We start from the raw sequence: 105940 nt of genomic DNA, 5'->3' as shown, positions 1-105940 counted from the left end.
ATGACATCAGGTTCTATTCTAGGGGTTCTAAAATGTCTTCCCTTAAACACAGCAACACACCTCACAGAACATATGTATTTGCTTAAAGAAGTTTCATTCAGTTCCTCAGCCAAAAAGGCTTCCAGAGTGACTTGGCTTCCATCAGTGAAACAAGACAGTCCTCACCCTCAGGCGTACAATCTAAAAAGGCACGATACACAAGGGAAAGGGGATGGGGAGGGGAGAGGAAAAAGCTAGCCCACTAGGCAATGTGTGGGGGTACAGGTTTGCTGGATGCAACTGGAAGGGGTGTCCCTGCCTTTAGCACCTGTTCTACCCAGCCAGAAAACCAATTGGGTGCTAGAGGCTTAGAGCAAAAAGGTCTGAACGCCAGGAGTTCTTCAGAGTTTGTGAGTCAGGGAGGAGGAAGGCATTGGAGGATGAGGTCTTTCGAGTTCTTCAGGGCCTGGTGGGATTAAAGAAAGGGAGATGGTCGGCAAGAGTCCCCTCATTGCCTGGACCAGACACTCCTCTCCATCACCACCCGCTGTCACACACAAAGCAGCTAAAAAGAATGTGTTGTCAAAGTCTTTGTAATGAGATTTGTTCATGAATCCAACAGTGGCTGCTGATGGCCGGGGGTGGGTGGGGGATTTAGTCCACATCCATGAAGCAGCAGGGAAAGCAAAGGAGCGCATGACGCAGCAAAATGTCAGGAACATGCCATTCCCAGCTGGTTCGTCCTCTGACGGCTTGGAAGGTCTCTCCAGGAAAACACAAGAGGGCTTGGTTTCCAGGCCACCTGCTCTTAAACACTTACACACCTGCAGGACTGACGCCAAAGACCGGCATGGTTGGGCAGCCACCAAAGCCCACACAGAGCAGGTGGCCCACAGCTGATTTTTCCACCCACCAGTGGAGGCTGGTGGCTCCGGTGTCAGTGGGGCGATGGATCTGCTCCGGGTTTCAATTAGAACTCTAAAGGAACTATCCAAGGTGCTGCACCCCACCCTTTCCAAAACATTTTCAGCATTTTGGACAGCTCTTTTAGTGTTCTGGCAAGTTCGGACTCAAACCCAGAGTGGATTCACAGCCCCACTGACATCAGAATCACCAGGCTCCACTGGAAATAGGGCTTAATTAAGGTCACTGTTGATTCAGGCCTTTCAAACCAGAACTTCCAAAATAACAATGAACTTTAAATTGGTGACCTTTAGAGAGCCCTTTCAGCTCAGGTGTGCTACCCATAACAAATGCAAGTCCATATCCCCAAGGTGATCAAAAATTAAAGAGACGGCCTCCTGTTAACCAGGAGTGGATCTATACATGAGTTTCCTTGCACTGCTGAAGAAATATTTCTTAAAAACATATGCCGCTTTTCAGCCCTTTCAGCAGCTGACCACTCTGAAGCCATCAGTCAGGACCTAGGCCTGTTCAGGCAAACCAGAAAAGAGGAGAGGACACTGGTGGCAACAGATAACAGAAAGCTTCAATGTCGCTCTCTAGGAAAGGGGTGGGCAACTTGTGACCATCTAGATGTTGTTGGACTGCAACACCAACCATCTCTCACCATTGGCTTTACTGGCTAGGGGGCTCGCGGTTGTTGCAACCTAGCAACACTTGGAGGACCATAAGTTTTCTACCCATGTTCGATGCATTTCAGACTGAAGACTCCTTGCAAGGAAAATGCAGAAATTCTCAAAGCAGGACGCTTCCTAGCTCTCTAAATATAGATAAAACCTTTAAAACCCAGTGTGGTGTAGTGGCTAGAGTGTTGGTCTAGGAGTCGGGAGATCGGGGTTCTAGTCCAGGCTCAGTTACAGACTCTCAGCCCAGCCTACCTCACAGGGTTGTTGTTGTTGTTGTTGTTGTTATTATTAGTCTCCCACCTTTTGCCCAATACTGGGCCTCAAGGCGGGTTGTTGTGAGGATAAACATGGAGTGGCGGAGGATTATATACACCGCCTTGCATTCCTTGGAGGGAAAACGGCAGGATGTAAATGCAATAAAAAAGTAAATAAATAAAACAAAACAAAAATCAATTTAACAAAACCAAAGGAGAAACGCTTTCTTTCTCTCTGCACTTGTAAAGAATCGCTGCTTCTTTGGTTGTCTCAAAATGATTTTTACAGGATATGGATATTCAGACAGATTTAGAGAGCAAGTCAGCTTCCTACTTTGGGAATTCCTGCATTTTCCTTACATGCTCCTGAAAAAGGAATCTGGATTCCAAAACAGGTAGTTCAACCATTTCTGTCATTGCCAGTGTGGTGTGAGACCAGTGCAGTGTAGTGACTAAAGTGTCGGACTGGGAGTCGGGAGATCCGAGTTCTAGTCCCCACTCGGCAATGGAAGCCCACTGGGTGACTTTGGGCCAGTCACAGACCCTCAGCCCAGCCTACCTCACAAGGTGGTTGTTCTGAGAATAAAATGGAGGGGATGAGGATTATGTACGTGGCCTTGGGTTCCTTGGAGGAAAAAAGCGGCAACAAATGCAATAATAAATAAATAAATCGCTTAGCGCTGGAGTTCTTTCCTCCTTTCTGGTTCGCCTAATTGAAGAGTTGCGCCCTCCCTCCTCGTTCCCCATGCACATTTACGCAGATGTATGCCCCACTCCGTTCAGTGGGACTTCCTCTTCTAGCATGTGCAGATAACAACCGCGGTGCACGCCTGTGCCCAGCTGGGCTCCAATGCAGCCCGGCAGACCTCTCTGTGGCACTCGCTGGAGGCCAAGGGTTCTGTCTCGGGCCCAGAGGAGGATGTAGAAAGGCAAGCCCAGGTAGCCAAGGCAGGAGCGTCATACCGGATTTTGTCCCAGGTTGGCTCAGCTCTCCGCCTCTGCTAAGCTCTGGGGACAGGCCAGCTGTCAGCTGAGTCACAGACGGCCGGGGAGTTGGCTGCGCTGTGTGAAGAGTGTGACTTTGGAAGGGGAGGGGGGGACGCAGCGGGACACAGATGGCGCTGCACAGGGACAAAAAGAGAGAGAGAAAGAGAGAAGGGGTGATGTAAAGGAAGAGAAAAGAGCAGGGCTGAGGACACAGCAGAAATGAGTTCAGCAGAGGGAGCTGCTTTCAGGCAGATTTTGTCCATTCAGACCAGTATTGCCTACTTTGACTGGCAGCTCCCTGTTTGCTGTTTTGCAAGGTTCATTATACAACTGCACTTGGGGGTTGAACCTGGGAACTTCAGCCTGCAAAGCACATGCTCCGCTGCTGAGCTACGGTCCCTCACCAGAAGGGAACTGGACGGGATGCTTAGATGCTCTGTAAGGATGATGATGGCCGATGCGGACTTGCATTGCGCTCTCGGGCACTGGAAACTGAACTCATCTTGCCTTCTTAACCCACTAAATCTCACTCCCCTTGCAAAGAACAAAAGCGTCCAGGATACAAGACATGTGGTCAGTGCAAGCATCCGGCGTGGTTGGGCAGCTTCCCCGGGGCCCATGGACGTTTGATGGGTCCCCCAAGCCAAGCCCCAGGCCCATCACACTCTTTATTCCACCCTCCCTGTCGCTCTTCTAGTGCTGCAGGAATCAGCAGGAAGGGTAGATTAAGGATCGTGGAAGTGGTGTCAGCAGTGTGATCTCCCTGGGTGAGGAAAAGCCAGATATCAACCACTGGCTGTATGAAGTACAGACAGTGATGTACTTGAGAAAATTGGCAAGGCCCTGCTGTCATTTGTGGGGAGTGGGGGGCGGGCATTGAGAATATTTAAGCAGCCTATTTTTGCAACCCTCAGATTGCCTCCAACAATAACTCGTTTTCACAGATATGCTTTATTTGTGAAGAAGTAACATGCTTTGCTTGATGTTTAAAATGTGTGCATTTGTGTGTGTGTGTGTGTGTTCTTATATAGACATATTTCAACTGATCCCTGAAATATATCTCACGGGGTTATTATTTTGCAAACATTTTCAGCATTACTTCGTCTTTTTTATGCCTCAGCTTTTGGGAGATGTTTCAGCACTCCTCGCGAATGTGCTCAATTGTTTAAGCAAACTGCCCTCACTTGCCCTCACTCTCAACTGCCCTCACTTGCCCACGGGATCATCATCGGCAAGTCTGGCTGTCTGCGTTGATCCACTTCGTATTTACGGCAACCCGCCCCACGTACTGTTGCAACCTTATAGCCCATTTGCTACACCACCCCTGATTGGGTAGGACCACGCTCATGTGACTAATTTGAGGAGGAGAAAGCAGCCACTAAATGGATCAATGGTGACAAATGGTCTTTTAAAAAGCGAACAGTTGGCACTATTGGAGTGTGTTTGTGCTGCGCCTCTGCCCCAATTTAGAATATAACTGGGAGGCGCTATGGTGGTGACTGACAAGAAACACAAGGGATGAAGCGTACATTTGGCTGGAGACGTTGCTGGGTGCTTAAAAGCTTAGGGCCCTAGGCCCATATTTATTTATTTATTTAGAATATTTATATACCGCTCCCCATTGAAAAATTTCAGAGCGGTGTACAATGTAAAATGAAAATGAAAACAGAATAAAAACAGTTAAAACAAAATTTAAAAAGAAGCAATAACAGCAATCCAAGGCTGCATGTTAAAGAAAGGCTTCTTGGAATAAAGATGTTTTCAGGAGGCGCCGAAAGGAGTACAAGGTCGGCGCCTGCCTGACCTCCAGAGGCAGGGAATTCCACAGGAGGGGCGCCACCACGCTGAAGGCTCTTCCCCTGGTGGATTCCAATCGGAGGATGGATCTAGGTGGAACCACCAGGAGCAGACCCTCGGATGACCTCAGTGACCGGGCAGGTTGGTAAGGGAGAAGGCGCTCTCTCAGGTATCCATACTTAGGGTGACCATACGAAAAGGAGGACCGGGCTCCTGTGTCTTTCACAGTTGTATTGAAAAGGGGAGTTCAGCAGGTGTCCTTTGTATGCATAGTATAGCTAGGGTGATCAACTACAAAAGAGGGCAGGGCTCCTGCAGCTTTAACTGTTGTGATGAAGAGGGGATTTCTCCAGGTGCTGCATGCATAACTATGATACCTGCTGAAATTCCCTTTTCAATACAAAGATTACAGGAGCCCTGTCCTCCTCTTCACATGGTCAGCCTACCACACTCTTAATTGCCACACAGGAAGGGGAGGGTTAACCCTTCCCTCCCCAACTGTAACCTGCCCCAATTACACTTGTGGAGGGAGAACCTCCAATTTGCATCAATGCAAGTATTCTAACTTAATTTCCCTGCATGAAGTAGCAGGGTGGGTGGGTGAGGTTTCAGTACGCGGGGAGGGGATTAGCTCTTCCTAGCTACAATTGCCCTCGAAAACCACTTCCTGCTTGGCAATTAAGCTGAAAAAAAGCCTTTCCATTGGCATGAATGGACAACTCAGGGCTCTGGGGAACTGATCCTGGCCTTGGAAAAGAGATTTGGGACTTGGGCTCCCTGAGCCCAGCAAGGCCCATGCATACAGCCTCCAATATGGAATGGAACCAATTAGAAGCGGGCAGAGAGTTACGGTTGACACTCTACCTCCACTCACACACTGGTGAGGGTGGAACTATGGGGGATCTTGCACACACACACGCCTTCTCCACCTTATACTTAAGAGTACACACCAGATGCTTTTTATCTTCCCCACTAAATCCCTTCTCAGAGAGAGAAAAGTGGCATCAAGCGACCAGTCCAATTTCCTTAACCAGAGAACCTCCACATTCCAGGCCTGGTTGCTCTTTCCAAAAGATCCCAGGGACTCTCGGCCAAGCAGCAATTAACAGATACCTCAGCAGGGTAAAGAAAATTCCCCACAGTGTGAGATGTTGTGCGTGTGTGCACGCGTTAATAAGATGCTAATATATTCACAGTGGAAGTGGTGTCAGCAGAGGACAGCGTGGAGTGGAGGGGGGGGGCAGGTTCTCTGATATTTTTCCAAGGCTAAACCATCTCTCTCTCTCTCTCTCACACACACACACACACACAGTTTGCTCTTTTGCAAGGATCACTGTGTCAGGAAAAGTGGGGAAAATATTGCAAGGCCAGCAATTCATCCACGTCAACCATTTGTGGTTTGGCCAGGTTCATACTGTAGTCCCCTGGAGGGATGACCAACCTAGGATTCCAGAGAGAAGACCTTTCCGGAAGCTCCCTTAGACTACCTCAAACTATTTCTCCATTCGGCCCACAATTGTCTCTTCTAGGTCACACGTCTGCATGTAGTGCAGCAGTATCTGCTCTGGTCTTCCCCAATCCCACAGGTGTGTCGGACTACATGGCCCATCATTCCCAGCCAGCTGGCCTATTGGCTACGCTCTTTTAAATGTTGTATGTTATAATTTTGTTGCAAGCCACCTTGAGTCTTTTATTTTATTTTATCGGGGGTGGGGGGAGAAAAGCATCGAAGGGCGCAGTCCTCTGCATGTTTAGACAGAAAAAAAGTCCTACAACTCCCAGCATTCCCTCTAGTTGCCAATAGTTTTCCAGGCTCATTTCAAGGTGTTTGGTTTTAAGCGAACCTTTAAAGCCCCAAGGCCAGAATCCTATGCATGTTAGACAGGGGGGGGGGGGAATGCACAAAGAAGATGCATCCCAAAACCTCACCCCAACATCAAACATACATCTCTGCTGTGCAAGAAGAGCCCTGTTGGATCAGGCAGGAGGTCCATTTAGACCAGCCTCTTGTTTCTCAAGAGCCTCCAAGGAGACCACAAGTTGGACATGATGGCAAGAACATCAGAAGTCCCCTGCTGGATCAGACCAAGGGTCCATCTAGTCCGGCACTCTGTCCACACAGTGGCCAACCAACCATCGGCCAGGGATGAACAAGCAGGACATGGTGCAATAGCACCCTCCTGCCCATGTGCCCCAGCAACTGCTGCACACAGGCTTACTGCCTTGAATCCTGGAGATAGTACATGACCATCAGGGCTAGTAGCCATTGATAGCCTTTGCGTCCAGGAATTTATCCAACCCGCTTTTAAAGAACATGGAGTTTGCAACATTACGTCGGCAAAGGAGGAAGCCTCTGATCCTATATGAGTTTAGTTGGCCCTTCATATTCCTCCTCTCCATTCCTGACCCCAGCACAGGTCCCCTGGCTTGGGCGTTTTGATGCACTGGCCAAAACCAAAGTCCGAAGTACAGACACGGCTGTGTGGTGGAATCAGCATGGAAAGGCTCGTGTTCCAAGATCTGGTCCACAGGAATGCAAGCGCCATCCCCCCTAGTGATGTATAGATTCTGTAAAATCCTTTCCGTCTGTGTTTCGTAAACCGTCACGTGCCTTTCATTCCGTCGTCTGCTCACTGGCGGAATCTGATTTCCCCCCATTTCCTGACTTTGCTCAAATTAACATTTGTAAAAATATATATGCACAAATCCTCCCCAAAATGCACAACCCCAATGCGCAAATCGCCCTACCTTATGGAGGAAATGCATGTTCTAAAATTTTAGTTACTTTTCTACAACTAAATTTGAGTAGCGTTGCAGAAAGCAAAAAATAAGGGTCCCGCAAGTCCACGGAATCCGTGAGACTCAGGGAAAGCTGGTCTGCTGAGAGATTCCTGGATTACATTTATAGAAATCTGACCTCCCTTGATTTTGTTGCAAATTTCTCCCGCATCCCAATTTCCCCCTAGTCCCAAGCAACCTTCTCCAACCTGAGGATGACCAGTTGTTTTGAACTATAATGCCCAGCATGCCTGACCCTTGGCCATGCAGGCTCGGGATGATGGGACTTGAAGCAGGGCCGGTGCCAGGCTTTTTTGTGCCCTAGGCAAGGTGAGCTGCTTTCACCCCCCCACCACCGTTTCCCCCCACCCACCCCCAGGTAGGCGGAGACAGGTTACCTGTCCCTCGCCTGAAGTCCTCCTGGCTTGGCGGGACGCTGCAGTGGGGTGGGCGGGCAGCTCCAATTCCGTCCGTTCGCCACCCCGCCCCACAGCATGGGAGGGGAAGCTGGGGGAGGGCAGTCAGACGGCTCCACGTTCTGACTTTTGGCACGCGCCGGATGTCAGAACATGGAGCCCCCCAGTGTCTCGGGTTGGCTTCGGCTGCTGGGTGGGCGCCCAGCTGAAGCCAAGCCAGGGATGCTGGGGGGCGGGGCGGAAGGCTTCGGAACGGCACTCCTGGAAGCTGCCCTCACTTGGCCAGAGCGGCTCTGGGAATGGGAGGGCGACTTCCGGGGGTGCCATTCGGCGCCCCCTTACCTTGGCGCTCTAGGCGGCCGCCTAACTGGCCTCTATGGAAGCGCCGGCCCTGACTTGAAGTCTCAAACATCTGGAAGGCATCATGTTGGGGAAGGTTGCTCTTGAGATCATCAGCCCACGCTGACCTACAGCAAGAGCCCTTGAGAGGGAAAAGTATCCAGTAGTAAAATGGCGATATCCATATGCTACAGCCCCCTTCGGTTCCCTCTCTCCTCCAGCAAGAGGGGATGCAAGAGAGAGAGAGAGAACAGGTTGGATGAAGAAAAACGGGAGAGACAGAAGGAGCGAGGGGGGGAGCTGGCGGGGGTGGCAGTGATGGACATGTGCTTGTGGAACAGGCTGTACGGAGGGGGGGGAGCGTGCGGATAAAGATGGGAACAGAGCAAAGGGAGTTGGCACCTGTGTGCATAGTGTGTTTGTAAGTGAGAAAGAAGCAGGAGCCTGCTGATTTAGAAGGGATTAAAGGATGGTTAGCCAGGAAGTCCCATAGCTCAGCAGTAGAGTACCTGCTTTATGTGCAGAAAGACACCAGTTCAATTCTCCACCTATCCAGTTAAAAGGATCCGAAGCATAAGAAGCACCTTTAGAATTCTGAAAGGTTCAGACCAAAACCTGGAGCACATTCACTGCCCCACTGACTTCAGAGCCACCAGCCTCCACTGGCTACAGCCCTTCCTAATCAATAAAGATGGTTCTAGCCCAGCTGGGCCAATGTTCAGCCTTGGTCTAAGGCAGCATCCTAGGTTCAGACCAGTAAACAGAGAAGTGGATGGATGACTAGCAGGCCAGCTGGGTGGATTCCAGTAAGGCCACATTTAGCACCAAAGAAAGAGGTTTGATAAAACAGCTGGATGTAACTCAGTCTTCATCTACACCAGCCTTCCTCAACCTGGGGCGCTCCAGATGTGTTGGACTGCATCTCCCAGAATGCCCCAGCCAGCTGGCTGGGGCATTCTGGGAGTTGTAGTCCAACACATCTGGAGCGCCCCAGGTTGAGGAAGGCTGATCTACACAAAGCAGGATATTGCACTATGAAAGTGGTATATAAAAGGCAGGAGCTACACCAAGCAGGATATAGCGGTATACGGTATGTGTCTTATGGGCCCCAACAGTTGTCAGTGCACTTCAATACCGCTATAAAGCAGTAGTGTGGCTCCTGCCTTTTATATACCGCTTTCATAATAGAATATTGTTTGGTGTAGATGAGCCCTAGGTGTTCCAGAAAGAGATTGAACACAAACAGGAGACCTCTAATAATGAGGTTTTCACGACTGCCTTGGAAATCGCCGAGAAGATGAAGAGGTGTTGCGAAGAGGTTGGGACACAACATGCCAAAACTTCTCTGAAAAATAGTGAGTATGTGAACAACTCATTCATTAGGAGAGACAGGACATTTGTCCTGGGCGTGGTACCTGCAGTGGCTCACCTGTCTCCAACAGAGTAGGGAAAGGTTGAGGGAGAGGGAAGGTGGCCATAATAAGGCAGCAGGAACCAAGTGAGGGAATGCACAGAACTGTATTGTGTTGAAGCTGGATTAAATGGGTGGCTACGGACATTATAGAGAAGTGCCTTGATTAGACTGGGCCTTGATTAGAGTGTGACCCAAGTCTGCCCCTATGTGAAGGTCTATGTTACCCTCTGCAATGGTTTCCTTTACAATGTTCCCGCAGCTCAGCACTGAATGAAGAAGAACCAATATTCCCAATTGTGTGTAATATAATGTCAAAACTGTTCATAGCTAGCAACGTACAAGAATGTTGTACCTATTTGCAAATCGTGAGACTAGATCCTGTTCGTAACCCAAACAGGAGCAGGAATGTAAAAATTGGGAAATTTTCACCACTTTCCAAACATGTGTTCGCGTTCAAAAATGCAGACTTCTGAAAATGGGCACATCTGCATTTGCACGCTTGCAAATGCGCATTCCCCACCTAATTTACAGGGTCATCCTTTAGGGAAAGGCACGTTTTTCCTGATCGAAAATCCACATTTTTCCCAGATCGGAGAAGAAAAAAAGAAGAGACGTGTTCAGGAATGTAAACGAGGCAAAATGAGCATCGAGGAAGAATTCAGAGAACCTCAACAAGCTCAAAAATTGCACATTTGACCATCTGTACATATAACCTGGATCATTATTTTTAAAAATGTTACTTTGTTTATGTTAAAATAAAAATATACTAAAAAACAACAGCTGTATCATGAATCATGGGGAAAATATAACTGACTCTGAAAGTACAGTCAAACCAGAGAGACCTTCAGAATGAGGTGGCATAGTCCTGCCTGAGGTGATAGATTGGGACTGTACCACATTAGATGCAGGCAGGGATCCCACTTCTGAATGCTGCTTCCTGCCGTGCCAGTTTTCTACCTGTAGGATGCTCTTTAAGTGGGGAAGCATTCAAAAGGTGGCGGCCCCTATCTGCAGCCTGAAGTGGTATAGCCCCGCTCTGCTGCCTCAAGATCCAACCACCTTCCCCATCACATTCTGCTGAAAGTAGAGCAGGAGGCTTCGCTGGGCTCAGGGCTTCCATTTTCATTGATGAGAAGGAGAAGCAGGAGCCAGGCCCCCCATGGAAGGGGGAGGAAGGAGCAGCCCCAATGGGACAGACAAAGAATGGGGGTTAAACTGGTCACAGGAGCGGAGAGGAACTGATCATATAAACGGATGGAGAATTAGAAAGAGAGTGGCAAAGAACAGCAGCTGCTGTGGGTGGACGGGAAGTCGAGAATACAAATCGTGGGAGGAGATGGAAGCAAGCGCTGGGTCTCGTCCAACGTGTGCTTTATTTTGCGTGTTGGATACAGAGCTGGTGTGCTAGAGAGGCTGCCGCTGGCCTCAACTGAGTCCCCACAAGTCCAGCCCCGTTCCGGTGACAGGAAGTCCAGCCCCACCACTTCCTCCAGTCTCCATTCTTCATCCTAGTGTATCCTCCACGGCGCTGCTCTCTAGACACGTCCTCACAACAGGGTCCCAGCCTGCAGGGCGACCGTTCTTCCAAATTTTCTCCTTGATGCTCAGGGCAACAGCAGCGGGTGCTGGATGGGCATCAGCACAGTGAGGACCTGAAATGGGGAAGAAGAAGGGGGGAAAGTTTTGAAGCTAGACCACCCTCCTCTGCTGCTGCTGCAATCCACCGGGCAGGTATTTTATTGGGAACATTGAAGAAGCCGGCTGGATCCAGCCACTCAACAGCGAGGAGAAGAAGCTGCCTCACGGTCTGTTTGTGCACACTGTAATTGCGTAATAATGGACGCATCGCAGAATTTGGAATGCCTGAGTGCAGAATTATTATTTTTTAAATTAAAAAAGCTTCAGAGCAGAATGCATTCTTTCTGGACAATGACCAGGGTAATCCGGTAGAAGCAGTGTGGTGTAGTGGTTAGGGCAGCCTCCCCAACCTAGTACCATCCAGGTGTGTCGGACTACAACTCCCATCACCCCTAAGTCACAGCAGGCAATACTGGACAAGACAGACAAATAAGGTGACGTGGCGTAAAGCGGCTTCTCCTGCTCCCAGCAAGGTGACATCTAATGGGATGGGCATCATTAACTACGAGTAAATAAAGACTGTGAGCTGGCCATGCTAGCTGGGGATGATAGGAGCTGTGGACTAACATACCCAGAGAGCAGCAAGGTGGGGAAAAGGTGGGGAAATCCCCCAAATCCCCAAAGAGCAATGTGACAAAGAAAAGTTCAGAAGAGGGGAAAACCTGATGGAAATCAGCAGCGGGTTGCTTGAAATGACCCAACTGGTTTCAGAATTTAAAAGGTTTTAAATTGCAGAATTCAGAGAGATTCGGTGGCACTTAAGCTTTTGGACGGCTGTGGATTTTCAGGAATCGGAGGCGCGTCACTCAGCTAGCCAAAACCCCACCGCCCACTCTGGAATCCACCACTCCAACTGTGCTGGCTGTAACTATACAGAACACTGCAGTATTGTCAGGTTGAACCACAAGCTTGACGACAAATGTTCTGGGCAGGGGGTGGGTTGTAGAAATGCAGCATCCAAAGGTTTCAAAATCAAAGCTGGCTCCAAGCTGGGAATGCCGAGCAGAACCCCTGCTTCTGCCTACCCAGACCACAGCAAGGCAGAAAGAAAGAGCTAGTAAGGTGCAGAACTTTTAGCTACATTTTTAGTCAAACTCTATAACCTGCCGAACTTTGCAGCTAAACATCTAGTGCCTGGATTTTCTTTATTCCTCTGCCCTCCCCAATCGCTTTTCCTTTTGTGTTGTGCTTTGAGATTGTAAGCTGGCGTTCAGGGTCTGTCTTATTCCTTATCTTGGTAACACGCTCTGGGAGCCATTTTGACTAAAGGGTGGGATAAAAATGCAATGAATGAATGGATAAATAATGCTGAAGGGCCTGAGGGGATTATGGTGCCAGGTGACTCGAGAAAAGGAGTCAGGTCACATGCCAAGAGGATTGGGGGGAAAAAAGAGTCCTGAGATTGCATGTCTATCTTGATGGAAAGAAGAGGCAATCTTACCACCGAAATATTTTCGTCAGTTTCCCCAACCTTGTGCCCATCAGATATTTTAGACTTCAACTCTCAACATCACTTCCGTATTGTCTGGAGCTGATGGGAGTTGTAGTCCAAAACAGCTGGCAGGCTCCAGTTTGGGGAAGGCTGAGTTAGAACCATCAACATGAGAAAAATCTTTAAAGGGTTCATTTTTAAAAAAGGGACATTTTATGGATGTACAAGTGGTGGTTAAGACAGAAAGCCAGGCTGTGTTCAGAAGACACCTTAAACCACAGCTTTAACCAAGGTGAATAAAGCAAAAGGCCTTACTCGCCATGGTTAAAGCCATGGTTTAAGGTGTCTTCTGAACACGGCCCAGCTTTCTGGCTTCAACGTATAAGACCCCCTTTACTACATTCACATGGCTAGCTGGGGTTGTCGGACTTTTTTTTGTCTAAACATGTTTAGGATTGTGCCCTTAGGAGTTTTATTATATTAAGTGGTATATAAATATTACAGATACATAAATAGTGAATAAGAGAATAGGCAGATAGACCGAAAGAACTGGGAAAGCAACTGTTGCCAGTCTGACAACAGTAACACTGAGTTTTGTAGTGAACGGTGATCCAAAATTCAGAGCTGTGCATGTTTGGGCTACATTAACTATATATTCTACTTGTCATTTCCTTAAAATGATTATTTAACTAAAGTACTAAAGGTAAGTAAATACTGCAATGTATTTAGTGGTTTGTCTCTGGAATGGCTGCCCCCTCTCCACCGATCTTCTACTCCCATCATCCTCAGCCAACATGGGGATGATGGAAATTAGAATCAGACAGAACCAGGGTGGCACCAGTTTGAGGAAGATGGTCTCAATCACTCACCTTCGTTGCTTGGTGGAACTGGGCCCTACTTTCCTCAGGGTCAATGCTGTAGGGGATGAAGATGTCCAGATGGTAGAGGCTGGGGTGTCCCCATAACACAATTCGATCCTCTCCTAGGTCCAGCTCAAGGGATCTCACCGAGACCTAAGGGGGGGGGGGAAATCCCACTGAGAACTTGTTACAGCTTGTTAGATCACCCCACTGCTGGGGCTGGAGTTTTTACCTGGGACACCTGCCCAGAAACCCCACGCTTGCCACGTTACCATTTTAGGGAGGCTGATTTTCGCTACTAGGCGGTCAGGGTGACTGAGAGAGGGCTCAGCAACTATGGTGAATTCAGGAACGGTGGTAGAGCTGAGGAAAAACACACAGAGAGAGAGAGAGAGAGATGAGAACAGAAGAAGTGCCCTGCTGGATCAAAACAAAGGCCTACCTTGTCTGGCTTCCTGCTCCCACGAGTGGCCAACCAGATGCCTTTGGGAAGGCCAGAAGCAGGAGCACTGTCCCGCTGTTCGTGTTCCCCAGCAGCTGGGATACAGAGGCAGACTGCCTCCGATGCTGGAGGAAGCATACGGGCCTCACGATTAATAACCCTTGATAGCCTTATCCTCCATGTATTCATCTAAGGAAATCTAAGTCGGCGGCCATCGCCGGGCCCGTAAGCAGGGGAGGAGGGATGCCCCAGCAGCGGGAGAAACCAGGCTCTGATAAAATGTACACCCCCGATCTGTTTACCTAATTCATAAAAAAAAAAGCAGTGGACAACTGGTTCCAGATGAAAGGGCAGGGCAGGATAGAGCTGTGGGCCTCTGAGACGAAATAGCCTGCCTATTCTAGCTGACGGTGATTTATTTACAGTGCAATGCTATGCACGTTTAGATAGAAAAAAGCCAGACAACTCCCAGCGTTCCCCAGCCAGCCATGCTGGCTAGGGAATGATGGGAGTTGTAGAGCATTTTTTCCCTCCACTTGCCTCCCCTTGGATGGTAGGGATGCCCAGCAAAGGACCTCCGAGGATTATCTTAAGGCACAAGCAAGTTCACGTAGAAACTAACATTCAGAAACTAACATTGAGACCTGTACTCAGGTCTCAAGCCACACGGGACTTTAAAAGGTAAGGCCCAGCAATTTGAATTCAGCAAGGAAACGTACTGGTAGCCAGCAGAACTGTCCAAGCACAAAGAAGGTACACACTAATCTAGCAGCAGTATCGTTTCCCTCGATTTCCAGTGTTCAGGCTAAGAGTGCCATTTATTTATTTTGAAGATTTATACTCTGTTGCTTATAAAGCCAAAAACAGCACCATCCGTGCACAAGGGGGTGGGGTGGGGGGGCTCAGCACGCCTGGGGGAATCCCAAGGTTTGCAGAAGTTCAAAACTTCTTTAGGAGAAAAAGAAAGTGGAGAGGGCAACCCCCCAAAATGTTCAACAGCGGCTGACTGTTGGCAGGGAACACTGAGAACAGGGAAAGGGGAAACGCAATGGAGCGGCTAGAATTCTGAACAGCAGCACTCCACGCTGCAACATTTTGTTGCAGCTCCCACTGGTTTTGCACTAATTATAGCTTTTCTAGCCAGTCTTCAAAGGCAGGCCCACACTGCACCAGTCCAAACTTGAGTCCGACCCATTTTCAACCATACACCCATCCTCCTGATCCATAAACGACGTAGTCCTCTTTCTCTCTTACCCTGACCTCGACCCTCATGTTAAATGTTTCACCCATCCCAGCCCTCATCCTACCTCTGAGACACAGATGGCTGCAGAAGATGACCAGTTTTCTCCTTGATTTGGCTACAGGTAAAAACAAGAACAACACACACAGTTTCTGGTTGAGCTGACTTGGTTCTAATAGCAAAAGGATCGATCAAACTAGCAACTCTCCACTGCAGCTTCACAAAGCCCCCATTGAATTCGAACCCACAGCTCCCTGCTATTCATCTGGGAGCCTGGCCAGCCAAGCAGCCCCTTCTCCACCTGACAAAGCTGAAGAATAACTACACAGTTTAGGGCTTCTGCCCTGAAAGGCAGCCAATAAATATTTCAATTAATCAATCAATCAATCAATCAATGGAAAGAACTTTAATGCGAAAAAAGGCTAACCATCGAAACGATATGAACCTTCACCCATATTTGGGGGGTTATTATTATTAATTAGTTGTTTTTGTTATCATTATTACTACATTTATATGCTGCCTCCCCCCACCCCTGTAAAGAACCCATGGTGGCTCACATGGTCGTTTCCATTTTATCCTCACAACAATCCTATGAGGTAGGTTAGACTGAGCATCAGTGACTGTCCCAAAGCACCCAGTGAGATTCATGGCTGAGTGGGGACTAGAACCTGGATCTCCCAACTCCCAGTCCACCGCTCTAACCACTAGGCCACCCTGGCTCTCCATTACTTCATTCTCCTTTCCTGCCACCCTTCTTCTCTTGTAAAGGTGTCCCAAACCACTCGGATGCCAGAATTTCCACTTAGCAACCAGTGAACCCTTGTTCCTTTAAAGGAGAAGAAAGAAGAAAGAAGTAGCAGTTGTCTCATCAGTGGACCTGTTTCAGACCTCTTGGCACACTAATCAGTATGGATACGTGGAAAGGAGGGTTTAATCATTCAGGCATTGACTAATCTAACAATACAAGAAGGAGATTTGGATTAAAGGAGACACCCCCACCATCCAATACAAGAAGGAGGTTTGGATTAAAGGAGACACCCCCTGCCATCCAAAACCACACCTGCTCTCCATCTCCTGGATGATGGGTTTGGATTTGGTGCGGATCGTCTGTTCTGATATGGAGCCCATGAACTTCCTGTTCTTCAGGATTCGCCATTCTGGAAGGAGACACAAGCAGCGGCGTTAGCTTGGCTGCAGAGGCCCAAAGTGGCAGCCAGGCCCAAAGGGATGGAAACACCGGTTTCCTGTACCTTGGTTGCTGACATCCATCTTGTACTTTTCCGACAATCCTTCCAAGGCAACTGTGATGAAGAACTCTTTGAGGAATTCGTTAGTCTGGGCAGAGGGAGAGGAAATCAAGAGAGGTTAGGGCTGGGGAAAACCAGGCCCACGGGCTAAATCCTGCTCTCCTGAGATCCACAATCCTTTTCTCCAGAAGGGTCACCCAGATTGAAGCATCATCCTGGTGGGCTGAGCAGTGTCACCCTATTTGGACAAGGGCATTGCTGTCAAGTGGTCTGGGCTACATCTCCCTTTTTAAGCTGGTGCAAGGGTGAGGAGCCTTTGCTAGGAACATCTGCTCTGCATTCCAGGAAAACCTCTCTGTTTGGATCCATCACTGTCTGAGACTCTGGGTGACCCTTCTGCAATCCCCACCACCACCCTTTCTCTATCAATTTCTCACAGACAGCTTCTCTACCAAGGCCAAGGCAAGCAGGTGGCTTGCGGGGAGCAGAACCACACTTCCATCCTTGCTCTGAGAACGCATCAGAGATCAATTCGCACAGATTGTAACATTCCAGAGGCCGAAGAGGCTCAAAGCCTTCCAGACTACTTCTAATTGAATCTTAGCTAAAATGTACAAGACCCCAGGGCCATGCCTTAACTATCCCTGACAGACACGTCCCTCCCTGTGCTGCCATGGTCAAAGCGCTGCCCCCAAGTGGTACAGCCAGCTCTAGGAGCCAAGTTGCTCACATTCAAGGAGGCACTCACCTCCATCTTGTTGAAAAAGCTGGTGCTGATGGTGACGTCGTACGCCGTGCAACCATTGCCACCTGGAAGGGATAAGGGGGTTAGACTGACCCTGAAGAACAGAGGACGGCTCCTAAAGCCTACAAGGCATATGAATTGGCCTTGATTTCACGGTGGGCCTTGAAGCGGTGCGTCCCCTTGGGACCACCTTTCCAGGGAGGCACTTGCGTGAAGACAGGCACAGAGGGAAAAATGGTACGTGTCTTTATACTGCTTATCTGAGCGTTTTCAAAACTTTTCCTCTTCGACCCTGAAACTTGCTCTTTCTTCAGGAGGCTGCATTCACCTGCAGATTCCCATTTCTGGGAAACAGAGGACATGCAAAGAACAGCCAGGGCAAAAATGAAAAGCGGGCCAGTGTGTTGAGGGTGCCGGCAATTCCCAGCAATCCTCCTTGCAAAACGCCGGAGAGACCGACCCATGGATTCTGGCAGAAGGGCTCAGCAGATTCCCTCAGACGGAGAGGGAATTATTGGACCAGGCTCTCTGACGTGCTGCAGCGCCACCACCGGAAATGGCCAGAAACGGTACTGCTGCTCATCAATACAAAGAGACCACGTGACCTGAGGAGCCAATGGGGGCCTAGTTGGCTCTATATAACTGCTGCTCCAGGCCTTGATGCTTAGCCTAAGCCAGGAATGCAGAAGATTAAATACCTGGTTCAAATCCGGCTGGCCAGTTTTTACAGACTTCAGTGTTGCAAGATGCGGTGACTAGCCCCTAGCTTGAAGTGCCTTTAAACGGGGAATTAGACAAATCCACAAAGTATCTGCCACAGGGTAAGTCTATCAAGCAGTTACTACACATGATGCCTGTATTGATTTTCGGATGAATATCTTTAGGGTGGGGATTTTGAACCTCAAGTCCGTGGGCTAAATCTGGCCCTCCAGAGTTGCCCAGATGACATTGACCATTCCGCTGGGCCCGCCCACTTTCTCCCAACCACCAATCATTCGGTAGTTTCCCAGCTTCTGTGCATTCCCCCCCCCCCCCCCGCTCCTGCACCATTCTAATAGGCTGAGATGCCTCTCCAAAGATTTAGTTACTGGCAGTAAAAGCTCTAAGCTAAAATATCGGTGTTTTGGCCCCGCCCCTTTTGCCCTTGGCCCTGCCCACCACTGGAGTGAGGCCCCCGTGCTCCAGGCCTAAAGCAACCCGCCACCACCACCCCTGGCCCGTCCTCTCCCCACCCGCAAGAATCTGGACGCTCACTCTTGTCCACTTCCGCATGGGGTTCTCCCAGGCTCATTGGGATCCGGAAGGTAGAGGCATTCTCCGACTCGATGAGGCAGGCCAGCTCTTCGTTGGTCAGGTCGGGAGGTGGGGGGACGTGGGAGGACCTGCAGACATTGACGAAGACCTTCTCGCCAGAACTCGTGCGGGTTTTAAGGCAGAACCCTGGGAAAGGGGTGGGGAGAAGACACAAGGTGAAGATTTGCCATGCATAATCTCAGGCGGCAAGACTATACGACACTACCCTGTATCGGATGGGGGGTGGGGGCAGAGCTCAGTGTGATAGACCACCTGATTTGCATGCAGAAGGTCCCAAGTTCAATCCCTGGCAGGGCGAGGAAAGAATCCTGCCTAAAACCCTGGAGAGCTGCTGCCAGTCAGTGTTGACAATATGGGGCTAGACGGACCAAGGGTCTGGCTCAATATAAGGCAGCTTCCAATGTTCCTATGTCCCAGCCGGAAGCTGCTCCAGTGAAGCTGGCAGACCAGACTTCCTAGAGCCGGGATTCAAACCTGCAGTGGTAAGCCAGTCGGGAATTCATGTGACTCCCACAACCAGCTCAGACAAAAGAAAGGAGCTGCAGGGAGGCTAAGCAAGGAAGCATCCTTGCTGCCATAGGCCGGAGCGGCTAGGTCAGGTTATACTTCCTGACCTCTATAAGGTGCTGGTTTTAACCTATAAAGCCTTATGCATCTTGGGACCACAATACCTGACAGAACATCTCTCCCGACATGAACCAACCCGTACACCACGCTCAACATCTAAGGTCCTCCTCCGGGTGCCTACTCTGAGGGAAGCTCGGAGGACAGCAACAAGGGAGAGGGCCTCCTCAGTAGTGGCCCCCCAATCATGGAATGATCTCCCCAACGAGGCCTGCCTGGCGCCAACATTGTTATCTTTTTCGCGCCAGGTCAAGACTTTTCTTTTCTCCCAGGCATTTAACAGCATATGCTGAGTTTTTAATTGACCCCAGATCTATATTCAGGCCTGGCTGACAGTTCACAGTCGTTTTAAATACATATTGTCCTTGACTGTTGTCTGTTTTTATGGTTTTAAATTTTGTATAGCGATTTTTTAATGTTGAACGTTTTAATCTTTGTAAACTGCCCAGAGAGCTTCGGCTATAGGCAGTATAGAAATGATGATGATAATAATAATAATAATAATAATAATAATAATAATAATAATAATAATGGAAAAGGGGGGAAGTACAAAAGCCTCCAGGTCAGTTTACCTAAGCCAGGGTTGGGCAACTTGTGGCCCTCCAAATGGCTTGGCCTAGAACTCCCATCAGGCCTAGCCAGCAGGGCCCACGGTGAGGGAAGACGGGAGCTGTGCCCCTTCAGGTGTTTTGCCGGACAAGTCGCCCACCCCTCTATCTAAGCAACTACCGAATCTGCTCCTGCTGGCCACAGACCGTTTTTTACGTTGCTCCTCCACACCGATTTTGCCTCACCGGATCTGACATCTGTCACAAACAATTTTCATTGGCTTTTCCTTATGCACAATGCCTCCTATTGCCACATCCCACTTCCTCGTGCCCCTCCTTGAACCCATACCCTCCCGTAGCATCACAGTTCATTCTTCTTCCTCCAACAGACACAAATAAAGAAGGAAGAAGCGGGGGGGGGGGGGGGGGAAATCCCAAGGAGATCTAAGTCAGCCTTCCCCAACCCTGGTGCCCTGCAGAGGTGTTTGACTCCAACTTCCATCATCCCCAGCCATTTCTGGCTGGGATTATGGGAGTTCAACACATCTGAAAGGACGATCTAAGAAGTTCCTCAGATACCATGAAACTTTTCAGTCTCTCCTTGCATTATAATTTTGCATCAGTCACCTTTTCTGCTTTTTAAGCTCTTTCTTTACCTGGGAGCGGGCGGATGGGCTTGGACTCCACCAGAGAGGGCACTGAGCTCTGGATTTTCTGGGATGCCTAGTGGGGGAAAGAGAGAGAGAGATTGGATACATTTACAACTCTTATCATTATACGCCAGCTCTTTTTCATTCCATGGGAGTTTATTTCTTTTATTACTGGGTTGTTGTTGGATTTTATATGTGAATTTTGTTTTTTTAAATAGCTGCATCTTATTACAAAGGCTAATTATCTGCTTGAAAATAGCCTTACAACAGCTGTCACAGCAGGAACAAAAACAGAAGATGTTCATCCTCCACAAAGACAATGTTCCAGTCCCATCTTGGCTGGGGATGATGGGGGTTGCAGCTCAATACACCTCAAAAGCACCAGGTTGGGAAAGGCCACTTATAACCGGACCCAATACTCCATCCCAGAGGACTCGCTTCTGCCTCCCTTCCCGGCCAGAAGACAGTTTGTTCTCAGCACACCTGGAGCAGGAGACGGTGGAACTCCTCTTCTTCATCTTCCTCTCCCTCCTGCAACTCAGTGGATAGCAGAGACTTGTCGATTATAGATGCCATGCCGGTGCTGGTGGACCCCAGAAAGGCTATGAGATGAAACTGAGAGTTAAACTAAGCTCTAAAACAGGTGTGCTCAGAGGTAGGAAGGGGAGCATTCCAGTGGAGGGTGCAACCAAAGGGACGGGACCAAGATACCAAAAATGCTAGCATATTTTAGCTTAAAGCTTTTACTGCCGGTAACTGAGCCTTATGGGAGGCATTTCAACATTTTAGAATGGGGGGAAAGAACACACGAAACCCAGGATACTACAAAATGATTGGCGGTCAGGGAAAAGGTGCTGGAGCCAGGCTGAGGAGGCATGGCCATCTGGAAAACCCCGAATTTGTCCCACTATCCTAAGGTTGAACATCCCTATGCTAAAACGTAAAGACGACTGTGAATCTTCATGCAACAGAATGTCAGATCTGGGAAGAAAATACTACCCAGAGCATGGAGGGCTTTTTATTTTAATGGCTTACCTATGAATCTTTGCTATAATATCTAGAGGGGAAGGTATGTTAGTCTGCTCTGAAACTCTCTGCCAAAGGAGGCCAGGCTGGCCCTGTCTTGATTGTTCTTCACTGGCAGGCAAAGCCATTTTTATTCAGCCAGGCTTTTGACTGCAGAGCAGTCCTGTTTACTGAATTAGATTTTTAGCCGGTGGGTGCTGTTTATTTCTGGTTCACTTGACGTGTTGGAACTAATGAGGCTGTTTTCATTACATTTGTGAACTGCCTAGAGAGCTTCGGCTATTGAGTGGTATAGAAATGCAATAAATAAATAAAATTTTATCTGTATTTTATTATCGTTCGCTGCCTCGAGCGCTAATTTTCGTGGAAAGGCAGGGTCTAAATAAGTTATGAGAGCATAATCCTATGCATATTTAGAAAGAAAAAAAGGTCTACAACTCCCAGAATGCCCAAACCAGCATGGCTAGCTGGGGAATGCTGAGAGATGTAGGATTTTTCTCTGTAAACATACATAGGATTGTGTCCTTAATTACTCAGAAAGAAGTTGGATGTGGTGCATATGATCTTTCCATTAGTCAAGGATCTCAGACAAGGACCAGCCCCTTTATTTCCCTCCAGTCAAATACAGATTTGGCAAAGGTGAACAAAGCCCACAGCACATTTTTATGTTACCTGAAAGACTGATTGATTTATCAAATGTTATAATAAACCTGCCTGTCTTTCACAGGCAACAAGGCACTTTGACTGCTGTTGAACACATCCTATAGATATTATAACAAAGAACAATCACACAACTCCAGATGAAACCCACAAAATAAACTCTCATCAGACACATGGGTACTCCCTGCCCTCCCTGCAAAACTAGCGATACTAGACAGATCCCACACATTCTTCTTTCACGCCACTGGTCTCCCTCAACCCTCCTAGCTCAGTTATTTATTACATTCCTATCCTACCCAACCTCCAAGGAGAACAGGCCAACATACATTTGATTTATTTCTCTACTTGATTTATTTCCCACCTGTCCCCATAAAGAGACCAGGGCGGCTCTACCTCCCCACTCTTGACTTTATGCTTACCGTATTTCTTCGACTGTAAAACGCCATCAATTGTAAGACGCACACTAATTTCAGTACCACCAACAGAAAAAAAAACCTAAGACATGCCTGAGATTCTAAGACGCACCCCGTTTTTAAAGATGTTTATATGGGGGGGAAAGTGCGTCTTAGAATTGAAGAAATACGGTACAACAACCGTGCGCAATCGGCAAGGCTGAAAGAAAGCAACTGGCCTGAAGTCACCCCAGTGATCTTCACAGCAGAGCGGGGTGAGATTTGAAAACAGGCCCATGATAATCCAACTGCACCCCAAGGATTGCTGTTTCCATAACAATAGACCTTTTAAGATATCCCTTTATGCTGTTGATGCTTCTACTTCCTGTTCCTATTGCTATGAAACAAATACTCCCGCCTCAGCTTCTATCAAGTACTGCTTCCTTTCTAAGAGGATCAAACTTCCATTGTTGCTATAGAAGCAAACCCCATTAAATAATATATATCTGTGCAATCCTATGCATGTCTACTTGGAAGCAAGTTCAATGATACTTCTTCCCAGGATTGCAACCAAAATGTACTATAAAAAGCAAGGAAAGGAAAGGAAAGGAACCTCTCGTGCAAGCACTGAAATAAATGAATGAATAAATAATTGCCCCAGTGACGTTATGATGCTTTGAGTTTCACTGTTGTTTTTGTTTGATGTGTACATCAAGTCAGACGTGTATTAAATAAACAAATCCTGATCGTCGCTGCACTAATCACAGAGAAAACGATCGGGCTGGAGAAAATATGCCTTAATGATTACAGCAAAGGAAGAAAGAAAAGAAAAATACTTGCCTTGCCTCTTTTTCCTTATCTCTTTTAATGCCGCGCTTCATCAATGATTGGACGTGATCTACAACAAAACATCACAATGTTCAGAGTCGTTTTTGTTTCGTTTCTAATATTTCCAGCTTAATTTGTTTACCTCCTCGTACGACGCCTACCTGGACCGTTCAACCGCACCACGATTTGGCCCTGGGATAAGAGACCGGAAGTTGAGATCTCTCTACCGCAGACTTCCTATCTCTATGCTCTCTGTTTAGGATAGATAGATATACTCCAGTCCATAGAGTTAAGGATGAGTATAGACATCGACAGAGGCGGAGTTCGGACGACACGCTAATCAACGGGAGGCAGGGGGCGGTAATAGCAACAAAACGGAAAATAGCCGTTGATTAGAGTGTCGTCCGAACTCAGCCAAGGCGTTCAGTTGAACGTTGGCTTTGCGGGGGTTGGAGTGAAACCACGCTGGTCGTTTATCTTTGCTGCAACCCGAAGTGTGCATGTGTGCGGATCTCTTTGGCTAGAAATCCAGGACAGCCAAGAACCAAAACGAATTCCGATGTGTGCGTGTGTTCGTATAACTTCCAAAGCAGCGTTTTAAAATCCTGGCTGAGTTCGGACGACACGCTAATCAACAGTTGTTTCCCAGTCTGTTCCTATTACACATACACACACACACACACCCCAGTTGATTAGCGTGTCTTCCGAACTCAACCACTAATATTTAGCAACCCTGACAGTTGCACAAACAGTTGCCTCTGTGGTAGACATGGGATACTGACTTTGTGGGAACCGAAAAAGGGGTGGGGTGGAACTACAACATTTTGTTGCAGTTCAGTCTCACCCTTGCTGGTGTAGCCAAAATGGTGAGGAAATGGCATCAAAAATAACCACCTTGTTCAGTTTGGGGAGGTGTTATTCCCCCCCCCATCCTTTTTTTAATTTGATATAAAAACAATCAGAAGGTCCCTCCGCCGGCTGGAAGGATTTGTTAAAAGTCTGTAGTGACCGCATTTTTCTATCTCTGAGATAAGGATGAGGTATGTTATTCCTCCCTCTATATCTCTATGGTGCCATATTGTCCCTTCTCTGCAGTTGCCTGGTCTCTATGGCAGATGGGAGGCCGGAAGTGTCCCTCTAAAGGGGAAGGTAGTTGAGTGTTTTTCAGCGACGGGCTTTCTAACTGCTGGCAAGGAAGGGGGAGCAGTCCAGGGCAGAGTCTATGGCTGGCTCAGCAGCACCAGCAAGCAGCCGCGGGGCCCCTCCAGTGTACGATATCTACAACTCCATGGAGTATGGGCCAGTCCCAGAGGGCACTGGGATAGCCCAGGTAAGGGAAATAGGCTGGAGGGGATGCCCGGACGCCTGGGTCCTCCAGGGCGAGAGCGTGGGATCCCGCGGCTTTCAGAATCCCAGGAGACCAGGGATCAACATTGGGGCTGCAAGGAGACGTAGGGAGCAGACATTGTTTGCAAGAAGGGGATTTGGGGAAGGCTTTTCCTCTCCCTCCCGCCACCCCCCTCCGGCACAATCCACCCTTTGCCCCGCATTTTCGTTCTCCCCCCGCCCCTACCCACTTTGGCTATCTGGCTCGTCAGCCCCTGACCTTCGCTCCTGTGCTGAGCCAGCAGCGCTCTTGGCTGGATGGGTTCATGATCTGCCTGTCATGCGTGTGCGCGAAGGGGGTGGGAGAATCGTTGGCCAGCCAGGTTCAAAAAGTCTAGTTTAAACAAACAAGCCTGGGTTTTTTTGGAATGGAACTTAGGAACGGATTGATGGAGCGCGCGTGAAAACTCAGAGGAGTCTGCCTTTACTAATCAGTTGGGTTCCGCCCCCTTCTTTATAGAACTCGGGAGCCCTACTGGCGCCAAACCATCCCCTCAGCTGCCCCTCGGCAGAGGAAACTGGAGCCGTGGCTGTCCAAAGGGTTTATGGGGCCTGGGACAGATGTGCTGGTGTTGGGACGCGCGCATAAGGAGCCGCCGCAGAGCTGGCCCTGTGCTTTGCAAGGACCTGGGGCAAATGGCTCAAATGGCCCGCTTCCTCCCTCCCCCACGCCCCTCTAGTTCCGATTCACTCCTCCGTTGAGCCTCAGTGCTGGCTTCTCTCTTCAACCAGGTCCCATCTCGTTCACCCCCCTGCTCCCCTCCCGAGAGAGCTCCTGCTGCGCTGAGATTTAACCCGACCTACCTCACCCCCGCATACACACCGTTAACACCACCCCTCCCTTGCATATCGCCTCTCGCTGCACAATACGGCAAGCGCCAGCTTCTCTCTCACGAGTGCAGGATTGGGAGGAGGAGGAGGGGGGCGCGCGTAAAGACTGTTCGCAAGAGCCACGAGAAGCGAGTTAGGGAGGCGCAAGGCGCGCTCGGACTCCTGGGTTCCCTGGGAGGTAAGAGCTCTTCGTCGGCGCGGGATGGAAGCCGGGGATCGGCGCTGTTGCGCTGGAACGGGCGGAGCCGAGCGTCCCGGCCTCAATCTGGGTCATATGCATACCACGGGCGCGCTGGCCAATGGTTGCGCAGTAAGTCCCACCTCGGGTTACGTGCTACCGCGGAGGTACCCGCCCCTCTTACTCCGCCTCGCTCAGTCTTCTGGGTTAGGGAGGGGGGAGTATCCCGGCGTGCACCGGGGTGAGTTTCTTGATTGAACAGAGGTGGGGGTACCCCTTTTCCTCCCCTTTTGCCCCCCATTTATTATTACGATTATTATTATTACTGGTCCTTGCCCGCCCCGCTGCTCCCCGTCCCCCCTCCCGGCATGTCCTCGCCTTCCCCTTCTTCCTTCCTGGGCCCGAAGACGGCGGATCGCCCGAAAGTGCCCCGGACGCGGGCGGCCACTTGGAGCCACCGGGAGACGCTGGACTTCCTCGCCCTGTGGGGGGAAGAAGGCATCCAGGCGCAGCTCAACCGGTGCCACCGGAATGCCGACGTCTACCAGTGGATCTCGGAGCGCATGGCGGAGAAGGGCTATTTCCGCGACGAGGACCAGTGCCGCACCAAAGGCAAGGACCTGAAGAAGAGTTACAAGCAAGCCAAGCTGCAGGACGGCATCGCCCGACAGCGCTGCCGCTTCTTCCACGAACTCGACGCCATCCTGGGTGGCGGCGGCGGCGGCGGCAACCGCGGCACCGGCGGCGCTCCGTGGTGCCAGGTGGTGATCAAAGAGGAGAGCGATCCGGAGCTCGATCCGGATCAGGAGCTGCAGGAGGACGAGTACGCGTGGACCCAGGTGTCGGTCACTGACGGCAGCGATCTGGACCCGCAAGGCGAGCCTGCCGCCGCCGCCGCCGCCTCTTCCTCCTCGTCTTCCTCGCAAGCAGCTGGGGGCTTGCTCCACCACGAAGACCCGATCCTCCATCACCACCACCACCATCACGTCGCGGGGGGGATCGTCAAGGAGGAGAAAAGCCCCGTGCCAGAAGAGGCCAGCCCCCACGGAGGAGGAGGAGGAGGAGGAGGGGGGCCTTACCTTTATGCCCAGGAAGACGCCCACGTGGAGACCCCCAGACGGGATATCATTGGACCCAGCGGGGTGGAGGACCCTCTCCTTCGCCAAGAGACCCGGGCGCATTTGGAGGCTCCCTGGAGGCCCGGGCTGAACAGGAGAGGTGAGTGGAGGGGAGTGGTATTTTTGGGTGGAGAAAGGCATAGCATTTCAGCGGCTGACCCCCACCCTTTATCCAGGAATGGTGGTTTTCTGCCCATCCCGAACACTGCAATCCTCTGCATGTTTACTCGGAAGTCAGCCCCATGGAATCCAGTGGGGCTTACTCCCAGGTAAATTGGAGCCTCGGTCTCCCTGGCTGTCACCCTGGCTGTCAGAATTGGCTTGACACGCTCAGTTCTGTTCTCCCACTGTAACCCAGGAATCCTGGCTGTGCCCCAAACCTGTCCCGACTTCCCTCTCCAAGGTCCCTCAGATCTCATTTCTTGATCACTACCACACCTCACATCCCCAGCATGGCATCAGGACTCCTGGCACTCCAACTCTTCCCATGTCCTGCCTAGAGAACCCCCTTCCATCTCATGGTAGCAGCTTTGGCCAAGAAACCCCCCCCCCCCCCGCCCGGAGTCCTGGCTCCTAGGCGCACCTGCTCTTCTTGAAGTTGCATGACTTGGCTGTGGCTCCTGTTTTCCTCCCCTTAACCCATTCAGGGCCCTGTAGCAATCGGACCCAGGAGTCCCATTAAGACAGCCATCCCTGCCTTTTGTGGGGGCTGGAGAGCCTACTAAACCTCCATTCTCAGGGGTACTCAGGAAAACCTGGCTGCTTGGCATTTTCCTTCCTGAAACCTCTAGCTACCTGAGGAGCAGGGAGTCCCAAGTGCCAGAGTTTCCTGATGAAACCCCTAGGCACAACTACCTTTTCTGAGAGCCTTATAAACTCTAGCCGGCTCACTTCTTTCCCTAGGTGCTAAATTCCTTCCCTAAATCTGCTAACTTTTCCCTTCATCTTCCTGCTGGAAATCACCAGGCATCGCTGCCTTCTAGAATCCTTACTGTGCATATCTGGCTTTCAAGCTGCCTTCTGCTGGGTACCAAGTTCTTCTCCCGGGAACCTTGGCCTAAACCCCTTTTCTCCAACTTGTCCGCTTCAACTCCCCCCCCCCCCCCCCGAGGTTCAACATAACATATGGTCTGGGTGTTGGAGCGACCAAAAGGATTGTAAAGTTCTAAATAGGAGGAGTTTTCATGTCCCTAAAGCTTCTAGTGTGTGGGGGTTGTGTGCATCCAATCCTGGGTTAAAAAAAAAAGAGATTAAATAAATAAAAATAACATCAATATCTTAATGATATTGTGGCCAATATTGATGTCTAAATCCCCACCCTTCTTTAACCCTATGATTGTGTATCCTGTCCCTGGTATAAGTTGATTCCCTCAAAGTTATTCTGCTGTCTATTTTTGCCGCTCTGGCATATTTGGAGGAGCATTGAATACAAATCAGGTACCAGAAACATGAATTCTCAGGCCAAATAAAAAGGTGGAGGGCCCCTGCTAGGCGCAGGGTTGGAGCTACCATTACGCCAACTAGGCAGCCGCTTAGGGCACAGACCTCAGAGGGGCACAGTACTGACCTTGTTTTATACAAATTAGCTTTTTCAAGAAAAAAACATAATAAGTTCAAGTTTTGTGCTTTTTATTTTTTCTACAAAACGACTGTTCTTAAAAAACGAAGTTGGCAATTTTGGGGGTGGGTGGGTGCAAGTAGCACGCCTTGCCTAGGGTGCAAAATAGTCTGGCACCGGCCCTGGCTAGGTGGATGTGGTAGCGTTTATTTCCCAAAATTCACTGTGACAATGATGGGGCCTTGTGATAAGCTGGGCCTTTGGAAGCTTTCTTAGTTAATTATCGGTGCACCTCTAGGATTGCATGTAACTTGTAGGAGCTAGGGCACAACCTTTTTCACGAGGGATTATCTGACGTTGTGGTGCAGGACTCCTGGGTTCTTTGGAAACAGAAGGGAGCTTCAGCACGCAGCGGGTTTTTGCAGCCAGAGTCAGTAACTCCTTTGGAGGCATGTGCACAGAGATCTGCGTTAAAACAGACACTGCTGTGTCTTACATCCCACCAGCCATGGTCAGCATGGGCAGTGGTCAGGAATGATAGCTAATCCAACAACATCTGGAAGGCCACAATTTCCCCACCCCGAGGTTAACAGAACAAATTGGATTTTATGAGGTCATTTTCAACACCCTATTTTAAATCTAGCTATTTTTTTAAAAAAACAACAGTTCTATAACTTGGGGTATCTTTAGAAGATACTCCAGTTTTAAAATATTTTCTGGGAGAATGTAAAGAAGGTGGTTGATTCTGATTCTTATTCACCAATTAGGACACAAAAGTAACTAGTTCATATTATGTAGGTAAGTTGGTCCTGGTACACCAGAAGGGAGGTGGGGGATTTAGAACTGACTCTCTTCCACTTTGCAGAAACTTCCCTGTTTAGTTGTCAGCAGGGAAGGGGGGAAACAGCAAGCCTAGTTAGAAATGATTGTCAGTCGATTCTGCCACAGGGATGGTTGAATCTTATGCTGGTTTTGCGTGTGTAGTTTGTCACCTGACCTGATGGTGGTGCTATTTTATATAAAATCTGTAGGGGGGGTATTCCCTTCCCTCCTGCTGACAGTGGCATTGTGCCAGGTAAAGGAGGTAATGCTTTGCCTCTTTTAAATCTGTGGTCCACTGAAGCCACTTTTAAGAATTCAAGTGGGACCAGGCAAGAAAACATGGCGATGTGGAGCGCTCCTATTCAGGGTGCCATGCCTTCTTTCAGGATATTCTGTTGAAGCCTCCCTACAACACAGTGCCCTCCAGATGTCTTGAACTACAACTCCCATTAGCCCCAGCTGGCTGGGGCTGATGGGATTTGTTGTCCAGGATCTACGGAGGGCACCGCATTGGGGGAGGCTACTCTGTTCCATTCCCCGAAATTTTCTATTCCCCCCAATGCTTAAACAGGGGTTTGATGTTCTGGGGGCCCTGAGCCAGCTTAGCATTCAGTTGAACTTTGGGGGGATTTTTTTTTTTGCCTCCTTAGGTTATTTTTTCCAGATGATTTTTCTACCTTGGGGTTTCCTGTTTTGGCTAGATAGCCACCATAACCCACCATTAGAGTGTGCCTGTATAGGGATGCAGCATCTCTTTCAGCTCCAGACCCGAATTCCATTCCAGTGGTTGAGTTCTCTCCAGTAACTAAGCCTTAGCAGAGAACTCAACTTTTTGAAACGGGGGTAAGGGGGTTCACTAGAGCCAGGAAACCGCCAAGCAACCTGTGGTTGGGGGAAAGTGTGTATGGCCATATGGAGAAACCAGGTGGGCTGGCTTTGGCCCCTGGACCTGACGTTCCACACCTGTGATATACTACTGTAAAGACCAGGTCACCATGAGTGCTAGTAGTTCTGCTGCATTCCTGGGTTTTTTACCCCTCATGAGAGGCTCATGAAAAATGTGGCTCATGCATAAGGAATTCACCCTTATTCCAAAATTTGCATGTGGTGTGGCTCCTCTCCCTCCCTGGGGCCCCCTCCCAATCGGCTCCCTTTGTCCCCTTCCCCCCCCTCACTAGCAGTGACAGCCTAAAGCTGTGGCTGCACCCAGGGCCCTCCTTTGCACCACACTGATTGGCTGGGCAGGGCTGTCGGTTATCCCACTGATGGAGGGCTGTCCTGCCTGTTTGGCATGGAAGAAATTGATCTTAAAGCTTTAGCTTTGGACCTTTTTGAGCTTTCAAAATTTTCTGCACATCTACACTGCTCAAACTTCAGTTTACCACAAAAAGGAGCAAAATCGGTCTGGTAAATCGCGAGTAATAAGCCTTACACTACCGAATTCTTATAGAAGATTCTGTTTGTTTGAATTGAACATGTGCTGTGTACTCTGGGAGTCAGAAGGTGTGGATTTGGTTGCCACGTCTGTGATTTTGAATAACCTGTCCTCCATCTCGCCCACCAGCTTTTTCCAGGCCACGGAGCCTGCTGAGCACACGGGAAAAGTTGGCCCAGCTTCGGAACAGGAGGAAGAGACCCCGAGATGACAAATTTGACGAGCTGGTGCGGGACATCCGGACACATTTCCGGGAACGGGAGAAGCTGTTCCAGGGCTTGTGGGAGGAGGAGAAAGCCCAGCGAGAGAAGGACAGGCGTCTCTGGACCGCCGAGATGGACTGGATCCGGCAGATGTGGGCCAAGAGCCAGAAGGAGAAGGAGGCAGTGGCAGAGGAGAAGGAGGCGAATGGCCCGCGGCCCGTGAAGGATGAGAACTGGAACAGGGACCTCTGCAAAGACACCAAAGGCGAACCTCCTAAGAACACCAGGGTTCAAGAGCCCCTTCTCTTAAAGGTTCCCTGTGCTAACCCATTGGGTGCTCCCCACCTTTCCTACCCTGGGTCCCTCTGGAAGGTTTGGGCGTAAAGCTCCCGTCAGCCCCAGCCAATGTGGCAATGGCCAGCGATGATGTAGGTCCCCAAAATCTGGAGGAACCCCCTAAGTCCGAATTTATTTATTTAATAGCTTGCCTTTCCGCCAGAAAAATGGCCCTCAAGGCGGCCCACAATGAAATACAGATTATTATTTTAAAAAACCTTAATTAAAACTCAAAATGAAAACCAGCCAGTTCCAAACATAGCCATAAAAGCCATTTCTTTTTCTTTCTTTGAAGTATTTTTACGCCGCTCCTCAAACAAAAAGGCTCCCAGATTGGCTTACATATAATTGATGAAACTCAGTTCCTGCCTGCAGGTTTACAGTCTGAAAAGGCACAACACGCAAGGAAAAGAATGGGGAGGGAAGAGGGGTGGGGAAGCACCAGGCCAATTAAAAACACCTTTGGCAACATGCTGGCTTGTATGCTGATACTCAACAGCAGATTGGGGGAACCGGTGGCCCTCCAGGCATTGTTGGACTCCAAATCCCATATGCCCCAGCTGGCATGGGGAATAGTCAGATGATGGGAGTTTGAGTCCGACAACACCTGTAAGGCTACAGGGTCCCCAGCCTTACCCAGCCTCTTTCTGCTCTTTCGGAGAACGCATTTCTCAGAGCCTTTCAAACTGCTCTCTTAAATGGCTTTAGCCTTGAAATCCTTGTTTGTTAACCACATCTATCCTGATGCAAGGGCCTTGGGTTTTTATTTTTCCTTTAAAGGAGGAGAGGTGGAGACCTGTTGATTATTGGTGGCGGGTTATTGCCTCCCCTCTGTAAGTTATCTTGACACGACCTTGTAACTCCCTGCACAGTTGGTCTCTGTCTCCAGTATGCCGAGGTGGGTAGGGCTGAAAACCCCTGGCAAACACACAGTGACCAGAGAATGACCCGAGATAGGATGTGGTCCCAAAACACACACGGCTGGAACATCCCAGAGCTCCTTGGCTGGGTAAACAAAAGTTGTTGATTCAGGTGAACAGTTCTGAATTTATGACCTCTGTGGTCTTGCTAACCCAGCCTCCCCTTTACCTGGCACTCTCCAGATGGACTGGACTGCAAGTCCCATCATTCACAGCCAGTATGCTTGGGTGGAGATGATGGGACTTGTGGTCCATCAGATCTGGAAGGGGATAGATAATGGGGATGCTGCTCTAAGCTAATCTTAGCCCAGCTTTCCATAGCCTGGTGTCTTCCAGGCTATAGCTCCCAGCACAGGACTTTTTGCTGTCTAAACATGCATAGGATTCCGCCCTTAATGGTTTATTTACATCATCAATCTAATTGAGGAATCCGCATGTGAGCTGTCTGTGGGCTGTGTGCAGTTCTCGGCACCTGTCCCAAAACTGCCCCGCCAAACTCTCCCTCACGTCTGCCGCTCTCCTCATGAGAAATACGCTTCCCATATTCTGCCAGTCCAGTCATCAGGGAGGGCGGAATGAGGAGAGTGTCCTCCCGGAATACCGCCTTATTCCTGTAAATCACGTTCACCACAGTGTGCCAAACAACCGTTTCACAGGTCCAGGGGAGCGTGGGTTGTGATGGAGAGGATGTTACATAACTGGGGGAGGTCATTCTCCCTTTCCTATACACTAGTCCTCCCCATGGATGTGAAGGGGAGAGAATGGGAGGAAGTCGGGGGGGGCGGGGGTAAGGAGGACATGAACTTTGGCCACACCCACCAGCCCCTGAGCTGCTACCCACCACCCTATGCGGCCCTTGGGGTAAGAAGGTTGCCCACCCCTGGTCGAAACACTGCAGCTTTAATAACAAAGCTAACTATTTTTAACCTATTCTGTTTTATGCCACAAAGTCCTCGGCATCCATAAAAACCGATGCCGATTGAACTGGATTCTGCCATTCGCCTTAGCTGCGTTTAGATAATAACTTTCCGAAAGAAGCTGTGTTGACCTAGCAAGGTGGCGAGACTCCATGTCAGGGCTGGGCCAGTTCTGACCCTCCAGATATTTTGTCCTACAACTCCCATGATCCCTCACCGTTCACTATCCTGTCTAGGGCTGATGGAAGCTGTAGACCATAATGTCTTGAGGGCCACAAGTTGCCCACCCTCTTTTTATGTTCTGTGGTCTTGTGGCCGCCCCTCAGGACTGTGTTGCTTGATGGTTCAGTGTGCCACATTCTACATGGGGACTTGTGTGTTTTGATGCTGCCCTTCGAGGTTGCGCCTGCAGTTTAATATTTAGGGCACGTGTTGTGTATAAGTAAGGTGCCAAATTCAAACCCTGGCGTTTCCAGTTAGAAGATTTCCGAATGTACCTGAGAGAGTTGAACTTGAACTTGGAGATTAACTCTGCATGCAAAGTGAGTGATCCCTCCATTTGTAGACCTATTCAGCAAGTATCTAAACGCAGCTACAGTACTGTAAGCCTTGGCAGAATGTGGTTCAATCGGCATCGTTTTTTATGTATGCTGAGGACTTCATGACATAAAACAATAGGTTAAAAATAGTTAGCCTTGCTATTAAAGCTGCAATGTTTCACCCAGGGGTGGGCAACATTTTTACTCCAAGGGCCTGATGTATGATGTATGCGTTGGACTAGAAGTCGGGAGATCCAGATTCTAGTCCCCGCTCAGCCATGGAAACCCACTGGGTGACTTAGAGCCAGTCACAGACTCTCAGCCCAACCTACCACACAGGGTTGTTGTGAGGAAAAAATGGAGAGGAGGATTATGTACGCCGCCTTGGGTTCCTTGGAGGAAAAAAGGTGGGATATAGATGTAATAAATAAATATAGCAAGCCAAGCCAAGCCATGGATCCATCTAGAACAGGTGGGCCATATGCATCCCTCGGCCTGTTTTCAGGATCCCTCTGTATGTGGTATGTGATAAGTTCAGAGCTCTCACTAGGACAATCTGTCCTTTCCCAGGCAGGCAGCATAGTGGGAAGGAAGGCAAAGAGAAAGAGAGAAGTATGTGGCAGAAAGGGAAAAAAAGTGACCCTCCTACTTGTGACTCTGCTCACCGTTGGAGAGTGGAGGCTAGTGGCTCTGATGTCACGGGGTGGCAAATCCAGTCCAGGTTTCAGCCAGAACCCTAAGGGAGCTATCCAGAGTGCTTCTGCAATCAGAATTCATTCCGCACCTTGGGTAGAGCTCCTTTAGAGTTCTGACTGAAACCTGGAATGGATTCACCACCCTGCTGCCACTGACAGATTACCCACAAGGGAGTGTGGCCCACGGCAGAAAAAAGGTTGCCCTCCCCTGAGCTAGAATATTAGAGTTGAAAGGGACCTCGCTGGTCATCAAGTTGAACCCCTACCGTCGCAGGAAATGGTTGCTACCGTTTTCTAAGGTTTCATTTGGGATCTTCCCAGTGGGACATTCCAGGAATTGACCTTGGCTCTTGTCTGTTCAGAAAGGGGGAGCGGGCTAGAGAACTCAACAAAAGTTCTCTGCACCTTTTTGGTATTGTTTTTGGAGGTGAGGAAGTCTCCACAAGTGGATTCTTGACCTAGACTTCTCCTTTTTTTCTTGGAGGAATTTGACATGGTTGAACCAGCCTGATAAATGCCAAGAGGCATGTGGTGATCACCACTTCCTGCCTTTCCAGACTATGGCAAATTAAGAGCTCGTGCATTGGAGTATTCACCAATGCCAAACGCTAAATTTGTACGGGTGGGTAGCTGGATGAGAGTGGGGGTTAAGGTACGAATTGTGCCTAATTTATTTTAGAGGCGAAAATATTTAATCTAGATCAGGGATGAGGAACTTCTGACCTTTTAAGATGTTGGATTCCAAGTCCCATCAGCTCCAGTCAGCATGGCCAGTGGTCAGGTATGATAGGAGTTGCAGTCCAACAACTTTCACCCCTAACATAATTGGGACAATTCACACTTTCAAAACCAAATTTAAGTCTAGATTCTAGTTTCTCCCTCTGTCTACCATAGAATGAAGAGGATTTTGGATGATGTCCAAGTGCACCTTTGTTTCTCTTTCATTGCTCTTTTTCTTCTCTCCCCAATTTCCCTCGTTCTTTTCAGTCGTGGCTGGAATCTCATGGCCGTAGCTTCGGGCATTTTGTAGACGGGAAGTGGCTGAAGCCAGATGGCAGGGAGACCTGGACCACCAAAAATCCCACTACAGGTAGAGAAAGATGAAAACAAAAAGACCGCATATAGTCTGCAGTTCTGTGAGATCGCCATGCACACTGTGAGTTTGACACAGAGCGTGCAAATCCGCATTCTCGAGAGCCTTGGATTTAATTTCTTTTAAAGCCAGCTTGTCGTCTTTATAATTGTGGAACTAGCTTGAAAACCTGTGAGCGATACATCTTCGTAGCGAAAGGAGGCCTACGTAGGTCATTGGATCATCAGGTAGAGATGTGAAGACCAGGGGGACAGCAGAACATTTCAGAAAAAAACCTCCCCACAAACACAATTTATGTATTTATTTATTTATTTATTATGTTTCTATACCGCCCAATCGCCGAAGCTCTCTGGGCGGTTCACAAAAATTAAAATCATAGTAACACAAAAGAATGAACTAAAGAAAGCCTTGCAGATCTACCAGATTTTTACCAGTAGATCTGTATCAACCTTCTTCCCACCCCTGGAATAGATGATGTCAAATAGCGGAACTGTTCCATATTTGATTGATTCTATATGATGTTTTTCGATTGCAAAATTTGGCTATTCTTTGAGTAGAGTTTGAGTTACTTAGGGCAGAAAGCAGGGATGCCCCCTGGTCTGTCTGGAGTTCTTCTGTGCATGTATGTTTGTTTCCGTTTTTAAAAGCCCAGTTCCTGTGATGCTCAGAGGTTAGGCTATTTGTGCAAGCTTTTTCTCAATACACTTGCGCATTTTGGTCTGGAATGGTTTGTTCGTTGCTTTGCTATTAGCTAGGCAGGAAAGGTTGGGATATGCGTGATATTACAGGGCTAACTCTTAGAAGTAAGTGGAGGCCGAGCGGGCCCTCTGGGTCAATATTGATATTCCCGAGACACAGTTTTTCTCAAGGGATCTTCTGGTTTTCAAACCCTTAACTCGAAATTGGGGTGGCTGTTTCTGCTTTCTCCAAAACAATGAGGACTAGAGCCCTTAAAAACAAAAACAACCCACCCACTCCCAGAAACTCAGGTTTTCCAGATACTGTTGCAGCAAGCAGATCCTTTAGAAGCTTCTGTATGCTTCATTCCATGCTGTGGTGGTTTCACAGATTTTGGGATCTGCTGTAAAACGAGCCTTGAAAGGAAAGGAAAATGAGCCCTCTTCCTTTCTCCCCCACCTCTCAGGGGAGCCGCTGGCCACCACCCTCCAGGGCAGTGGAGAAGATGTGGACGCAGCGGTCGAGGCTGCCACGAAAGCCTTTGGAATGTGGAGCCAACTCCCTGGCCACGTTCGAGCCCGGCACCTGTACAAGTACGTGGCGGTCATGAGAAGCCAATCTTGCTACCACATGAGAGTTTCTCCTAGAGCTGCGGTGTCTCAGAAGCTGTCGTCACGGTGACCTCGGGGCTGCACAGCACAGTCAGTTAAATACTTAGCACATGCCCATGAGCCTCATCGAGCCTACGGAGGTTCTACATCTGGCCCTGGAGCTTCCTTGGGTTCCTCTTGGAAGATAGTTCCACTTTTACCTCAGAAGATATAGTGTGGAGTTCCTGAATGTTGCTCCCCCTCACAATTGGGGCTTGAAAGATTCCCCCGTGGGACCACCTCACATAGTTTGGGGAGGTTTTAAATCTTCCCTGCCATTTGGTTTCCTAAATTTAACTCCCTTCCCCATGCACGGGAGCTAAGGAAAGCAGAGGTGGGGGAAGGAAACCTCCATTGGTGCCAAATCAGTTTTTTTTTTTAAATCTTGTGGTAGTGAATTCCATAGTTTAATTATGCACTGTGTGAAGAAGTACTTCCGTTTATCTGTCCTGAATCTCCTACCAGTCAGCTTCTTAACTCCCATTTGGGGTGGGGTGGGGGTGAATTTACAAAAATAAATAGCTGCGAGGGGGAGATTTGGATTGAGGCCCCCCTCAATCTGGATTGAGGCCCCCCTCAATCTGGATTGAGGCCCCACGTACTTACTTGTAAGTGAAAAGAAATAAAGGGAGGCAAAGCTGCACACTCTCTGTTCAGTGAATCATGTACATTGTAAATATGTGGGCATATTTTCCTTACAAAGAGCCTGATTTTTCATATTGGCATTGTGGACTCGGTTTAAGGACAATTCCTTCTCCACAAGGGATCTCTAGGAACTCAGGTTTCGAGTGGAGGGTTGAAGGGCTAAGGATACCCAACCGAATGCCCCTCAAAGGACATTTTCCAGGATTCTTTGAGGGAAGCTGTGACAATTAAATGGGTATAAAGCAGTACAGCGGGGCAGGCAACTGGGAGGGGGGGCTCTGGGAGCCATTTTTGCCCCCCACCTAGGGCTGCATTCCCACTGCCCCACAAAATTCCATTGGGCGCTGTTGGTGTTGGCAAAGGAAATCACCCATTTACTTCTATGCAGCGGTAAATAGCTTGAGAAAAAATAAATTTGACTATTTACAACTCAGGAGCAGTAAATGGATGATTTAGGGCCCAATCCTATGCACGTTTAGACAGGAAAAAGTCCTCCAACTCCCAGCATTCCCCAGCCAGCCATGTCGTGGGACTTTTTTCTTTCTAAACATGCATAGGATTGCACCTTTATTTCTTTTTTTGCGGCTGTCACCGCAAGTTCTCGTGGTGCGCTGGGGGCCACGTTCAACCTGCAGTCTGCGTTGCCCACCCCTGCAATGCAGTCTGGACCAGCCTGGCTGGGAGTTGTAGTCTCAACGCATCTGGAGCGCAGCAGTTTATGGGACAGCTGCTCTCGCTGTACTCAGAAGTGACTGCTTGCTGTCTAAGGTGCCACTTAGAACCATAGAATAGTAGAGTTGGAAGGGGCCTATAAGGCCATCGAGTCCAACCCCCAGCTCAATGCAGGAATCCACCCTAAAGCATCCCTGACAGATGGTTGTCCAGCTGCCTCTTGAAGGCCTCTAGTGTGGGAGAGACCACAACCCCCCTAGGTAACTGGTTCCATTGTCGTACTGCTCTAACAGTCAGGAAGTTTTTCCTGATGTCTAGCCGGAATCTGGCTTCCTGTAACTTGGGCCCATTATTCTATGTCCTGCACTCTGAGATGTTCGAGAAGAGATCCTGGCCCTCCTCTGTGTGATAACCTTTTAAGTATTTGAAGAGTGCTATCATGTCTCCCCTCAATCTTCTCTTCTCCAGGCTAAACATGCCCAGTTCTTTCAGTCTCTCCTCATAGGGCTTTGTTTCCAGACCCCTGATCATCCCAACTTCTTCTGTGTTGGGAGAACTGAGGGGGAAATATGCAGCCATTTTCGGGGCACTCTGGCTCTTTGTTCGGCCAGGCGATGATTTACCCAAGGCCGTCTCTCCCTCTTCCACCGCCCCCCTCCAGCATGGCCAGGACCCTCCAGAAACACCAGCGCCTTCTCAGCCTTCTGGAGAGCCTCGACAGCGGGAAGCTGATCCGGGAAGCCCGAGATGCAGACCTGCCTCTGGTCGTCCGGCATTTCTACCATCACGCTGGCTGGGCCCAGCTCATGGAGGTGGAGATGAAGGGTTGGAAGCCCCTCGGTGAGTTGCTGGGGCAGCAGTCATAGCGCGGGCCCCCACCGCCTTTCTGCCTAAAGCTGTGCTGCCATCTCCCCCTGGGTGTTGGGGCAAACGCTATCGCGACACCGGAGGACAGGGGTATTGTGGGGTCCCCACCCCATCCCTGTGAGAATTCCCCTCCTCTAAAGCCTTTCTCACTCCCATCAGGAACCACCTTCTCCCACATATGTTTGGTTTTCCTGCCGCCAGAACCTTTAATGCTCGGGCCCAATCCTTACTCAGTCCTATCTCTGCAAGGACACACAGGCTTTACTCTATAACCTTGTAACGCTCCCTTTATTACCTCCCTCTTCTGTAGCCAAGAGCAGAAAGTGTAGGATTTTATGAACACCGAAAGCTTTATTAATTACAATAAGTTGTTGAATAATAAACAAATAACTCTGAATGACTCTCTCGATGGTATGATCTGTTGTACCCAATAGCCTGTATCACACACTCAAACAGTCCTCTCACACTGTTTCCTGCCTGGTTCATTTTACCTGTGCATTAGGAGTCTCGTCCTTTTTTGGGGGGAGAAGCGCCAGTGACTCTGGCCAATGGTTGTTTCCCGGGGGCAGTGGGTGGGGTCCAGTCTCTGCTCCCACTGCTGCAGTCCCCTGCCACATGAGGTGAGAGTTGGAACCTTGCTTCCCACTAGGATATAAACCTTCCAGAAATTACCGTGGCTTTGTTTTGGGGTGTGGGGTTTTTTGCCGTTTATGTGGATTCACATCATGTCTTGGACCCTAAACTCATTCTGCTCACAGCTGGCGCCTAAGACAGGCCTCATTCAGGTCTTGATGCTTTTGGAATGGAGGAAACACTTGCTTCGTCTCCTGCATGCCCCAGCCCTAACCACAAGCCCTCGCTTGCTTTGTGGCAAACCCAGACCTCTTGGCTTCCTGCCCCTTTCTGTTTAATGCTCCAGAGCAGCCTTCCCCAACCCGGTGCCCTCCAGATGTGTTGGACTACAACTCCCAGCACCCAGTCGAGCACATCTGGAGGGTGCCAGGTTGGGGGACACTGCTCTCTGGAGCACAAACCTGATGCCCTCCAGATGTACAGCTCCCATAAGTCCCAGCCAGCGTGGCCTGTGGGTGGGGATTGCGGGCGCTGTAGTCCAATACATCTGGAGGGCGCCAGGTTGAAGAAGGCTGGCCTAAATCCTGGCACTCCTTGAATCTGAAGAATTTCTAATCAGACCTGAACTTCTCTTCCCAACAGGTGTGATTGCTGCTCTCGTCCCTCAAAGCTTTCCGTTACTGACCCTGACGTGGAAGGTGTGCCCAGCGCTGGCCATGGGTACGTATAACTAGGGGTGTGTGCCTCCGCTCATCCAAGCCAGTAACGTGAGAGCCAGGGTGGTGTAGTAGTTAGGGTGCTGAACTAAGCCCGGGGAGGCTCAGGTTCAAATCCCTATTCTGCCTCGCAGATCACTGGGTGGCTTTGGATCAGTGACACACTCTCTCTCAGCCTAAGGTTTTTGTGAGGATAAAATAAGTGAGGCAGGTGAGGAGGAGGAAGATCTTAAGTACCGCCTTGTGCTCCTTGGAAGAAAGGTGGGAGATGAATGCAGTAAATCACAAAAGCATACTTCCTTTTTTTATAATTTTTATTTAAATTTTAACATATAACAGACATCAAATTAATCTTACACATAAACACAAAATAATAATAAGCATACTTCAAAGTAGGGATGGGGAACCTCAGGCCCCTGGGCCGGATGCGGCCCCCAGGAGGTTCGCATCTCATCCCTGGCCTTATCTCTAATTAGAGATCATTGCAGGGTGATGGAGCAGGGGGAGGTATTTTCAGGGAGTCACTGCTGGGGAGGGAAGGGTTAGCCTTCCCCTCCCCAACTCTGTGACATGCCCCCCTAATCACCTCTCCCCTGCTGCACTGCCTCCCATGGAAGCTTTTTTAAAAGCCTGCATTGCAGTGTGGGAGAAGTAACTTCAGAGTGAGTGTGTATCTGACCATGTGTGTTTGTGTGTGAATGGATATGAAAGTAAGTGAATGGGGCTGAGGAATCACATTGAGGCTTCAGGCCAGCAGTGGGGTGGCCCCATACACTTTGGGGTGTGACTCCCAACATGCCTGCCCAGAACCAATTTAACCCTCAGACTGAAAAAAAAATTCCCTGCCTCTGTTTAAAAGGAACTAGCCCAGGAGGTATTTGCAGGGCTGTGTATATTTCGCCAGTGTGTATATTGTGTGTGTGTGTGTATGGATGGATGAAAGGATACATACATACATACGTACTAAAAGCCTCACAAAATTCTGCCATCTGGTACAAAATAAGAATCTTAAGAATTACCCTGTCAGGTTGGACCTAAGGTATAATTTATCAGGTTTATAGCTGAAGCCTTTCTCCCTTGCTCTTCAGCCAGAAAAGGCTCCCAAGGTGACTCATTAAGATAGTTCATAAGGCTTTGAGCCTGAGGGGAAGGGGCTATCTAAAAGGCACAACATAAAAGGAAAAAGGATTGGGAGGGAGGAGGTGCATCTAGGATAGCAACCTCACCTTCTACCTGGCGCCTGCCAGGTGTGCCTGACTACAGCTCCCATCATCCCCATCCAGCAGGCAGGGGGTGATGGGAGTTTCCATCCAAACTTGCGGGCTCCAGGTTGTGGAAGGCTGCTAAATAGCCGTGTGTTGTAGCAGAGGCGAGCGTGGGAATAGAGCTTCCAACTGATTTCTGCCCAATGCTCTTCTCTCCCCTCACCCCCGCCCCGGCCCCGCTTGCCTTGCCAAATAGGAAACACGGTGGTCTTAAAACCGGCCAGCTCTACCCGGCTTACAGCTCTCCTCCTGGCCGAGGCCTGTGCCCAGGCAGGGCTACCTCCCGGCGTCCTCAACGTCGTCACGGGCGATCAGGGGCTGGGTGAGGCCTTGGCTGCCCATCCAGGCGTTGACAAAGTGGCTTTCGCTGGCTCTGCTGAGGTAAATGCTTTTCTCCCTTCAGCGGGGTGGGAAGAGGCTCAGGACAGGCTGACTTTTGTCAGCCCTCATATTTGAGAGAGTGCCTCCTCCCTTACCTGGTCTTTGAGGTCAGCAGACGAGCGCTCCTGGTAGTTCACCCTGAACCTGTGGTCTATTTGGAGTCCACTCAGAGGAGAGCCTTTGGTCTACTGGCAACCTCTCTGTGGAACTCCCTGCCTCTTGATGTCAGGCAGGTACCGATGCTGTTCTGCTATCAGCGCCCGCTGAAGACATCTTAGTTTAAACAAGCCTTCTCTGATCACCAACCATGGTTTTATTCACATAATTGGATTCTAAATGTCTTCGTTCTCCATTTTGATTCTTTCTTTCCCTCTTCTTATTGCTCACCGCGTGGGAACCCCTTCAGATATAGAGCAGTAGATAAATCCTGTAAATAAATACATAATGAAGCTTGCACATGCTGACGGGCCTTGATGCCAGCGTGTGCTTTGCACAGCCCCAAGTGAGTGTCCAAACAGCCTCACCTTCCGGTCTTATATGGTGTGTGTGAGTGTGTCCCACAGTGTCAGTGCTAAGCGTGGGTTGTTACCGCTTCTCCGTGTGCATAGAAACACCAGGGCAGCCTTCCCTGACCTGGTGTCTTCCAGGTGTTTTGGACTTCAACCCCCATCAGCCCCAGCCATCCTGGCCAACAATTAGGAATCCTGGGAGTTGTAGTCTCAAACCTCCAGAGGACACAAGATCGGGGTTATCCAAGATCAGAGAGCATCCATTTTGTTTGGGTTCCTCTTCTGGCGGAGCTAATTGGGTGTTTCAGCCTTCTGGGCAGAGCTTCCTCTGTAGTGGGCAGCGTTTTTGCATTCATAGTGCCCCACTTTCTGAAAACACTGTGTGTGGGGAGTCGGGAGTTCAGCTTCCCAGTTGCAACTGGAACCAGTGGTTTCGGCCTAAAGATTTTTTTACCCAGCTCATGTGTTTGGGGAGGAGGAATGAAAGATATGTGCTCCTGCCTAAATCTGCCCCGTCCTGATGTGGTCAGAACAATGTCGTCCCCACAGGTGGGCCGCAGCCTGCGCCGTGCCACAGCCGGGACTGGCAAGAAGCTTTCCCTCCAGCTCGGAGGCAAGTCGCCCTTCATCGTCTTTGACTCAGCCGACCTGGATAGTGCTGTCGACGGGCTGGTGGATGCCATCTGGCTGAATCGAGGGCAGGTAGGCTTGACCAAGGCTGGGTAGGAGGATGGGACTGGGTAGGCTGAGGATTTATTGGTCAGAAAAGGGACAGGGGGAATGACATCTTTCCCACCCGCCTCTGCCCCTATGGCAAGGTTAGCAACTGGCAGCCTGTGGGCCGGGTGCAGCCCTCCCCCAATTTTATCTGATCCCTGGCCAGTCCTTCCAAGTCTTACTCACGATATAGTACAGAAGTGCACAACCCATGGGTCGCATATCACCCTTGGCTGCTCCCACTGTGTCCCGTGGAGCTGGAGGAATGTGCCCAGAGATTGGAGAGAAGGGGAGGGTTTCCCCTAGCAAGGGAAACCCTTCCCTTATCTTTGATCAGAGATAAAGGGATTTCCCTTGCTAGTGCTAGTACTGGCAAAGGGAAACCCCACCTGGCAAAGGCAAACCCTGTCCCTTATCTTTGATCAGAGATAAAGGGATTTCCCTTGCTAGCACTAGCACTGGTAAAGGGAAACCCCACCTGGCAAAGGGAAACCCCATCTTGTGGGCGGAGGGCTGTGTGTGTTTGGAGAGGGGATGGCATGTATGTAGGGAGAAGGGTGCGTTTGTGTAAGAGTGTGCACTGTGTATGCACACAACGTGCCGCCTCTTGGCCTGCCATTCGGCACTGGATACAACCCTTGGGGGGCCGAAAAGACCTGATGTAATAGAAAGCTAGATCAGTTTTATTCATGCGGAAGAGTGAAATTGTTTTCAAAAGTTTTAAAGGGGGGGGGGGAGGGAGGGATTCCACGCTTCCCAGGTGAGACATAAAGAAGGGTAGCATGAATGCCCCAGGGAGGTCTGAGTCCATCTGCTCTCCATAACTGTCAAGCCCTTTAATGGCAGAGAGCGCCAGCTTCATTAGAGATTCTGACTGCTTGTAAGGGGGTCAGTTTGCATGCGGGGCAGAAGTCTACTTCCGGTTTAGGGCTGCGATGTCATCTTAAAAAATTGCAAGAGCTAAATATTGGAAAGCTTGTAAAGGGCTTTATACCGAAAACTGGTACCAAAAAGTGTGGCAGGTTGCTCTCCTAGAGAAATTGACACAAAAGTTAAGAATAGCACAAGGGCAATTAAATGAAGACAAGTTTGAAGGAATATGGAAGAAATTCACTGTATTTGTAAATATAGCAGAACATGGGAGAATGCCCCAATCGGCATATACAGGGCTATAGAGAATATAGATCTAAGGGAATGAGGCTCCCTTCCCAACATGTGTGAAAGGAAACTTGGGCTGTAAACGGGAGCTCTAGGGATTAAGGATCGTGAGTAATAAAATAAGGTGCATTAAGCAAGTCAATGATTAATCAATACTAAAACCACACAGAAACTGGAATTGAAGGTAAATGAATGACTTATTATTTGACTTATGTAACCAGAACTAAAGAGAAATAATTTAAAAAAAAATACTCACTTGTATCTTCCAGTTGATTTTCATCTATTAATCCACTGATTTTACATTTGCAAGAAACACATTCCCATATAATACGTTGCTCTGCTCTTTATACTCCAGCCACCTTCCAAAATTTCTTGGAGCTATTTTAGTCCCCCTACAGTTCCAATTTGTTTCCGTAAAGTTATCTGCTGCCTGATGCACGTGCTTATGTGACTCTTAGGGTTTCTGTATATGCCTTGGCAGCCTCCAGAAGCTGAGCAAAAACTATTTTAGAGCCAGCATTTAGCTGCCACAATGACACTTTTAGTCCGATGACCTCTTTGATTTTTCTGGTAATCATACCGCTCTTGGGTTCGTAACTTTTAATTTCCAGGCGTCTGTTTTCTATTCTGTGGGAGCTTGTATTTCTGAAATGGTCTTTTATTTCTCAGAAACTTTGTAAACCTTTGGCTGAAAGCAATTAAAACTTACTGGGCTGGACATTGATTTTTATAGGAATTTAAAGCCTTCTACAACCCAGCATCCTCCAGATGTGTTGGACGGCAACTGCAGCTGCAATTGGACTGAATGGCCAGTGGCAACTCCCAAATGGCCATGCTTGATGGGAATTCTGGGAGTTGCAGTTCAACACCTCTGAAGGGCGCTAGATTGGAGAAGGATGATGTACACAATTGCTAGACAAGGCAAGTGTTGTCTTAGGAGAGAGAGAAGGTACCATCTCTCAAGATGATGCTTTCTGTATGTTTGTAGCATAACCTGGTTAACTGGGACACCTTTTTAGTCACTTAAGTTCACAATCCTATTGATTGCGCCCTCGATGATCTGAAGCCCCCGGACTCGAAGGTTTCTAATCACCCAAAGCAGGGCAGGAGGAGCCATGGCAGCAATCTTCGCCTTCCTGTTCTCCTGCCCGGCATTTTTTGCTCGACGGACTTTTTAGTCGTGGCACCACAGAGGGGAAGGAAGGAGGCCGGGAGAGGTCTCAGGATAGCTCATATCCTGGCTGTTCCAGTCTCCTCCCCGCCCACTGAAACACCCCCTTTCCCCCTTTCTCCAAGGTTGATTTCTGACCTCAGAGGACAGGCGGTTTGTGTTCTTTCTTCACCAGCTGGCAGGGGAGTGGGGACAGATCTCTGACTCCCCCTTTCGAGGTCAGAGCATTCTCTCCGACCTCCGCGTGGGGAATCCCCAATATCCTCTAGCCCCTCTGACATTGTCTAGGGGCCATAGGAGTGCTCCCTAAAAGATTTTTCATTCGTGAATCAAACGGATGGATAGATTTAAATGCTGCGCCCTGACTAGCCATTACATTTGTTTGTTTATTTGAAGCATTTTTACCCTGCTGTTTAGCAAAAAAAAAAAAAGTTCCCAGGGCAGATGACAAACACCAACAGTAACACCAACCCTGCGGTCAGGCTTACAGTCCAAATGTCTTGACACACAAGGAAAAACAGGATGAAGAGGGAGGAGGAAGAAAAACGCACACTCAGGCAGCATTTCTTAAAGTGACAGTTTTTGTGATTTGTACTGGCTGGGATGGAAACTGCTCAGGTAGCCTGTTGGATCGGCTGCTGTTAGGCGACAGTTGAGGGAGGGCTGATGGAGTCACTCCACTTCCCTTCTCTCCCTCTGCTCTGCAGCTGTGGGTCCTGACACCCAGATTGCTATCTGGAGAACAGGTGACCCACCCCCACCCCGGGAAACTGGGCTGTTCCTTCCCATCAGGGTGAACAGTAAACACGTGTGTGTTGTTTTCCCTTCTGTGCCCAGGTCCACAACGCTGGGTCTCAGCTGCTCCTGCAGGAATCCGTTGCCAAAGACTTCATTCAGCGCCTGAAGCGGCGCATGGGGCAGCTCCGCGTGGGAGACTCCCTGGACAAGGCTGTGGACTTGGGTGCCTTGGCCGACGCGAAGCAGCGCGACGTCATTGAGAGCCTCGTGGAGGAAGCGCGGGCTGAAGGCGCCGAGGTGAGGAGGGGTGGTATGCCGGGACTCCAGGGCAGGGCTGCAGACCTTCAGGCTTGGGGGAGGGGGTGTCCCATGACACCCACCCACCCACCCACCCACAAGTGCTCATTTGGTGGTGTCTTGGCTTCTGTACATTTTTCAGGGGAGGCTGGTGGCTTCGATGTCAGTGTGGCAGTGAACCCGCTCTGGGTTTCCATCAGGACTCTAAAGGAGCTCTCCGAGGTGCAAAGTTCTCACTGGTTCACACCGAAATCTGGAGCGGATTCACCACCCCAGTGACGTGGGAGCTATCCACTGTTGGGGGAATTAGTAGTGTTGGAACAAATTCCTCCTTGCAGTTCGCAAATAAACAAAAGCGTGAGCGTTGAATCCTCAATGCTTTTATTCAGAGAAGTCTTCCAAAACAAAACGACCAGGCTGGTAGCTTCAACTAATAACAAAGTAATTGTCTTACCCTAAATCACAGTAAGCATAACAGCTTTATGGTTCTCCTTGACAAATGTTCCCTTCACATCAAAGCAACATACTTTCTTCTCTGGCAGCGGCAGCAGCCTACGCCTCACCCCCAAACACTGCTGTGAAAGAGCGAGCCTTTTACTTACTTCACTCAATCACCAACAGGTCTTCTGAGCTTGCAAGTCTCTGCCAATAATCTGCTAATAATTACTGTTAAGGTTAACACGAAAACCTGACATCCACCTCCACTTGTTCCGGGATCACCAATAAGGCCTCCTCAGAAGATCTCAGGTGTATAGCCCCTTGCATAGATACTTTAGACTTCTGACTGGTTCTGACTAAAATTTGGAGCAGATTCACCACCCCACTCATCTTTATTTATTTATTAAAACATTTGTATCCCACCCTATATCATTGAGATATTGGAGCCGCCAGCCTCTTACTGGAATTTTACCTCCAATTCTAAAAGGCCTCTCCTGAGGCTGAGTTCCTGTCAGGAAGAGCTTTAAGCTAAAATATGCAGGTATTTTGGCCCCGCCTACCACCAGAACGCAGCCCCCTCTTGAGAGCGTCCCTGAAATGAAATTTGGCCCTCAGGCCAAAAGAGGTTCAACACTTCTGCTCCAGGGCTTTCTAGAGAGGGCCGAGACGGTCTGTGAAGAAGAAATCCGTCTCTGGACGTAAACCTGCACTGGGATTCGATGCCTCATTGCCTGCAAGATCTTCCCAAAGAATCTTATTTCCTATTGAAACGGATGGGCTACTTTTCCGACCCAAAAGGCCCCCTCAGAGTGGCAGACAAGAACCAACTTTTTTTTTAAAAAAAAGACAAGCTAGCAACTAAGTTGAAAGCCAAATAAAATGATTATTCGAACGACAATTGAACAATGCAGGATGGAGCAGCCTAAAAACAAAAGCTGCCACTCAAGACAATAACAGGGCTGGCCCTACCATTAGGTACAGAGAAGCCCTTGAAAAATCTTCGGAAACCTGGTGAGGGTAATTGTGGTGATTCTGTGGTGCGCAGCCAGCGCACGCAGGGTAGGAAAATAAGCCAGGGTGACTTATTTTCCTTTCCCAATTGTGCAAACCCAGTCCAGATGTGGCTTTAGAAATGGGGGGCCAGCAACCTGTGTCCCTCCAGATGTTTTGGCCTTTAATTCCCATGACCCCTCACCATTACCTATGCTGGCTAGGGCTGATGGCAGTTGTAGGCCCAAACATCTGGAGAGCCACACATTGCTCACCCCTGCTTTAGAAAATGCGGTTTGGGAACCAGGACTTTGAAGTTTTCTGGAAAGAAGTGCTCTGACAAGAGGATGCTGAGAACCCTGCATTCCTTGCGTGGGAAGAGAAGCTTTTGTGAAATGCTGTCGTTGACAGTTTTTTCCCTTGGCATATATCTTCAGAGTGCCTTTGGCATGACCTGTTTGTGTGGTTTTATTTTATATTTAAATGCCCTGGTTTAAAACATATTTAGAAATATGTTTGTTCGTTTGTTTGTTTTTCAACTGTGTTATTGTCATTAGCTGCCTTGGTACAGATGGAAAGATGGGATATAAATATTTTTCTTCTCTTTTCCCTTTTAGATTTTCCAGGCCTGGGCCTCCCTCCCATCAAGTGGGCTGTTCTACCCTCCAACCTTAATCACCGGCGTGTACACTACCTCCCGTTGCGTCAGGGAAGAGGTAGGGAGGATGCAGGGATCAGCCCAGGCACCTGATTTAAGTATTTGGGCTTAGTGCTGGCAATGAACTACCTCTGAGCATGTGCAGAGGGCTGCTTTCCCCGCCACTGAATAGCAACAGCCTGCCCACACAGTCTGCCAAGGAAGGTGGTATGGCTTTCAGATTGGTGCAAGTCCCCTCCTCTTTCTCTTTAGAGGTTCAGCAACGATGTGGGGGAGCATAATAGTTTATCCATATCAGTCCCGTCTGCTGAGCCTGTCTAGGAAAGAAATCTGCACCTGGACAGATTGGAAGGAAGCCCTCTTGTACCACATAAACTCCCCTTTGAGATATCAAAGCAAGCTGTCTAGTGTCAGGATTTACCAGGTCCAACCAAATAATATTTATTTATTTACTTCCTACATTACCCAGTAGCCAAAACTCTCTGGGCAGTTCTCAGCAATTTGTAAGATAAAATACATCATAAACGTGTAAATACACAAAATTTAAAAACCATTTAAACAGCGAAAAACAATAAATAGAATACTGGACCTGTTCAGGCAGCTGTGCCATTAAATGTCTGGGAGTAGAGGGCATTCTTAACCTGGCACTGAAAAGATGACAGTGTTGGCACTAGGCAGGCCCCTGAGGGGAGAGCATTCCACAATTGGGGGGCCTATACTGAAAAGGGCCTAATTGTCACAATGTAGTGAGCGAGATTTGGATTTCTCCAGAATTTTTCATTGGATTGGATGTTAAGCAAGAGGTGGGCGGGGGAGGGGGAAAATTGAGCTGATGTTGAAACCACAAAGTCTGCATTTTTGGTTGCAGTCCTTCGGTGGAGTGTAGAAGGACAAAGCAGATTTGGGGTATACTACAGCCTTCCCCAACCTAGTGCCCCCTTCCATGCCGTAGCCTTTCTGTTTTTGAGCCTATAGAATACACTGCCCTCATGTTTCCAATGTTTTTTCGCTAGAGGCCCAGAAACTTGCTTGAACCTTTTTATTTTAAAATAAAATTGCCTTTCTCGGGATACCATTGTTTGTTGCTAGAATCCAGGTTTGGCTTCTTGGAGGAAAACCAGACGTATTTCTAGAAATCCTCTCTCGGTCGGCCTCGTGATTCAGAATGTGTGTAATGTATTCTGTTCCAGTTCTTCGGACCTGTTCTGGTATCACTGACTTTCCGGACTGCCAAGGAGGCAGTGGCTTTGGGGAACAGCACTCCCTACGGAGCGGTCGCCAGCGTGTGGACAGAGACCCTCCCGCTTGCTCTGGAAGTTGCCCACAGGTAGTTCTTTCATTCCATTTTGCACCTCTCACGGCCTGCTGCATATGTATGGAAGTTCGCGAATCACTCCAGAGACACAGGCCTCATCTACACCAAGCAGGATATTGCACCATGAAAGTGGTATATAAAAGGCAGGAGCCACACCAAGCAGGATATAGTGGTATGAAAGCAGTATATGGTATATGTCAATGGGCCCCAACAGTTGTCAGTGCAATACCACTATAAAGCAGTAATGTGGCTCCTGCCTTTTATATGCCACTTTCATACCGCTTTCATAGTGTAATATCCTGCTCGGTGTAGATGAGGCCACACTCTCAGATAGCTGCAATTATTATTATTATTATTATTATTATTATTTATTTATTTATTTATTTATTTATATAGCACCATCAATGTACATAAAAAGGTTTACTGTGACTTTTGCCTTGTCACTGGGACATCAGAATCTGACAGACTGTACTACTTCAAATTTCAGGTGGAGGGATGCCATTTTGGAATGCTTTCTCCTGTGTTGTTATGTTTTTAAAAAACACAACTTTCTGCAAGTAAAAACCAAACTAGCACATCTGGAAGAAAGGTTCTAGTCCATCCTATTCCCTGCTGTACTAGTTGCTGTTTTCGTTTTACTTGAAGGACATGTCTTATTTTATATTATGTTTTTTATGGTGTTTGTATTATTATTTGTGATTATGGTTTATACTGATTTTTGGTTCCCCCCCTCTTTTAATTATGGATTTTTGTATTTGTGTGTGTAAAGGAGCAATCCTGTACATGTTTAAATAGGGGGGGGGGGAAATCCTACATTTCCCAGCATACCCCAACCAGCATACCTGGTTGGAGGAATGCTGGGAATTTTATTCTGTCCTTTGTGCATGGGATTTCTCTGTAAGTTTCATTGAGACTGCTTTTTGCAGTGTGAAATCATACATAAACTAAACTATCATTAATAATAATTATATACATCTTTTCTCTCTCTCTCTCTCTCTCTCACACACACACACTGTAGTCTGAGGTGGTACAATCCAGTCTGGTCATCTCATTTTTATCTCATTCTTCTATATGCGTACAGCCAGACCTCACACCTTCCACATGGAACATATGGGCCATTTTTCCAAAATGGCCCCAGAACACGAGTGTGAGTGTTGTCCAAGAGCCTGCAGAGTATGCTGGGAGTTGTAGCATAACACACCTGGAAAGCACCAACCCAAGACATTTTGCTGCCAGAGATGAAGAACAAGATGGCGCCCCTCCCATTCCATGTACAAAAGCCTTTCTTCAAGACTGAACATCTTTCTTCCACACCAGCAGTGGGACACTACACCTGAAAGTAGCAGATTAGCTTGGGGCATAGGGAAGGCCATGTGGCACACACTTCTCTCCTCCAACATCTTGCTGCCACCGCTCAGCATTTGCCGCCTGAGGCAACCGCCTCACTTTGACTAATGGTAGGGCCGGCCTCGCACCAGGTTGGGGAAGACTGCTGTAGAGCTTGGACACTGCTGTGCAGGACAAAGTGTCTCTCCCATCATCCTTCCCAGTGTGGCCTCAAAACCTTCATATCAGGGGTTGTTCAAATTCTGCTTGCTGCACAGGGTACTCGGTGTCACAAAGAACAAAACCGTCTATCCGCTTGAATGATGGTGCTGCGGATATGCCCTGTCTGACCTCTCCCCGCACTTCTGGTCTTCTCAGTTTGCAGGTTGGAACTGTCTGGGTCAACGGCCACAACATGTTAGACGCTGCCTCTGCCTTCGGGGGATACAAGGAAAGCGGCTATGGTCGGGATGGAGGCAAAGAGGTTAGCAGGGAGCAGGCTGATAGGCCGGTGGTCTCATCCTGTCTGGCCAAGAGGGAGAGAGAAACACCAAGTTACGTAGAGCTGTTGGTTTGATTTTTGCGCTCTTTTCCCCCCAGGGCCTTTATGAGTACGTGAGACCAAATTGGGAGATCCGCCCACACCCCAGTATTGTCGACCTGAACTACAAAACCTTTGCTACCTCACAGGGAACTGAGTTCCCTCCGGTTCTTGCAGAAAGTAGGGTCCCACGCTCCGTAGTGTCTGACCCAGAAGGAAGCATCCCAAGGTAAGAGCACGTTTGATGTACCTGATCACCCCTCCCACCCCAAAACCACAGTATAATACTTGGAGGATTTTTAAAAAGGAGAAACAGCTTTTATGAAGCTGTGCAAAACTACCTCAGGGTTCTTTCCCATAATTCCTTGCAAAGTCCTGTCCATCTTCTGTCCTGTGCTTACTGTTAGCACAACTACCAGAACAGGTGGCTTCCCAGAGCAGCCTTCCCCAACCGGTGCCTCTAGAAGCGCTGAACTACAGCTTCCATAATCCCATGCCTTTTGGGGTTGATGGTAGTTATAGTCCAACACAACTGGAGGACACCAGATCGGAAAAGCTGACCTAGACCAATGAATTGAGAAGAATGCTCTTTTCTGTGGATAATTTTTGTAACCAACTGTTAAGGAATACCCATGGGGTGCATTCTAGGGCTGAACCAGAAATTCACAGGGATAGGATTTCGTGCCTTTTCTATAAGTGTGAAGCTTTCTCTGAAAAGTTGCACCCCTTGAGAGGGTAGGGAAGGAGATGAAAAAGAAAGGTATGATTAATCTTTGCAAACCATGCAGAGAGCTTTGGCTATGGGGTGGTATATAAATGTAAGAAAGGAGAAGGAGTGCCTGGCTGAAGGTTGCTCAATAAGCTTGATAGTTGAACTCGAGTCTCCCAGTCTAAGCGAAACACGTTGGCCTCTAGACCACACTGGCCCGCGTATGCACAGCAATGACAGAATGCCGTTCAGCACTGCCAGGAAGCATTTCCTTCCTCGCTGAGTAACTGTGATGAACAAGCCATCTTCCTCTGGGTTCAGGGGGAGGAAAACCCTCCTAGTTGGGCCGTGGGGTTTTTGGGCGGAAGGGAACACCTGTCCCATTCAGACGATACGCTAAACCATGGTTAGGCCGCTAACCCTTTTGCAGCAAATGGTTAATGAGTGTGTTTAAATCGTGGTTATGTAGCCACCATGGTCAGGAATGGTTCACACAACACACTGAGCCATAATATTTAGCTCAAAATGCTTAACCGTGGCTTAGCGTGTTGTTTGAACAGGGGCACTAGCTTCTGTACTTTTTTTTTTTTAATGTTACTACCAGCTTGAAGAACTGTGGGTCATCTCCACACTTTTCACACGACATCCCTGTTTGAAACCTGTTGTGGTCTCACGATGCGGGCTGGGCATCTCAGCAACCTTGCAAAACTCCAATTGCCAGAGTTCTTTTTAGGGAGCCCGTTGGAAACCGTCTTAAATACTACAGTGCGCTAAGTGAGCCCAGGCTCCCCCAGTTTGCTACCCTCCAGATGTGTTGGAGAGCAACTTCCCAGCACATCTGGATGGCACCAAATTGGGGGAGGCCGAGCTAGAGGCAAAGAATACACGTGTTTCTCCTCCCCATGTGGCTGGCAGCGTGGACCGAACCTACAAGCTCTACTACGGCGGTGCCCAGAAGAGGCCAGATTCCATGAGTTCCCGTGCCGTCCTTGACCACGCCGGCAAAATCGTGGCGCACGTGGCAGACGGGAGCATCAAAGACATCCGGAATGCCGTGGAAGCCGCTCACAAGGCAGCTGCCGGGTGAGTCCGGACCGGCAGAGGTGGCGCTGGTTTCAAAGGAGGGGCTGTAGCTCAGTGTGATGGAGCACCTGCTTTGCATACAGAAGGTCCCAGGTTCGATCTCTGCCTTCTCCAGGTAAGGCAAGGAGAGAATCCTGCCTGAAAACCTGGAGCATTGCTGCCAGTCAGTGTCGACGATACTGGGCTGGATGGACCCATGGTCTGACTCAGCATAAAGCAGCTTCCTGTGTTCCTCTGGGATGGGCAGGGGAGATCCAATACTTCATAGTATTAACACTGCATAGTTAACAAGCTCCCCTGGTTGTGTTCAGACAACAGAATAAACCGTGGTTCAACAAACAACCCATGGTTCAAAACAACCCACACTCAACCACTGGGTGTGGGTTAGCATGTTGTGTGAACAGCCCCTAAATATAGCCTTTTTGCTACATGTAGCAAGTATTTACTTTGTACATGCCCACACATATACACACCAGTATACCTGCCAGTGTGCATGCCTTGCAGTCTTCCTTTAACCCATGGTGCACAACGTTTTGGCCCCAAGGGCTGCATGCGATACTGACTTCAGGTGGTTCTCTGTATGAGAAGCAGGAGCCTTTTCTCCATCCGCTCCTCTTAACACAGATCACACTTTCCTTGCTAGGAGCAGTGGAACGGAGCAACCTCCGCCGTGATTGCTGGGTAAGGGTGAAGTGACGGCTAGCCCCGTGGGAGGCTGCAGTTAAGTGTCACATTTTAGTTCTTTAATGGTTGAAAATTGTTCATATATTCAGCCACTTGATTTACTGACACATGGGCTGCATTTGGACGATAGTCAACTCCACGGTTGATTATCGAGGGGGTACTCCACACACGGCATGATTATAATCAAGCGTAGTGCGGATTTAAGGCCACCGCCGGGGTGACTGTTAGTCAACAGTGTGTTTGATTGATACACTCTCTCTCCACCCTCAGTCCTCTGCCTGCTGGTCTCCTATCGATCACTGCAAGTTCTGCATTCTGGACTAGAACGGCAGCTGCTGCTTTGGTTGCTCTCGCCAGGGGACTCTGCATTCGCCAAAATAACCATGTGCGGCGAAATAGTCAACGCTGCCCGACACACGACACGATGACCAACAGTTGTTCAAATAATCAACTCTGCACAGCGTTGGTTGGTTGTGTTGGTTATTTCAGCCGAATAACCAACTGGGGTGTGAAAAAGCCCTAACAGACGACTCAATAACCCACTGTTGACTATTTAACCCACAGTTGGTTATTGTGTCATCCGAACGCAGCAGCCATGGACTTCCTAGCTTTGTTTCTTCAGGAAGGCAGGAGCCAGGAGCCAAAGAACTACTCCATTATTTACTAATACAAGGTTTGCTATTCCTAGGAAAAATTCCGTCATCCCACCGGGTGCGTTGGAAAGTAGAGCTTTGGGTCCTGGCTCTTGATCTATACTTCATGTTCCATTTGTTTTCCCCAGAAAAAAGTTGGCCGGTTGAGGCTTGAAAGGAAGCTTAATCCCTGATGAATAATGGTTGTGCTTGAATCAAAAAAGATGAATTTAGAGGCAAATGTTAGAAATGTTTCATTTCTAAAACAGCCTCCCAGGATCTGGCATTGTAGTTCAATACATCTCGAGGGTGCCAAGAAAGACTGTTCTAGATGGTGTTCAAACTAGGAAGCCATGTAATGATCATATTCCTACTCCCAGGCATATTTATTATCCGTTAGGTTTTATCTGTCATTACTTGGACTCCTCTCCTACAGGCTTGTTTTATGCCAGTGATTTACAGCCCTCACTTCCACATCTCCGGTTGCTTATCTTTCTGGTGTTGTTGTTTGCTGTCTTCCTTGGATGACGTTTTCAACCCCCCTTTTTCTTTCCTCTTTTTGATTCTTTAACTCTTGACGGCGCTGCTATTTCTCTTGTGCGAATCTGGGTATGGCTTTTTGACGCTTCTGCATCTTGTTTTTGTTGGTTGTTGCAGATTCAGGCCATTTCAAAACCGTGACGTTATCAGTGTATTAATATTTCTAAAAGGCATTCTTTTTCTCTTTGAAGATACTGCTAAAGCTCAGGTTTGACTCTTTTTTAATCCAGGCTTGCGGACTGTACTGCTTTTCAACCCATCTAAATCTGCTGGTATCTATTCCTTATTCTGCAGTTTGTCTTGCCTGCAACTATTTCTGTCCTTCTCCATCTCCTTTAATTTCCACTACCTTCCCTTATGTCAGCCTTCCTTAACCTGGGGCGCTCCAGATGTGTTGGACTACAACTCCCAGAATGCCCCAGCCAGCTCTGCTGGCTGGGGCATTCTGGGAGATGCAGTCCAACACATCTGGAGCACCCCAGGTTGAGGAAGGCTGCCTTACGTCATTGCATTACTTTATTTATTTATTTATTTATTTATTGCATTTCTATACCGCCCAATAGCCGAAGCTCTCTGGGCGGTTCACAAAAATTAAGATGCTTGTGCTATGCTCCTCCTGATTATCTTCCCTCTTTTAATTTTTCTTCGTGCTCCTCCTTCAGCTCTGGTATTCTAGTACCAATTTATTTTTTTGTTAGAGCCACAGTTACATCAGTTGCCTTGCACCTCTTCCGTTTTCACAGTGTTGGAACCAGACTAACTTAATAGCAATTACACAGGAAGCTGCCTGTATATACCGAGCCTGGGCATTGGACTAGTTAGCTCAGCATTGTTGACACTGGGTTCACACAACACGCTAACCCACACTCAGTGGTTGATTGTGGCTTGCTGTTTGAACCATGGGTTAGGGTGTTGTCTGAACCCAGGACATTTTCCGTAGGGTTGTTAGCGATGCAGGGTGGCTTGTTTTTCTCAAACAAGCCGTCTTGAGAATCCACAGTTTGTTGTTGGGTTGTTAACAAGCCACCCTGGTTGTGTTCAGACAACCCACCCTGCAGAAAACATGCTGCTTTCAAACAACATGATAAACAATGGTTCAGCAGACAATACACTCTTCAACAACAATCCACACTCAGCCACTGAGTGTGAGTGAGCGTGTTGTGTGAACAGTCCCATAACTAGTTATGGCTCTCAATGGTTTCAGATATGATTCTTTCCTTGCCCTACCTGGAGATGCCAGGGATTGAACCTGGGACCTTCAGTATGCAAAGTCTAACTTGTGTTCCTATATTATGATTGTTGCTGTTATGTGTCTTAAGGTTTTAGGTGATTTAGAATTCTAATTTCTTCTCAGCTGTCAAACCAGAGTGTTACACTGTGGCGAGGTTTCAGAGGCCTCGCTCCCACTATTGCTCCGTAAAAGCACTACTCTATCCTGGTTTGGGCCTACTTCCCTGGCAACTGTGCATCTATAGGATGCTAAGCTAAAGGCCAAGTTAGAGGTGATAGCAGCAGTTTCAAGTGACAGAATCAGTAGGTTGTAGCATACCTTGCAGGATCACCTCCTGGGGACAAACCATCATGGTTGAGAACAGAATATTGGACTAGATCCCCACACTGGGGGCCTTCCAGATGTTTGGGAGTACAACTCCCAGCATTGCTGACCATGATGGCTGGGGCTGATGGGAGTTGTAGTGCAAAACAGCTGTGGGAGGCATCAGGTTGGGGAAGGCTTGGCTAGTTGGGCTTCACTTGGATTAAACCAGGTCTTTGCGACTCCCCTCTCATTTCATAGGAGATTAACCACTTAAAAACAAACCAAGGAAAAGAAACGCATGATTAAAAGCACATCAGCGTTAAGAGCTGCAGTATTATTGCTTGTGCTTAAAACTGTTACTGCCGCCATGAATTAAAATTACGTTTTATCCCCCCAAAAGTGTGTGTGGTGGGGTGGAGTATTGCATTTGCTGAGGAATTAGACTTTGACCAATCTCCTATGATAGCTAATTCCCTGGTGGGATAGTTGTCACAGCCTTGCTGGCTGGGGATGGTGGGAGTTGTGGTCCAAGGCACTTCGAGGGTACCAGGTTTGAGAATACTGTCATACCTGAAATGCCAGCATGTCCCAGCCAGGATCGCCCCTCAACTGGGGTAGACCCTCCCTGCCAACACATGCAGGACTCGTCCGAAATCCAATAAGTCTTCTAAAAGGTTATCAAATCTCAGTGGCAGGAAAGATTTGTGAAAACTTTCTAGGACCCAACTGTTCCAACAGGGAGGAATTTTTTTATTTTTTTATGTACAAACATACCATTCGTCAGTAAGGCGTGCCTTTCTTTAATCTCATTTGGGACTCCCTGAATGCTTCCAAAGCGGAGAATTGGAGATTTCACATTTGAGCAGTGACCACACAAGCCAAATCATTGGTCATGTGTCTCTGGCCACGAGGGAGCGTCAACAGGTCGTTTGCAAGCGAGATCAGCTTATTAATAACCAAGATGCCCTGTATCGTTGACACGAGCTTCATTCCCCTCCATCTGCCACCTGACCTTTCCCCTCCCTCTGAACTCTGTGCTTCTTCCTGCAAGTTCATTCTTGAGGGACTTGTCCTCTTCCCAAACGTATTAGAATAGGGGATTGTAAGAGGCTTACAGACAAGGTGGGGATTGTGCAGACTGAAGCCATGATACCTTGGCGGGGGAGGGGTGTCTTCCTTGCTGGTCCCATTCTTGGATCTGTGAAGGGCCATGCAACCTAGTGAGACTGGAAGCAGAGCAAGGGAGGGCCGGGGTTCCTGTCCTGTGTTCTTTAGACAGAGGTGGGTTTTAGGGAGTAGAACAGCCTGGCCTAGTCCAGCAAGGGTGGGGGGAATCACACTCAGGCACCAGTTTTTAAAGTGATAGTTCTTATAAACACCAGCTGGGATGGCAACAATTCAGGTAGCCTGATGGAATGGCTTCAGCTGGGTGGCAGATGACAGAGAAGAAGATGCCCAACGCAGCTCTTGGCAGAGCCAGTGGAATTTCTCTGCCCCCGCTGCAGCCCAGTAAAATGGCACCGTGCGTCTCTTTGGATTTACAAAACTCTGGACGTTGTCTGCAGTTTGTTTCCTCTTCAACCCAGTTTGGAAAGTCTCCTTGTAACGTCTGATGAGGTGGTAGAATAACCCAGAAAATAGAGGGGGGGGAAGGCAAAGGTAGCCCTGTTGGCCATAAGAAAAATCCCCAGATCTGTATTACGGCAATAGCTTTGACCAGGTCCGATGACACAAAATAATGCAAGCTTGCAGACCTCTTTATGAGATTAAATGGTAAACAAAACTGGGGCGAGGAAGGAAAACAAGCTGACTGATGTTGGTCAAAGCCACGGAGTCTGCATTTTTAGTGACAGTCTAGATGGAAGTCTTGAATCTCCAAGGAAGGTTTCCACCAAAACAGGTTGGGCAATCGACTGTTTTATTAAAACCGGGGGGGGGGGGAATGTATTACAATCAAAGTTTATTTTATTAAAGTTTGTCCATTTTCAATACCATGTTGGGGCTTCCCTCTTCCTTGGCCATCGTGGGTGATGGGATGCTAGATCCCAATCTGATCCAGCAGGGCTCTTCTTATTTTCTTGAGAAGGGGAGTGAGGTATTCTGGGTTCTCAGGGGGGGGAAACACACATGTTGCCAGTGGAGTTGTTGGGACCAGGATCTTGGCTTCCTTTTTCTGATCTAACACTGGGTTGTTCTGGTCAGGTGGGCAAAACAGACAGCTCATGCCCGGGCACAGATATTATACTACCTGGCTGAGAACTTGGAAGTCCGTCGAGCTGAAGTTGCATCACGACTGGAGGCGTTGACCGGCACAGAGAAACAGGCGGCTCTACGGGAGGTGGACCTCAGTGTGCAGCGTCTCTTCTACTGGGCAGCGTACTCTGATAAATATGGTGGGACTGTGCAGGTGAGGACCAGCAGGGGCATGTATTTGGGTGTATATAGTAGGACTCTCTCCCCTCTGTAACTTGTGCATGACGGGTTTGTGCAAGGCTGAAAGGCTTTGGGGAACGGACCGTAGCTTACATACAAAGGGTTCCTTGCTCAATCTACTTAAAATGTGTAGGGAACCTTATTTAGTTCAAAGGCTGCATTCCAATCCGGAAAATGTGTTGGTTGGGCCACAGTCCAGCTGTAAGCATGGCCTGAGGCAGAACGGGCGAGGATCAACATGTGATGCTTACTGATTTTAAGCCCACTCAGAAGTAAGCAGGATAAGCCTCTTTTTGTCTATTCAGGAGGAATGAATCAGCAGTACTTTCAAAACAGCATTCCAAATACCAAGCCTCTGCATGTTCTGCTCAAATAAACAGGAGCAGTATGCCTACTCACAAGTAAGCAGGGCAAGCCTCTGCAGGAAAAACCTCAGAAGTAAGCAGGACTGAATCACTAAGCAGTTTCCTACCCAGGCCTTTGCCCCCTCTCCCCAGCAGGGGAAAGCTCTTCTCTCTGATCAGTTGCTAAGAGCTTTTCTCTGCTGGAAGAGCAAGTGGGGCCTGGGGAACGAGCTGGAGGGCCAGATGAGGAACCCCAGCCGGGTGCATCCGACCCACAGGTTCCTTGTGCCTGAGTTAAAGACTTCTGCCTTCGACCTTGAAGAGCTGATGGCCATCCGAGCAAGCAGTACCGGACCAGACAGACAAACAGCCTGACCTATATTCAGCCCAGACACTAGCTTAGGTGTGGATCTGACTTTGGGAAACCTGACTAATTTGATAGAGGCTTTCTTGGACCCTGCGTTTTGCTCTCTAGATTTTGATTAGCGCAGTCGTTGGGACGTCAGAGCTCGAGCAGGTTGGAATGGGCTGCTTTGGGATGGGAGGAAGGCGGAGGTCAGGGAGCAGGTGGAGCCTTAAGGGTTTTGAGTGGAACCTGAGCTTTTTCTATTGCGTGTGTGTTCCGTCCTCTCTCACAAATGGTCCGTGCAGCCCCAGGAGATGCTCTCTCTCTTGTGCCTCTCACCAGTGTGCGTCTCCCTCTCTTTCTCACTGCTCCAGGAAACAACTTTGTACGGCGCCTCCCTCCTCTTTCGAGAACCTCTCGGGATAGTCGGGATTGCCTGTCCCGATGAGCAGCCCCTCCTTGGTTTCGTCAGCTTGTTGGCCCCTGCTGTCATCCGTGGCAACTGTGTGGTGATGGTCCCCAGCCAGCGGTACCCGTTGCTCGCCCTGGATTTCTATCAGGTACCATCCTTCCCCCCCCCACACACCCAATGCTTTCTGCCTTATCAAGTGTGTGCATGTATCCAAGGCCTGTATTGTCCCATTTCCTCTCACGTGAGGAATTGTTCATGCTCATTGGATTTATTAGCATATGAAACTACCAATCTGTATGTGCCTAAACCATTCAAACCCAAGTTAAAACTGGTAGGGTTCGGTGTCAGCATTGTGTTTTCTTCCCCCGCTAGCGCTGGCACGCTCCCAAATCCCCAGATGAGCGTTGTGGCTGAGTTTTGTCCTCCTTGTCTCAGCAGCTCACAATGCCTCCCAAGTGCACCATCCACGGTCTTACTTATTTATTGCATTTTTATACCGCCCAATAGCCAAAGCTCTCTGATGTGGATTTTCATCTGAGCCAGAGAAGATCTCAACCGCTCATCATCCCCACCCGCTTGCTTGACTCTTGCTGCCCCATTAGCTAGCCTCCATCCTCCTCCCTTAGGGGCTGACTGCGCTGCTGCCCTAGCAGACCTCAGGCGCACCGGGAAGCCTAGCTTTCCCAGAACTCTTAGATGGGTGGCTTGCTGCAGTACAGCGCCCAGTGCCAGGCAGAGAGGAAGAAAGGGAGAGACGGATCTCCCTTCCTCTCCAGGCAGCGGCAGCAGAGTAAAAGAGCAGAGCTGACCTCCTCGTACTTCCAGTGATATCATTCGGAGTGCCACCACGGGGGGTTGATTTAGTAGATCTGGGCTTGAGATGAACCAAGCTGTTTTCTAACTTTTCAAGAAAACTGCTTGATTTCACCGGAATGATCATATTAAAGTCTGAGCACAAGATCTGACTGTTACGTCAACACTGTCTCTGCTTCCCCTTTGCTTCTTCCCATTTCTAGAAAACGTCAAAGGACTGACAAACACGCGCACACACACACACACACACACACACACACACACACACAGGCGTCTTTGACGACCCAGCAGAATCGGGTCTTCTCCTTCCCATTTTTTTAATTAAAAAAATTAAAATGATTTTAAAACTGCCTTTAAGGGTAGAACCATCCCAAAATAGCATATATAAGAATTGAGGGTGGCGGGGAGCTGAATTCCAAATCTTCTCAAGTATCAGCAAAACAGCTTTTCCTTCTTCCCATTTGTCTTTCCTCCCCGCTGAGGGTGACTGCTAAGTTGGAGCTTTGACCGTTTCCATTTGACTCTGGAACGTCTCCATGATTTGATTTGATTTTTAAAAAACTTTTGGCAAATGCCGACGCAGTCTGGCCTCTGTGGTCCCCATGAAAAATATACAATTTACTTGCGGAAACCCAAAGCCTGCGTTGAGTAAGCTGCATAACTGAAGACGGCTGCATGCCCTTGTTCTGTCATGGGGCTAATGTGGGTTTTTCACATCAGGCGGATCTATTTTTATTTCCAAAGAAATGAGTCAGATTGGAAATGGACGCTTTTAAGGCTGGCAGGGGTACATAGCCTCCCAGTCCACCCCTGACTTGCTAAAAGAGAGATGAGGCCTGGACACATCCCACCCACCCCATCAACTGAGGTCATGAACTTTTGTTGATGCTTTGAGGGAAAGTAGCAGAGATTGAGGAAGTTGGTAAATGAAACTTTTTAAACATAGGAAATTAAAACTTCCTACTTCTGTTCCATTTCTAATAATAATAATAATAATAATAATAATAATAATAATAATAATAATAATAATACATTTATTTGTTACCCGCCTCTCCCTCTGGATCAAGGCAGGGTACAACACAAATAAAAACACCATAAAATACATAAAACTAATTCAAACGTTTAAAACCAGTGCATTAATAATAATATATTATTATTATTATTGCTTTTGTGTTCTTGATTCTCCGCTCTCATATTCAGTATGCCCTCAATCGTAAGGGTATGTGTTTCAACTCAGAGTGTCTGGGCAGGGTTCTTTGTGTATGAAACGGAGGGTGTACAATGCTGCGTAATGAGGTCAGATGGGTAATAAGTAGGGTTGTCACCCAATTAAAGGAGTCTCAGTCCAGCAATCTCTGGGCGTGTTAGTAGGGAGAATATGGCAGAAGTTTATAAATTCATACTCTGTGTGGAGGAAGTGGATGGAGAGATGCTTGTGTTATAGGGTGGGATATAAATGTTTTAATTAATTAATTAAGAAAGAAAGAAAGAAACTGCTCCTCCCTCTCTTGTGGTAGTAGAACTAGGAACAGGGTGGGGATATTATCTAGTGAAATTGATGGGCAGGGGGATCAGGACAGACAAAAGAAAGCTCCTCTTTACGTAAGTGTGTAAAGGGCGGTATATGGGTTAAAATGGGATTCCTTGGATGATTTTGTGGCAGCCACGGACTTTTTCTAGGATTGGCAAGCTGACCCTCCGGAATGAACCAGGAACTGTTTGCGCATTATTCTTCAATGGCATCATCCCCATGAGCTCGTTCAGTCCTGGAGTTAAATAGGTGTCCTGTATAATGATGCCAAGCAGAAGAATAGGTGACGGATCACGTCAAAACTTGGTGGAATCAAATGACGAGATAGAACAGGCCAACGGCAAGGAAAGAACAGGCCAGATTGTCTCTCCGTGCGTTTGGTATATCGAAGTGCCAGATACCGAGGAGGAGCCAAGAGGAGACTGTGCCCTTCCTTTGGCTTCCCCTGAGAGTAACGTCCCCACTCTTTTGCTGCAGCTGGTCACAACAGATAGCTTGGATCCAGACTAAGTTAGTTGCACTTAATTCCCATTGAAATCGATGGGACTGAAGCCCCATTGGGACTCACTCGTCCTGTTGATTTCAGCAGTACCCTAATTCAACATTATGCACCCTTCCCCAACACCGCACCCTCCAGATGTGTTGGATTACAACACCTATCACCCACGATGGCCATGACGGCTGGGGATAATGGGAGGTGTAGCCCAACCTATTTGGAGGGTGTTGGGTTGGGGAAGGCAGAACTAGGCCTGGCCCAAAGTTATACGTGCACCTCCAAGGAATGAAAGGAAGTCTTGAAACCAGTTGCCTTCATGCCCTGGGCAAGGGTTCCATGTTGCGAATCACAGTCATCATTCATGGCGAGGTGGAGAGGCCTGATTCTTATCACTGAACTGATAAGAAGCATCAGGTCAACAGGAGGGCTGGCCGAATTACAGCAGCTGGTCAGAGTTCAGTCGGTGGCACCACGGGCACAGCAGTGAACAGAGCCATGCAAGTGTTTACTGAGGTCACCATATCACACAAGCCAGCAACCAAAAGAAGCTTCAGTGGCAAGGCGAATGAGGGATTCCCTTGATTCCCTTGAAAAATAATACTGAGATTCCCAGTTGATGTGAACCCTTGGATAGTAACAAGTCCTTACTCGACATCTCGTCAGGAGTGGTGTCGGCATCAGCATAGCGTCTACGCACATTGTGTTTTATTCCCCAGCCAGCGCTGGCATGCTCCCAAATCCCCACCATAGACAGGGAGGATTTAGATTAGCGTTGTTGGCTGAGTTTGTCCTCCTTGATTCAGCAGCTCACAATGCCTCCCAAGTGCACCACCCAGGTTCTTCTCTGATGTGGATTTTAATCTGAGCCAGAAAAGGTCTCAACTGCTCATCATCCCCACCCACTTGCTTGACTCTTGCTTCCCTCCATCCTCCTCCCTTAGGGGCTGACTGCGCTGCTGCCCTAGCAGACCCTCAGGCGCACCGGGAAACCTCTTGGATGTGTGGCTCGCTGCAGTAGCAGCGACACGTGCCAGGCAGAGAGGGAGAAAGAGAGAGACGGATCTCCCTTCCTCTCCAGGCAGCGGCAGCAGAGTAAAAGAGCAGGGCTGACCTCCTCGTACTTCCAGTGATATCATTTGGGGTGCCACCATGGGGGGTTGATTTAGCAGATCTGGGCTTGAGATAAACCAGGCTTGCTCGACGTCTCATGAAGCATGGTTGCTCTTGGAACAGTCAACCTGGCCAATGCTGAAGAAGTTGGCATTCAGCAGGGTGACCATATGGAAAGGAGGACAGGGCACCTCTGTCTTTAACAGTTGTTCAGAAAAGAGAATTTCAGCAGGTGTCCTTTGTGGGCATGCAGCACCTGGTGAAATTCCCTCTTCATTACAACAGTTAAAGCTGCAGGAGCCCTGCCTAGTGTGACCAGATACAAAAGAGGGCAGGGCTCCTGCAGCTTTAACTGTACGATGAAGAGGGAATTCACCAAGTGCAATCCTGAGCAATTCTTGGATGTACAGACGTACAGGAAACCCATAATTATGTTTTTTGAGGCATCCCCTCAGTTAATGCGAAAAAGCCCAACACACATTTGCTGATGTAGAGCAATGTAGCTCCCTGCTTTTTTGTCCTCATTTTTGGGAACCCTTGTGAGGAGGAGTCCTTCTTTTCAGCAGGTGTTATTTATATGCATGCAGCACCTAGTGAAATTCCCTCTTCATCACAACAGTTAAAGCTGCAGGAGCTATACTCGAGTGACCAGATACAAAAGAGGGCAGGGCTCCTGCAGCTGTAACCGTTGTGATAAAGGGGGAATTTCACCAGGTGCTGCATGCATACAAATGGCACCTGCTGAAATTCCCTTTTCAATACAACTGTTAAAGATATATAAGCCCTGCCCTCCTTTTCATATGGTCACCCTAGGTTTAAAGCCTACTTCTAATAATGACTTCTTTTCACTTAGCCATCATTAAATTGTTTATTTAAAACATTTCTTGGCTGCCTTTCAGGGCAGAAGCCCTCACAAAGCGGCTCACATCAATACAATTCATAAAAACAGTTAAAGTATTAAAAGCAATAAAACAATAAATCCAACAATAAAACCAGCAGGAACAATAATTTCAGCAATAACAATACTCAGTATGGGAAGGCCATGGTAAAATAACATGTTTTTAAGGCCTTCTTGAAAGCCTGCAAGGATGGGGCATGCCAGACCTCTGATGGGAGTTTGTTCCAAAGGTGTGGGGCCACTGCAGAGAAGACCCTCTCCCACCTAATTGCTCTCATGGGTGAACAAATGAGAAGGCTCTCTCTTTCGGATCTTAAAGTGTGGGCAGGATGATATGGGCAAAGGCAGCTCCTCAAGTAACTTGGTCCCAAACCATTTAGAGCAGCCTTCCTCAACCTGGGGAGCTCCAGATGTGTTGGACTACAACTCCCAGAATGCCCCAGCCAGCTCGGCTGGCTGGGGCATTCTGGGAGGTGCAGTCCAACACATCTGGAGCACCCCAGGTTGAGGAAGGCTGATTTAGAGCATTAAAGGTTGAAACTAGCACTTTGAATTGGTCTTGGAAGCACGCCGGTAACCATTACGGTTTCACCTGTCACAGGAAACAAATAATCGAGTGCCAAGTTGTGACTTATTTACTTATTTTGCTGCTTTTGCAAAGGGAGGAGCGAAGTGACAGCTTTTTTAGCCAAGATTTTTGGCCTCGCCTGTACTTCGCCGTTGCTTCTGCCTGTAGATTGGGGCTGGAAAATAGCTGATAGTCGACTCCTACCGGTACTTCTAGACGTCTCGTCTTCATCTGTCTTTAGAAGTCGTTTAGGCACAACTGCAGGAGAAGCCATGGAACAGGTGTTTTGCACATGCTGCCAAAGTGCCCGGGGGTGCTCATCTGTCTGTGGTGGGTGTGGCACTGTGGCAGTGTTGCCTCCATCAACTCCTACCTTGACCAAGCTGTGGAGCCAGGGATTGGGCCCATGTGGTCCTCTGGATGTTGGTGGACTGCAACTCTCACCATCCCTCACTATAGTCTGTGCTGCCTGGGGCTAATGGGAGTTGCAGTCCAGCAACGTCTGGAAGGCCACATCTTCTTCATCCTAGCTGTAAAGGATGATGCCGTCGAAGAACTGTACACATACGGATGAAACCCCATGGGTAGTGCTACTGTTCTACTGCATCAAGTCTTGCTTACCAATTTAAGTAAAACGTGGTGTTTCGTGTTTTCTCTGAGTTTCCTTTTACTTTAGCTCTAGTTCTATGTTAAAGATACAGGAGCCCTGTCCTCCTTTCCAAATTAGATTACTGCAATGCCTTCTACATGGGGCAGCCTTTGAAGACGGTTCGGAAGCTGCAACTTGTGCAAAATGCAGCGGCCAGATTGATAACTGGAACCAGAAGGTTCAAACATATAACACCGATTCTGGTCCACTTGCATTGGCTGCCTATACGTTTCTGAGCCCAATTCAAGGCGCTGGTTTTGACCTATAAAGCCTTACATGGCTTGGGACCACAATACTTGACGGAACGCCTCTCCCGACATGAACCTACACATGCAATGCGCTCAACATCTAAGGTCCTCCGAGTGCCTACACTGAGGGAAGCTTGGAGGATGGCAACAAGGGAGAGGGCCTTTTCAGTGGTGGCCCCCCAATTTTGGAATGATCTCGTCTGGCACCAACATTGCTATCTTTTCGGCTCCAGGTCAAGACTTTTCTCTTCTCCCAGGCATTTAACAGCATTTAACAACATATGCTAAGTTTGTTTGTTTTTTAATGGACCCCAGAACTATTGTTGTTTAAATGGATACTGTTGTTTTATAATGTTGTTTTTATATTTTTGATGATTTTAAATTTTGTATACTTTTTTAATGTTCACTTTTTTAACTTTTGTAAACTGCCCAGAGAGCTTTGGCTATGGGGCGGTATATAAATGTAATAAATAAATAAATATGGCCATCCTAATTTTGTTCTTTGGGCAAAGGGGTCCGCCCAACAGGTTTCACTAACCAGAGGAGTGGCATGTATACAGGAAGATTTCTTTTCACCTTTCGGATTTAGGAAATGGACTATCAAGGTGTTAAAGAGAAGATGGGTTTGACGATCTCCGGCAGACTGTTTTGGCTTCTTGCTTTGTAGATCTGGAAGCAAGAAATATGTATAGTATTCTAAGTAGCCGATAGATGCCAGCCTCCTGGTCATGCGTTTGTATCTTTAAAGCCAGGGCGAGTAGGGTGATCATATGAAAAGGAGGACAGGGTCAGACCAATGATGGAAGAAGGCAGCAGATGGGGGGGGGGAATTCCTCCTCACTCCATGCCAAATTACACCAGACTTAAAGGACTTCTTGCATGTGTGTTGCTCTCAAGCTCTGGAATACACCTCCTGTAGAGTTGCAACTAGTTAGAGTGACCCTATGGAAAGGAGGACAGGGAATTTCACCAGGTGCTGCTTGCATACAAATGGCACCTGCTAAAATTCCCTTTTCTATACAACTGTTAAAGATACAGGAGCCCTGGCCTCCTTTCCATACGGTCACCCTAAAGTAATTTTGTGTACTTCTAGAGCAGGCCATTTGAGATAGTGTCTTAAATACAGCTGGTCAGAATCTATTTACCTTTAATTTGCTCAAAGTGTTCTCAGCTGAACTAATAAGAGTTTCACTAATGTACATTTTTCTAAGTTCATGTCAAGATCAACAATGGCAGTTTTCAAAATAACTTGTCAAAAACTGGAGGAAACCATTCCCCAGACACAAACTGTATTTTACTGCAATTCGAGGTTTTAAAGACAATTCTTCATGGGCTCCTTTTGGATTCCAGAATATTTATTATCTCATCTTTTTTGTTGTTTACAAAAGCAGAAACAAGATTGCGTTTGGCAGACTTTTCGTATGTATTTCCAGAATTTGTTGTGTCTAAGAATTGCAAAATATGGTAAGGAGACGGGGAGTATCAAACTTTTGTCCCAGTTAAATTGGGAACCCTCTAGAGCAAGCACAGCAAGAGAGAGAGGGTTTAGTAGTCTTTAATATCCACTATCTCTGACCATTGGCCATTCTGGCTGTGACTGATGAGAGCTTTAGTCCAAAATATCTGGATGTCACGACATTGGGAAATTCTGGCCTGATGGGTACAAACAGCCATTTGCTAAGTGGTAATTTAACCACATTATGCCTGTATCCACAGAGGCTGCATCTACATGTTAAGCAGAATGAGGTGCTAGGAAGTAGGTTGTACCACTTAAGACTGCCAACCCTACATACAAACCCCCCTCTCTGATCTGAAGAGCCGCTTGCAGGATCTACTTTGCTTGTTTTTACTACAACTCCCAAGATCCACAAGCTGGTGCAAAAGTCCTACACTTAGAACTGAAACAATTCTGTGCCCAGGATTTTTTTCCACCATCAGGTCTCAGCTGAGCTTCTAGGCCTCCACCCAAAAGTCCATTTCCGGTTACTGCAGAATTCTCTTCCTTTCAGCAGTGGAATTTAGTCTGGGGAGGACGGAGTCATTTTGTTGCTGCTATTGTTAAACAATTGGGGGTCAGGAAACCCCCAAGCAGGATATGAGTGCAACAGAATTTCCCCACCCATGTTCTCCTGCAACTGGTGTATATCGGCATACTATTCTGATACTGGGCCTGTTCAGACAACACGCTAAGCCATAGTTCGGCCACTAACCCTTTTGCAGCAAAAGGTTATCATGTTTAAACATGACTACGTAACCACAATGGTTAGGAATGGTTCACATGACACACACTGGGCCCGTTCAGAAGACACCTTCTTAAACCACGGCTTTAACCATGGTGAATAAGGCTTTTTGCTCTATTCACCATGGTTAAAGCCGTGTTTTAAGGTGTCTTCTGAACACAGCCTGGCTTTCTGGCTTAACTACCATGGTTAAAGCCATGGTTTAAGGTGTCTTGTGAACAGGGCCACTGTCATGGTTCACACAACATGCTAAATCATCATGTTTAGCTCAAAATGCTTAACCACTGTCATCTGAACAGGGTCACTGTAGGTAGCATACAGCCATCAGGATTAGTAGCCAAAAAATGACAACTATTTGTATACAATTTGCAAATGTGAATGTATATGCATTGATGCAAGTTTAGAAATATTTAAGGCCCAGCTCTTCCTCCTTTGAGATAGGGGATGCCTTCAGAATAGAGGCAAAAATGGAGATAAACATCTCAGGTTGCTAGAACTATTTTAAAGCCGTCCTCAGAGGGTTGTAAAAATGCCTGCAGAAATTTCTAAGAAACGTCTCTTACTGCAATTCACTGGTGCCTCCCCACTTTCGCACCCTTCAGAACTGAGGGCAGTCCTCTCATAGCCCTTCAGACAGAGGTCTGTGTAAAAGGAGGCACACAGCCACCCTGCGGTTCATCCACACATGATTCTTGCTCTCATGCAGATCTATGATTAGCGTCTCCCTCCATTGCTGAGCAGCTGATTGAATCCTCTGTTGGGCCCCCCGAGTTTGGCTCAGCCGGCCCTGTTTGCAGATGTTCCCGAGCAAACTTGAGCAGGGGCTTTGTTTGTTTTTCCAGTTAAACCATTCTTCCTCTGGGAAATGCACAGAGGAAGAATGGCTTAATTGAGAGTCTTGGGTAAGCTGGTCTTCCCGTTAAAATAAATAAAATACTACTGTATGGGAGAAGCTGTTAAAACTGATCAAGGTTTTAGAGCTAACGCAGAAAAAGGAAGCAAGTAGACTTACGCCAGATCAGACCACTGGGCCATCCAGCCCCCTGGCCATCCATCTCGGCTTGAGAAAGGCTTTTTCCATCCCTTGTTATCTGACCCTTTTCACAGGAGATGCTATGGACTAGACCAGTGGTTCTCAACCTTCCTAATGCCGTGACCCTTTAATACAGTTCCTCATGTTGTGGTGACCCCCAACCATAAAATTATTTTCGTTGCTACTTCATAACTAATTTTGCTACTGTTATGAATCGTAATGTAAATATCTGATATGCAGGATGTATTTTCATTGTTACAAATTGAACATAATTAAAGCATAGTGATCACAAAAACAATATGTAATTATATATTGTGAAATATTTATTTCTAATTCCAAATAAATGAAATGTCTCAGTTCCTAAGACCATCGGAAATATGTGTTTTCCAATTATCTTAGGCGACCCCTGTGAAAGGGTCGTTCGACCCCCAAAGGGGTCCCGACCCACAGGTTGAGAACCACTGGACTAGACCCTTCTACAATGTTGTATTCAGAAATCATTTTTAACGTTAATGATGCCAATCACCAATAAATCCTTTTGTCATTTATTTTAAGGATGCTTTTAAAATCCACCAAGACCTAACGTTACCAGACAGGATTATGCACCACCAAAGGACGGGAGAAACTCTCACAGTCTTTCTCTTTGGACAAGGAGACAGAGAAAGGTGTTGATAGTATCAGACTTGTAAATTTAGAAATGTTAAAACGGGGGTGGAAGCCGTAGGGGCAGGGGCGGCCCTGCCTGTTTTGCGGCCTCCAGTCGTCACCCCCACGAAAACTGCCACCTCCAGGGGGGAAAACAGCACTAAGTGTGGCGATTGGGTCATGGGTGCTGGGGATTGCTGCTTCTGCACAACTAGTGGTGGAAAGGAAGTGATCGTGATGATGATGATTAAAAATATTTCATGGGCACCTTTCGGGGCAGAAGCCCTCCCAGGGTGGTATACAGCTGTACAACACCGCCCAGAGAGCTTTTTGTGAACCGCCCAGAGAGCTTCAGCTATCGGGTGGTATAGAAATGCAATAAATAAATAAATAAATCCAATGCTATATTAAAAGAGATAACAGAATAAAACAATGCAATAAAAAGAGCAATAAAAGACTGATCTCTTCCAGCAGTCCTATCCATAGGAATTTTAGGATGTTTTAACAATGTCTATTATGTTCTTAATTCAGTTTTATGTATTTATATTTACTGTTGTTCCCTGCCTCGATCAAATTATTATTATTATTATTTATTATTATCAACAACAGCAATTGATGCAATGTGGGGTTGCTAGGAGGAAAGAGGCTAGCTTGCTTCCTCAGTGACTCGAAGCATCTCCCCATATGTGTGCAGGTGCATGCCACACACACACACCCAAATTGTGTGTGCATGTATGTGTTCAATTAAAATTAGGAAAACCAGCCAAAGCAGACACGTTTCAACACATGACTCTGCAGTGGGAAACATTTCCCACATCACTTTCCCTATCTGGGAGCCCCTGTGCATTGCAAAAAATTCTGGTGCAGGAACTAGAATTCACTTCACGCAGGGAGCAGTTGGAAGGAACTCAAACGAGAGGGCCTTCTTGGTGGCTGCTCCCAGCTTTCAGAATTCCTTACCAAACGTGGCCCATCTAGCCCTTTCTCTGGTAATTTCCCACCTGCAGGTGAAACTAAAAAACAGCCGTTTTCCGGCAGGGCCTTTTGCCTCATCAGCTGACTGTTGCTTTTCAGTTGTATTGGTTTTATTTATATTTTTACCCACCATTGTAATATTTGGATTGTTATTTTACATTTTACTATTGTTGACCACCTTGAGATGGATATGCAGCCTTAGTTGCTCATGATGCAAAGATGCAGCAGAATTGTCTGCCTAAGGAGGGAACGCCCAGAACAGTTATGTGCACAGAGATGCACGTGATGTTGTTGATGAGCGCATCCAAAGGCCAATAGATCCTGCACTTGCTGCAAGCAAATGTAGCCAAAGGAGGTAGCAGTTGACATAAGAGTGTTTAATCACCTGTTTAGCCCCAGTCTCTGTTTCCTCTGTTCTTTTTCACTGTGTCAAATTGCAGATTGTAAGCTCCTCAAGGGCAGGGACCTTGCCTTCTTGTACTTTGTAAAGCAGCCTTCCCCAACCTGATATCCTCCAGCTGTGTTGGACCTCAACTCCCATCATCCATGCTGGCTAGAGATGACGGGTGTTGTGGTCCAGCATCTCTCACTATGACACTTCATGCATGCTGATGGTTCTGTGTCAACACAGAAATTACAAATAATAAACTTTTTTCAGGTACAGGAGTGGCTGACTTTCCAAGAGATTACCCAAAATAATTGGGAAAGAATCGTCCTATTCGTTATCTTGTGTGTATGTGTCCATTCACTATTTCTTCCCCCCACATTGGATGTGGCTATGTTTGGGTTTAGGATGGTAATGGTGTTCATCTCCTCATATCTTCTGTATCAGGTCCTGGACACCTCAGACGTCCCTGGTGGAGTGGTGAACATAATCTCTGGCAACCGAGATCTTTTGAGCCGGGGCTTAGCCGAACACCAAGACGTGCAAGCCATGTGGTACTTCGGCTCCAAGGAGGTGAGCATCCCTTGTAAGCGAGGCAGAGAACTGCAGGGGCAGGAAAATGCAGAAGATGGTACTGGCCACAGAACTCGGCTTCCTGAGAATCTGTTTCCAGTCCTTAAAAAAAGCAAATCCCAAGTCCTCACGTCTGCAGAGATAACCCTCTCCTTATCAGGGGAGTAAATTCATCATCGGGGCTGCACACGCTCCACAAAAACATCTGTACTAAGATGAATTCTGCACCATGAAAAGATGCCTTCCTTCTGTTTTACTAGTCTGCCACCCTAAGCGCTGGCATCTTGCTTTCAATCCATACCTCCAATGATCCAAATGGCGGGCATGGCCCCACCCCAACACAACTTTTTCCAGGAAATTCAAGGATGGGCGTAAACCAAGCTGGAAATTTTGTTATTCTCCCTTTTGCCCACTTCATGTCCATGGGTTTACGGATCAATGTCGGTAAGCTTTACACGGTGCTGACCAAGTGTTGTTGCTACATGTCTACCTCTTTGGACCGCCAAACGTAGCATGTCAAACCCATGATTTGGTGCTTGGACAATGGACATGTAGCCAGTACTCTTTTTCTGTGTGTTTTTTTTAAAGGCCAAGGGGAATATAAATCTAGCTGGAAAGCTCCAAAAACAGACATAAGCTCTCTGCCTCGCAGTCCTTTAGGGGGAAGTATTTGACTACCTTTGCTCAAAACATGCCTGAGCATAGTGGATTTTGCTGACAAGATTACAAGGCCTCAGCCTTACTACAGACATTCTCTGCCATGGCTGGCCTTGCTTACCTTTAAAAATTATGAGTGTTAATTATCTGCTTCCTCAACATTCTCCCCTTGATAAAGAAGCATGAGAGAGAATATTTGGCAGGGCTATGAAGCAGCCTAAAGTAGAGGTTGCTAGATTGAAGCTGGAAGCCAAAACATCAGTGTTCGGCCCATTAAAAAAAAATGGGGGGAAACCTCCCCCCTCACAATACTCTCCCAGGTTCACATGAAAGGGGAATGATTTTCAAAATGTATGAGGAAGGCAAATAATACTGCAGCCTTTCATCTTATATTACTCTTCGCATTTTGTTATGTAACGTCCAGGTCATGCAAAACCAGGCTTGACAGCTGTGAGGCCCTAATTGGAATTTGGCACTAATTTCCTTGATAAAGCTTGGTCAGCTGTGAATTGACAGCATAAAAAACACGGTCAGCCTCCAGATTGTTCGCCTGGAGAATAGAGACGGTTCTTGAGAATACAGAAGTGGGCGATTCCTGTGCCTGAAGATATAAAGTTACAGTACCTCATTTGCCCACACTTCCTAGAGCAGCCTTCCCCAGCCTGGCGCCCACCAGCTGTGTTGGACTACAGCTCCCATCATCCCCTAGCCAGCTATGTGAGGAAATCAGTCATGACCGAGACAAAAAAATCCCTTAAAAACACCTTGCCTGACACTACTGACAGGCCCAGTGTCAGCACAGAGCGTTCTCGTGCCCCTAACTTACTGGAAGGGTCCAGTGCGGATTACTGCTCTGCTCCCCCTTTTTAAAACAACAACAACATACAACTGTCTGGGAGCTGCCATTTTGTAGCGTCACTTTGGAGTAGTGTGAGAAATTAAAATGGCGGTTGTCAGCAGCACTGCATCAAAAGCATGATGGGAAATTTAAATGGCGGTTCCTGGAGCCAGTTCGTTCGCTGCTGGCACCACTACCAGGTAAGCCAGAGAGGACTGCCACAAGAGGACACTTCGCCATGAGAATAGCAGCTGACCCTGGCTACTGATCTTTCTGGTCATTGAACCACCACAGGGGGAGTTCTAGTTGTGGTCTGAAGCAAGGGTCTTCTGTTTTTCAGCATAATCCCCAACTTTTAAAATGGGATCTGGTCCTTCCCTGTTTTCCTCCCTCTTCACACTTGACCTGCACAAGTTGAAGAGCAGTGCTTGTCACATCCTGTGACATCGTGGCCTGTCAGGATGCTTTAACCGAGCACGGACATAACAGTATTTCCAAGGCTCCTCTGCCATGGCCAAGAAGTTTCATGGCAGAGGTTCTGCAGCAGATAGATCTATTGAATGTGTGGGTGACAGGATGGGGACGTGGCGTGCTCCCCGAAGGCTGAAGAGCTTTTGAAGACTTCTTCCTTAGGATCAAAGAAGGTGCCCCATAAACCTAAAGTGTCCCCATTTCCGTGTTTCTGTTCTTACACACAGGGTTCTGCACTTGTGGAATGGGCCTCTGCCGGGAATCTGAAGAGGACTTGGGTGAACTACGGAGCAGAGCAGCGATGTTGGGCTGACCCAGAAGAGGGGGCTGGGGAAGAGTTTCTCTATCAGGCCACACAATGCAAAAGTGTCTGGATGCCTATGGGCGATATATTTGCCAACTGAGCCTCTGGATCACTGGGGTGAACTGCCAGGCAATCAGCATTGGAGAAGGCAGGATGGGGGAAACACTGGGCTTGAGAATAAAGGCCATGATTTGGCAGTTTTTTTAAAAAAAAAACCTGCAGTTAGCAATCTTTTCTAATTTATAGCTGAAGTTGGAGAGGTGTGGGATTTCTTTTCCCCACCATGGAAGATCATCAACAGATAGCTTCTCTTGCCTGATTCACAAAGCTCCCCTCCTTTCCAGAGAACACATTACCTCTGCTTTCATGTGTCTCTGTTCACAGGGGAGAAAACGGCTGATGTCCATCATCGAAAGAAGGCCAAGTTTAAAACTACTAGATCAGATGCCACCAGGGATTGGGTTTTACTGCCTGTTGCCTATCGCTTATCCAAGAATCCTGTGTGCCTTTTAGCTGAGGTTGCTAAATCAGCCCTGTGAAGTCGCATCTTTAAACCAGGGGATTTCAGCTTCCCAACACAGGGAAGAGGAAGGGACTATAACTCAGTAGTGGAGTACATACAACTGTGTGCCAGAAGTCCCAGGTTTGACCTTGCATTACAAGTAAATGGGAAAGATATCTGCCTGGGACTCTGGAAAGCCGCTCCCAGGGAGAATAATCCACCTTTGCCCAACCTGGTGCTCTCCAGGTATTTTGGACTATAGCTCCCATCAGCCCCAGCAGGCATGGGCAATGATCCAGGATTGTGGGGATTGTAGTCCAAAACATCTGGAGGTAACCAGATTGGGAAAGAAGGCTGAAGTAGACAGTCCTGGGCTACAAGGACAAATGACACAAGGTAGTTTCCTTTGCTCCTAAATGCAAAGGGCACCTGCTTTGCATGAAGGTCCCAGGTGCAATACCTGCACTCTCCAGGTATGACTGGGAAGGACTCCTGTCTGAAACCCTGCAGAGCTGCTACTGGTCAATGTAGACACTCCTGATCAAAGAGGATTAATGGTCCAACTCCCTATCAGCTTCCTCTGTTCCTAAGTCATGCTCATTTCTCTGCTAAGGTAGGGTGACCATATGGAAAGCACTACCGGGCTCCTGTATCTTTAACAGTTGTAGAGAAAAGGGAATTTCAGCAGGTGTCCTTTGTAGGAATGCAGCACCTGCTGAAATTCCCTCTTCACCACAACAGTTAAAGCTGCAGGAGCCCTGCCCTCTAACTTGTGAGGAAGAGGGAACTTCACCAGGTGCTGCATGCATAAAAAGTACACCTGCTGAAATTCCCTTTTCAATACAACGGTTAAAAGATGCAGGAGCCCCCAGTCCTCCTTTTCATAGGGTCACCCTAGGCTAGGGCTGGTGGGAGATGCCGTCCAACAACATCTAGACGGCCAACCATTCCCCACCCCTGCTCTTAACGTTGTTTTATACACTTTTCTCTTACACACCCAGGGTTGACCCAAAACATTTTGCTGCCCTTTCCTGTTCTGTGCTTAAAAGCCACCTGGACTGGCAGCTGAAGCTTACTTTGATACTGGGGAACTGGGCCAACTTCCTCCACTGCACCTCAACATGGCAGGCCACCTTTGGAGGCACAGGGAAGGCAGCATATCACACACAGCTCATCTCTAACACCTTGCTGCTGCCTCACTTTGCTTAATGTAAGGTGACCATATGAAAAGGAGGACCGGGCTCCTGTGTCTTTAACAGTTGTATTGAAAAGGGAATTGCAGCAGGTGTCATTTGTATATATGGGGAACCTGGTGAAATTTCCTCTTCATCACCACAGTTAAAGCTGCAGGTGACCTGCCCTCTTTTAAATCTGGTCACTCTAGTATAGCTCCTGCAGCTTTAACTGTGGTGATGAAGAGGGAATTTCAGCAGGTGCGACATGCATGCAAATGACACCTGCTAAAATTCCCTTTTCTATGCACCTGTTAAAGATACAGGAGCCCTGTCCTCCTTTTCATAGGGTCACCCTACTTAATGGTAGGACTGACCTTGCACACACCAACCATTTAGGCTGCAATCCTATACGCACCTACCCTGGAGGAGGTCCCATTGAACTCAATGGCACTTCTTTCTCAGTAGACACGCACAAGATTGCAGTGAATTTGCTGGTTTCAGATGCTTTTTATTAGATAGATAGATAGATATGGCTACTGCGTGCATCTTTCATGTTCATGGGCTCATTCTACTCGTCAGCACATCTGAGTTCCTGATAAAGTTTGGGGCAACCGTTGGAAAGCCCCAGCTTTTTTAATGCTTTCTCTGCCTTTCCCCTCCTTCCTGCACCGTTGCCGCTGCAGGGTTGATGTGGCGCAGGCATTGAAAGTTTACGGTATGTGAAAACTTTTGATAACGATATAAAGGTCAGGATGTAGGTGGCTTCGAGCGGTGTAGAAAAACCCATTCTGAGATGAACTCTGGAGTTCTTTGTGACTCAAAGGTGGAAAGTCGCCCACCCTTTGCAACGCCAGACCCACAACGGACCTCAGAAGCTGCTTGCAAAACAGCCTGTGTAGAATCTGGTACGGGGCAACGGTTAGACCAGCCTTCCCCAACCTGGGGCCCTCCAGATGTCATCCTCCCCAAAGCCAGTATGGATTTAGAGCTAAGAGACCTGAGTTTAGCATACTGATGGGGAACATTTGGCCCTCCAGACCTCGGTGGACTGCAGCTCCCACCAGCTGTAGCCAGCAGAGCCAATGGAGGATAATGGGAGTTACAATCCCAACAATATCAGGAGGGCCACACCCCTTGTATAACGCATGGGTGAAGACCCTCTTCCAACCCAAGGGACAGATTCCATTTTGGAGAAGCTCTCTGGGGTGGGGATGGGGTGCAGTCCAGGGGTGGGCGGGCCCAAAGGCAAAAAGGGTGGGGCCAAAATATTTTTAAAAGGGCAACATTTTAGCTTAAATCTCCTACTGCCAGTAACTTTATTTCATTACATTTTAATATCCAAGACCCAAAGCTCTCTGGGCACTTCGCAACATTTAAAACAATAAAATACACTTTAAGACACAAATGAAAAGTTTAAAAGTACAGTATAAAATAGAAGTAAAGCGCAAAATAAAACCTTGTAGCAACGCAGTGATTTAAAATACAGTAACAGACTTAAAATAACAGAAGCTGAAAGACTAAAATGTCATGGAAAAGAAAAACGTCTTCACCTGGTGCTGGAAAGAGTAAAAGGTAGGATCCAGGTGAGCCTTTCTGGGAAACTCATTCCACAACCAGGGTGCCACCACAGAAAAGGTCCTCTTCTTTGTAGCAATCCACTTCGCTTCCTTTGGCGGGGCTCCCGGAGAAGGACTGCTGAAGACGATCTTACAGTCTGGGCAGGTATATAAGGAAGGTGATGATCCTTCAGGTAACCTGGCCCCAAGCCATTTAGGGCTTTGAATGTTAATACCAGCACATTGAATCTGGCCCAAACATGGCAGCCAGTGCAGATGGAAAAGTACTGGCATAAATATGATCATCTTGGCCATACCCTGTTAACAATCTCGCCGCCTTATTTTGGACCAGCTGAACTTCCCGGACTGTTTTCAAAGGCAGGCCCACATATAACACATTGCAGTAATCCAAACGAGGTTACCAGGGCTAGGTAACTGCTGTCCCAATAAGGTCGTAGTTGGTATATCTTCTGAAGCGGATAAAAGGTTCTCTGTGCCAGCAAGTCCACCTGTGCCTCTAATAACAATGCTGGATCCATGAGGACCCCCAAACTACAAACTTGATCTTTTAGTGGGATCCAGAACAGGTTGAACATCATATAGTCACGCGGACGAACCACCCACTAACAGTACCTCAATCTTGTCTGAATTGAGTCTCAGTTTATTGGTCCTCGTCCAGTCCATTACCATCCCCAGGCACTGATTCCAAACAGCCAGTGCCTCACCTGGATTTGATGAAAAGGAGAGATAGAGCTGGGTGTCATCCTGATATTGATGACACCTCAACCCACACCTTTGGATAACCTCCCCCAGCAGTTTCATATAGATGTTGAACAGCATGAGAGAATAGAATATTAATTACATTTATATACTGCCTTTTTTCCTCCAAGGAACCCAAGGTGGCATACATAATCTCCATTTTATCCTCACAACAACAACCCTGTGAGGTAGGTTGGGCTGAGAGTCTGTGACAGGCCCAAAGTCACCCAGTGCGTTTCCATGGCCGAGTCGGGATTAGAACCCGGATCTCCCGACTCCCAGTCCAATAGTTTAGCCACTACACCACACTGGAGTTCTGTGTAGCATAGCTGCCAAAGCACAGAGCAATAATGCCCAGCCTTCTGGAATCGGCCATCCAAGTAGGGTCGGAACCACAGCAGTGCAATGCCTCCAACTCCCAGCCCAGACAACTCAGCCAGAAGGATACCATGATCGATAGTATCAAAAGATCATGAGAGGTCCAAGAGAATCAACAGGGTTGCACTCCCTCTGTCCCTCTCCCAGGCAGATTCCATTCCAAAAACAGGCCTGAAGCTCAACTGAAATAGATAATCAGTTTCATTCAAGAGTGCCTCGAACTGACCAGTGACCACCCACTCAAACACCTTGCCCAGGAAGGGGATGTTGGCTACTGACCTATACTTGTTAATATCATCCAGGTCCAGGTCAAGGGTCAAGCTGGTTGACCGGACTTGGCCAAGTACTTTGTCCACATCCTCAGACCTTAACAATTGAAACTCAGCTGATAAAACTGGACCCCACGGTGCTCTGTGCACCTCTACTCATGGAGCGGCATTCATTGCAGGGTCCCATTCATGAGGGAGTTGAATGACCTTCTCTTCAAAGCACTACGCAACCTTGTCACGGCGTGCTACCGAGGGTTCTCCCTGGCCCAGATTGTAGCTGGGCATGAGCCACTTGAGCAAGCTCTGTTGGACGGCGGTGGAAAAGGACAGTTGTTGTGCCAGCCTCACTGCCCCAGAGTAGGCTCGATAATGAGCTCTGACTTGGCCTGAGTTTTCCTCCACCTGCATTCTAGCTTTTCCTCCACCTGCATTCTAGCCATCTCCTTTCTTGCTTCCTTGCCCTCAGGTCAAGGAGCTGTTTGGGCTCTTCTCAGAGAGAGAGAGAGAGAGAGAGAGGGTGGGCGGACATTAACCTTTAAGAGAGGCCTTCAACTTTTTAGAATGGAAAAGAAAGTGAATCAGAACCAGGAAACCACCAATTGATTGGTGGGGGAAATGGGGAGGGGGCATGGCCACCTGGGCAAACTTGGAGGACTGGATTTGCCCCCAAGGGGGGCTGATTTTCCCTCCGGGTCTGAGGTCCTGCACCCCTAGGCTAGAGCTAGGAGACCGGGCTTTAAATCTCCACTCAGCTGTGATCCTCATGGGAACAACTTGGGCCAGTCCTGCACTCGCTTTCTAACCCACTTCACAGGGTTGTTGTGAGGATAAAACAGTGGGCGGGGAGGCAGGTGGATGGACAGGCTCACTACATACGCAGCCTTAACCTCCTTGGGGGAAGGGTGGGATAAAAATGTTGAGACTGCATCTGGCACAGCTGTAAAAAGAAATGAGAAATGTTGGATGCTTGAAATTGAAGTGTCCAGTTTGGAAGACAGATTGAATCATATGCGATCCCCCATTGCCAGAGATTTAGCCCTGTTCTACTCCCAGCCAGGTCGGAAATCACAACACAAGAAGGCTGAGTCCAGAGGCAATGCAAACTGGACCTGCTTCTTCCCAAAGTTTTTGCTGTCCATTGGCTGTCTCCAAGCTCTTCGGCTGGCTCCAGAATCTTGAATGCAGCATAGAAGGAAATTGTTTCCTCTTCGGATGATTTTCAGATTCTGAACTCCCCCACCCGCAACCCAGCCACCAGCACGTTCTGAAGTGAAGGGATTTTGACTCCATTCACTTGGATGGAAAGAGGGGGAAAGACTGCACTCAGAAAAAGGGGATCACACTTGCCCCCACACTTCAGACGTCTTGGGGAGAGAGACTGGGTTTGCATTATATAATAAGCCACAGTTGCTTGCAAGCCTTGTTAAACTGGGTTCAGACGACATGATAAACCACGATGGGTTAAATAAACCATGATTTATTTAACCCATTGTGGGTTGTCGTGTCATGTGTTGGGCACCGTAGGTAAATCTGCTCGCTTATAGAGTCATGCAGCAAGAGTGGTTCAGATTGCTGCTGCTGCTCTTTTCTTCACAGGCATTCTCCGTGTAACGGAAAGAGCATTGCTGCAATACTGGGAACTGCTGGAAACGGCAACTGCAGGAGTGTCTATGGGTAAAAAGCGCAACTGCGCTTCAGCGAATGAGTGAAACAGCACTAATGCGACATTGGGAACAGCTACTGCGCACTTCGGCAGGAGGCTTAAACAGGCTTAAACCTAGCAGTGTGGCTTGGTAATAGAGGCAGAAAAGCCTGTGCTGCTCTTTGCAATCTCGCCAGTCGCCCCGTTCAGAAGACACCTTAAACCACGGCTTTAACCACGGTGGTTAAGCCAGAAAGCCAGGCTGAGTTCAAAAGACACCTTAAACCACAGCTTTTTAAAGCCCATTTTGCAAAGCCCAATTTTTCAATTAAAACATCAACAACTGTAAAACCAGACATCTTAAATTCACTGCAACTAACTTCCAAGTAACAGATTTGAGGCTTGCAACCCAAATTTTTGTGAACCGCCCAGAGAGCTTTGGCTATTGGGCGGTATAAAAATGTAATAAATAAATAAAATAAATAAAAATAAAAAGGAGGAGGATTTTTGAAGGGCAATTTTTTGGAGGAGTGACTTTCCTTTCTTTTCTCCCCTCTCTCCTTTCCTCTCCTTCACCCCCTCGTCCCCCACTCGCTCGCTCCCTCCTGTCCCCCACAAATAACCCAGCAGCTCCGCCCCCAGGCTTACCCTAAAGGTCTGACCACAACAGCCAAGCTCACCAAACTCCTTTGCATTGCATGAGACTCAGGTAGCTTGAGGAGAGCACGTGCGCCTTTCCTCCCTGATGTTCCATTTCTATGCAGCCACAGGCGCAATAAGGTGAGTCACGGTGAGTGACTCAGATGAGCCTGTGGAGGAGCGGTGATGCTCTGGAAAAGGCGCCAGATTGATGCGTCTTTTTCTCTGCTGCTGCCGCTCCACTGAGCAGGCTCAAGGCACCATTTTGGAAGTCAGAATTTCTCCAGCCGGGTGGACCAGGAATCCGGGAATTTTGCCCAGCCGGTCAGGGCATTTCAGAATCTCCTGGAAATTGGGACATCCTATTGGTGGCAGAAATGACCAGCAGGGCCTTCTCTGAACCAGGCATAAGGGCAATAGTCAAATTGTGAGGTTACCACTGGATGGATCACTCTGGCTAGGCTATCCCTATCAAGGAGCAGCCATATTTGGCACATCAGTCAAAGTTGGTAATGGGTGCCCAATGAAAACCTAATTTGCCTAGGAAAAAATATCCAGAAAATTTTGAAATTCAGACCCACCCACCCCCAGAAGACTCACATCACTAAAGACAAATAGTATCATCTGGTACAAGTCAGCTGGCTATGGGCTCATCTACACCATGCAGGATATTGCACTATGAAAGGGGTTTATAAAAGGCAGGAGCCACACTACTGCTTTATAGTGGTATTGAAGTGCACTGACAACTGTTGGGGCCTATAGACAATATACCATATATACCGCTTTCATACTGCTATTTCCTGTTTCGTGTGGCTCCTGCCTTTTATATACCACTTTCATAGTGCAATATCCTGCATGGTGTAGATGAGCCCTATGAAGCCCAGTATTGAGGTATATCAAGAAGTTGTGGATAAAAAGAAAAAGAAAAAAGGGATGATTCCAAAGAGAGATTTCCAACCCAAGCATAATAGCTGTGTGAAGGGAGGGGTGCAATTATCATCTGGATCATGGCTGAGGAGGCAAGGGTTAAACTTCCTTGAAGCTGCAATCCAATGAAAATTGGGATCCCTCCAGCTTCTCGTGTATCTCTTCCAAAAGACTTATTCTCTGATGTAAATCATCCAGAATGTCCTGGACATTCTAGGAGGAAACGTCTGACCATTAATAAGCCATTAATTTTGGCGAGTTCTTCTAGTTTAGACATTCTAGACAGCTTACATCAGTTAATAAGTCTTTTGGAAGAGATATATGAGAGGGCAGAGGGTCATTTTCAGCCGAGATCTATGAGAACTTTTTCTGTTCAAAGCTGGTTTCAATGAAATGTGAACCAAGATATAATCCAGAGATCTTGTCGTCATCATCATCAACAACAACAACCCTATCCCAGATTCAGCTTTATAAACAACAATTCCACTATTTATATGCTTAGTCTACACAGTACCATTGGCTACAATATGTGCTGTTTTCATATGTGTTTCTTACGTATCATTGTTTATATTGCTTTTTACTAACAGTCATCTGCTGTTAGTAATATCACCCACTTTGTACATTTTGACTTTGGCTGTGTTTTTTGGGTACCGTCTCCTTTGTAACATGCGAGTTTTGTTTCAGCCATGACCTCATTAGGTGGTTTTAGACAATCCTTAGCCCCTACCCTCTCTGGAATCTGATAGTGACCTATCTAACAGAAATGTTGCACCTGTTTTAGCACGTTAACGTGGGTGAAGTACTTCAAACACTTGTAGACACTGTATAAATGCTAGATATGATGATGAAAACGATAATTCCTGTAATACCAAACTCACACGGTGAATATTAATCGAAGTGGAGCTAAAAGGAGGCCACTGAGAAACAGCAGGGAGGCATCTGCATAGCTAGATATGTAAAAGTTTTTAAAAATTAAAAAAGCAAAACCGAAAAGTCCCCAAACCAAAGCAACACCTCTAAGGGGCAAAACCAAAAACAAATTGCAGCTTAAAATTGCAGCAAAAAGCAGGTCAATGAGGATCAACCATGCTCAGTAACCAGAGAATGTTCAGTGCCAATTGGAAAATAAAATGTTGCATGTCAGTTGGGGATGGCGGAGTGGAAGGGTGACCCTATGGAAAAGAGGACAAGGCTCCTGTATCCTTAACAGTTGAAAAGGGGAATTTCAGTAAGTGTCATTTGTAGGCATGCAACACGTGAAATTCCCTCTTCATCACAACAGTTTATTTATTTATTTAAAACATTTGTATCCTTCCCTATATCACTAGGATCTCAGGGTGGCGTACAGATAAAATCATACAATATAAAACAATAAATATACACAGCTAAAAACAAATCAAACCATTAATTAAAGCTGCAGGACCTCTGCCTTCTTTTGTATCTGGTCACACTAGGCAGGGCTCCTAGAGCTTTAACTGTTGTGATGAAGCAGGAATTTCACCAGGGGCTGCATGCATACAAATGACACCCTTTTCAATGCAACTATTAAGGATACAGGAGCCCTGTCCTCCTTTCCATATGGTCACCCTAGAATTACCTGCTGGAGACCCTAATTTTGCCTTTAGCTATAGGAGTATGGAATCTCAGGCCTGTAGGCCATATCTGTCCCTTTGGATGGCCACGCCTCTTTTGCCTTTGGCCATGGCTAGACCAGGCCTATATCCTGGGATCGTCCCAGGATTGTCCCTGTACATCCAAATGACACAGAGGGGGTACCGGGAGCAGGCAGGGATGACCCCTCCATTTGCCTGGGATAATCCTTAGGTCTAGCTAAAGCCTTTGGCTCTGGCCATCACTGGAAAGTGGCTCTCAAGAGCTTCTGTGAAACTTTATTCAACCCTCAGCCTGAAAGAAGTTCCCTCCCTTTTCTTATAGTATTCTGCAAAGATATCCTTAGCTGCCCCCAAATTAGATCAAATAGGTTTCAGTTGCAGGAGGTAGATTTCAGTTGAACATTAGGAAACTTCTTGACTGTAAAAACAGTTCAGCTGAAAGAGAAAGGAAACTCCAGATAACGTGTGAGCAAAAAACGCCAAAGGCAAGGGGTGGAACCAAAAGTTGTGTGTCCGAAAGGATTTATTATTGCCGATGAGTTTTGGACTAAAGCCAGTCCTTCATCACGGCAATCTAAAGGAAATTTTAAAAAGATATAGTTTTACAAAAACAGCTTGGCAACAGAACTAATTAACAAAACTGCTAGTGGGCTCTCCCTCACTGCAGGTCTTCCAGCAGAGGCTGGACAGGCAGCTGTTGGGGATGCTCAGTCCTGGATTTCCTACAAAGTTGAGGGGGTTGGACTTCAAGGCCTCCTCCAGCTCTACAATTGTACGTCTTGGCTCTGGGATATGGGTTCAGAACATAAGAAGAGCCCTGCTGGATCAGACCAAGGGTCCATCTAGTCCAGCACTCTGTTCACACAGTGGTCAACCAGCTGCCAGCCAGGGACCAACAAGCAGGACACAGTGTAACAGCACCCTCCCATCCATGTTTCCCAGCAACTGGTGCACACAGGCTTACTGCCTCTGATACTGGAGGTTGCACTTAGCCATCAGGACTAGTAGCCATTGATAGACTCCTTCTCCAGGAATTTATACAACCCAATTTTAAAGCCATCCAAATAAGTGGCCATCACAACATCTTGTGGTAGTGAATTCCGTAGTTTCACTATGCTCTGTGTGAAGAATTACTTCCTTTTATTTGTCCTGAATCTCCCACTAATCAGCTTTATCGGATGACCCCAGGTTCTAGTATTATTGGAGAGGGAGAAAAATGCCTCCCTATCCACATTTTGTATACCATGCATAATTTTGCACACCTCATACACGTAAAGCCACTGAAATCAATATAACTTGTCCCACTTATTTCAAGGGATCTATTCTAGCTATGACTAAGTCTGTTTTTAACTTTGATTCTATTAATTGGGAACAAAGGAAACAGTCTCTCCTGTCAGAATGGCTAACTGTATACTAGGGGCTACAATGTCCAATTGACTAGTCAATCAAATGAATTGTTGAATATTGGTATATTTATTGCTGGTTGATACCTTGAAAGTTATATTTATTTTTGTTCATTTGTAATCTTGTGAACCACTTCAGGCACAATTCTGTGGGAAAGTGACATACGAATAAAAAGATGTGGAAGAGGCACTATCCTTTCTCTCACCCATAGGATAAAAAGCCTCTTTCCAAGATGATGCAAACTATGACAATTGCATCATCCGAAAAACAATGGAAGTGGCTTCTTGCTTCAGAAATATTGTGTTTACCCATATGCAGACTGTGCAATTTTAATCATCAAATTAATCAACTAAAGCTCATACAACTATTAAATTGAAATATCTTTACTTAGTCTGTAGCATTTGCTGCGTGTATATTATCATCATCATCATTATTATAATCATCTGTCTTTTCTCACTCGTGGTGTTTTTTCTAGGTGGACATGACAGGTTTTGCCACATCATGCTGTCTTTTATTGATTCAGGAATTTCCCGACTATTGAGCATGTTTTAAGTCTGACTGCTATGAATCAGATGGAGCGTTTCCAAGGCCAGACATGCTGCGATGGAGGTGAAACTTCCACTGTGGAATTTCTGCAGCTGTTATAGTGAGCAGAATAGACATTTTGTTTTCCCCTGTTGCTTGTTTATAGTGCACTCATCATGCCTCAAGCACAGAATTTTACTGGGAGTCCAGACAACAATAACTTCCTGCAATTTCCCACCACTTTTTACATCTTTTTCTTACTAGGAAAAAAACCTGTTAAGGAGAACAAGACAGAAAAGGTGCACAGCGCCTTTTGATTGGTCTGGAAGCACCTCTTGAGTCATCAAACACCCTCGGCTCCTAGTGGGGTTGTGGCTCAGGGGTAGAGCACCTGACTAGCATATGCAGAAGGTCCCAAGTTCAATCCCCAGCATTTCCAGGTAGGAGTGGAAACGCTCCTGCCTGAAAGAGCTGCTGCCAGTCAGTGTTGACAATACTGGCTAGAAGAACCAAGGGACTTGACTCAGTATAAGGCAGCTTCCTATGTTCCCGGCTACCTCTTTGCCTTGGTGCCTGCCCTGTACTCTGACTGCTTAAGGACCCTCATCTTCAGGAGCACAGGAGGGATGTGCGTTGTTGTTATTCTCCACAAGTATGCTGAAATCGGCTCGTTGTGGAGCCAGCTGTTCCTAAAACCCGGCTTTTCAGTGCCGGAAAAGACATACTTCCAGGTGAGGTGCGGAGGCAAAGTAGAAACAACGTTATTCGGGAAGAGGCTTGTTATCTGCCCCTCTCCAGGTTCCCCCTGCCACTACAGTTTAATGAATGAGAATGGGGAGTAACTGTCGTGTTTTCCCCAAACCTCCCGCCTTCTTGGGAGACAATAAAGAGGTCTGCTAAGTATTCCACAAAGCTTAAATCCTCAAGAGAGTCTAATCTCTAGGAACTTTCCTCTAGGCAAAACTATGCAAACTAAGCGAGACAACTGTCCTTTCAAGAAGAAAAACAGAAAGCCTTTTCCCAGAACGGGTTAACTTCAAGGAGACTGGTTCTGATACAGCTTCTGAGGAGCTGCTAGCCAGGCTGACTTTCTCTCACCTTCCTTTATCTCCGCCCATTTTAGTCGGCTAGCCTCTCCAAGCCCTTCCCCTCGGAAGGATACGGATTTCCCACTGACTGTGTGTTGTTTACCGTTGAGGAGATAAGCTCTGGACAAGGTTCATTCCCAGCTGGTGAAGCTGCCTCGTCCACTGGTATAGCCTGGCATGTTTCTGGCACAGTCTCCTCTGCTTCAGAGTCTGATTCTGATTGATCGCCTGAAACTCCTTCCCTGAACCTAAGGGGGGCAGGGCTAGACATGACAGTAACTAACCTACAATACTGGCTCTTCATAAGAGCACCACCAGCACAAATAAACCCCACTCCAAAAAGTATCACACCAGGCCTAACACTGCATCAGAGAACCCAATTAATGCAGTTCCCGACTCTGGAACTGCACAGCTGCGGAGCTAACACCACATCACAGAAGCGAATTAACGCAGTCCCCTTGCAACTCTGGAGCTGCACAGCTCCAGAACTAACAACACACTGGAGAAATGAATTAACAGTTCCTGAGTTAACAGTTCTTGCAGGAAGAGCATAGAGGTCTCTCAATGGAGGGAACTGCCAGCTCACATCACAGCCAGGTCACAGACACGCCCAGGATTTAATGCAGAGATTGGGGGCACATTGCAGAGTAAAAGGACTCTCTGACACTGCGGCTTTTCCAGGCGGAAGCGGATGGTTGGGAGTGTGCTGGCCACAATGGCATGTGCCGCAAAGGACCTCGCAATGCAGCCGTGCCGCAGGGAAAACCCCGTGAAGGCAGCCCTAGGGAGTCAAGGAGGCTGACCTGTTCCTGCCATTGGTGCATCTAGGTTTGTTTGTGTTTTCCACATCTTTCAAGGACATCTGCTTCTGGGCAGGGCAGAAACTCCATCAGTAGTAAATTATGGAATCAAGCCGTAATAGATATTCCCAGTTAGGTAATCTAGGAGAAGTTAGTGCTTTCCTCGTTGCCATTAAGAAATCCGCCTTCTAGTTTTTTCCTTACTACAAGGTCTATCCAGACAAAGCAGGAAACGCCCTCCTGGATTTGGTCCAGAATTGCGGAAATCTCAGCACAAAGGGATGGGGCGGGGAAGCTCAATGAGGGAGCGCATACTTACAAATGAAACATTGCACTTATCGCGCCTCATGTAACTGAGGCTTGCCTTACTTTTTACTCTTCTATAAAGACAAATGGCCTTGATTTGGATTGGGATCATGACACTCTGGGAAGGGAGGGTTAAACCTTCAGCCCCTACCACCCATTTTACCCAAAATCCCCCCCCCACATGGGGTGGTAAAAAAATAGGGGGGAGATTCTATCCAATTCTACATTGACTTCAATGTAGACTTCTGTTTTTTAACACACATGCACTGGAGGGAATTGGGAGTAGGGGAAGCCTTAAGCCTCCTGGAGGGTGTCCATACACTCTATTAACACCATAATGGCTACACAGTGGCACTGTGTTGTTTAAATGATGCAGCCGCCAACTTGCAGCCACATCAGGATTCCTCCCCACCCACCCATCCACCTGTGAAACTCTGGGTTTTCAAAGTGCCGATATATGGCGACTTTTATCTTTGCTCTGGGTTATCAGCTAGAGAGAGGGGTTGTCTGTTGTTGATCTTGGGATGGGGAAACGCGAGAACGCAGGGCAGAGGGTGGGCTTTTCCAGCCGGATAGCCCACGCTCCCTCCTCCCCCACCCCAATTTAGCTTGATCAGTTTAGCCTCGCAGCAGCGATGCTGCAGGCTCTTGAGCTGACATCCTTCCAAGGCGTTGTCGTATATGCACACACACCCTTGGAGCACCGTGGTCCCAACCTGCATTGGGGCTGTTCACAGTCACACAGGAGTAAAATGTAAGAGAAGCCTCACCTACACATTATGTGATCAGTGAAATGTGTAGTTTGACTCTCAGTTATGTGGAGGGGGACAGATTCCATCCCTTAAAAGGACGGAGAAAGACATCTATGTTCTCCATCACGTCTGTACCACTGATGATCTGACTCCATATAAGGCAGATTAATATACTCAGTAATAGGGAATTTCCACTCATTCTGCTACTGCAGGGACTTTTCCATTAATGATCAACACTATGTTTCCCCTCTCTGTGAATATAGCCCAAACCACATTTCACTCACTTTCCCCTCCCATCTCCTATTACAAGAATGATTAATTGTTGCAAATTCCACACAGAATAGCCCATCACAAAAGAAGGCAGGCCACCTGCGCCTGCTTTAATCCCTGCGTAGAAGAGGGGAATTTCAGTAAACGTACTTCACATGACAAGTTACGCCTGCTGAAATTCCTCTCTTCTAGTCAACTGTTAAAGGCAGAAGAACCATGTCCTCTTTTGCAGGTGGCCACCTAAGGTGATTTGTCTTTTCCCTTCCCCGTACTTTTTTTCCTGCTAAAAATCAACTCCCTTCTAGCAGCTGTTTGCCCCCAAAGCTGCCTAAAGAGGTGATTTTCAGAAAATGGTGTAGAGGGGAAGAGTTAAATCTTCTCTTCTCCCACTGTAGTACCAACCCGCTTACTTTCACACTGTGAGTTTTATTATCCCCTGTGCCTATTTGGTGCATTCTCTTTCTTATTGTTTTCTTATGATTTTATTAGAATGTAAGCCTATGTGGCAGGGTGATGCTGTTTTATTCTTTTACCATGTACACATTGATGGTGCTATATAAATAAATAAATCATAACCTGGATCCCTCTGCCCTGCAGCTGCTATTTAAGAGCGTCATCCCACGGAGGAAAACCGCGTTTGCTTACCGTCGCTTCTCCGCCCACCCGTTTATCCCTCATTACTTCCTCCTTTGGAAAAAGAAGTAAACAACGTGAATGTGGCCCATTCAGGGGTCGTCTTTATCGCGCCGCTTCTCCTGCACATAGCAGGAGATAGCGGCAACTTCAATCATTAAAAAAAAGTTGGACCTACTGGGGTGTTTTTTTGTTGTGCAAAGAAGGCTAGAAGGGGGCGGGAGGTGCTCAAGGCAGATGACATTGTGAGAGGGACCTGCAAAAATCCATGTGCCCAGTAACGAGCGTGCGATAAAATGCTCGTCTGATGGAGCTCTAAAATGGAAAAAACATGAGAGCGTTGACAAGGTGTTTTAGGTCTAGCAGAAGGCAAAAAGATCCTGAATACTGAACCCAATTATACATATCACGCTTTGCTTCCCCTCCCCACCCACAACCCAGTAACTTTGAAGATCAAATTATGTAGCAGTAAATATTTTTCTTTTAATTAGACTAATCCCTATTAGATGAAAAAGAAAACCAAGCCTTTTACCAAAAAGCATATCTTTAGGCAAAATTAGAAAATTATAATTATGAGATTCAACCAGCTATGACAATAAACCTACCCAGTTCTCGTGAGCTTGTTCCCCCCACCCTTTCTGGGAGATTTTTATTTGTCTGTCTGTCTGTTTGTTTGTTTTTTAACCAACCTAACCCACAACTTTCCTCAAGAGCCAACAAAAAGGAAAAAAACCAAAGAAAGAAAGAAGGAAAGAAAGAAAGAAAAGGTTAAGAGATAGGTTAAAGTGTCAGACTAAGGCCAAAAACACCCACATTCAAATCCCCAGTCATCAGTGAAGTTCACTGCATGGTCTTGGAGCAGTCACTCTTTCTCCGGTAACCTGCTTCACAGGTACTTACCCAACACCAAAAATGAGGAAATACATCACCAAAAATAAAAAAGGACAAAAGAGGGCACCAATTTGCATATGTACATTTATATGTACAGGTGCGAATTTAGAAATAACTGTAATTTAAATAGAAATGCAAGACATCTTACCATAGCGGAGCGGACTGAACAGGTGAGCTATGTGCTTTAAATAGAAATGCAAGACATCTTACCATAGCGGAGCGGACTGAACAGGTGAGCTATGTACTTGCTGGGCAATCCCAAGTCCTCTCCCTTCTTATAGTTCTTTTATCTTTAAACTGAACTTGGGCTGGGAAAGTCATCAGGCAGAGGACACCTTGAAATAGAGGATTGTCCCGTACCAACTCTCCAAAGTAGAGGACTGTCCTAGGCTGGCCATATGAAAAGGAGGACAGGGCTCCTGTATCTTTAACAACAGTATCGAAAAGGAAATTTCATCAGGTATCACTTGTATTTGGTCAAGAGGGCAAGGCTCCTGCAGCTTTAACTGTTGTGATGAAGAGGGAATTTCACCAGGTGTTGCATGCATACAAATTTTAAATATAACTGGCAAATAGAGGGAGAAAATGTGGAGGCAGTGACAGACTTTGTATTTCTGGGCGCAAAGATTACTGCAGACACTGACTGTAGACAGGAAATCAGAAGACGTTTACTTCTTGGGAGGAGAGCAATGACAAATCTTGATAAAATAGTTAAGAGCAGAGACACCACACTGACAACAAAGGTCCGCATAGTTAAAGCAATGGTATTCCCCGTAGTAACCTATGGCTGCGAGAGCTGGACCATAAGGAAAGCTGAGCGAAGGAAGATAGATGCTTTTGAACTGTGGTGTTGGAGGGAAATTCTGAGAGTGCCTTGGACTGCAAGAAGATCAAACCAGTCCATGCTCCAGGAAATAAAGCCAGATTGATCACTTGAGGGAATGGTATTAAAGGCAAAACTGAAGTACTTTGGCCACATAATGAGAAGACAGGATACCCTGGAGAAGAGGCTGATGCTAGGGAAAGTGGAAGGCAAAAGGAAGAGGGGCCGACCAAGGGCAAGATGGATGGATGATATCCTGGAGGTGACAGACTTGACCTTGGGGGAGCTAGGGGTGGCGACAGCCGACAGAAAGCTCTGGCGTGGGCTAGTCCATGAAGTCATGAAGAGTCGGAAGCGACTGAACGAATAAACAACAATTTTAAATTTGTATTTTTGCATTGCTGCTGTTTTTATCTTGGTCGTGCTTTTATATTGTATTTTATATTATGGTTTTATACTGTTGTTTTGTTTTGAATTGTCTTACATTTGTAAACCGCCCAGAGAGCTTCGGCGATTGGGCGGTATAGAAATGCAATAAATAAATAAATGACACCTGCTGAAATTCCCTTTTCAATACAACTGTTAAAGATACAGGAGCCCTGTCCTCCTTTTCATATGGTCACCCTAACTGTCCTTTGTAAAGTAGGACACCTGGCCACCCTACAGTTGTCATGAGGCTAAAAAGGGGATGGAAGCTTGCGCAGCACTCTTTGAGGGCGGGCAGCTTCTCTCCTCGTGGAGTTATAAAGGAAAGGACGTAAACCGCATTCTAACCAATTTCTCACTGCCCTGAAAACTTGCTCCCACCTTCTTGAATTCACCTGGCCAGTGAGTGCAAAGACACTAAGTTTTCATTCTTTTTCTTTCAGTCCTTTTTAAAAAAATAAACATACATAGATGTATATATGAATACATATGGAATGCACATATATGAAAATACAACTTTCAAGCAATTATACATAGGCTTCAACAAAAGCAGACCAGATATCCAAATGTATCCATTTGAAGGTGGCATTTCTATGCCACCCATTCAAATGTTGAAAGTGTTACAAGGTCCTCAATCTATTGCATCATAGGAGGTGAGCATTTATCTTCCCAGTATTGCAATATCAGGCTTTTGGCCATCAGAAAGGTGCAGAGAATCCATTTCAACTGACCATGCATTAATTTCCAAGAAGCAGGTATATAATTCAAAAGAGCATGTACATCAGTAAATATTAAAGACTGTTCCAGTACAAAATTTATCTGTGTAATAACTGCCTCCCCAGAAGAAGCAACTAATTGATATTGCCAAAACATATGTTTAAAAGAAGCATTAGCTGCATTGCTCCACCAGCAATTATCCGAATTAGACAAACCCTTATTAAAGAGACATTGTGGTGTCCAAAAGACAGGAAACAAAAGCTTTTGTTGAATAAAATGCAGCCTAAGATCCACAGACCTGACAGGTAAAGACACCAAAGCAGCGATTAGGCAAAATGGGACAATCTAGTTCCATTCCAACCCTGTGTATCTTATTTATTCACCAGTAACAAGTATTTATAGACATGGATTGTGGGTCACTTTGCCTGAATGACCAGCCTTAATAAGTGCTTCTGATGCTATGAAAGCCACAGTGAGTTAACTGACAAAGACTAGGTCCTTAATTTTTACATGTTATAGAAACAACATTTTGTTTTATTAAGGCTGAACCCCTCTTTTTAAACTTCAGCTGTTGGGTGATGATTCTCTGCCCCCTTACGAAGGCACCCACACCACAACTTTTCTGGCTAAGGGCTTGTGATGCATACAAACATGATTATCGCTTTGAAATGAAAGTCACACTCGCAAAGGTTACAAGCATTGAAAGTTTGCCCTTCAAAACAAATTCACACCTGGATTTTTTCACTGCAATCTGTCTCATGCTTTTACTGTGGACCGTTCTGTCACTATTTGCAAGTGTTTCTGTATTTTGCTTTGTTTTTCTTTAGAACTGTGAGTTTCTGGCATCAACACTGTGAAAACTTTTACCTCAGCCACAAAGATGCTAATATTTAATTAGCTTGCTCTGTGAGGTTGCTGGAGCAGAGTCGTAGCAAGACTGTTTCCTGTGGTTAATTTCTAAGAAGGGATGTATCCCTAAACTGAAGCCTACCAGGAACGGAAACCACGTCCCATGACCTAAAAGCCATCTTCCTTAATCTTACATGTGTAGGAACAGAATGTGGTTCTTCACTTAAGGGGTGTGTGTGCACTCTGCACATATTCAGAGGGCCTTTCATTGTTGTTGTTGTTTCACTCTCTTCAGGACTTACCTGAAACAGTGGTGAGGCTATCTTGGGCGTTATTGGTTCTCTTGGGAGATATTGAGCTTTGTAGCGAGGTGTCCTACTTTGTAGAGAACAATTCTCTATTTAAAAAGTTGCCGGAGGGCAGTCCTGCATTTATTGATTGATTGATTGCATTTCTATACACCCAATAGCTGAAGCTCTCTGGGCAGTTCACAAAAATCAAATTTGATAGACTATCCAGTCCAAGTCGAGTTTAAAGAGAATAACCATAAGAAAGAAGTAGGAGCCTTCAAGCTTCCCATCAAGAGTTAGGACCTGGACAGCAGACTAAGCAGAAACACGGGTTACCTGGTCAGTCTTCCCCACTAAGGTGAAATGCATTGTATTTTTATTTACATTATAGTTATTATTTCTAGATTTGCATTTATACATACATTAGCATATGCAAACGTTTTGAAAATTGGTATCCTCTTTTTTTGGTGATGAATATCCTCTTTTGTTGTGGTGACGCTTTAAGTGGCCATTCTGTGAGCTTGAGGTATGGGCCTAAGGAAGAAAAAGAGAAAGAGAGAGAGGGATGTTGCCAAGAATCGGTTCAAATCTTTCCCATCACCAAGTCCGGTCGACCACCTGTGTGCTTGACCCTTGCCCCTCTTGGCTCATTACATCAAATAAGGAGGGGATCGCCGGCTGGGTCCAGGAGGTTGTAAATGCCTCCTTGAGAGAGGGAGTGGTGCCGGCCTCTTTAAAAGAGGCGGTAATTAGACCACTCCTGAAGAAGCCTAATCTGGACCCGGAGGATGTTAACAACTATAGGCCGGTGGCTAATATCCCCTTCCTGGGCAAGATGCTTGAGCGGGTGGTTGCAGGACAACTTCAGGCACTCTTGAATGAAACGGATTATCTAGATCCATTTCAATCAGGTTTCAGGCCTGGTTTTGGAACAGAAACTGCCTTGGTCACCCTGTAGGATGACCTCTGCCGGGAGAGAGACGGGGGGAGTGCGACCCTGTTGGTTCTCCTGGACCTCTCAGCGGCCTTCGATACCATCGACCATGGTATCCTTCTGGATAGGTTGTCTGAGCTGGGAGTTGGAGGTACTGCGTTGCAGTGGTTCCGCTCCTACTTGGATGGCCGATTCCAGAAGGTGGTGCTGGGGGATTATTGCTCTGTGCCGTGGCTCCTAAACCATGGGGTTCCACAGGGCTCTATCTTATCCCCTATGCTGTTTAACATATACATGAAACCGCTGGGGGAGGTTATCCAGAGATGTGGACTGAGGTGTCATCAATATGCGGATGATACCCAGCTCTACCTTTCCTTTTCATCAAACCCAGGTGAGGCAGTGACTGTTCTGAACCAGTGCCTGGGCACGGTAATGGACTGGATGAGGGCTAACAAACTGAGACTCAATCCAGACAAGACGGAGGTACTGTTAGCGGGTGGTTCATCTGTCCGGCGAGGTGATGTTTGCCCTGTCCTGGACAGGGTTGCACTCCCCCTAAAGGACCGGGTCCATAGTTTGGGGGTGCTCTTGGATCCAGAACAGTCACTTGAAGCACAGGTGAACTCAGTGGCAAAGAGCACCTTTTACCAGCTTAGGCTGATATACCAGCTGCGCCCTTATCTGGACAGAGATACCTTAGCTACAGTTATCCATGCTCTGATAACCTCTCCTTTGGATTACTGCAATGCGTTATATGTGGGGCTGCCTTTGAAAACGGTCCGGAAACTTCAACTGGTACAAAACAGGGCAGCACGCTTACTAACAGGGACTGGCCGACAAGACCACATTACGCCAGTCCTTTTCCAGCTTCATTGGCTGTCAGTCCAGGTCCGGCCCGATTCAAAGTGCTGGTATTAACATTTAAAGCCCTAAACGACTTGGGGCCAGGTTATCTGAAGGAACGCCTCCTCCCATATGTACCTGCCCGGACCCTAAGGTCATCCTCAGGGGTCCTTCTCCGTGAGCCTCTGCCAAAGGAAGTGAGGCAGGTGGCTACCAGGAGGAGGGCCTTCTGTGCTGTGGCACCCCGGCTGTGGAATGAGCTCCCTAAGGAGGTTCGCTTGGCACCTACATTATATGCTTTTAGACGCCAGGTGAAGACCTTTTTATTCTCCCAACATTTTAACAATCTATAAATACATTTTAACACGGTGTTTTAAATTTGTAATTTTGCATTGCTGCTGTTTTTATCTGGTTGAGCTTTTATATTGTATTTTATATTATGGTTTTATACTGTTGTTTTATATTATGAATGGTTTTAATTTTTGTGAACCGCCCAGAGAGCTCCGGCTATTGGGCGGTATAGAAATGTAATAAATAAATAAATAAATAAATAAACACCATTTCTGATAAGAGAGGAAGAACAGGAGCTCTAGCTGTGGATTTACAGGTAGAGGCAAGAGACATTAAAGTGTTTGCAATGACATTAGGGCATAAAATATAATTTTTACAAATTATTTAAGTATCACCAAAATACAATATTGACAAATTATTTCAGTCTCAACAAATTACACTGAAGTTGCACTGCTGAGGTGAGGGGGTTGTCTGTGTATGTGTGTGCACGTACGTTAGTGGCTGTATCTTGTTTCTAGTGCACTTGTGTACATAAATGTGCCAACACACGAACACTAAGCCGTTATACAGCCTACCATTTTACACACTACAGCTTCTGAGGTATAATTTGACTTGTTGACCATCTACTCTAGGACAAGTATGTTTTTCTAACATACCTTTAACCAAGAGAACCATCACCTCCTTGTTTTTTAACAGGTGCATCCAGTTGAAGTATTCATTGTGCAATTGTCCTGCCTCAAACATAAACGTATCCTGCTTGTAACCCCTCCTGAACCTTCATACCACTTCTTCTCTCTCTTTTCTTACCATAAAAACTCCACTGAGGAAGGAAAAACAGGATAGCTGCACAAAAACATTTTGATCGGTAGTGCTGGGAGCTGTTTTTCTGTTTTCTAAATCAGTGGAGGCCAGATTATTACACAGTAGACATACATGTCATAAAACAGGGTCAAACGGAGGCCAGAATATGTATTATTTATTTTATGTATTACTCAATTTTATATACCGCTTTCCACAGAGTCATCAAAGCGGTGGACACACTATGTCATTACCATCAAAATAACAACAATAAAACTGCACAATAATAAATACTAATCAGTAGTAAAACTACACACTCTACCATGTGCTACAGACCATAGCTGACTTGAGTCACACTACAGGGCAAGCCTGTGTGAAAAGATGTCTGGACGTCAGAACTGGGGCGAGGTTCACAAGTAATCATGAAGCTGAAGTTGATGACTGGCCTGGTTCTCAATTCCTTATTTCCACAAAAGCTTGAAATAAGTTGAACAAGTCTCCTCAACAAGGAAATTAGGTTAATTCCATAGAATAATAGAATAGCAGAGTTGGAAGGGGCCTACAAGGCCATCGAGTCCAACCCCCTGCTTAATGCAGGAATCCACCTTAAAGCATCCCTGACAGATGGTTGTCCAGCTGCCTCTTGAAGGCCTCTAGTGTGGGAGAGCCCACAACCTCCCTAGGTCACTGATTCCATTGTCGTACTGCTCTAACAGTCAGGAAGTTTTTCCTGATGTCCAGCAGGAATCTGGCTTCCTTTAACTTGAGCCCGTTATTCTGTGTCCTGCACTCTGGGAGGATCGAGAAGAGATCCTGGCCTTCCTCTGTGTGACAACCTTTTAAGTATTTGAAGAGTGCTATCATGTCTCCCCTCAATCTTCTCTTCTCCAGGCTAAACATGCCCAGTTCTTTCAGTCTCTCTTCATAGGGCTTTGTTTCCAGACCCCTGATCATCCTGGTTGCCCTCCTCTGAACACGCTCCAGCTTGTCTGCGTCCTTCTTGAATTGTGGAGCCCAGAACTGGACGCAATACTCTAGATGAGGCTTAACCAGGGCTGAACAGAGAGGAACCAGTACCTCACTCTGGTTCCTGCACTCCTAAAGTAAGCTTTGGGCTAACCCAAACCCTTTCAATCACATTCCCTAATTTCAGTCTCGCAAGTAAGGAAGCAGGAAGGTATTGCAAAGTTGTCCACGGTTCCATCTGTGAAATGTGTGTTCTTACGGGACTAGTCTCACCCCCATCCTGTGTATAAACAGTGGGGGAGAGATTGATAGCTGGCACAAGCAAGGGCTATCAGGGATTGCACCCACGCAGGCAGGGATAGGCAGGTTACACCCAACCGGTTCAAGGGGATTCCCCAGGGAAACCTTTTTTCTCCCCGACCAGAAACCGTTTCCTCTCTCCAGCCACCTACGCGAGCAAATATTGGTTCGATTCCAACATTGCTGTTATCAGCCACATCAAAACTTCCCGTCTGCCCTCAAGCTAGGCTGATACTATATAACTCTCCAGCCAAACCCACGCACCTTTGCATTATCCCAAGCATAATCGCTCACATAGGGTGACCATATGAAAAGGAGGACAAGGCTCCTGTATCTTTAACAGTTGTACTGAAAAGGGAATTTCAGCAGGTGTCATTTGTATGCATGCAGCACTTGGTGAAAGTCCCTCCATCACAACAGTTAAAGATGCAGGAGCCCTGCCCTCTTTTGTTTCTAGTCACTCTACTATGGCACCTCCAGCTTTAACTGTTGTGATGAAGAGAGAATTTCACCAGGTGCTGCATGCATACAAATGACACCTGCTGAAATTCCCTTTTCTGTACAACTGTTAAAGTTACAGGAGCCCTGTCCTCCTTTCCATATGGTCACTCTATTTTTGGCACCTCACACCCGAACATTTAGGCTAGCTAAGGGCCTGCCCCACTCCCCAACAGTCCACCAGAAATTCTGCTCATTCCTTTCCCTTCTATTCCAATAGCTGTGGGGGTCATTTTATGTACAGGAAGAAGACACATAGGTGTGTGTGTGTGTGTGTGTGTTTGAGAGAGAGAGAGAGAGAGAAATCTGTCCTGAAATATCCTCCTGACCTAAACATCTTGTCCCTTAATCCCCATTGTGGGTGAGGTCTAATTGTGGTTATTTTTTTGGGAGAGAAACATACTCCAATTTTCTCTATTTACCAGAAAGCATCTTGATTTTTTGGTGTGCCTCTCCCTGGTAAACCGTTATCCGTATTTTGTCCCCGTTTTTCCTTCCTCTTTGTCTTGATTTCTTAGCTGCATCTTCAGCCCACAAGTCCTCCCTGAGTGGTGTGTAATAAAAGAAGTAAAAAAATAAAAAATAAAACCCAAACTGCATAAAATCATTATAACAGCAAAGTCAATAGCAGCTTAAAACATAATAAATAAAGGTGCAGCAGACCAAAAAAATTACACAGTGGCTTTAAAAAGTTTAAGGGTGTAGATGTTGTAGCCTGTAAAACAAACATGTGCATCATCAGACGAGGGAAATTTGCAGTTCCCTACCATCACTTCTCCGTCCCTGCTCCTGTCCTACGATACTTCTTTCTACCAAAAGAAGAAAGAGGAAGTAAACAAAGACCATGTGGACCATTCAGGGGCCATTTTTAGCATGATGCTTTTCCTGCACGCAGCAGGAAATGGAGTAACAATCCATTCCACCCCCCAAAAAATCAGATTAAAAGGCATCCATATTGTGACGAAAAAAGACAAGGAGGAACAGGAGGTGCACAGGAGGCGTGTGGGAGGCAGACGGCATCATCTAAGGGATGCATGAAAAACCGTGAGAGGGCAGTAGCAAGCGTGTGATAAAACTCTCATCTGATGAACCACCATATAAGGTAGATCAATACTATCCCCATATTGCAGGAAAACGAGCTGAGGTTGAAAGTGTGTCTCTTGCCTACGACACACCCAGTGAGTTTATGTCCAACTAAAATAGGGTGGCCATATGAAAAGGAGGACAGGGCTCCTCTATCTTTAATAGTTGCATAGAAAAGGAAATTTCAGCAGGTATCATTTGTATATATGGAGAACCTGGTGAAATTCCCTCTTCATCACAACAGTTAAAGCTGCAGGAGCCCTGCCCTCTTGACCAAATACAAGTGATACCTGATGAAATTTCCTTTTCGATACTTTTGTTAAAGATACAAGAGCCCTGTCCTCCTTTTCATATGGCCACTCTAGGACAGTCCTCTACTTTGGAGAGTTGGTATGGGACAATCCTCTATTTCAAGTGACCAGATTTAAAAGAGGGGGCAGGGCACCTGCAACTTTAACTGGTGCGATGAAGAGAAAATTTCACCAGGTTCCCATATATATAAATGATACCTGCTGAAATTCCTTTTTCAATACAACTGTTAAAGATACAGGAGCCCTGTCCTCCTTTTCATATGGTCACCCTATATTATCCCTTGCCTCAGGCGAATCAAGCGGTGGTGCTTAGCTTGAGCAGGGAGTAGCCTCGGCCGGGTCTGGTGTTCAGAGCCTGTGTCGCCCCATAAGAAGTGGTGGCAGACGTGAGGTCTGGTGTTCAGAGCCTGTGTCGTGGCAGTACCATTTGTATATATGGAGAACCTGGTGAAATTCCCTCTTCCTCACAGCAGTTAAAACTGCAGGAGCTATACTAGAGTGACCAGATTTAAACGAGGACAGGGCACCTGCAGCTTTAACTGTTGTGATGAAGAGGGAATTTCACCAGTTCCCCATATATACAAATGACACCTGCTGAAATTCCCTTTTCAATACAACTGTTAAAAGTACAGGAGCCCTGTCCTCCTTTTCATACAGTCATTCTAATAGAAGCAAACTGGACTGGCAGTTGAATTTTAATTCATCTTTGTTAATGAGCTCCATCACACGTACTTTTTCATCCAGTTTTCATCTGCGGTTTGCCCCTCCGTTTCCTTAACGAGTCCAGCGCTGGGCACTTTCACGTCTGTGCGTTGTTGCGCTCTTTCAGCTCATGTATCTTTTCACCTGGGGCGCTACTATGCCGCCCCTTGAGAAAGGGTTACAGGGGAGGAGGAACGAAGGTTTGTTTTGCTCGTTTCAAATAGTGGGGAGATGAACAATCATTTAAACTAATTTCTTTCATAAAGGTGGTCAGGTCCCCTCCTTTGCTCCAAGGTAACCAAAATGCTTATATCTGCATAAATCTTAAAGATAAAGAGAACAAACTTGGTGTGGTGATAGCTCCTAAGATTGGTACATCCCTTGATTTTAATGAATCCTTTTAATGGAAATTAACAAAAATGCTTACATTTGCGTAATTTTAAAGATAAAGAGGTCAAACTTGGCACAGTGATAGCTCTTATGGAGAGGTTTAGCCATGCCAAATTTTAATCAGATCGGTTCATCCCTTGATTTTTTAAGATTTTTTTATTTTCCCTCTTAAACCCTTTTCCTGAAAGTCCACCAGTACAAAGGATCGATTTTCCTTCCCTTTGATCATGCGAAGCTGTGCATCTCCAAGTTCATAAAACAGAGGCCTGCTGGTCCCCTTACTCAAGAGTAACTCCCATTGATTTCAACTCCATTGACATCCAAGTCATACTAAAATCCCATGCATGCTTACCTTTGAGTAAACCCCATTTTAGTAAGTCTCCCTCTGTTCAATGGGGTTTACTCAAAGGTAAGCATGAACCTGGACTATCAGGAAAAGCATTTAAGGGGGGAATTTAAAAAAATCCTAAAAAATCAAGGGATGAACAAATCTGATTCAAACTTGGCATGCTGTATGCTCTACATAAGAGCTACCACTGTGCCAATTTTGATCTTTTTTGCTTTAAGAATGAGGGAACTGCGAGCAAGGTGGGTGCATTTTCCACATTTTTAAGGTGAAAATGTGCCCCTGGTCATGCCTACTCAGGAGTAAGAACATAGAGTTAAATGGGACCTCTCTCCCTCCCCCTTCATGGTTGAGTGGAGAACCACACCACCCTCCTCTTTTTTTAGTGAGACCGCCCTCAGACACACACACACAAACCAACAAAGAACAGGATGGTCTGATAGAATGCAACAACAGGAAGTCAGATTCCGGCTGGACATCAGGAAAAACTTCCTGATTGTAAGAGCAGTACGACAATGGAACCAGTTACCTAGGGAGGTTGTAGGCTCTCCCACGCATTCAAGAGGCAGCTGGACAACTATCTGTCAGGTATGCTTTAGGGTGGATTCCTGCATTGAGCAGGGGGTTGGACTCGATGGCCTTGTAGACCCCTTCCAACTCTACTATTCAATGATTCTATGAACACCAATACACACATTTATTTTGCATGGAGGGAAAATTATCCAGACTTTCCCCACTCCAAAAAGAAATGAAACATGGAGGGGAAGAGGCGAAATGTGCAAGACGTGGACAAAACCGCATACTAGGCATGGCAAGTGTGCAATAAATCGCTGGTGTGATGGAGCCCTTGGGGCTTACATCTGAGTAAACTTGCATCGGATTGTGCTGCAAGTCTAATAGTTAGACTAACTTCGAGGTTCCCAACACAGCAGACACCTCCCCTGTGGAAGGACTGTGAGCCCCATTCAGTTCTGATACTCAAACAACAAATTTGTGTGCTAAGAAGTCTTTAATCCTATGATTTTTGCACCAGTCTCTGGTTCGTGGATCATCAAGGTAGCATGATCCTTCTCATTTCCATTTTCTCCTCACAACAACCCTGTGGGGTAGGTCAGGCTGAGGGTCAGTGACTAGCCCAAAGTTACCCAGTGAGCATCCTCACCGAGTGGAGACTTGAACCCAGATCTCTCAAGTCCCAGTACGTTACTCTAATCACTATGCCACACTGGCCCTTGGGATTCTAGTAAAAAAACAAAGTAGATCCAACAAGCCGCATGGTCTGCCAACCCCTGCTTGATACAACACTAGCTCTCCAGTCAACCAAAGCTTCAACTGCAGACTGATATTTCTGGAGGGGAAGACATATTACTCTGTCACAGAAAACATAGATACACACACAGATACACACAGATACACACAATCTTGTGGACCCTCAAAGACTAACCAATTTGTTGTGCTGTGTTGAACCTCTTTCTGCCCAAGGTCTGAATACATTTTTTTACAATTAGAGAAGATCTTGGGGGGGGGGTGCATTCCAGAGATGCCTGGACTATATTTACCCCATAGGCCAGAGGTTCAAAACCCCTACCAAGAGCCTCGTTCGTCAAAGGCCTCATCTACACCAAACAGGATATTCCACTATGAAAGTGGTATATAAAAGGCAGGAGCCACACTACTGCTTTATAGCGGTATTGAAGTGCACTGACAACTGTTGGGGCCCATTGATACATACCATATACCACTTTCATACCAGTATATCCTGCTTGGTGTAGCTCCTGAGTTTTATATACCACTTTCGTAGTGCAATATCCTGCATGGTGTAGATGAGGCCAGAGTGTGCCCTAGTCCATAAAAAGTTATGCCATGATATATCTTTGCTAGTCTTTAAAATGCCACAAGACTATGTGTTGGTAGATTAAAATCTGCCATTCATGAGTTTATTTAACAGGACAGGCAGAACGCCACAGATGATTCAGTTGTCCATGCTCTGGTAACCTCCAAGTTAGATTACTGCAATGCGCTCTACGTAGGGCTGCCTTTGAAGACGGTTCAGAAGCTGCAGCTCGTGCAAAATGCAGCGGCCAGATTGATTTCGGGAACCAGAAGGTTTGACCATATAACACCTGCTCTGGTCTGCTTGCACTGGCTGCCTGTATGTTTCCGAGCCCAATTCAAGGTGCTGGTTTTGACCTATAAAGCCTTACACGGCTTGGGACCACAATACCTGACAGAACGCCTCTCCCGACGTGAATATACCCGGTCACTACGTTCAACATCTAAGGTCCTCCTCCGGGTGCCTACTCCGAGAGAGGCTCGGAGTGTGGCAACAAGGGATAGGGCCTTTTCGGTGGTGGCCCCCAGACTGTGGAATGATCTCCCTGATGAGGCTCGCCTGGCGCCAACGCTGCTATCCTTTCGGCGCCAGGTTAAGACTTTCCTCTTTGCCCAGGCATATGGCGGCACATCCTAATTACCCACATGTTTAGTTTTTAATCGGTTTTTAATGCTTTATGTGTGTATGTTCTGTGTTTTAGAGTTTTAAATTTTGTATACTTGTTTTTACCTCAATTTTAGAATTTCTGTAAACCGCCCGGAGAGCCCTGGCTATGGGAGTGGTATATAAGTTTAATAAATAAATAAATAAATTATTCAATTATATCCTCCCTGTGCCATGTTCTCTGAAAAGTAAACTTGAAAATGGGTTTTCCTTTTAGCTTCCTGTCCAAAACTATTGGGCAGATTCATTTATTTTTTGCCTCTCAGGCTGCAACTCCTGTTGTGGCTTTTCTTGGAACAATAAATAAGAGCCACAAGCAACGGAAGCAGATGGTAGCCAGCCAGCTGAATTTGGTGTTAATACTCCCTGAAAGCTGATGACTTTTGAATCTGGTCATTTTTGTTAAGGTCATTTGTGACTCTAGCATGCTACAGTAATAGAGAACATTCTGTATTTCAGATTTCTACATAGATAACCAAAGAATTTGTGAAAGAAAGCCTTGCTTTCTAAGAGTGAGTAGGAGCTTTTGGCTGTTCCTTCTTATATTTAAGAGAAATGGTATCATTAAAAAGGCTATACTCTTCATCCTGGGATCATCATCTCCCAGTCACAAAAACAATATGCCCAGACAGAGCTTGCAGTGGATTTCAGTCACTGAGAGTACAGCAATCTAAGCTTCTTTCACACCATCTCCACACCGTACATTAAATACATGGAAAAGGTGGGAGCAGGCTTCTGGTCCCACTCCTGACATCACATGGACCAGTTGCTGCTTCTGAGCCATCTTCAGAGGCAGCCCACACAGGAAGCATGACAATAACCCAACCTTGAAGTAAACTACGGTGCCATCAGAGCAAGAATTTAGGGCAGATGTCAGGGCCCCTACTCAGCAGAATGAGCAAGGAAGACCCCCACAAAATGCAGCAGGTCTGGCTTACCACATTTTGAAGTAATACACATTACCACCTAAAGGAGCTGTGGGGGTAGGGGCGGGGGAGGCATTACAATCCAGAGTCTAATTACCATGACACATCTACACCAAGCAGGATATAACACTATGAAAGTGGTATACGGCATGTGTCAATGGGCCCCAACAGTTGTCAGTGCACTTCAATACTGCTCTAAAGCAGTAGTGTGGCTCCTGCCTTTTATATACCACTTTCATAGTGGAATATCCTGCTTGGTGTAGATGAGCCCCAGGTCAGACTTCAGAAGGAAAAACTTCAACTGGAACGCCAGTTGAAAAAAGAGCTTCTGGCCACCTCTACCACCTGTGCATCCCAGGACAGTGCTGGGTTCAGGAGCAGGGCCAAGCTGCACCCTGATTCACCTTGAGGGAGAGGGTAACCCTATCCAGAACAGGTTGCACACCTACTCCCAAATTAGCAGAGCCCCGGCCTAATAGTACACCTGCCTTGTCTGGATTACATTTTCAGCTTGTTCATTCATTGCCTCTGTATTCTGGAACCTGTGTGTGTGTGAACCAGGTCTGTGTCATACACTGGCTTGGCTAGACTGACACCAGTCCCCTGCTATCACTCTACTGCTCCCTTCTGCCAATATCGCTCCATCCCGACTGTATGGCCCCATCTTCCCCCCAGATGCCCTGACCTTCCAGATGTCTTTCCTAACCCCAGATTCCGTAGGGGCCCTGTGGTGAGACCAGAAAGAGAGTGCAGGATGTGGGGAGGGTGTCAAGTTTGCAACATTGCCTGCTGATGGCGTTGGGTTAAACTATGCGTTGTAGCTGGCTTCTTTCATGGAAAAGGGCTGGAGCCAGATGCAGAAAGTATGTGTTCATGGTGGGTGGAATGAGGAGAGGTCTTCTCCATACTGCTGTAGGAGTATGGAGTAGGAGTATGGAGTAAGCGCCCTACATCCTGGGTCCCTTGTGACTTGATGAATTCTTTGGCGTGTGGAGGAGTAAGGGGGAAAGGCAAACATCATTAGAAAGAAAATTGCTACATATGCCCGATGGGGAAGGCGTTTGGAAATCTAGACGGTTAAAGAGAGGATCTTGGGGGTGGGAAGAGGGGGTAGAAATCATAGGTTATGTGA

At 47.2% G+C, this 105940-nt stretch overlaps 2 protein-coding genes across 7 annotated transcripts; one reads left to right on the top strand and one right to left on the bottom strand.

Annotated features, from left to right (window-relative positions):
* Positions 1–10907: 10907 nt before the first annotated feature.
* On the bottom strand, positions 10908–27236 carry PIH1D1 (PIH1 domain containing 1). 6 transcript variants are annotated; one of them, XM_063138498.1, is made up of 12 exons: positions 27151–27236; positions 23212–23269; positions 20777–20895; positions 20300–20366; positions 18412–18597; positions 17161–17222; positions 16416–16500; positions 16226–16322; positions 15233–15283; positions 13756–13846; positions 13493–13636; positions 10908–11205 (listed from the first exon to the last, which is right to left on the bottom strand). In XM_063138498.1, exons 3-12 carry the CDS (start codon positions 20867–20869, stop codon positions 11158–11160), a joined length of 924 nt encoding a protein of 307 aa, XP_062994568.1. In that variant the 5' UTR covers positions 20870–20895; positions 23212–23269; positions 27151–27236; the 3' UTR covers positions 10908–11157. The 6 variants fall into 6 exon arrangements, with proteins under 6 accessions (XP_062994568.1, XP_062994566.1, XP_062994572.1 ...); XM_063138496.1 differs by lacking the exon at positions 27151–27236 and adding an exon at positions 26674–26777; XM_063138502.1 differs by lacking the exon at positions 27151–27236 and adding an exon at positions 25390–25618.
* On the top strand, positions 25937–74898 carry ALDH16A1 (aldehyde dehydrogenase 16 family member A1). The gene is made up of 18 exons (XM_063138495.1): positions 25937–26812; positions 30657–31042; positions 35125–35227; positions 36375–36501; positions 38537–38715; positions 39958–40035; positions 41493–41677; positions 42736–42888; positions 46070–46267; positions 48313–48411; positions 49544–49680; positions 51373–51478; positions 51595–51764; positions 53160–53327; positions 58923–59127; positions 60218–60403; positions 72294–72419; positions 74613–74898. The coding sequence occupies exons 1-18, from the start codon at positions 25963–25965 to the stop codon at positions 74787–74789; spliced, it is 3633 nt and encodes a 1210-aa protein (XP_062994565.1). The 5' UTR covers positions 25937–25962; the 3' UTR covers positions 74790–74898.
* Positions 74899–105940: the final 31042 nt, after the last annotated feature.

Source organism: Elgaria multicarinata, chromosome 11 (genome assembly GCF_023053635.1).
Source record: "Elgaria multicarinata webbii isolate HBS135686 ecotype San Diego chromosome 11, rElgMul1.1.pri, whole genome shotgun sequence".
Taxonomy (NCBI): domain Eukaryota; kingdom Metazoa; phylum Chordata; class Lepidosauria; order Squamata; family Anguidae; genus Elgaria; species Elgaria multicarinata.
The sequence above is the reverse complement of the archived record's forward strand: the minus strand, read 5'-3'. Positions and strand labels throughout refer to the sequence as shown.

Excerpts from the sequence above, each read along its gene's own strand:
- ALDH16A1 (XM_063138495.1), top strand. The coding sequence starts at position 25,963 with ATGTCCTCGCCTTCCCCTTCTTCCTTCCTGGGCCCGAAGACGGCGGAT. Across the intron at positions 38,716-39,957 it reads GAAGGGTTGGAAGCCCCTCG|GTGTGATTGCTGCTCTCGTC; the intron begins GTGAGTTGCTGG and ends TCTTCCCAACAG. Across the intron at positions 51,479-51,594 it reads GTCGGGATGGAGGCAAAGAG|GGCCTTTATGAGTACGTGAG; the intron begins GTTAGCAGGGAG and ends TTTTCCCCCCAG.
- PIH1D1 (XM_063138498.1), bottom strand. The coding sequence starts at position 20,869 with ATGGCATCTATAATCGACAAGTCTCTGCTATCCACTGAGTTGCAGGAG. Across the intron at positions 20,367-20,776 it reads TCCACCGTCTCCTGCTCCAG|GCATCCCAGAAAATCCAGAG; the intron begins GTGTGCTGAGAA and ends TTCCCCCACTAG. Across the intron at positions 13,847-15,232 it reads CAGCCATCTGTGTCTCAGAG|CTCTACCACCGTTCCTGAAT; the intron begins GTAGGATGAGGG and ends GTTTTTCCTCAG.